Source organism: Choloepus didactylus, chromosome 6, assembly GCF_015220235.1.
Source record: "Choloepus didactylus isolate mChoDid1 chromosome 6, mChoDid1.pri, whole genome shotgun sequence".
NCBI lineage: Eukaryota > Metazoa > Chordata > Mammalia > Pilosa > Megalonychidae > Choloepus > Choloepus didactylus.
Genome location: NC_051312.1, coordinates 149,899,676 through 150,021,571, shown reverse-complemented (window position 1 = coordinate 150,021,571; position 121,896 = coordinate 149,899,676). Strand labels below are relative to the sequence as shown.

At 40.8% G+C, this 121,896-nt stretch overlaps 2 protein-coding genes across 6 annotated transcripts; one reads left to right on the top strand and one right to left on the bottom strand.

Annotated features, from left to right (window-relative positions):
• The first annotated feature begins 506 nt into the window (after positions 1-506).
• NFRKB (nuclear factor related to kappaB binding protein) lies at positions 507-34,675 on the top strand. 4 transcript variants are annotated; one of them, XM_037841953.1, is made up of 26 exons: positions 507-600; positions 3,202-3,357; positions 6,003-6,204; positions 11,060-11,187; positions 11,883-12,057; positions 12,627-12,728; positions 13,368-13,441; positions 14,315-14,399; positions 14,738-14,918; positions 15,051-15,159; positions 15,374-15,500; positions 15,782-15,847; positions 21,534-21,613; positions 21,726-21,772; positions 22,747-22,807; positions 23,154-23,328; positions 24,217-24,323; positions 24,781-24,904; positions 25,110-25,189; positions 25,354-25,574; positions 25,677-25,947; positions 26,621-26,833; positions 28,936-29,703; positions 32,478-32,584; positions 33,381-33,516; positions 33,639-34,675. In XM_037841953.1, exons 2-26 carry the CDS (start codon positions 3,223-3,225, stop codon positions 33,762-33,764), a joined length of 3,900 nt encoding a protein of 1,299 aa, XP_037697881.1. In that variant the 5' UTR covers positions 507-600; positions 3,202-3,222; the 3' UTR covers positions 33,765-34,675. The 4 variants fall into 4 exon arrangements, with proteins under 4 accessions (XP_037697881.1, XP_037697880.1, XP_037697878.1 ...); XM_037841952.1 differs by having other exon boundaries at positions 12,591-12,728; positions 22,750-22,807; XM_037841950.1 differs by having other exon boundaries at positions 12,591-12,728.
• A 2,930-nt stretch (positions 34,676-37,605) lies between these two features.
• On the bottom strand, positions 37,606-84,204 carry TMEM45B (transmembrane protein 45B). 2 transcript variants are annotated; one of them, XM_037841955.1, is made up of 6 exons: positions 84,144-84,204; positions 43,538-43,726; positions 41,367-41,573; positions 40,541-40,725; positions 39,844-39,989; positions 37,606-38,247 (listed from the first exon to the last, which is right to left on the bottom strand). In XM_037841955.1, exons 2-6 carry the CDS (start codon positions 43,716-43,718, stop codon positions 38,136-38,138), a joined length of 831 nt encoding a protein of 276 aa, XP_037697883.1. In that variant the 5' UTR covers positions 43,719-43,726; positions 84,144-84,204; the 3' UTR covers positions 37,606-38,135. The 2 variants fall into 2 exon arrangements, with proteins under 2 accessions (XP_037697883.1, XP_037697882.1); XM_037841954.1 differs by lacking the exon at positions 84,144-84,204 and adding an exon at positions 66,014-66,078.
• Positions 84,205-121,896: the final 37,692 nt, after the last annotated feature.

Below are 121,896 nucleotides of genomic sequence, written 5' to 3'. Positions count from 1 at the left end.
ATAAGAAACAAGGGACCTAGCTACTTAAAAGAACTTCGTCGAGGTTAATTTAAAATTCATTTCTTTGTTTACTTTCTTTCCCGGTGTCGAGGCCTAGGGGACCAGAGGGAGGTGTTAATACAGGCAGCGGGTCCCAGCTCTCCCTCATTCAATCCCCCGACACCCCGAAACCCGGGTTTCCTCAGCTGTAAGGGGGGAAATAGTGGTGCGCAGTTCACACTGTCGTAGTACAAAGAGAGTGGATAGAAAGCGCTTAGTATAGTGCCCGGGGCACGGCCTGCTCTGCAAACGTTAGGAATAAAATTTATTCCCTCACTCATGGTCTCTGGAGCCTCAGGGCACGGTCACTGCCCTCCCCAGGCTCCGAAACCGGGTGAGGAGCACCAACAACTCCGACAACCAGCCATCTTCAGGCAGCCCCGCCCCCGGCGCCTCCAGGGAGCCCCGCCCCGCGAGGCCCCGCCCCTTCCGCCGCTCGAGCCCGGAGCATGCGCGCACCGAGACGTCTCGCGAGAGCCCGCGGCCCAAGAAACTCAGCGGGTTGGGGGCCGGCGCCCGCGGCTGAGGTGAAAGCGGGCACGGAGCGGCGAAAGTGGTCAGGTGTCTCCGGGTTGCGGAAGGGGGGAGTAGCTGGGTGTCCGAGGGTTGCGGCTCCCGTGGGCGTGGACTCGGGTGTTCTGGGAGCCGGGCGGGCGGGCGTTAGGGTTAGGCACGGTGTGGGGGAAGGGCCGGGAGTGGGTGGGTGGGTGGATGTGCGGCTTAGGGGCACAGGCCCTGGGCTGGGGCGGGGCGGTGGGGAAGGGTATGCTGCAGGCGCGACGAATTTGTAGCTGGCGATTGCTCGGGAAGGAGCCAGGGGCTTAGCTTCTGCGTGGGGAGGGTCCAGGTCGCTGCCGGGGCTGAGGAGAGGCCATTGGGAGAGGCCTTCCTGAATTAGCAAGGAGGTCCAGGACGCCACAAGGCAGGCATTCTGGGCTTCCGGGGTCCCAACACCCTGACAGGCTGCCTGCTTTTTGTATTTTGAGGTCCTACCCGGAATAGTGGCAGGGCAAAGTTTGTCACTTGAATAGATTAAATTTATTTAGACATCCACCCTAATTGAAGAAACTTGTGAGCAAGTTGAGTAAACACAGGTGACAGCTCCCAAGCGTTCCGGAGGACACTGCAGCTGTTATCTTGCTCTCTGTCAAAGCTTTGTTAAACTCACATGCTACGTGCTTTCTCACCTGAGTTATTTAGGCTCTAGAAATGTTCAGGATGTCGTTTCACCCAGTGCTGAAGGATAATGGGGCAGAGTTGCTTGGGGACCACCAGCTGCCTTGATCCAACACTATTCTTTCAGCTGTCTTTTCACAGATTGGAAATCTCTTCAAGATAACTTGAAATAATTTAGTGGAAAGGCACTTAATTTTAGAAGTAATATTGGAGGTCTACTGAGAGTTTTGGGCATGAGAAGTATGTACATTAAATAATATAAACTGTCCTTTATCTGGAGATTATTTTTTGCAGTTTCTGGCCTGGAAATACCAGTAGAGAAGACCTGACCCCCTTTCCCCCCTTATTTTACAGATAAGCAAATTGATCTTTGGTGAGATAATATTTGCTTAAGGCCACTGAGAATTAGTGGTGGATCTGGACTAGAAGCCGTGTTTTGACTTTTAAGTCCGTTTTTTCCTTACATTTTACTGTTCTTGTGAGTCCATGTGGTAGGAATAGGAGCTAAAGAGAATGATTCAGTAGATGTTTGTAGAGTGGTTGAGTTCAGGGCCGCAGTGGCCTTGTTAGCTTCATTTAGTCCTCCTCAGCTTTATACCTGAGTCCAGTCATCAGCCTTGTGAGATGCTCTCTGGAAACCAGTTTTGCTGCTGTTGTTGATGTGCTCATACATTGATCATACATTCATTTATTTATCTTTTCATCCTTAAATTCTTATAAAGCTAAAAAAAATTTTATTGTGGTGACATGTATATGGCACAAAATATCCCCTTTTAACCATTTTTTAAGTTTACAGTTAGTAGTATTACATTCACAATGTTCTGTTACCATTACCACCATCCATTAACAAAAGTTTTTCATCAGCCCATACAGAAATTCTGTACCCATTAAGCAGTAACTCCCCATTCTCCCTACCTCTGGCTCCAGTAACCTCTAATCTACTTTCTCTCTCTGTGAATTTAAATATTTTAGTTGTTCCATGTAAGTAGAATCATATAGTATTTGTCTTTTTGTGTTTGACTTATTTCACTTAGCATGATTTTTTCAAATTTAATTCATGTGGTATCATGTATCAGGACATCATTCTTCTTTATGGCTGAATAATATTCCATTGTGTGGATATACCACACTTTGTTTATCCGTTGTCTGTTGATGGACACCTGCAGATCAAGGCAGATTGGCTGCTGTCTTTACTGGTTATGGTACGGTGCTTGGAGCCTCAGGAGTTTATATGGACTAATAAGGTCATATCAAGAGACTGTTTTTTCATGATTTAAAGTAAGGGTTTACATAGGACATATTGTATATAGTGCAAAGAACATGCAGTCAGGCAGACCTGAGTTTCAGTCCTATCCCTAGGGTTGGTCAAGTTATTGACCTACTTTGATCTTCAGTTTTACTATCTATAGACAGAATATAATAACCCTATCTTGCAGAGTTATTAGAACTGAGGTAATACATGTAAAGGGCCCGGAACTTAGTAGGCTCTGGTGAAATGATAACTGTTGTTGCTGTCATTGTTAGTAGCTGAGCTTTACTGGGCCATGTGTATTTTCAGTGAACTTTCTTTTGTGAAAGAACGACAAAGAATTAATTGCTAAAAAAAAAATTGTTAAAGAAATTATGTTGTGGGAGAGAGATTACTGGGGAAGTCTAAATTATGGCGTCTGCTCTGCTTATCATTTAATCTCTCTGCATCTTATTTTGCTCATCTGTTAAAATAAAGTATAAGAGATTCTAGAACTGATCATTCAGGGGAGGAATATTCTGAGAAACAAGAGACCTGCCAGATAAGATATGGAAATTTAGCTGAGAATGCAGTGATGGAAGGGGGAGAAGTGTTTAGCTGTAGTTAGGGTATAAGGAACATCAGAATAGACTAGAGATTGTTGAGATTGAATATTTTCTGGAGGCGTGTTGGCTTCAAGCGGATCCCTGGGATTTCCGCCTTCTTACCTCAAGGTATGACTGAATATATTTTTCTAGAGCACCTGTGGAGAGTAAAAAATGGATTCCTTGGACCAAATGTTGACAGACCCCCTGGAACTAGGTCCCTGTGGAGAGGGCCACGGCGCTCGCATTATGGAGGACTGCCTGCTTGGAGGCACCAGGGTCAGTCTGCCTGAGGACCTGCTGGAAGATGTAAGCTGTAACCTTGTCTCCATCTTTCTTTCCTTCAGCTTCTTCATGGAGTGTTTCTACACCTTTTCCACAGTTTTCAGCAGTTAAAAAGTTGACAATTTTAAGAGCAGAATTCTGTATTTATTTACATTAAAATGGTTACCGATGTTGTGGATCACTAGACAAAACCCAAACATATTTTCTTTGTGCACACGGTGAGCCTCTAGTCAAAGTGAATAGTCCATGCCCTGGGGTAGGATATCAGCCCATTATTGGCCATGGTGGTCGGCAGGATGTGTATTTATCCTCATCACTGAGGTGGCTGCCGTCTCCTGCGTGCTGTTTATGCACAGGCACTAGGTATGCTACACTGTTTATTTAATAATTTATTTGGTTTATTTTGTCAGATTTCAGTCATGGAGACAGGTGTAGAGCCCAATATAGCAAACACCCATCTCAGCAGCTCCCAGTTTTAGAAGATAATTTCATTTAGTCACATTTGCTTCAGGCTTTCCTTTCCTAATGTGTCAAACATCATAGATAAAATTAAAGCTACTGTTGTGCCATTATCTAATCTTCCCTCCCTCTTCATCCCCCCTCCTCTGAGGTAGCAACTGTACTGAAGTTGGGACATATCCTTCCCGTCCATGTTTCCTATGCGTACTCTTTCAAGTAAAACTGTTTATTTCATTCATTTAGTCAGTGTTCTGGTTTGCTAATGCTGCCATTATGCAAAATACCAGAAATGGATTGGCTTCTATAAAGAGGGTTTATTTGGCTACAAATTTACAGTATGGCCATAAAAGTGTTCAAACTAAGGCAGCAACAAGAGGATAGTTTCACTGAAGAATGCCCAGTGACATCTGTAACACCTCTGCCAGCTGGCGTCTGCTGTATCTTTGCTCTGGGTTGCATTTCAAAATGGCATTCTCCAAAATGTCTCTGGGTCTTTCTTAGATTCTCTGGAGTGAACTCAAGGCTTCATCTCTTTAGCTTAGTGTCTCCAAACATCCTGCTGTCCACATCTCCAAGCAAGTGCCAGCAAGCGTCTGGGCCTTTGTCGGCTGTTTTTAACAGACTCCAGTAAACTAATCAAGACCTACCCTGAATGGGTGGGGTCGAATCTCCATGGAAACGTTCAGTCAAGAGGTCACACCCTAATCAAAAAGATTAATAGGTCTGCCTCCAGAAGATTGCATTAAAGAATATGGCTTTTGGGGATGGGTTTCATAATATATCCAAACCGGCACAGTCAACAAATACTTGTTTTAAGTTCCTTCTCTGCCAGACACTGAGTTAGGTGCTAGGAATACAGTAGTACTCGTGCAGGAATAGGTTTGCAGGGGAAGAGCTTGGATGTCGAAACTAAGGTGCTTTTTTTTTTTAATGCAATTTTATTGATATGTTCACACACTATATAATCCATCGAAAGTATACAATCAGTGGCTCACAGTATTGTCATATAGTTGTGCATTCATCACCACAGTCAGTTTTAGAACATTTTCATTACTCCAAAGTAAAAATAAAAATAAAAATAAAGAACACCCAAAATATCCCATACACCTACTTGCCCTCCCCCCCAATATTTATATGTATTTTTTGTTTTTATTTTATTAGAGACTGAGGTGCTTTTGGTCCATGGGTGCAGAAATGCCAGGGAGGCAGTTGATATCTGGTTGTCTTCTGCCGAGCTGCTTTTTGAGTGGCTCTCCATTGGCCTTAGGATCACAACTAAGTCATAGCTACTTAGCTTGTTTACATGTCCCTTGCTATTCTCTCTCTGCTCTCAGTTGCCTCTCCTCTCCCTCCTTGTCTGTTCTCCAGCCCAGCATCTCCTGAACTTGTTTTAATTAAAAAAAAAAAAAAATGACATGTATCACACATTAGAAGAGTATATACAATGTGTATATATATGGAGAGTAAGTGGAGCATGTACCAAGGCCATTCAAGCCCCCTGTGTGCACTCCTCACTGCATGCCTCTCCTTTCTCCCTATGGTAACTGCTGTCCTTTCTTTCGTATTAATTATTCTTTTGTTTTTATGGTTTTTACTTTGTGGATTTTTTTTAACCTGTCTCCCCAAATCTTTCTTTTCCTTATCTCTTTACTATCTTAAATAAGTCACTTCCTCTGCTGGGCATTTTCTGACATCTTAAGTCTGGGATGTGTGCTTCTCCCCTGTGCTTCTAGACACAGCAGTGCTTACTACACTTCATTGTAATTGTTTAGTTGTTGCCCCTGCAGTCAGTATTTATATGCCAGTTTAGCTTAGACCTTGGCACATAGACAATATTGAATGAATAATTGTTGGAGTTGAAATTGAACTCCTTCCTGTTTCTTTTCACTCCTAGCTAATGACCTCAGCTCCTTAAGTTCTTTCCTTGCGTGTTAGCCTCTTCTGGCCATTCAAGCGTAAGCTGAGTTCAGATGTCCACTCGAATGCCCTTGTTGGCAGAGATGGCTACCAAATGGGACTCTCTCTGCTGGGAATTTTCCTCTGGACTATTATGTACTGTTGGATATAAGATTTTGGTTTGGATGTATGTAGACTTTACTGATCTCTAAGGTTTGAGAAGTAAGGATCTTTGGAATTTTAATTTGATTCAAAAATGTAAAAACTTATTTTTCTCTTGTTTACATTTCTCCTGCTTTTCCTACTTCTCCTAGCCCGAGATATTCTTCGATGTAGTCAGCCTCTCAACCTGGCAAGAAGTATTAAGTGACTCTCAACGCAAACACCTCCAGCAGTTTCTGCCTCACTTTCCTGAAGACAGTATTGAGCAGCAGAGCCATCTTATCCTCGCCCTGTTCAGCGGGGAGAACTTCCGCTTTGGAAACCCTCTGCACATTGCTCAGAAGCTTTTCCGAGGTCTGTAGCACAGCATTATTTTTTTGAAGGGGTTGGAGAATGAGGGACGTTCACCTCTGTGGATAGTTCTTCCTTCATTTTATTCTCTTTTCATGTGCAGAGAGCAGTTGTGTGCAACAATTGGTTGCCTTGGCCACTCTTGTTTTAAAAAATAAAATGTGATTGACTTATAATGCATAGAAAATACATAGATTGTCAGGTGTTGCTCAAGGAGTTTAAAAAAATGCTATTATGGTAACTGTGCACTATACAAAATTTTCCATTTAAACCACCATCATGCGGGCAATTCAGTGACATTAATTATATTCACAGTGTTGTACTGCCAATACCATCGTCCATTACCAAAACTTTTTCATCATCCTGAGCAGAAATTCTACACCTATCAAGTGATAACTCCCCATTCCCTCCCTCACCTGCCAGCCCTGGGTAACCTGTAATCTACTTTCTGTTTGTATATTTGCTTATTCTGGGTGGGATCATACACTGCTTGTCCTTGAGTAAAATACACTCAAGATGATGTCTTTAACGTTCATCCAAGTTGTCTTGTGTTGGAACTTCATTCCTTTTTGGCTGAATAACGTTCCATTGCATGAATATACCGTGTTTTGTTTACCCATTCACCTATTGATGGACACTTGCTTTTTTGTGAATAATGCCACTATGAACATCGGTGTGCAAGTATCTATGTGAGTCCCTGCTTTCAGTTCTTCTGGGTATATACCTAGTAGTAGAATTGCCAAATCATATGGTAGTTCTGTGTTTAAGTTTAACCTTTTGAGGATATGCCATACTGTTTTCCACAGTGGCTGCACCATTTTGCCTGGTCATCAGCAACACATAAAGGTTTCTATTTCTCCATCCACATCTTCTTCAAACTTGTTATTTTGTTTTTTGTTTGTTTGTTTATTTGTTTTTGTTTTTGATAATAGCCATCTTAGTGGTTGGGAACTGATTTTTAATATAATATGAACTCAGCTGTGTAATCACTACTCAGATCAAGAAATAGAGAATTACCAGCACGACACAAGTACCCTTTGCAGCTATTTAAAATTGTTTGAAAATGTTTTGTGATTTGTGTATCCCTCCCCACACTTTTTTTTTTTTTGCTGCAAAAAACATGACACTTGACTGCCCTGTACTTCAGCATGAATGTTTCTCTAAGAGAAAGGACATTCTCCACATAATCTTAATCCTGTTATCACTCCATTAACAGTGAACAAATAATATCATGTAATAGATGGTCTGTATTTATTATATTTTCTCATTTGTGCCCCAAATTTATTTTCTATTTGCCTGTTTTTCCTTTTAAATCCAGGGTCCAGTCAAAGTTAATGCATTGCATCTGGGTCTTGCGTAGCTCCTTGAATCTAGGGCCATCTGCCTTGTTTTTGTTTTGGTCTTTCAGGACACTGACATTTTTTGAAGAGCCCAAGATACTCATCATAAAATGTCCTACCTTCTAAGGATTTATCTCTTTGTTTCTCATGATTAGATGATTGAGGTTCACTGTTTTTGGCAAGAATGCTCCATGGGAGATGTTCGGTCTTCCCCATTGTGTCCCTACACAAGGCACATGGTGTCAGTGTTGTGTCATTGGTAATGCCAACTTTGACTGCTTGACTAAGTGGTGTCTGGTAGACCTCTTGATTTTAAGAGTGCCTTTTTTACTTTGTAATTAGCAGTCTGTGAGGTGATACTTTGGGATCAGTGATAGTCTTTCCCCAAAGCCTTGTTTTACCCAGTGGTTTTAGCATCCATTGGTGATCCTTTCCTGAATCACTTATTACACTGGGGATGGCAGAATGGTTTGGGAGCAATCTTAAATCAGATTTTTGCCTCCCCTCCTCTTTCTGAGTTACTTTGCTTTGGCAGGAGGCCCCAGAAGGACCGCACATCTCTTTGAGTTTTGTTCAGCAGGTCTACCTGAGAGTTGCTGAATATTGCAGGGGCAGGTTCACCTCCCTCCTTTCCTTGTCTTAGGGACCCACAGTGAGTCTCCCCACTTTGGCGAGTTGTTGTTTTAAAGAGGAATTGCCCTCTGCAGTTGTCAGAGATGATTTCACTGGAATCAGGGCTTCAAGCAGGAAAAAAGCAGCTCTTCTTGTTTAGTAGAGGTGAGGGAAACCTGGTGGGGTTTAGAAGGGTTGTGTAGTGGACCTTGTGTAATGTCAGCACTGTCAACTGGGCTAGCATATTTTCCCCCAACATAGTATGTGGTAGTCTGGTAAGGAGACAGACAAGGAAAGGCAAGGCAGGACTTTGTACATTTCCCTCTAACCAGTGTCATACTTCAGTTCTAGTTTTGCAGAGAGCTGAAGTGTGGTCAGTTCTATGGTCATGGCTTAACTGGGCTATCATTGCCTTTTGGCTTTCTTTTACTCTAGGTTCTCTCTCCTGCTTCCGTTTTAAGTGTTCACCTTTTCCTTCAGTTCCAAATGCTTATCACACTCCCTTGCCTTCTGTTTTACAAGGGAAAGGCTTATCAGTCATAAGCTCCAGCAGCTTTCCCCCACCAGCGTTTCATTCCCATTCTGGTTTATATTCCTTGTCTCAGAGGAAGAGTTTCTTCCTTCTGTTTAAGATTAATCTCTGCTCTTGAACCTTTCATCTTTTGCCTCCTCTGAGACCTAGTTTCCTCAGTTAAATGTTCTCTCTCTCCTGTGTGTTCACTCCACTTGTAAATTTATCAGTTTTCCTCAGAGTAACATCCAGTTTGTCTGGCAGAGCCCATGAGCCTTGGCGTGATCTGGCTCCTGTCTGCTTTTCCATCTTCATCTGGTACTGCTCTCCCCTTTTGTCACTACGTTCTAATCCAGTCCTGGCCAATAGGAATTGTATATGAGCCCCATATTTATTTTTTAGTTTTCGAGTAGCCACATTAAGGGAAGTAAAAATGGATAAAATTAATTTTAGTATATTTTCGTTAATTCAATATGTACAAAATATTTTATCAACAGAGGTGTAGCATTTAATGACAAAAGGTGGGGGAAATGAAAGACTAAAAGAAAGTAACCTCAAAGTACATAGGCAAAGAAGTAGGGTACTTTCCAATTTCTATATATCAGACACCCTCAGTAGCTTTTAATTCTTAGCTCTTTTCTGGAAGGTCAAATTTCCTCTTGCCGTAGGGTTCAAACACAGTTCCCCATTTTATTAGCTACGTGGCTTTCTGTGTGCCTCGGTTTCTTCATCTGTGACGTGAGGTAACAGTGCCTTCTTCATGGGGCTGTTGTGAGGAGTAGGTGAGTTAGCATCCGCAAGGCCCTCACACCGTCACAGTTACGTGCCAGGTACTGTTCTGGTTACTTTGGTTATCATTATGGTTGTTGGGGAAAATAGTGAGTACTTTGTGCTTTGACCCCTTGGTTTAGCTTTTCAGTCCTTCCGCCTCCAATGGTCATTGCCCATGTGCTCAAATCCATTATGTCCAAAGTAGACCTCTCTCAGGAGGTCCTTCTCTTGGGAAACAAACCAGCTGCTCATACCCAGGGACCTGGACATCATACTACATTGACCTGTCCTCCACCCCCACCCCCACCCAGCATCCAGACCATCAGCGTCCGAAGTACATCTTAAGTCTCTCCACTTCCATTCATTTAACCACTGTTTATTAATCAAATAATACATGTCAGGCATTTTTGAGGTTCTGGAAATTTAGTAATGATCTTACCTTCTAATAGAAACAGATGATAAAGAAGGAAATTGTGGTTTTTAAGTGTTTCAGAGAATAAGGAAGGGTAAGGGGCCTAGAGTAATGGAGGGTCACTGTTTAGACATGGCAGTCAAGCAAGGTGTCTCTGACAAGGCCACATTTGCACAGAGACTAAATGAAGATGGGAGAAATAAGTCCTGAGAATACCTGGTATGTTTAGTGGGAAGCACTAGTCCTGAGAATACCTGGTATGTTTAGTGGGAAGCACTGCAGAGCAAGGGAACTTGAAGGAACTTTGAGTCCCAAAGGGCACGTGGCTGCTCAGGAGACAGCATGGAGGCCAGTGGGGCTCGAGAGGAGTGAGCGCCAGGGAGGGTGGTGGTAGATGAGGCCAGGGGTGCAGGGCCCAGGTCAGAACTTGCCATCTGCAGAGCCTTGGCTTTTATTCTGAGCGAGAGGGAAGCCACCAGACAAGGTACTGTCATCTCTCACCTCAGCCACGACAGTGGTTTTCCTGCTTTCTCTCTTCTCCCAGCCACGTCATTGTCCTATTTTAAACCCTTTTATTTCCACTGCACTTAAGGTAAAATCCATACCCTGTGCCGTGACCTGCAAGTTTCTATGTGGTTTGGTCCCTGCCCATCTTCCAAGGTCATCTTGTGCCCCTCCTCTTCAGCTACAATCTACTCTGTGTGCATCCTGCAGCCCTTTCTTCAGTTTCTTAAACATGCCAGGTTGTGTCTTGCCTCAGAGCCTTAGCAACACATCTCCCTCCCTGGAATAGACTTTCCCCATTTTTACTTATTTTTTTTCCTCCAAATTTTTCATTTAAAAAAATGATCAAACATAATAGAAAAGGTGAAAAGTAGTACAACAGACATCCATATAAGCTTCACCTATGGTTGTTAATTGTTAATAGTTTGCCACAATTGCCTTAATCAGGCCTCATTTTATGTATCCTTGTTTAGAGATCCGTTTCCCTGTTTAACTCTCTCCTTATTCTTTACAGTTGTTTGAAGTTAATTTCTGTAAAGGACATCAGATATTATTTGTTAATATTATTTTCTGTAGGCTTCAAATGGACATGGATTTTAATTTTTTTCATGCAGTATTCCAGTCTAGTACAGAGGATAACGTATTTAAGCACTTGTTAAATGTTTTCTGACTGATGTATGTATAGCTGTGCCTCTATTTTTTTTTAAGATGGACACTTTAACCCTGAGGTGGTCAAGTATCGGCAGCTGTGCTTCAAATCGCAGTACAAACGATACCTCAGCTCTCAGCAGCAGTATTTTCATCGGCTGCTGAAGCAGATTCTCGCTTCCCGGAGTGTAAGTGATGTGGGAACTGGATCTAAAATGTGGGTGGTGAGTTCACAGATTTCACGACTTCAGGAATAGTTCAGGTGCAGAATAGAAGGGACCACTAAGAAAGGAAGCCATGCTGCCATTTATGCCATGACACAGTTAACCTGGGTCAACCCCAATTACAGCAGTGTTAAAACACAAAAAAAACTGCATTTAAAATTGAGGAAATATAGTAGCTTCAGTGTTTGCTGAGATAAACCAGTGGGTTTCAAACACATAATGGGTTACTAGGGAAACCTGGTTGCTTGGGAATGGTGTGTGTGTGAGCGTGTGCCTCGTGATGCCCTGCTGGATGGGTGTGTGCCAAGTTTGGTCACCCCTGGGTCTGGACCTGCCTGGCAATTCTTGGAGGCAAAGTTGTTCTGGCCCCAAGTGGTTCCTTAAGCTTTGATTTGGAAATACTTGGACATACAGCATAATTAGTTTTTATTCTTAGTGGAGCAGTTCAGCACCCAGATTTGGGTGTTTTCACCATGTAATGAATCACCATGGGCCATTTTTATTTGGACATGTTCATATACGTGCATCTTTCTTTGCGATCTGGAGGGAGGAACTTGCACCTGCTAAACACTGAGGGTAAAAAATGTCAGCTTCTGGAATGTATGTTGTCTGGTACACGATTGGAAGAGTGACGTGTTCCCAAATCTGCTGTCTTGTAGGACCTGCTGGAGATGGCCCGGAGCAGTGGCCCAGCCCTCCCCCTCCGGCAGAAGCGCCCATCACCATCCCACACCCCTGAGGAGCGGGAGTGGCGAACCCAGCAGCGCTACCTGAAGGTCCTGAGGGAAGTGAAGGAGGAGTGCGGTGACACGGCTTTGTCATCCGATGAAGAGGGTGAGTGTCCTCAAGCACATGGGCTTGTTGTCCAGTTGGAGCCAGTGGTAGCAGTGTATCTCCCCAGCAGAGAAGCCATCCAGGTTCTCCTGATGGGGGGTGGGGGGATAGTGGGACTCAGAGCCCCTTGGTCTTTGGGTCACTGAGACATTCCTATCAGTGAGAAATGACTGCATACATTTTCCCCTTGATGTGTAAGTGGCATTTGAATTGAGGTCAGAACCTGCTGGACAAACCTCTGTGTAGCAGGGCCTTTCCACAATGGGCTTGTCTGGTCCTATTGTGCCACTTGAGAGAACTGCTTTTCCCCTTACAGGAGAGCAGTAGTGACTGTTGGCCTGCTGCAATGCGACCCCATCACTCTGTTGAAGTCTCTCTTCCCGGAAGAGCCGTTTAAGTGTGACCTAAGTGTGCTCCAGTTCGTCTGGGGAAGGGTCAGAAAGGAATGGTGGAACCCTGGCCTCCAAGTTGTTGGCTTAGCCTTGTTGAACCCAAATGGCCACTTACCCAGTCTCCCCTATTGGAGTCCACAGCCACGTTGGATTTACAAGACACATTTTCTTTTGAAGATCTCAGCTCATGGCTTCCGAGCTCTCCAGCGCATTCTCCTAGTCCTGCGGTGCCCCTGAGGGTGGTGCCCACGCTTTCAACTATGGATATGAAAACTGCAGGTGAGAACCGAGCTGGTGATTTGGAGGTTCTGGGAAGTTAGGATGTAGATATGAACTCCCTTACAGGGAGATGGGTACTAGTTTCTTGCCTGCAGGAAAATAAAGCCGTGTTCCTTAGAATGAGGAGATTGGGAAGAAGTTTTTTTTTTACCATTGCACTTTTTTTTACATGCAGGCCTTCCTTCTTTCCTTCCTTTTTAGAAAAATTTTCTTTAACAGCTGATCAGCTGGTGTTTTGGGCTAAGGAAAGCAGAATGCAGTATCTTAAAATAACACTTTTAAGGGACAATTTAATAGAACAGCAGGATAACTAGACCCATAGCAGTTCCTTAGAATGTCTCTGAAGTTAGAAAAGGTTTATTATTTGGGATAGGAACCAAAAAAGAATGTTATGTTACCTTCAGTGTGTTTTAGGACCAGCTAAGTGTAACCAAAATCATTGTTAATGATCAATGTACAGAAAAGTTGAAGTGTTGATTCTGTGACTGTTTCAAGAGTTTTGTTACTTGTAGTACACAGGAGTCAGAAGGGGAACTCAGAAATCTTACTTTTGAATATCACAGGTGACAAGAAAAATTTTAATTTGACCATTGTGGTAGTGAATGACTTAGTCTGTGTGGTTGGCTCATTTTCTCTCAGATAAAATAGAGCTGGGGGACAGTGACCTGAAGATAATGTTAAAGAAGCACCATGAGAAGCGGAAATACCAACCGGTAAGATGGGAATGGGGGTGGAAGGGTGGGGGAGTCGTTAGGGGTTTTCAGCCTAAAGTGTCTGAATTGGACGGCTAAGGAAGATACAGGTAGTCATTATCTCTTACACTTTTGTTCGTTATCATTGTCAGGGGACAGGAACAACCAGAGGCTGTTTAACAGGAGGGAAACAAAGGGCTTTGAGTTCATGTAGGCATGTTTTACATAGTGTCTGATTTCATTTTCACAGCAACACTGGGAGTTTGAATCATTATCTGCCATTTGACTGGTCCTCAGAGACAGCAAGGAGCTTGCCCTGGGTTCTACAGCTAGAAAGTGGGGAAGCCAAGAGGCAGATCCTGGGCTCTTTCCACTTTTTACTGTTTCCATGTCCCATTCTACCAAATCAAGGAAACACTGCTAAAGCCGAGCCAAAGAGTATAGTGGAAAAAAGATGATACCTTTCCAGGTAGAAAAGGCAAGGTGGTGGAGTGGGGGATTGGAGGTTGGAGCAGATCTTTCCACTTACTCATTATGATATGGGGCAAATCCCTTAAATTGTTTGAATTCTATTTTCTTTTTCTGTAAAATAAACTTTGTGAACTGTAACACTACTTAACTTGACAAGGTGGAAGAGTGCACAAGCTAAGGAATATGTGGGAGCTTTGTAAGCCACAAAGTGTCATAAATAGGAAGGGAAGGTTGGAACTGGCTCCTCTCATGCACCATCATCAGAAGCAGTAGTTTTCCATCTCTGAATTTTTCAGTCAGTCTGACTTCCTCAAATGCACCTACCATCCTTTCGTATCTATTAGGTAGTTTGGTAAAATCGCCATTAGTTTTAGCTCCCTTTTTGGGCCTCCATATAATTAACTCCCTGCCTGTCATGACTAGGACCACCCAGACCTTTTGACAGGGGACCTGACTCTCAATGACATCATGACTCGAGTAAATGCTGGCAGGAAGGGCTCTCTAGCAGGTAAGTGACCTTGGGTCCTTTCTAGATAGCCGTCCTCTGGCTGTGGTGTTCAGTAGTGCTAGCCTGTTTCTTTGCTCCAAAAATCAATCAAACCACAGCTTCTTGCTGTGGTTATTGCCTCTTACTGTTTTATTGGGGGGAAATGAATATAAAATAACAACAGATCATTGCCTGTTTAGTAAGTGTTAAAATTAAGTTGTACATCACTCATTGTGTTTAATATTTAAAATCTTAATGTTTTATTACTGAGATTCTTTCTTTTATTGGTGGGCTTTGGGAAAAATCACTTCCTGATGTAGAAATATCAGTTCTATGACTTGTGTTGTTTTTCCTCCCAGCACTGTATGACTTGGCTGTCCTTAAAAAAAGAGTTAAGGAGAAAGAGGAAAAGAAGAGGAAGAAAATAAAAATGATCAAATCAGAGGCAGAGGATCTGACTGAGCCCCTAAGCAATACTGAGGGGATCCCACCCCTCTCGCAGGCACCCTCTCCACTGGCAATACCTGCTATCAAAGAAGAGTAAGTGAGCAGTAGAGATAGAGTGCTCCTTTCTTGAACTCTTCTGTGACTGCTGGGAGTGTCAGGGCCTGAACTGATCTTGGGATGTGTTCTTGGTCTTTTCAGTTGTTTTTGTTTTTCTTCCCACATTAGGCCTCTTGAAGACCTCAAACCTTGCCTTGGAATCAATGAAATATCTTCCAGCTTCTTCTCTCTTCTATTGGAGATCTTGCTGCTGGAGGGGCAGGCTAGCCTTCCCGTGGTAAGATTTTGAAAAAGTTTTCAAATCGTAGAAATCTATTGTAGTCTGTGGCATGAGAAGCAGAACCCTGGATTCCTTCCAAAGCTCTGCAGCTAACTTGCTTTGTGATTTCTGCAAACTCTGGACAAATATATCCCCGCTTGCTCTGAAACGTCTGTAGAATTGCTGGTATAGAATAGAAATCTAAATGGGTTCTGTCTTTACTTTCCCTCAGCTGGAGGAGCGGGTGTTGGATTGGCAGTCATCTCCAGCCAGCTCCCTCAATGGCTGGTTCTCTGCAGCTCCCAACTGGGCAGAGTTAGTGTTACCAGCCCTGCAGTATCTTGCTGGTGAAAGTCGAGGTAAAGTAATTTTTCTGTAGGATCATTGTTTTTTTTCCCCTTTTGTCAAACTATTTTTTAAAGTAAACTGCAGCTTTTCTGCTTTAATCCATTATGCCTGTGTGTTTGGAGGTCTCTCTCTCTGCTGTCCTGATACACTGTGAAACATTCAGAAGCGATCTCAGAGCTCAGGATCAGTTACTTGCTGCAAATTTAGTCCCAGATAAGCATTTGCCAGGGGTAATAACAGCAAACCCCTCTCTGACTCATGTAGCCTGTTTATGTGATCTGTGTTTTTGCAGCTGTTCCTTCCAATTTCTCTCCATTTGTTGAATTCAAAGAGAAAACCCAGCAGTGGAAATTGCTTGGTAAGTAATTCTTTTAACCCACCTGTAACAGCAAGTTTTTCATTCTGTTATTTCTTCCCTGAAGTTCTTCTGCCTTCCAGTCAGTACAGTCTAGGCAGGATGAAACCTTAATTTGCTCATTGAGGGAATCCCTCAAGACCCCTTTGCTACTCGCAGGATATAGGTTTCATCCTCATTAGTCTCTGGCTCACAGAAGCCGAGGTAGAATATCCCTTCTAAGTGATGCAGTCTGGTGCTGGCTACAGTGGGGTCTGTCAGGGGTGCTTAACAACAGCTTCAGTGTATGTATTGTGCACACCTATCTGTGTTATTGGATTAATTCATAATAGTAATATTATTTTACTTTCTTGAAAATGGGATTTGCTATTGAGAATAATATGCTGTGGGATGTTGGACAACCCTGAATAAGCTATATCTAAAGAGGTGGATCCTTAGTTTTGCCTTATATTATAAAGCCCCATGTAATGTGTAAGTTGTGAGACTATGTCCCTGAAGTAACTTGGTGAACATTAATGGTAATGAGAGGAAAGTTGAATATTGATTTCCTATTGAAATTTGCAAACCTTTGTTTTTGCTTTCTCTTGAGTAGTCTATAAAAAGAGAAGGTGAGAGAAAGTTACAAACGCAATAGATTCATTTGTACTTTGTGACACATTGAGCCTCTAATAGGCACAGGCACTGTGTTGGACACTGGGGGATATAATGGTTTGCACGTCAGTGTTCTCCCATTGTGGAGCTGAAAGATTGTTTGGGGAACAAATACTCATTCAAACAAAGTAACAAACTGGTAAGAGTCCATAAAGGAAAGTACTGGGAAGGATAGGAGTTTATAGTGGGGAGCTGATGTGGTCTGGAGGGTGAGGGAGGCCTTTCCTGAGCAGGGATACTGAGGAGGAATATTAGGTGGAGGGTGGGGGAAAGAGCATTCCGGGTGGAGGAAACAGTGTTAAGTTAGTGGTACCTGTGAAGTTAGTTTTTGAAAGATCACAAAAGCCTGTGGGGGAGATGATGATAACTTAGACCAGGGTAGAGAGAATGGGTAAATTTGAGGAATTTTTAGGTAGTAAAAATGACAGAGCTTGGCTAGGAATTGAATGTGGGGAGAGAAGAAATGTGGTGATCAGATGGAGGAGCTGTTTTTTGAGATGGGCAGCTGTGGAGGGAGCTGAACCTGGGAGAGGGTCGAGATCATGAGTTTGTTTCTGGGCATGCTGAGCTTGAACTGCCTTTGAGGTGTTTAAGTGGAGATGTTGATTAGGCTTTATGCTCTGTGGGTCTGGAATTCAGACCAGAGAATTTGGGGGGATAAATTTTGGCACCTGTATAGTAATCGAAGCCAAAGTCATAGAGGATATGGTCATCTGGGGAGAAAGTGGAAAGTGAGCAGAAAAGAAGGCCTAGGACTATGTCTCGAGCAACTCCAGCATTTAAAGATCAGGTTGAGGAGGCTGCATGGGAGAGTCCATCGAGAGGAGGTGATGACAGAGGCAGGAGGAAAACCAGGAGTCTGTCCAATTTTGGATGTTAAGGAAAGGAGGGACTGTGTCAAAAAATGGGGAGTGGTCATTAGCTTCCATTGTCATGGAAATGTTCAGTAAAACTACAGATATGTGGTCATTCCTTGGTGGGATGATGAGGGTTGAGATGGTGTGCTGGTGCACACTCATGGGAGCCGATCATAGGCATTTTATCCCTACCCTGTCAGGTTAGTAGCCTGAAGACAGCTGTGGCGGGATACCTACACCAAGATATGCAAGTGATGGGCATGGCTGTGTTGCCATAAAACTTTATTTACGAAAACAGAAGGCAGTTTGCTGACCGTTGATGTCCATCAAGAAAATCAGCAAATTCTGCAAAATCAGGAGGCTCCTCTCTCCCCCCAGTCAGGTAACATTTGCTAGTACAGTCCTGGTTAAAGAGACAGTGAATCTAAACAACTCCTCTTAGACGGATAGCTGTGAAAGGGAGGAAGGAGAGTAGAAGACAATGCCAAGAGAGGAGTTTTTTAAAATGGGAGAAAACTTGACTGAATTTTAAGTGTTGATGGAAAGGGTACAATGGAGAGGAGGTTGCAGATAGAGGAGAGAAGGGAAAGAAGGGAAATTGACCACATAGATCCTGAGGGCAGGTGGCCTCAGATGGAGGAAGCTGCTTGTTTCTTCTTATGGGGCAGAAAGTGGGAGGAGGAAGTGATGGATGCAGCATAGGTTTGTAGGTGTTACTGTGGGAATTTGAGGGCATTTGAGCCGATGGCTTGTCTTTTGTGTGTAAAGTTACATAAGGGAGGAAAGGTGGCCTGTTGCCATTGAGAAGGGAGGCTGAGGAGTGGGAATTTTGAGGAGAGTAGGGAAATAGCATGTGTGGGGATGACTCATTAAGATCCCCAGGCTGTGTTGAAGACCCTCGGCACTAATTTATAGTGTTACCCTTTGCCTTTTTGTATGGTGTTCTCTGAAGAAGGTAGATAGTTCAGAATTTGAGTTTGGTTTTTTTTAAACCTTTTATTTTGAAATAATTTCAAATTTACAGGACAAATCTCCATACAGAGAACTCCAACATACCCACCCCACCCAGATACGCAGATCCACCAACTTTTACTGTTTTACCACATTTGCAGTGTCATTCTGTTTCTTAAAATCTGTTTTCCAAATATTTGAGAATAGGTTGTGTACATCATGCTCATTGAACACATACTTCCATGTACATTTCCTAAGAACAAGGGTATTCACTTATGTAACCACCTTAAGTATAGTTATCAAGTTGAAGAACTTTAACATTGATTTAAAGCTTACTATCTGTACTCCAGTTTTTTCCTGTGTCCCAATAATGTCCTTTTGGGCATTTTCTCCTTTGTGATTTTCAGTCCAGGATCATGTATTGCCATGTTATTATCTTTAATCTCTCCCTTGCTTTTTTTTTTTTTAAAACAGTTTTATTCACACACCATACAGTCCATCCTAAGTGTACAATCAGTTGCTCTTGGTATAATCACATAGTTATGCATTCATCACTGCAGTTGATATGAGAACATTCTCATTTCTTCTGAAGAAAATATCCCGTACCCCTTGAATCCCCCAATTATTGACATTTAGCTTTAGTACAGTACCTTTGTTATAGTTAATGAAAGAATTTTATAATGTTACTGTTTACTGTAGACCTTAGTGTACATTAATTGTATTTTTTTCCATGAAACACCCTATTATTAACACCTTTTAATAGTGATGTACCTTTGTTCTAGTTTATGTAAGAAATTTCTTATATTTATACAATTAATCACCATCACTATCCACTCTAGGTTTCGCTAAGTTATACAGTCCCAGTTTATATATCCTCTAGCTTTCTCCCTTTCTTTTTAAATTATGGAAACCTGAACTTTCCCATCTCATTCCTCTCCAAGCGTACAATTCAGTGGGATTAATCACATTCAGCATGTTGTGCTTCCCTCACCACCTTCCATTACTAGAACTTTCCCGTCACCCCAGTAGAAATCCTGCACCCAGGAGGCATTCACTTCCCTTCTCCCTTCTTCCCTGCCCCATATCCTGTACTCTGTTTTCTGTGATTCTGCATATTTAATGTAAGTGAAATAATATGTCTCTCTGTGCCCAACTTATTTTACTCAACCTGATGCCTTCAGGGTTCATCCACCTATTAGCCTATATCAGCGCTTCATTCCTTTTTTAGGGCTGAATAATATTCCATTGCATGTATATAGCACATGTTGTTAATCCATTCATTGGTTGATGGATACTTGGGTTGCTTCTACCTTTTGGCTATTGTGGATAATGCTTAGGTAAACATTGGTGTACAAATCTCTATTGGAGTCCCTGCTTTCAATTCTTCTGGGCATCTACCCAGAAATGGAACTGCTGGGTCAAATGGTATTTCTGCATTTAACTTTCTGAAGAAGTGCCCAACTGTTTTCCCTGGTGGCTGCAGCATTTTACATTCCCACCACCCATGGACTAAGGTTCCCATTTCTGTGCCTCCCAATCAGCACTTTTTTAACAATAGCCATTCTAGTGGGTATGAGGTGGTATTTTGTGGTTTCAATTTAGAATTTGAGTTTTGCTAGGTGGGAATGATGCCAAGATCGAGGGGCGGAAGTATCACTATATTGGTAAGAGTGCTTATTTTCGAGATGATGGATGTGAATCTGAGCCGAACGTGGAGAAAAGTGAGGTGGGTGGGGCTGATGAGTTAGGGGGTAGAGCAATCAGTGGACTAGGGTCCTGATAAATCACAGTCAAGCTGGTGGGAATTGCTGAACAAACTGGCAGGAAGGCTAGGTGATTGGGACCAGAAGGAATGCTGCTAGTATATAGAGGTTCCCAGACTGACTGTATTTTACAGTCAGGTGAGGAACGTCTAGAAAATACTGATGCCTGGGCCTTATCCATTTGGATTCTCATGTACTGGTTGCAGTGGGGCCTGTGCATTGGTATTTTTAGAAGTTCTCCAGGTGTTTCTTAAGTGCCTCCAGAGTTAACCACTGGGGCAGTTGTAGGTTTGGACGGAGTCCACTGTGGTTGGGGTAGTGAGTGGCTGGAGGGTGGACATCCTTGCAGATGGCACTGAGGGGTTAGGATGCTGGGTGGAGCCTCCACGTGGGTGTTGAAGCTCTCCAGCATGTGGGCTGGCATTGGAGTGATAGGAGTGCCAGGCCAGTCACTGTGCTGCACAGGGGCCTGGGTGTAGTCCGGGTTGTGCAGAGAGCTTCGAAGGGTGGACTGTGGTTTCACCTGATCTTCCAGAAGTGCTGGAGTCATGGTCTGGAAGCACCTGTGAAATATAAGGAAGAACTCAATGCCGCCACCCGACTGTGAAGGACACAGTGACGAGAGAGCCTCCAGCCACAGGCTGGGAGGTATGGGAAGAGCCAGCCTCCATGCAAAATCAAGAGGGAGAGGGGGTGTTGTGAGGAGAGGCTCAGCATTTCTAGAAGGCACAGTGGGAGTAAGGAGTCATTCAGGGACAGGAAAGTTGAGAGCCTTCTGGGGGTTAATGGCACTGTATGCTGACTGAGGAGACCAGGGGTTAGAGTCCTGAAGGTTGCATTCTGCACCCTGCCAGCAGACTGGTAGCATTGGCCCCAGCAGTTTCTTGCAGGACGTGTACTCCAGTAGAAGTCTGAACAAAGTGATGGGACAGAGGGCATGGAAGGAGAGTACTTATCTTTTTCTAGGAAGGCCCAGGGGAGTCAAGCTTTTTCCTGTGCTGCCAGTGCTTAGATGGCTACTGTAGTCCCCATCAAAAGCCTTTCCTGACCCCTGAGAGGAGAGTAACTTCCCTGTTGCGATCCCTCGGCACCCTCTGTGACACTCCCCTCTTGTAGAATTGAACTTATTTATAGGTGCTCTTCCCCCACTTGGCTGGGAACCCTGTGAGGGCAGAGACTGTGTTCACGGAAGGGTTCTGAGCCTTGCAGGCAGGGCCTGGCACCCAGTGTTGTCAGCAGATCCCTGGCAAGCGGACGATGTCACGAGGGACATTCAGGAGGAGATGTCCAGGCGGGCAGTGGGAGGAAGGGCGTCCCGGCCGAGGGCTGAGCTTACTCCCAGTACCGTCACTATAGGTATTAATGCTGTATCTTTGTGGCATTGATGCAGCAGTAAGGAGAATGTTGGGATTCTGAATCGTTCTTTAGATCTGATTATTAGTCTTTATCTTTTTGTTCTTCTTACAGGCCAGTCTCAAGATAATGAAAAGGAATTAACTGCTCTCTTCCAGCTATGGCTAGAGACAAAAGACCAGGCCTTCTGTAAGGTATGGTTTTTAAGAAATACCAGGTCTTTCGCACTGGGTTTCCAGAGCCCTTAATTTAGCCACAATTCTTTAGTCCATCTACCTGTTAATGCCTCCTTTTCCTTTTCTCCAGCAAGAAAATGAAGACAGCTCAGATGCCACGACCCCTATTCCTCGGGTGTAAGTATAATACTCGAGTGGTGGGTGCTGCCCCATGAAGCAGGGTTTAAGGCACTGCTATGGTTCTACTGGTGCTTTTTAGTGTTTTAGAATGGGCTTGAGAAAGATCCTAGGAGTCCCCTGATTCTTCCTCCCTCAACATACCTGGGGAGGGTGACCTCCCCCCATCAGCAAGAGTGGCTGGCTCCCTGTGGAAAGGATTCTTAATGGGGGGTGGGGGTAGCATGTGGCACTGCTGAGTGGAGTCTCTTGGGGGCCTTGCAGGTGGGTGTACTTTTCATCCCTGTACTAATCCCTCCTCAGTCCCTGTTGGAGAATAATTCATCTATTCCACCTTTTTCCACTTCACCTTTAAGAAATGGAGCCTAGAGAGGTCAAATGACTCACTGAAGGTTAGTGACAGGACCCCCCCACTCGAATTCAGATCTCTCAGCTCCTAGCTGTGAGCTCTTGGTCCTGTTTCCAGCTTGGTATGGTCCTTTGGTTAGATTTTCAAATTCCAGCCCAAGACCCAACCTCTTCACACACGTGACAGAACCACTGCAGACATCATAGAAAAGTGTAGAACTCAATATCCAGATATCTTCCCTAGGTGAGAGAAAACCACCCTGTTATCTAACAAATTTGAAGTCCCTTATTCCTCTGGGGCTGAATTTTTGGTTGCTATTAGATTGAGCAGTAGTGAAAACAGTGAGTAAAAGTGTCAGCCTCTTTCCCTCCTACCCAGTTACCTTTCTGGATTTCTAAGAATCGAGTAATTTTGGAAATACCTATTGGAGTTTCTTGGAAGGATTTGAAAAGTAGTCTTTTGACCTTTGTAAGAATCAGAAGTACTAAGGAAGGGATGTATTTTAACATTGCAAAGGGAATGGAAACATTTTGGGAAATGGGTTTTGGGTGCCGGAGGAGGGGTAATGGATCTGTGAAATCACTTGCTATCTCTCAGAGTTGAAGCAAAATTCTTTATGTTCCAGAAGAACTGACTATGTGGTGCGGCCCAGCACAGGGGAGGAGAAACGGGTTTTTCAGGAACAGGTAACATATACTTAAAACCCACTGTAAATTTCAAGAGCAGAAAGGGGCTCTTGAGTCCAAATTCTTGGAGGAAATTTAGATCCTTGGTCTCAGATATTTTGTTGGTTGGGAATCTTTTAGGGGCAGAAATGGCATGAGGAGGGGGGATAAGAAACACTTTGAGCTTTTCTTCCAGAGTAGCAGAACACTTTTCTGCTTACCTTGTTACACCTTTTCTCAGTGACTGGAGCTCTGAGGACTGCTTAGCGGTTGGCTCAGTATGCCTAGGGGACTGGCCCTTTCCCCAGCTTCTTGGCAGATCCCTTTCTTGTCAGGGAGCTGAGGAGGAACCCCCTTCTATTTGCAGGAGCGTTGCAGGTACAGCCAGCCCCACAAGGCGTTCACCTTCCGCATGCATGGCTTTGAGTCTGTTGTGGGGCCTGTGAAGGGCGTGTTTGACAAGGAGACCTCCCTCAACAAGGCCCGCGAGCATTCCTTACTGCGCTCGGACCGGCCCGCCTACGTCACCATCCTGTCCCTGGGTAGGTGCCACGCGTTTATTGTCAGGGCTCCCTGTTTTTCACCCCAAAGTTTTTCTCTAGTCCTATGCACTGTGCCTCTTTTTCCATATAGGTAGCTTTTGGAAGCTTTGGATTTGGGGATATGAAGAGGGAGGTCTAGCGCCAGAGATCTATACCGGGAATCAGTGTTTCTTCCCCTGGAGACTGGGCTCACATTCTTTTTCATTCACACCAGCTGAACAGTTAGCATAAGTGTAGGGCCTTACTTCTTTCGAGCTGTGATTCCTGTAAAGATGGGGTTTCTTAACCTTTTTTGTGCCGTGAATTTCATTGGCTTTCTGTTGAAGTCTGTGAGTCTCAGAATTGTTTTTAAATTCATAAAATAATAGTGCATCTAATTAAAAAAATGATTATCAGAATATTAAAACAAAATTTTAATGCAGAAATATATGTGCTTCGTTATACTAAGTGACAAAATTTACAACAGGCTTCAGAATTCCTCTATAATTTCCAAACAATGAGTGTCACTATGTATAAGTGATGTTTTCAGTTGTCTGCAGCAGCTGTAATGTGATATGAAAACGTCTGGGGTTTCTATTATAACATCACAGGCACTGCCTGTACATTGTGGTTTATTAACCATCATTCATAATTGGAGACAGTGCTTCATTTCCAATACAGATGTAATCCTTTTCCCACCTAAGTTCATGGACCCGCTAAATTCTATAGTGTCCATGGCCCTTCACTCTTCCTAGAAGTGTGGCGGGTATGTAGGACACTCTCATGGTGGAGCCGCCAGCCACCTGGGTAAGGCAGATATACAGCGACCCACCCGAGGAAGGAAAGGGATCTTGTTCCCCAGGAAAGCCCTACTCGGATCTTGGACTTTGCGTTTTCTGATTTTCTCAGTGCGGGATGCTGCAGCCCGGCTGCCGAATGGGGAAGGCACCCGGGCGGAGATTTGTGAATTGCTCAAGGACTCCCAGTTTCTTGCACCAGATGTCACCAGCACTCAGGTAGGATGGAGAAGAGATCATTTCTTTCAGCTTTGTTCCAGAATGGACTTCAGAAAATTTATAAGGAGATATAAAATAGAACATAGGTTTCTTTTAAGAAAACTGAATCAGAAGGAATAAAAAGCGTATCTCAGAATTATGTACAATCATGACCTAAAGCCCTTGCTGTGAATGTATCCCTAATTTGGCTCCAGGTTTTCCTTCAGCTCATACTAAAGGGAAGCCTGGTCAGTTACTTAGTTCAGTGTCTTTAGGTTGAAAATAGTTCATTTTCTCAGGAGTCTTCAGATGTTTCCTGTTTTTCCAAATAACTTAGTGAGCTGTTGGGAGTACGACTACTAGCCTGAGGAAAAAAATCTGTTTATCAGTTGTGACTTATGGCCAGTGATTTCTCTAGAAGCCAGATAACTTACCTGGTCTGACTTGCACCTTGTTCCCCTTTGCTTCCGGTTCTTAGGTGAATACAGTAGTGAGTGGGGCACTGGATCGGCTACACTATGAAAAAGACCCATGTGTGAAATACGACATCGGACGAAAGCTGTGGATCTATCTCCATCGTGACCGAAGCGAGGAAGAGTTTGGTGCGTGAGACTTCTGGGCACTGTGTCAAACCAGACTGGGGGTGCTTCTGACTTCTTGACCCAATTCCATTATTCTCTTTATTGGTACTTGGGCAGGAGTAAGCCTGCCGGTGAGGCCCCAGCAAGGCCTGGGACTTGCACAAAGCCACTCTGTTTCCTCTGCTGAGGGTAAGCTATTCCTGATGTTTACTATTCTTGTTTACAGAGCGGATCCACCAAGCCCAAGCAGCTGCAGCGAAAGCCAGAAAAGCCCTTCAGCAAAAACCCAAGCCCCCATCCAAGGTGGTAAGTGACCTCATGAGAGCATCTGCCTTAGTGATTTTTGGAAGGACACACTGGGAATAGGTGCTTTCACTCTCCGCCCTGCATCACAGACTGTAGGGTCACGCCTCCTTCAGTGGCACCTTCACTACACGTGCACATGGATTTCTCTTATTTTCTGTTTGCAGAAGTCCAGTAACAAGGAGAGTTCGGTGAAGGTCCCTGGCGGTGGCCCTTCAGAGCAGAGCCAAATGAGTCTCAGTGACTCCAGCATGCCTCCTACTCCAGTGACGCCTGTAACCCCCACCCCTCCAGCCTTGCCTGTGACTCCTATCTCCCCCCAATCTGTATCATCAGTGAACAAAAGTGCCCCAACTCCTGTCTCAGAACCAGCTAAATCCAGCTCAAGGTAAGTTCCTCCATCTCTCCGCCAGCTTTCTCCCTCCAGAGTCTTTTTGCTTCCACGTTCTGAGTTTTTTGAGTTTTGTTTTTCCCCTGGTTTTCCTCGTAGTGTTCTTCTGGTGTCATCGCCAACAATGCCCCAGCTAGGAACAATGCTTTCCCCAACTTCTAGCCAGACTCCACCAAGTTCTCAGTCCACTGCCCGGCTCGTGGGCCACTCTGGCTCGGCTGGACTACCCCAGGTGCGGGTGGTGGCCCAGTCTAGCCTCCCTCCTGTTAGCCAGCAGTCCACGGGGTCGACACAGACGCTGCCTCAGGTACCAGCGGGGTCGCAGATCCGGGCTCCAGCTTCTGCCACACAGACCAAAGTGGTGCCCCAGGTACACGAGCGGGGTGGGGGGGCGAAGGCTGCTGGGAAGCAGGGAGAATGGACCCAGAGAGGTGTGATGGTTCAACTGGGCACTCAACACCAGGGGTTCTTAGTTACTGTTGGTGATGTGTTCAGACCTGAGTCAGCATTTTTATATAGGGTTTTTCCACATGGTGGGAATCAGAACTTGAGAGAAGTGTAGTGATATACCCAGGGTTATGCTGTCAGGATCCTGGTAGAAGTGGTACCAAGCCTTGTGATTCTAAATCTGAGGCTCCTTCCACGCAGGCTCCAGTCCTAACTCTAACTAGTTGTTAGAGCTAGGTGTAACTGGTTGTATGATTCGTGAAAAGATTCTTATCCCTTTTGCCTCAGTTTCCTTTATTGTAAAAGGAGTATAATAACGTTTGTTGTCAGTTTGTAGGAACGAAATGAGATGTTAAATGTAAAAGCATTCTGAAAATTAGGTTCTACACAAATATAACAAATACGTGGTGTTCAACAGATCAGTGAGCTGTGAGAGTGCTTAGGCTAACTGAATGGCCCAAGGACATCCAGCTGGGATTACAAGTACTTTTAGAGGAAGGCTTCCTGGGTGGTGGGTAACATATAACATACTGAAAGGCTCTGCTCATCTGCATTTTAGTATCTAATTAAGCCTTCGGCCTCATGTTCTGAACTAGACAGTAATGGCCACTGTTCCAGTCAAAGCTCAGACAACGGTAAGCTCTGTGCCGCGGCCTGGAACGGGGACGGCTGGACTTGCGGTGACAGGTCTCCCTGCCTCAGCCAGCCCTGCCAGCAAGCCAGCCACCAGTTCTCCTGGAGGCTCAGCACCCAGCTCCTCCACAACCACGGTCATTCAGAACGTCTCCGGGCAGAGCATCATCAAGCAGGTGAGGGGGACTCTTCTGTGCACCGGACACCCTTGTATTAGAGCAAAAGACAGAAGAGTGGGAGGTTGTTTAAAAATCCTGGTGCCCATGGGAAACAGATTTGTATTCCTTGACCCTTATTAGATATTTCAGGTACGAGCTCCTACCAACGGCAGTGCAAGCTTTATAGCTTCCTTAGAGATGTCTTCCATTTCATAACTGAGCGTTTGGTAGATCTGGAGTTGGCTCCTCATGAAATAATTTAGTTAAAATCCAGTGGTATAACATATACTTTACTGGCTTTTCAGTTTCACCACTAGTAAAAGTAGACTATGTTTGGACTTCTTGGTTGTGAATATGAAAGGATAACCAGTGAATCCCAAAGAAACAGTAGGCAGAATAGCAACTAACACTGATGAAATGACTTACCCTGTGTTGCCTAATGCTAAGCACTTGATAGATATTAAGTGGTTTAATCCTCGTAACATTGCGGGGTAGATATTTAATATCCCCATTTTACAGATGAGGAAATGGAAGCACATAATGGTAAAGTATCAACAGTTTTTCATTCAGCAAATATTTATTGAGTGCCTGTTGTGTGCCAGGCACTGTCCTAAGTGCTGGGGATTTGGTCATATGTTAAATAGACTGTCCTTGCCTCCATGGGGCTTATAATCTAATAGGGTTAGAAGAGAAACAGGTACATAAATACTGCACTGTTGGTTACTAATAAATGCTCTGGCAGTCAGTAAACAGGATAAGGGCAGAGAGTGGTTAGTGTGCTGTTTCACCTAGCATGGTCAGAGGAGGCCTCTCTGAGGAGCTGATATTTGGAAGAGACATGAGTGAGGTTAGAGGGGGCCATGTCATTCCAGGCACAAGGCAGCAAGTGAAAGTGTTTGGCATGTTGGAGGAACAACAGGAAAGCCCCCAGGGCTGAAGCTTCTCTAGCAAGCGTGGGAGTATGAGGAGATGCAGTTGGGAGAGGTTAAAACAGGTCATTAAAACCGGTGGAGGCTTCTACAAACTGTGGCAGGCACTTTGATTTTAATCTAAATGGGATGGGAAGCATTGGAAGATCAGAGCCAGAATGACTTGGTATGGTTTATGTTTAAAGAAGCCTCTGGCTGCTGCACAGAATGACGGGAGACAACAACAATGGGACCAGGTGGGAGGTGGCTGTGGTAGTCCAGATGTATGGAGGGTGGACTTCTGGCCATAGTTGGAAGTTAGACCCAGTGTGATCTCTGGTGACTTGGTTATGGGTCTGAGAGAGGGAGGTTCAGAATGACTCTCTGGTTTTTGGATTGAGTAACTGGGTAGATAGTGCTATCACTTACTGAGAAGGAAACACTGAGATGTAGAGAACTGCAGACCAAGAGAGAAAAGTGTCTTCATGAATTGGGAGTCAGCACCTGTGTCCAGAGTGGTGCATGTGTGAGTAAGGTGAGGCCTAAGAATTGACCATTGCCTCTTGGAAGTAGGAATTGGTGAACTTGATTGATTCCAGTGGTTTGGTGGCTTTTTTGGGAACGGATAGGGAGGAAGTGAAGACTGTGCGTAGAGGGGATCAGAGGAGTTTTGCAAGGAGAACATCAGTCATGTGACAGGAAGTCCCTGCTTAGGCCAGAAGGTTGCTTCTGTCACACACAGGGCATTGGCCTTAGGAGTAGTAAGTAGTGGGGCTGTTCTGGGAACCCAGGGAGTCTGGCCCCTAAGCCTCTGCTCTTAACCACTGGGAATGGAGGTTGGCCCAACTGAAAATAGACATTTTTGAGACAGCTGGGGAAATGTGAGTGTATATTAGGTGATGTTAAGGTATTGTTAATTATCTTAGGTATTGGTGTGCCCTTGTGATTATGTTTGTTTAAAAAGTCCTTTTCTAGTTTAGAGGTGATGTGTACAGAAGTACTATTGATCAGTGAAATGATATATCTTGGATTTACTTTAAAATATTCCAGATCCTCGAAGTGGGGAAGGATGGATAAACCATAATTTGTCAAAATGATAACAATAAGTTAAAAAATGAAACACATATACCCGTGAACTGGACATTTGCCTAATTCTAGTGTCTGACCAAGTTGGCATGGAGTCTGTCTTCAGTGCTGTTTCTCTCCACCCAGGTGGCGATCACTGGGCAGCTTGGTGTGAAGCCGCAGGCGGGCAGTAGCATCCCACTCACAGCCACTAACTTCCATATCCAGGGGAAGGATGTATTGCGCCTTCCACCCTCTTCCATCACCACAGATGCCAAAGGGCAGACAGTTCTACGAATCACTCCGGACATGATGGCCACACTGGCCAAGTCCCAAGTCACCACAGTCAAACTGACCCAGGACCTCTTCGGGGCAGGAAGTGGTCCCGCAGGCAAAGGCATCTCAGCTACCTTACACGTCACTTCCAATCCAGTGCATGCAGCCGACAGCCCTGCCAAGGCTAGTGCGGCCAGTGCCCCTTCACCCGCTCCCACCGGCACCACAGTGGTTAAAGTGACTCCTGACCTCAAGCCAACAGAAGCCTCGAGCTCAGCGTTTCGCCTGATGCCGGCACTTGGTGTGAGTGTGGCAGACCAGAAGGGAAAAACCATGGCGGCCGCTTCAGAAGCAAAACCAGCAGCCACGATCCACATTGTGCAGGGCCTGGGAGTGATGCCCCCCAAAGCAGGCCAGACACTCACAGTGGCGGCCCATGCCAAGCAAGGGTCCTCGGTGGCAAGTGGGGCTGGAACTGTCCATACCTCAGCGGTCTCCTTGCCTAGCATGAACGCTGCCGTGTCCAAGACTGTGGCGGTAGCCTCAGGGGCTGCAAGTACCCCCATTAGCATCGGAACAGGAGCCCCTGCTGTGCGGCAGGTCCCCGTCAGCACTGCGGTTGTGTCCACGTCCCAGGCTGTGAGTAACTGATGTTGGTGCTAAAGCCTCACCCTTCCGTGAGGAACTCCTAGGGGCTTTCACCTCAGCAACTGGGAGGGCACCACTCACTGTGGGGATGGAGAGTAGAAGCCCTTTCTAGATCACCTCGTTTGACCCAGACAGATTAAGTTTTTTATAGACTTTTTGTTTTCCTTTGGAATTTATGAAAGTAATGCATACATTCTTAAATTAAAATAGCACAGAAGTACATAGGGTAAAATACACCATCTCCAGGTTCCTGCCATGAGGGCTAATTACTATTGGTAGTTTGGTCTTTTCCTTCTAGCCCTTTTCCTGAGCACTTTCATACATACACACAGTTTTTAAACATATGTATGAGAGACCTTTACTCTGTATAATCGTTCTGTGATTTGTGTGATTTACTTAAAAATATGCCTTGGGTCTTTCTGGGTCTAACGATCTTGACTACATTCTTTTGAATGATTCCATAGTAGTCCATAGAAGGGATGTATGTACTCTAACCATTCTTGACTGAAGGAGATCTTTTTACTGTTAAAAATCAGTGCTGCAGTGAATGTTCTTGGGCATATGCGTGAACTGATATAGTATTTCTAGAGCACAGGTTCCTAGAATGGGCCGTGGGGCATACATATTTAAAGCTTTCATATGTGCGCCAGTTGTGCTACCAAAGGCCACACCAGCCTCCACTCACCAGCAGGCTTCCTGTTCCCACAGACCCTCAGCACCTCTGGCTGTTGCCAGGCCTTTCGCCTTTATGACCTGTCTTCCTGGTGGAAAGTGATTTCTTTTTTGACTTTGTTTCCCTGTTCATGTGGATATTGACAGTCTATGTAGCCTCTCCAGTGGCGAATTGCCTTTTAATATTTTTGCTACTTTTCTTTTGGGGCGTTTGACTTTTGTTACTGTTTCAGGGAGCCCTTTATATTTTATGGATACAATTCTTTATATGTGCAGAAAATACTTTCTTCCAGTCAGTCAGCTGTCTTTTAACCTTTCATACAGAATCTCTTGCTCAACAGGTATTTACAATTTTATCTAATTGGTTCTACCAGTTTTTTTGGGTTTTTTAAAAATCATTTTTAGGTTTTGTGCCTTGTAGGGTTATAAACATATATCCTTTATTTTCATCACATAATGTTCAGAGTTAAAAAAACAAAAAGGATACTTGATAATCCACTTGAAATGTATTTTTGTGAATGGCATGAGGGTAAGGATCTAATTTCCTATTTTTCACATTGTTCCCATATCACTGACTAGTTCATCCCTTCCCCACTAACTTGAAATGCTAATGTAAACCAAATTCCCGTATTACTTAGGCATGTTTCTGGATGCTTGTGAGTCTGTTAGCCCTAGATCAGGAGCACTGTTCTGGGGAGTGGGGCTCACGGGGACAGTACAAATGTGGTTTACTTTTCTAAGCGAACTAGAGAGTAAAACCTCAGTGAGGAAGGCAAAAAGGACATATATAGCCAAAATAATAATATTTACTTAGGTTCCTGTATCACAGAAGTTGAAATAAGGAAGCAAAGAAACTCTGCTTACTTGATCCGCTTTTGTTTCTTTTGAATCCTTCTGCCACGGAAAGGGAGCATTTGGTGGCACCTGCCCTGTTGAAGTCAATCTAGGGAAATAGAACCCCAGAGCATTGGGTGGGGCAGGCAGGATTGAACCAGGCTTCCTCCCTACACCCCTAGCCCCACTAGGCTTCTTTTTGAAGGGATAGTCCAGTTGGTATACAGGTGGTCTGAAATATTTTAACAACTAAGCCCCCCTTAAGTAAGAAGAAGGAACAAACCTTAGGGGAATCCATTTCTTGGCACCAGCTCATGGTGTCCTGTTGCTTATTGACATCTTTAAGTGCTTTCCAGTGGACTACAAGTCGGGCGTAATCTAGGTGAGATCGCCGTAGGGACCTGAGGCCCAGTTTTGCAGTTGAGTGCCCAGCTTCTTCAGAACTAGCCTGCCCAGACATGTGGATGCCTTTTCTTAGCATCCAATTCGCCACCACCCCCTTTATTTACTTTTTAAGTGAGATTTACATAGGATTTTACTTGTACCAACAAGCATTAGATGTTATTACCCACAAGCATTAAAAACTAGGCAATGTAAAAACAGGCAATACAGCGAACTAATTTTGGCCACCCTGAAATTCCAAAGACCTGAGAGGCCTGTAAAATTTTTTGTTCCTCGTGGGCCTTACTAGATTGGGGCCTAGACTTTTCACCTAGTTGAATTTATTATTGGTGTTCCCTAACTCACCTCTCTTATCTCTGGGAGAAACAGAAAGTACTCAGGGCATGTGACTTGCTCTTTGTTCCCCACCAATGAACTTGCATTCCAGTGAAGCAGCAGCTGTGCAGTTAAAGATTAACTCTTGAGTTCCTCTGTCCTCCTTCACAGTTGTTTCACCAACAGTTGTATATTCAGCACTGTGTCATGTATTGGGATGCAGAGGTGGATAAGATGCTGCCCTCTAAGGAGTGCTGAGCCCAGTGCTGCCATTGAGTGAGCACATACTTTGCTTTGTGATAAGGATTGTGTTTTGCCTGGCCCCGCAGATATATATGGCTGCTGCTGCTCCCTGTAGCATGAAGGAGGAAGACGACAGCCCCAGCAGCACCCAACCACAATCCATGAGCATGTGACTACAGTAGATGGTTCCCTGGTGGGAATAGGGAATAAAGGCACCTGTTGTGCTCGCTCCTGTAGGTGACACGTGGTTTTCCTTACCTCTGTCCAGCCCATCAAACCTGATTGCTTTTTCTCCATAGGGGAAGCTGCCGACCCGGATCACAGTCCCCCTGTCTGTGATCAGCCAGCCTATGAAGGGCAAAAGCGTGGTCACAGCCCCCATCCTCAAAGGCAGCCTTGGAGCCAAGTGAGTGCTGCGTGGTAGTGAGGGTACAAGCTCAGGGGCGGGTAGGGCTTATACTTTGTCCTTGTTACAGCGTGGGAAGGCAGCTGCGTTTCCTGGGGCCTTCCTTGGATGTCTCCTTTGTTGTGCTCATCAGTGATATTTAGTACTCAGTACTGCTTTAGGTTCTGGGGATAAAGCAGTGATTAAAACAGAAAAATCCATGCTCTCATCAAGCTTGCATAGTAGAGCAGGAAGAGGAACCATAGGTTAAAAAATAGAAGCTAAATACTGTATTGGATGGTGGTATATACTCTGGAGAGAATGCAAGGAAGGGGATGGGAAGTGCTGGGACATGGTGGGGTGGTGAGAAGGGGCTAGAGATGGCACTTTCAGATGCAGTTGTTAGGGAAGGCCTCCATTGGATGTTGGAGCCCACAGGTGTGTTATGGTAGTTCAGTGTATGGGGACTTAAAAGGGATAAAGGGCCTGATGAGATCCGCAGCTTATGTGATGAGGCTTTCACAGGAGGATCTTATCAGGAGCACAGACCTTTCTGGGACCCTGTTCATTACTCCCGTGGATGAGGGTTTGGAGGCTGGGGTCATTTTTATCCAGCACACTGGTTGCTTCTGGCTCACTCTTTTCTCCTACTCCAGCAAGCAGAGAAGTTAGAAGAAAGGTGGCCTTGTCAGCTGGTTTCAGTCTCAGTCCAGAATGCTGGAATTTTTACTAGGCACCAGACCTCTCCCTGTTGGCCTAATTCTGGGCCAGAGATCCCATCATATTCTGACACCTTGCTCCTGCTTTCCCTCCACAGTATCAGTGGGCTGGGCCGCAATATCATCCTCACCACCATGCCCGCAGGCACAAAGCTCATTGCCGGCAACAAGCCTGTAAGCTTCCTCACCGCCCAGCAGTTGCAGCAGCTTCAGCAGCAAGGGCAAGCCACCCAGGTAAGGCCGAAGGCAAACTGTTGGCCAGACCAGGCTTCTCTCACTTTCCTCTGCTCTTCTTAACTGATGAAACCATTTGCATTTTGCAGTTCACTGACCAGATGTTGTCTCTTTACAAACAGGTGCGCATCCAGACTGTCCCAGCATCCCATCTCCAACAGGGCACAGCTTCTGGGTCCTCCAAAGCAGTCCCCACTGTTGTTGTGACCACAGCCCCATCTCCTAAGCAGGCACCTGAACAGCAGTGATGGGGAGAGGACAGTGGCTTCCAGAAAAACCACACCTGGCCTGCCCTTGCAAAGCTGGAAGGAAGGGAGTGAGCAGTTGCCTCATTCCTCTGGTTGTTGTGACAGAAGGCCCTGAGGTGGTGATGGCAGCAGTGGCCTCTGTCCTGCAGCAGCCCCACTTGCAGAGGGCACTGAGCAGGGCCTGCCCCTGGGTGCCCAGCCTGCTCCGGACCAGTCCAGGAGAAGACTGACTGTGTCATACAAGCTACTTTCTCCTCCAAGAGTGACAAAGCTGGGGAGGCTGACCGGTTGCCGTGGGTGCAGGCAGTGAATGCACCTGTTCTTTATGTGGATTGCAATTTTTAGTTTCCATTCGACTCCATGACTAGTGGTCTAGTTAGGTGTTTTTTTGTTCAGAAAGTTTTACGTAACTTATTTTTTTAAAGAACCTATTGTACATCTTTATCAAATAGAAACCTCGGCTTTAGCCTCACCCTCCCACCCAAACTGATTACTTACTCATTTGATCATAATGAGGAAATAGAAGGGTTTTTAGTAAGTTAGTGGCTGACTTGATAACTACATATAATTGAGAGGCTGCAAGGTGGGAAAGAAACATAGCAAGTGAGACAGTGTGGATTATTCCCTGAAATGGAATTAGTTTGGCATCCTGTCTTAGAAGAAGATGGGGTGTAGAGGTCTTGATGATGGTGCATATTTTTACCTATTGGCTGTGCTCTCAAGCCTGTTCATACTTCTTCCGGTCAAGTACAGAGAATAGGGGATGCCGGCTGAGATGCTGCATTTGCAGCACAAACCTTGTTGCAGTTCAGAGATTATACATTTTGCTTTGCTCTCCAGAGCAGAGGTCAGCAAACTGCGGCCAGCAGGCTGGTCACCTGTTTTTGTAAATAAAGTTTTATTGGAACACAGCCATGCCCATTTTGTTTACTTATATCTTTGACTTCTTTCGAGTTCAGTAGTTGCCATATGTCTATATATAGGCTCTCTAGCCTACAATATTTATTATTTGGCTCTTGAAGAGAAATTTCCTGATCCCTGTTCCAGAGGAAAGGTGGCAGGAAGGGTGTGGGGATACACAGAGGCAAGGACCTGCCTCCCAGGCAGCACCAGCCTGCAAGAAGGCCACTTCATCCTGCCTGTTCCACACTTCCCACCACCGCCCAGCTACAGGCCCAGCTGAGAATAATTTAGAAAGTAAGAAGTAATTAGAGCACTGGTGGTTAATAGTATATGTCTCTTTTTTTTATTGGGGCAGAGGTGCATGGTAAAGCTTTTCTGCAGTGACAGGTCTTCCCTATCTGTTTAAAGTAGCCAGATTATTTAAAATGTGTCCTTAATCTGTGGAAAATTAGTGATTACCATTTATGGGCTCTGGGAGAAGAAGAAGAGTTGGGGAGTGTAGAATTGATTTGCTTATTTAGTTGGAGTAATTGGGTTGACATTGGGTGCTTGACAAGTTGCAGAGGAGCAGAGATATGTTAGAGGGGTTCATTGGCTACAGAGTGGTTTCACAGACATCTCATGTGATTCTTACAATTCTGTATGGTAGATGCTACTAACCCATTTTAAATGTGAGAAAATGAGAGTCTGAGTTGAAGTCAAAGGGCACCAAAATGTAAACCTCGTCTTCTATTCTAACTCACATTCCTGCTTCGCTAGCTCCTAAGGGAAGGAAGGCTGCATTGTGTCGTGCTGAGGCTTGGGGCCAGTCTATAGCGGGACTGGATTATAAAGGGCAGTTGGGAATTGGCTGAGATATGATTGAGCTTTTGATGGGTGAGTAGAGGGCTGGCACAGAGATAAGTTTGATAATTTAATGGTGAGAGGTTGGAGACTGCTGTGAAGAAAATAATCAGCCCTTTATCAGAATAAAGGAGAGTGCATCTATGCTTTATAATGCTTTGTTATTTGCATATCATTGTTATTTCTTAAGAGTCAGATTTCAGGTAGAAAGTGCACGTGACAGTTTCTAAATGAGAAAGCAGTAGGAATGTGAGAGATCCTGTCTCAGGTATTTTACTCCTGGTTAAAAACAAACCCCTTCTGAATTTATTTAACAAATGATTTACGCTTCAAACCTCCCCAAGTTTTTATTTATTAATGTCACCTGACTACTTGTTTCCTTTGTGCATGCAGACATTTACATCCTAGGTAGGGATATAAAATGCTGGTGTGCTTGAGGATGCAAATCTGGAATTGACTCCCTAGTAAATATAATCCCAATGCCATCCAGCCTGTCAGCAGAAGGTTGTAGAATAGGAAACTCCTACTGGAGTTGTTGGAGGTGACATCACCAGTATTTGTAGCAGACATGGTTCCTTAAGAGGCAGACTCAGGGATCTCCTGGAGGTGTGGCAGCTGTGGTATTTTGGGGGAGACAATTCCAGAAGCATTTCTAGGTCACAGCCATTGGGCCTCAGAACCTCTGGCTGACAGAGGTTGTTAAAAGTACCGAGACCATGTATCTGAGACTGGGTCTGGTGAGTAGCATGGTGATTGGTGTGTGCGTTACTGCTACGTCTAAGAGAGTTTATGCTAGGGTCAATCACTTCCACGAAGGAATCCCAAACTATGCTGAGAGAAGGACATCAAGATTCATTTTAACAGTTTACATCTGATCTTTACACCCTAACCCCTCACTCTAGAGAAAGCACTACCTTTCCTTAGAGCAGCACTACCTTTCCTTAGAGCATCCTACCCTTTTAATCTAGAGAGGGGATCTTTTCTCTGAGAGTAAAACAGGGAATAGTTTCCTTCTTCCCACCTCCAATCCCTAAGGAGAGAAAACATTTTATACAAAGAACACAGTCAATGCCAGTATTAGTGCTTATTGAATGAATAAAGGGACCCAGGCATTCTTCATTTCTAGTAACTAAAGCCATATTTTTTAGTAGCTCATTCTTAATCCCAAAGCTGAGACTTCACCTCTGAAATTCTGGCTAACTGTGGGAGGTTACCTCTCTTTTAAGTACAGTGTTTCTTCCAAAGAGCATGCAGTGCTTCCCATAAACTCTCTGCCACGTGTTTATGACATAGCAAGGTGGTACAGTGAGAAATATGCTAGGCTTCAGGGTCTTACTGAAAACTGGTTTTGCCATTTACTGGCTGTGTGCCTAAATTTAGGCTGATGAACTTCTCTGAAGAATCTTTTGTATTTACATTTCAGGGGCTGTGTGAATCAAATGAGATATAACATATTTCAAATTCCAAAAGATGCTGTTCAAATGAAAGGTGTTACTTGGTCTGTGAGACCCCACAGATTTGTCCTAACCTACCTTATCAGCTTTTAGAATTTAATATATTTCTTAACTCATGAACTCTCCATGTTTTTTCACTGCCTTTGTACACTTTTCTCAGTGCCTGGAAAGTGCTTTTTCTGTCATGCGGACTCCCTGTTTCTCTTCCTCTCTGCTGCCTCTCGGTGGAGTCTGTCTTTGCCTCCTGGAGCCCCAGGCATGCCGTCCACGCCTGCTGGCCTCCCTCCCCGTGCACTGCGAACTCCCGCCTGGGCACGTGTTGGTCAGTGCTGGGGCATAATGGATGTTTAATCAATAATTGTTGAAGTTTAAGACAAAAACAGAAACAGATCCAGAACCAAAACTAGCGTGTCAGGTCTTTGTATTACTAGTTCAGGATTCATATCCTTTGTGGTTAGTTATATTAAATTCAGGGCCTCCCAGAACCTGACATTTTTCTGTCTACTTTATGACGTGTATTTCCTGTCCACATTCTCCTTTAGGGGTTCCAACTATCAGCCAGCCCACTAACTAGCTTCCTGATTTTTTTTTTTTTTAACCACCTTTGGCCTAATTTCATCACTTATTAACAGTAGTGTTGTAATATTGTGGTTAGGAGACATTTAATAAGTCATATTTAAAATACCAAAGCTTTTATATTATTTTACTTAAAAAAAACATACAAGTTAGCATTGTGTATCTAACATAAAGGCACTGTCATCACTTAACACTCGGATATCTTTCTGATAAAGCACTGCTTTCCTCAGCATAAAAGAGACAAGTCCAAAGCTGTAAGTTCTGCTGGATTCATATCTTAGGCTCACTCATTAGGCCAATTCCTGTTCTAGAACCTTCAGAGGCTCTGATTTCTCTTTACACACAAAGGCTTGCTGCTTATGGGTATTACTACATTTTTCTTTATGAAGGATACCACACCAACACAGATGATAGTTTGAAATGTTTAGAAATCCAAACCAGCAAGGTATACAAAGTGCCAAAGCCCTAATTTCTTATGAGAGCCTCCAGCTCTTTAAATTAAATATAGAGGTGCAAATACATAGCACCTTAAAATCAGAGCAAAGCAAGCATGAAAACAGGGAGCTCAGCTACTTAGAGGCACTGGGGTCCATTCTCACTCCTCATCTGAGTGGTTCAGGAGGGCCGTCTGGCAGGTGTAGTCTGACTTCAGCTTCGAAATCCCAATGATTTCTCCATCCTTGGGTCTCTTTAACCGAGTCAAAAGGCTGCAGCAGAGCAATGGTAAGAGCAAATAAAATTAGAAAATTTCTCTGACTCCTTTCCCCAGAGCTGTGAAGACATCTGCTGGTTCTTAAAGCATTTTCTTCATATCTAGTAAGGGAACGTGTCACTTGTTTACAAATTGGATTTCTCTGACAATATTTTACCCATTCTGCACAGCAGATGAATTGAGGCCAAACTTGGTTCTCCTGCCTCCTGGTCCATTGTCTCCCTGACATGGTGATCAGAAGGCAGAAGTAAAAGAAACTCCAGCCTCAAGTTCTCTTCTGTTTGTCTGCATAGTACTCTTTCTGGGTGAAGTGTATCTGCTCTGGGATGAGGGAGATAACTAGATGGGGGTGGGGAGGGCAGCTACAACAGCAGTGGAATAATACCACCTGCTGAATCCCCTTAGCACCAGCACCTTCATCACTGGGGCTTTGGTCAAGTAATTGAACCTTTTGAAGCTTTGGTTTCCTCCTAAATAAACCATGAGAACAATGCTTCCATCTTAAAGTGAGGAGGGTTAAATGAGGTGACACACAAAGTGCTTAGGCAGGGTGTGGACCGCAGTTTGTGTATAGTAATTATTGGCTCTTGTAATCTATGAGCACTTTCTAGAGCACTCCTATTATGGGATCTTGTTTGATTGTCACATCATCACTGGGAAGTAAGGCAAAACCAGAGATATGGTGATGGATCCCAGGTGGCGCAGGAACTACCATCAGTGCCGATCCCTGGTTTTCCCTGTCACAGCAGAGGCTTAAAATCTGTCAGAACTGCATCTGAAACCTGTGTCTACTGGGTTACTGTGGCCCATACAAGCTGTGCCGGTTTGAATGTATTATGTCCCCCAGAAAAAGCCATATTCTTTGATGCAATCTTGTGGAGCAGACATAATAGTGGGGATTAAGTTGGAACGTTTGGATTAGGTTGTTTGCATGGAGATGCACCCCACCCAACTGTAGATGATAACTGATGGGATATTTCCATGGAGGCGTGGCCCCACCCATTCAGGGTGGGCCCTGATCAGTGGAGCCATATAAATGTGCTGACTCAGGGAGATGGAACAGAGTGCAGCTGTGAGTGATGTTCTGAAGAGGAGCAAGCTTGCTAGAGAGGAATGTCCTGGGAGAAAGCCATTTTGAAACCAGAGCTTTGGAGCAGATGCCAACCACGTGCCTTCCCAGCTAACAGAGGTTTTCTGGACGCCATTGGCCATCCTCCAGTGAAGGTACCCGATTCCTGATGTGTTACCTTGGACACTTTATGGCCTTAAGACTGTAACTGTGTAGCCATATAAACCCCCTTTTTATAAAAGCCAATCCGTCTCTGGTGTTTTGCATTCCGCAGCATTAGCAAACTAGAACACAAGCCATTGGACTTCTCACAGCCTCCTCAGCCTTGATTGCAAAAGCAGGGGGTGAGAGCTGCCCTGCAAGGGTAGAGTGCCATGCACGGTCCTTGGCACGTTGCTGGCATTTGTGAAATGGTACAAGTTCATCAGCCCTACTTAGGATAGGTGGGCCACTGGCAATCCAGATTACACGAGGTAGTAAATTTGAAGGAGGGAGGTTCATTAAGAGGAAGCTCAGACATACCAGTAAACCAGAGAGTAGTTGGTGGCCACGATGCAGAGGGCAGCCAGGTAGTGCCAGCAGAAGCACATGGTGATGAACATGAGGTTGTGGTCATCTTTCTGGTCCCATGCAGGGGTTCCAAAAGGTGGGAACAGCACAAATGCAATCTGGCAGATCATAGGAAGAAGTTGATCTTGTCATTAGTTGGTCCTGAGCAGCAAGCTCTAGCCTTCCTCCTGTGGCTGCCAACGTTGCTCAGCATTCCCCGCTACCTCATCTCTGCCCCTCCTCTCCCCACCAGCATACAAAGCAAAGGCCTTTTCAGGCAGGAGCACTCCTCTAAGTAACTTCTGGGTTAGCTTGGGCTTTCCTAAAAGTAGAAATTGTCAGGGCCCGGATTTCAAGTGAAAGTTCATTGAGTAGAGACTGCAAATGGTATCAGTACCCCACTGGGGAGGACAGTTTGGGAATATGTTTGATCTGCTAGCTCTGTGTGCTCCATAGGTTTTTGCTTGTTAATGTAATGCAAGCGCAGGATATTCATGGGTAAAATTGCATAGGGTGTGCATGGGGAGAGCAGTGGCTCCCTAACCCCATTCATGTGGTCTGTTAGGGCTGCAGATCCAGGCTGCCTGGAACCTTGAGGATTTGTCTTGCACACACCCATTAGGGCTCCCTTAATCCACTCAACTAGAGGCGCATTGGTTTGAATAATCACCTGCCAGAACCAGGTACCCTGAAGAATAACAAGGTTGGTTCGGAAAAGTTCCAGCACAATGTTGTCCCGAAGGATCACCTCCAGGAAGATACTGAAAGCCCCAGCAAACAGAACATACAGCAGAAGAAAGTGGATGTGCTGATCCAGCGGTGGCCGGTTGTGAACATGGTAGTAGAAGAGCAAACCTGCCACAAACCCAATCACAGGCGTTATTAATGGACTGGCTTCTGCTTCAAAGGATTTGCTCTGCACTTTCCATCATTAGAAATCCTCCTACTCCTGTCTGAAAGCTAGACTTCTCAGGATTTAGGAAGCCAGTTTACAGAACTAGCTGTTTCATGTGTGTTTGTTAGAGGTTGTAAACAGCAGAGGATGTATCTTTTTAAATCTCCTTGGAGAACCCATGGGAAGGTTCAATACAGGGCAGGTAGGTAGAACACGTTGCCAATTTCTGACAAATTATATGCACATATACATGAAATTCCATTTGGTCCTCATTCAGCCTTCTTGCATCAGCTCTTCCTCAGGTACAGAAACGAGGCTGTTGAGTTACCAAATCTTTTTTCATTACCCAGTTTATGTGAGCTATAGTGAGTAATCTGTCTTAGCGGTTTGGTGCTTCCATGGGCTGCTCTGTGGAAGATGTCACCCGTACCACCCGGGGTGTCCATCCAAGTCCTGCCCAGGCTGTGGAAATCCAGGCCTTGGATTTGGGGAAGAAGGCTATCATAGTTGTGTTATTTCTGGTCTTTTGTACTCTGATCCCTCAGTAACACAATTTGTGGAAGTCTCTGCCCCCTCTTTTCCCTCCATTCCACTAAATCACCTTCAGTGAGTACTGCCACAGCCATGACTAGTCTGTCCACCCCCAAGGGAACATGGGTGACAAGATAGGTGACCATGTCGATGATTCCCGAGGCGGCAAAGAAGAGGTACATGGTGCTGTGCTGCCAGTTCATCAGCTTCACCCAGTGGTCATCATTGTAGAGATGGAGGTGGGGCCCATCAGGAACAAACTGCTCAGCCAGGATCCCTGTAGGGAGGGGAGAGTGGGAATGGGGGATGCAGGAGTAGCATCAGGATGGATGGGAGACAGCAAAGGATAACCTAACATCACAGACCACAGCAAGCTGTATGCTGGAGGGCGTCTCCGTTCAGCTATTTCAGTATAAAATAGCATCAATGCTGAGTAATCTGTAGATACCCTGCCTTGTTTTCAGGGGATGGGCAGTGGAAGAAGAAGAGCAATTGAAAGGCAGCTGCACAAGCCCCCAGGAAATTTATCCAGGAGCAGAGATGAAAGCCGGGCATTGCTTAAGTGAGAATGTGATTGCTAAGGGTACTCTGGGCTCCCTTGCCAAGTTAGCAGTGAAAGAAATCCCAGAAAGGAATAATTGGGTTGAAAATAACAGAATCCTAGTGGGCACAACACTGGTGATGAAAACATCTACATATGCATTCAGGGAGAGAGAGACCTGGAAAGTCTGTTTTCTCCAGGGCAGACTTCAAGCAGGTGCCCTTACCAGGTACAGAGCTAGTTCTGTGAGCTGTGGGCTCCCTCCAAGCCCTGCTTCCTTAAGCATCTGGAGAATAAGGGGAAGACCCTAGAATGCATTTCTGGACATGTCACATCTTGGGAGAGGTGAGGTTTTAAAGAGACTGGAGCTAGAGGATTGATGAAGCTGGGCTATAACATAGCTCTTAGCTCTCCTTCCTTCTGCTTTTCTCACCCACTTTGGAAGGCAAAAGATTGCCCCAAATGTTCTCGGGGAAGCCTCGAGTGAGTCCTCCAAGTCAACATTCTGAAAACCCTTGTTTCCCAAACTTGTTTCTCAAACCAGTCCCCTTCTGAATTCGTGTATAAAATATTGAGTTGGTGGAAACAACCCAGGAAAAGTAGTCTCTGGGAGGTGAACTCTTTGAGGGCAGGCACTGCACATGGTACAGCGAGGTCCTGGTGCCTGGTAGAAACTCAGCAGATAGGCGTTGAATGCGTGCTATTTTCACCCCCACCAAGAGGTCAAGAATAAATTTTCTAGCCATATTTAGGCAAAGTTGGTGCTGTCCTTACCATTTAGCCATACAGTCCCTACCACTTCTCAGCTCCCGAAAGATGAGCAAGTCCCTCTGCTGCCTGAATGACTGTCAGTGGGGGCATTCGGCTGGTCTAGAACTGGTCTAAACTGTGGGAACTGTTTACTCCAAGAGAAGCTGCTGCCTCTGCCTCGCTCCCTCACAGGAGACTGGGCCAAGGATGACAAGTGGCAGATAAGATCCATCTTCATCCAGATGATGGGCTGATCCTGAGGAGAAACACTTCTTACTGTTGCCACTGCTCATTCCTTGGAAGTTTCCAGGGAAGTAGGATGGGTCACCAGTGCCAGTGGAAGTGGGTAGATTTTGTTGGAATGGGCTGAATAAAGGAAGCTCCCTCTCAGTCTCTTCCATTGCCTGTCTATTTAGCCTTCTAGCATAAAGCATCCTTCTCTATAATTGCTTGAAATTTTGGGATGGGGTATATGCCAATGAGTTGGGTGTTAAGTATACTGAAATCAAACTCTAGTGGGTTCCCAAACTCAAGATGATTGGAGAGAAAAGGTGATTTTTCTGAGAATCTCAACTCCATTTAGTACTTTGTCATCACTCATGTCTATGAGCCTAATCTATTTTAATTTTTCCCTTTTCTATTTTTATTTGTGTTATATCTTTTTCATACAGTGTGTGTTCTATTCCTCCAACACATACCTGTGTCCTTCTAGGGCAAGGAATGTAGTTTAGCTGGTAGTTTTTTGTAGTGCACTGTGATGTTAAGGTGTTTCTAATTATTAATATTATGTGTTGTCCACAGTAGATGTTATGATAACATACCCTGGTGGCTGACTGGAAATCCTTGTTCTGTTACCTCTGCCTGTGGAAACACCTATTTTATTGGGCCCAGAAAATGGATTAAAGGTTCTGGGTATGATGGGAGGATCCCCTGAACCAATTGACCCTTACCAATGATCGAAAACAAAAGCCTGATGGCCGCTTCAATAATCTCGAGACGCTGATATTGACGAGTCAGTTGATCTTTCTTCTTCTTTTGGTGAAAGTATTTAAATGGGTACTTGATTGACCACCACAGTCCAACTATCAAGAAGAAGCTCCCTGGGAGAGCATGGCCCTTGAAGTTGGCCATCAGGACACCTAAAAAAATACAGAGACAGCCGTCATGTGGCTGAATGAAGAAAACATATCAGCGTCTATTTTGGCAGGAAACAATATATAACTGAGGATTCCAAATCATAAGCCACATAAGAAGGATCAAGTCATTCTTGTAAAACAAGCCTTTATATTATGTCATTGCGGTGGTGTCAAGTGAGTTACGTAACTAAGAGATACCACTGGACCTAACAGCTTTAAAAATGTGGGCAAAATAAAGGGACTGGAAAAAATTGATGATAGGTAAATATTCATCGTTCTCAGAATAGAGAAGTCTTCCCAACATGTACAGGAGGGAACTGGAAAAGAAAAGTATTCAACTATGTAAACATTTTATATATCAAAAGCAACATTAAAAGTCAAACAACAAACTGGCCAAAATGTAACATCTATGACAAACGACTGTTGGTTTATAGAGAGCCCGTACAAATGAGTAAAAAAAAAAAAAGCGGGTAAAAGGCACGAACAGACAATTTGCAAAATAATACAAATTGATAATAAATATCACTGTAAAAATTAAAGACGTGCAAATGAAAACTGCCATTTTCCACCTAATTTGAAATTAATTAAAAAAATACAGAATTTTGGTGTGGCACTTCAGTACAAATGAATATGGTCAATATGATCCAAGTTTTATAAAAATAAAATATATAAATCCCACTTCATTCCAAAAAATGTTTAGGCATCATTTGATTTTATCCCATTTACAGTAACGTGAGATTACAGGGTCAAAATTAGGAGTGTGAGTGAGGATTTATTTGGAAGAAAAAAATGACCATTTTCCCCTGTGATCTGGGATAAGCCGAGTGGGAGGGAAATAGTTGATGGTGATCTAGAAAATTCCACCCAGGAAGATAAACCAGGAAGATAAAGTGCTGGTGGACTGTACAGTCTGTTCTAATCCTGGCCAACAAGAAGTCCTACACCTCTATCCCTGCCCAAGCAGGTGTTAGGGCTGGTTCACGTCTTCCGCATTAACAGCTGAGGTTCATCAAGAATTTTATCAAGACCTTTCAGAAGCTTTTAAAAAATGTTACTAAAAGGTTTGGTACTAAAAGGCTTCTAATGAAAAAAAAAAAAGAAAAAAGCATGCTCATGCCCCACCCCTTTTTATCCCCTAAGGAAACCACTTTCAACTCTTTTAGCTGTCTCTTCTGTTACTAACCTCCATAATTCTCATCAATTTGTGCATGCTGCCATTTGTTAATGCATCGTTTTCAGGCATTATCTACCGACTTCCTGGATGAGAGATGAAGATTCAGCTCTCTCATAACCTCACCCTCCCCTGCATTCCTTCATTTTCACATTAGTTACATTATATGCTTCTACTTAAGTTATTAATTAGTGTTTCATTGGAATGACTGTAAGCCCCAAGCCCTTATCAGGGCCCAGAAGTCCCCACATGACCTGGCTCCAGCTTGTCTCTTCATCTCTCTACATACCTTCCCCTGGGTTACTTTGCTCCAGCCACACTTATCCCTTCTATTTCCTAAACAGTTAAGTGCAATCCACTCCTGCTTCAGGGACTTGCACAGATTCCTTCTTTCCAGGATGCTGTTTCCATAGAGAGTCAACATTGTCTCTCCTTCATTTTACTGGGCTCTCTTCAAATGTTATAATATTCCCTGACTACTCTGTGTGAAATAGCAGGCATGCCCCACTTTTCGATCCATGTATATATATTTCTAAACTTTCTTTAAAGCATGAATCACCATCTGATACTATTACTTATTCTTCTTTTAAGCATCCATCTCCATCCACAAGAATGTCAACTCCTTGAAAACTAGGATTTGATCTATTGTTATTGCAGTTTGCCCAGTGCTTATGATAGGACCTGACACACAGTAAGCACTTAATAAATATTTGTGAAAAAATGAATGCTGATCCAAGTAGCATATTATACTTTCTTTCTTCAACTTTAAAATTTTATTCTGGAGTTAACAGTTGCCTTGTTTTTCATTTCTATATTTTCTTATACATCTGTCACTGTTTTCCCACAAAAGAGCTAATAAATCTCTGCCACCTGGCCACTTTGGGCTTCTCATGCCTCTGAATCAACAGGCAAGGAAGAGGGTTACTATATTGCCCAGGGTCATTGATCTTGAATATCAGGGGGAAATGAAGGAATGAAGGTTTGGGTCACCCCACCAGGCAAGGAACAATGGCCAGCTGAAGTACTTGCTGAGGGTAAAGGGAACATGGAATGTGTAGTGGAAGAAGGTAATGAAAAATATGAACTATGACCACGTGACCAGTTACAGAAACAAGGACTGTGATGTATTTAAGTTACAGGATATCAAATGTAAATGTTATCCAAGGACCTGCGCCCTATTCTGGAGAGATTTGGTACATTTCTGGTTGCGCACAGGACAGTTGAATCTTGTTAGGCAAAACATATGTCTGTTATTGTGTTCTATTTAGAGATTAAGTATGGTTTAAGGTGATTGTTCTGTTTCCTAATGCTGCTGGAATGCAAAACACCACAAATGGATTGGCTTTTATAAAGGGGGCTTATTTGGTTACACAGTTACAGTCTTAAGGCCATAAAGTGTCCAAGGTAACACATCAACAATCAGGTAACTTCACTGGAGGATGGCCAATGGTGTCCAGAAAACCTCTGTTAGCTGGGAAGGCACGTGGCTGGTGTCCGCTCCAAGTTCTGGTTTCAAAATAGCTTTCTCCCAGGACATTCCTCTCTAGGCCTCAGCTCCTCTTCAAAATATCACTCTCAGTTGCTCTTAGGGCATTTGTCCTATCTTAGCTTCTCTTGAGCAAGAATCTGCTTTCAATGGCCATCTTCAAACTGTCTCTCATCTGTAGCTTCTGTGCTTTCTTCAAAGTGTCCCTCTTGGCTGTAGCAAGCTTGCTCCTTCTGTCTGAGCTTATATAATGCCCCAGTAATTTAATTCAGACCCACCCCAAATGGGTGGGGCAACACCTCCATGGAAATCATCCAACCAAAGTCATCACCCACAATTGGGTGGTGCGCATCTCCAGGGAAACACTCAAAGAATTCCAATCTAATCAACACTGATACTCTGCCCACACAAGATTACATCAAAGATAATGGCATTTTGGGGGACATAATATATTCAAACCGGCACAGTGATGGATATAGTTGTCAAGTTGACAAGGAGTTGACTGTGATGGTTGGGTTCATGTATCAGCTTGGCCACGTGATGGTGCCCAGTTTTCTGGTCAAGCAAGCACTGGCCTAACCATTACTGCAAGGACATTTGTGGCTGGTTAACAAGTCAGAAGCCTGGTTTATTAAATCACCAGTCAATTGCCTGCATCTGTGGCTGATTACATCAATGAAGGGAATGTCTTCCCCAACAAGAGAATTCAATCAGGGAATTCATCAAAGACCTTCATCGGAGTTGCCAGCTCGCTGCCAGCCTTACTGAATTTGGACTCATGCACGCTGCCCTACAGAATTTGGACTCATGTATCCCCACAGCTTTGCAAGACAATTTTATAAAACCTCATATTTACAGATATCTCCTGTTGGTTCTGTTTCTGTAGAGAACCCTGACTAATACAGTGGGCATCCTTGTCTTGTTCCTGATCTTAAAGGGAAAGCTTTCAGTCTTTCACCATTGAGTATGATGTTAGCTATGAGTTTTTCATAGATGTCCTTAATCATATTAAGGAAATATCCTTCTATTCCTGGTTTACTAAATGTTTTTATCAAAAAGGGGTGTTGGATTTTGTCAAATGCCTTTTCTGAATCAATTGAGATGATCATTCAGTTTTTCCCCTTGGTTCTATTAATGTGGTGTATTAAATAAATTGATTTTCTTTTGTTGAACTACCCTTGAATACCTGGGATAAACCCCACTTGATCATGGTGTATAATTCTTTTAATGTACTGTTGGATTCTATTTGCTTAGTATTTTGCCGAGGATTTTTTTTCTATATTCATAAGATATATTGGCTTGTAATTTTCTTTTCTTGTGGTGTCTTATGATCACCCAGTGTCTTTATATTGTTCATCTCTTTTGTCACATTCTCTCTCAACTCATTGATCTGATTTAAAAGATTTGCTTGAACATCTATAAATAGGTGTTTCAACTCCTGAATCTCAGTTGAGTTGTTAGTTTTCCTTTGACTGGGCCATATCTTCCCATTTCCTGATGTGGCTCATGATTTTTTGCTGTCTAAGCGTCTGATTTTCTTGATTGGTTTATTCTGGAGGTTGTTTTCTCTCTTTCACCTAAGGTTTTCTTATTGCTGACTCTGACCTCTCTCTTTTTTTTTTCTCTCCCTGGCCAGTTGTCAGATAGGCTCTGTGCCCCATACTTCCTGCCAAATCGTGTGCCCACCATGGCCTGCCACAGGGTTGGGAAGTAGAGTGCTGCTCTCTTTTCCGCTGGCTAGCAAGACATGGGATTGTTTTGGGGCCCTGTTTAGCAGTTGAGTCTTCCCTATTTCTTAGCTAGAACAGGGCTGGGCTTCCATACAGGGCATGTAGACCAGCTCCTGTGCTCCTAAGAAAGGGTCTGAAGCATCTTTTATTTTTATTTTTATTTTTTTAATATTCATTTTACTGAGTTATATTCACATACCATGCAGTCATACAAAACAAATCGTACATTCGATTGTTCATGGTACCATTACATAGTTGTGCATTCATCACCAAAATCAATCCCTGACACCTTCATTACCACACACACAAAAATAACAAGAATAAAAATTAAAGTGAAAAAGAACAATTAAAGTAAAGAAGAACACTGGTTGCCTTTGTTTGTCTGTTTGTTTGTTTCCTTCCCCCATTTTTCTACTCATCCATCCATAAACTAGACAAAGGGGAGTGTGGTCCTTATGGCTTTCCCAATCCCATTGTCACCCCTCATAAGCCACACCCTTATACAACTGTCCTCGAGATTCATGGGTTCTGGGTTGTAGTTTGATAGTTTCAGGTATCCACCACCAGCTACCCCAATTCTTTAGAACCTAAAAAGGGTTGTCTAAAGTGTGTGTAAGAGTGCCCACCAGAGTGACCTCTCGGCTCCTTTTGGAATCTCTCTGCCACTGAAGCTTATTTCATTTCCTTTCACTTCCCCGTTTTGGTCAAGAAGATGTTTTCTATCCCATGATTGGAGCATCTTTTAACAAGTATTTTACTTCCCTTGCACTTTCTGGACTGTCCAGCAGATAGAGCTGTTCAGTAACTTAATTATCCTCAGCGGCTGTTTTCCTCTGAGCACTGGCTTTGTATGACCCAGTGAGGTTGAACTGCAGGATTCCTATGCCCTCACTTTGTCAGTAAAATCTGGCTCGATGTCCTGCTTCCCCTGTCACAAAGTACTCCTTAGCCGACTCAGCACTCCAGCTGTCTCCAAGGCAAGGAAACAGCTGCCCGCTGCTGCTCCCCTCAAGGGTGGGGGAAGGGCTTTCAGACACAGGGCTGGAAATGATCTCTGTCCACGTTTTCTCAGTCTCTTTGTCCTTCACTGATCTGTGCTTTGAAATGTGCCCCCCGTCCACCAGGTCTTCAAACAGTGAGGGTATATTTCACTGCTGTGAGAGATTTTAAAATCTGTATCCGTGGTGGAAGGGTTCTGGTCTGCTGCTTCTATGCCTTTCTCACATGAAGACTGAGTGAGGGGGAAGGGAGAGGACTGGCTGATCTGGGACAGGAAATTCTTACCTGATATTTGTTCTCTTTTTTCAATTTGGCATTTGCAGGGTCTTTCTCCAGTCTATATCCCCCTCCAGAGTTTCAAACAATTCAGAATTGTCCTTCTTTTCACTGAATCTCTGGAGAGAAATTTTCAGTAGCTTTTATGTTGCCATGTTGATGATGTCACTCTTCTTGTGGTATCTTTATCTGGCTTTGTAATGAGGGTAATATTGGCCTCTGTGCCAGTTGAATGTATTATGTTCCCCCAAACACCATTATCTTTGATGTAATCTTGTGTGGGCAGACCTATCAGTGCTAATTAGATTGTAATTCTTTGAGTGTTTCCATGGAGATGTGCCCCACCCAACTGTGGGTGATGACTCTGATTGGATATTTCCATGGAGGTGTTGGCCCGTCCATTGGGTGGGTCTGGATTAGATTACTGGAGTATTATATAAGATCAGACAGAAGGAGCAAGCTGCTACAGCCAAGAGGGACACTTTAAAGAAAGTACAGGAGCTGCAGATGAGAGACAGTTTGGAGACAGCTGTTGAAAGCAGACTCTTGGTCCAGAGATGATAAGAGAGGACAAATATTTCAAGTGCAACTAAGAGTGACATTTTTGAGGAACTGCAGCCTAGAGAGGAACGTCCTGGGAGAAAGCCATTTTGAAACCAGAACTTTGGAGCAGATGCCAGCCATGTGCCTTCCCAGCTAACAGAGGTTTTCTGGACACCATTGGCCATCCTCCAGTGAAGGTACCCGATTGCTGATGTGTTACCTTGGACACTGTAAGGCCTTAAGACTGTAACTGTGTAACCAAATAAACCCCCTTTTATAAAAGCCAGTCCATCTCTGGTGTTTTGCATTGCGGCAGCATTAGCAAACTAGAACAGCCTCATAGAATGAATTAGAGAGCACTCTCTTCTCTTCAATTTTTTGGAAGAGTTTGAGCAGGCTTGATGTTTATTCTTCTTGGAATGTTTGGTAAAATTCCCCTGTGAAATCAACTGGTCCTAGGTTTCTCTTTGTTAGGAGGTTTTTGATAATTGATTCAATCTCTTCACTAGTTATTAGTTTGTTAAGATCTTGCATTTCTTCTTGAGTCAGTGTAGGTAGTTTGTGTGTCTCTAGGAATTTGTCCATTTCATGTAGGTTATCTAATTTGTTCGTGTTCATAGTATCCTCTTACAGTCCTTTTTAATTCAGTGGGGTCAGTAGTAATGTCTCCCTTTTCAATTCTGATTTTAGTTATCCGTGTCTCTCTTTTTTACTTCATTTCTTTTTTAAAACAATAGCCTTATTGAGATGTGATTCACAGACCATACAATTCACCTATTTAAAGCATTCACGTCATAGATTTTGAGTATATTCACAGTGTGCAACCATTACCACAATCAATTTTAGAATATTTTCATCCCCCCCCCCCAAAAAAAAGAAATCCCATACACATTAGGAGTCACCCCCATTACCCCCAATCCTTCCTTACTCACTTCTCCAGCCCTAGGCACACATCGTCCTTTTGTGTCTGGCTTATTTCACAAAGCATCATGTTTTCAAGGTTTATCCATGTTGTAGCCTGTATTAATACTTCATTCCTTTTTAGGGTTCATTAATATTTCATTGCACGGATATATCACATTTTATGTATCCATTTATCAACTGGTGGACATTTCCATATCCTTTTATAGATTTGAAAACTTAATCACTGCAAAAGGCAACTATCAGATATATCAAAAAAGAAATTACAAAGGCTTCAACAATCTTGCTAAGTAGTCCTACTTTTTATTCCTGGGACAATTTTTCCTAATAGCTCTGAAAGACACACTAAGATGGTTCTAGAAGTCTCAGTGTTTTCTTGCCATTATTCCTTTACTCTTATTTTTTTTTTTTGAATAGTTACTATTTTATTAACATTTAATTCACATGCTATAAAATTCATCCTTTTAAAGTGTACTAGTCAGTGATTTCTTTTTGGTATATTCACAGAGTGTGCAGCCATCACTACGATCTAATTTTAAAACATTACATCAACCCCAAAGAACTACCATACTTATTAGCAGTCACTCCCCATTTCTCCTTTCCTCAGCCTCTAGCAACCACTAATCTGCCTTCTGTCTCTATGGATTTTTCTATCCTGGATATTTTATATGAATTGAATCATGCAATTTGTAGCTTTTGGTGACTGGCTACTTTCACTTAGGCTAACATTTTAAAGGTTCATCTGTATTGTAGTATGTTTCACTAATTCATTCCTTTTTATTGCTGAGTAATACTCCATCATATGGATATAACCCTTTTTGTTTATTTGTTCATCAGTTGATGGATTTTTTGGCTATTATGAACAATGCTTCTCTGAACATTCCTGTACAAGTTTTTGTGCAGACATAGCCTTCGTTTCTCTTGGGTATATACTTAGGGGTGGAATTGTTGAGTCATATGGTGACTCTAACATTTTGAGAAACTGCCATTTTGTTTATCAAACTGGCTTCACCATTTTACCATGTATGAGGATTCCAATTTCTCCAAACTGTTGTCAACACTTTTTATTGTCTTTTTTTTTTTTTTGGCCATCCTAGTGGGTTGGAAATAGTATTTCACTATGATTTTGTTTTCAATCTCCCTAATGGTTAATGATGTTGAGCATCTTTTGCATGTGCTTATTGGGCATTTCTATGTCTTCTTTGGAGAAATGTCTATTCAAATCCTTTGTCCATTTTTAATTAAATTGTCTTTGTATTGAGTTGTAATAGTTCTTTATATGTTGCAGATACAAATCCCTTATCCAATATATGTTTTGCAAATATTTTCTACCATTCTGAGGGTTGTCTTTGCACTTTCTTGATGGTGTCATTTGAAGCAAAAAAGCTTTTAAATTTGGTGAAGTCCAATTTATCTATTTTTACCTTTTGTTGCTTGTGATTTTACTGTCATATCTAAGAAACTATTGCCTAACCCAAGGTCACAAAGATTTAATCCTATGTTTTCTTCTAAGAGTTTATAGTTTTAGCTCTTGTATTTAGGTCTTTGATCCAGTCTGAATTAATTTTTATATATGGCATGATATGGGAATCCAATTTCATTCTTTTGCATGAAGATATCCAGTTATCCCAGTCATTTTTTGAAAAGATTATTCCTTCCCCATTGGCACCCTTGTCTATCCTTCTACTTTCAAAAGTGGATTTCATCTATCTTCAAGAGGAAACTTGCCTATAACAAGCTCAAAGTATGGTGAAGACAGAGTACTATCATGCATATAATAAATGCTGCAAGAGTGTACAGACTGTTACGACAATAAAGGAGAGGAGTCCTCTTCAGCCTGGGGCAAATCAAGAAGGATTATAGTGGGAAGTGTCACTAAAGCTTTCTTGAAAAACAAGTAAGTATTACTCAAGTAGTGTAGCTGAGGTTCCAGGCAGGGGAAATAGCACATACAAAGGCTGAGAGGCTGTTGTAGCAAATCACAGATATGGTTGGAATTGAGTCATAATATCACTTACTCTTTACCCTACCATTCCCGCCTTCTTTACTAAGAAAGACTATGTGTAATTCCCTTCCAGGGGTGGAATGAATTAAACTGTGAAATCTTCTTAGATTGGGACTGAACAAAACAGGGTCCTTAAAAAATCAAATCACCAGATGCCATGGCCCTGCGCATCCGGGAGTCTCTGGGAAAGGACAGGAACCACCTCACACACGAGTGTGAGGAAGGCTAAGCTGGGAAAGACTTAAGTTGAGTCATGTATTCAGGTGCATTCTATGTCTACATTTTCCCAAAGGAAACTGGATTCCTAAACTCCCTTGAAGGGAGAATATTACCACATAATATTACCACTTCTACTGCTAAGACCTTGGGCAAGTTCCCTAGCTTCTTTGTCTTAGTCTGCCAGGTGCTATGGCAAATATGACACACTGGCTGGCTTAATAACAAGAATTTATCGTCTTACTGCTTAGGAGGCTAGAAGTCCAAAATCAAGGTATTGGCAAGGCTATGCTTCCTCCTGGAAGTCTACCTGGCTGCAATCCCTGGAGTTCCTCCACTCGCATCTCTCTCTCCTTGTATCTGCTCTTCGGGTTTCCACTGACTTCTGGGCTTCTGGATCCTCTCTGGCCTACTTGTTGGACAGACTGCATCTAAATTTCTTCTGCTTATAAAGAACTCCACCATACGGATTAAGGCTCACCCTGATTCATAACATCTTCAAAAGGTCCTATTTGCAAATGAGTTTCACACTTACAGGTAAACAGATTAAGATTAAGAGCATGTGTTTCACTGGGGTACATAATTCAATCTACCACACTCTGTGAATCTTAATACTCCTGCCTCTAAAACAGGGATATTAATACCTACCTCAGCAGGATCTTGTGAGGATTAATTGAAAATGGAAAAGGTCTAGCTGCTCACTAGATAAGTGTTCAATAAATAAATATTATTTTCCTTCTCTTCTCTGGTGCTTTTATGTGCATTCCCACAATTAATGGGGGAGAACTAATCGTCTCTCCTAGAACAAGTATAATTACCAAATTAAGGCTGTTCTTTGTTTTTGAGTAGGTAACTCCAAAGGAAAAACTTCACTGTTGAAGCTCCACCTAATCCTGGAAAGGGGACTGTCTGAGTCTACCTTTTAATCAGAATGGGGAGGGTGCTTGTTGGTGGGTGAATAGGTTAGGGTTGCTCACAGCATATCATTTTACTGCAGGACATGGTCTTCATACTTTCTGGGTCTGTCCTTGACAGCAGGAGTACTCAGGTCCTTTCTGGACTGAGTTGACTTTGGAATACAGCCAACCTTGCCTGACTCAGCTTTCTGTTCCTCTACAAATAATAAGGTCAGTACTCCTCCCTCATCTTCTAGGAGCTTTTTAGAAATAGAAAGCAGGAAAGCACAAGGTACAGCATTGAAAGTCCTCTTCTCCCAGAGGCTGACGTGACTGTGGCCACAGTCATGAATTTCGAGGTGTATCCCTGCTTTAGCAGTAGTCTGAGAGCCTCCAACTAATCCTGGAGTCCATCACCCTGTTCAAAATTTGACAGTCACAATGTTTATTGTCATTCACTCTGGAAGTGGTTGCTTGGTACAACATGGTCAAAAGGGGCAAGGTTGGAATAAAACTCTGAACCTTGCTCTGTCATGACTTCACCATGATAAGGAGCAAAACTACCATGGACAAGAGCTCCTTTAACACCAAGCTCAATTTGGTTCCTGGAGTTGAGCCCAGTCCTGCTTTGTTTTTTTTTTTTTTTTTTTTTTTTTTTCTTTTTTTTTTTAAATGTCAGCCTATTATATACAAGACTCTATGTTAAGTACTGAAGAAATAATAAAATGAATAGGAAATGGTCCCTAACCTCAAGTCATTTATAGTCTTGGAGGGGAGCTGTACATGTGTGAGAGATTGAATGTCATGAGACATACTGATAGCAATTCTTGGAGATACAAGATGTTAAGTGAGTAAGTCTCACCAGAGAGTCTGAGAAGACTGCACAGAGTGAGTGGCATTTAAGCTGGGCCCTTTTTCATTGCCTCTTTCAAACTCATGAGAATTAGGTAGTCTTACTGGAATCCTGAATTAGAGACTCAAGATGAAACTGGACTAAATTCCATTCTATCTCGATATCTAATAAAGAACAGTGGCCTCTGAGTCAGAAAACCTGGGTTCTTGTCCAGGTCTGCTATGAACTCACTCTATGGTCTTGAGTAAGACACATGTTGTAGTAGTTTGGAGTTATGTAACCAGAAAAACACATTCTTAAACTTAATCCTGAGGGTGTGAACCTTTGTAAATAGGACCTTTTGATGAGATTATTTCATTTAAGGTATGGCCCAACCCAGTCAGGATGGGTCTTAATATTACTGAAGGCTTTAAAGGGAAGGTCACAGAGAGGGAGAAAGCCACAGGCATCAGCCAGAAGCTGGAAGTCAATGGAACTGGGAAGCCAGGTGAGGCCACCACGTGCATGGCCAAGTGACAGAAAAGCCAAGGATTAAGGATTACCAGTAGCCAGCCCCAGAATGCCACAGTCTTATGGGCTAAAACATCCCCTTGATAATGCTTTGATTTTGGATTTCTCCTAGCCTCCAGACCATGAGCCAATAAATTCCTGTTGTTTAAGCCAATCCATTGCATGAAATTTGCTTTAGCAGCCAGGAAACTAAAACACATACCCCTTCAGGATCATAATTTTCACACTTGTTAAATGGATAGCTTGAAAGAGGTAATCTCCATAGCCCTTCCTAGTTCTAAAATTCCTTTCTGTCTTTACTCTTAATTAATACATCACAAAAACAAAATGTAGGAATTAAAGCAAGATTCACTACAGTAAGAGAATGTGGAAATATGGTTATGGATATTATATACCTACAAAGAAACAAGTTACCAGTTTCAGTTTCAGCATACATTTGAGTGAAAGGGGCATCTCTGGACTTGAAAGTTTGTTTCATTTTTCAAGCAACAAGGAAAAAAAAAAAAACGTGTATAATATGTTTTCCTGTGATTAACACTATCCCCAAGCCCAATGCTATCAGTCAATCCAAAGAATACATTTAGTTCAGGATTCTCTTTCTGGATACTCAAGGGCAATAATAATTGACCGGATTGAAAGATCTCTCCAAGACATGGAAGCAAATTTCCAAGATGCCAGACCACTGAGCATCATTTCTCTAAGGTCCAGGCTCTCTGCTTTCTTCAATTCTAAAAGTGATCATATCTACAAATTCCTATCTTCCTTCCTTCTTTCAGTCCCTCCTCTGTACCAGTAGTGATGCAAAATGGATGCTGAGCTTCCCCCTTTATACCCCAGTCCTGCTGGTTATATGCAGGCTCCTACTCCCACTTCCCATAGACTAGTTTTTTAACACCCTCATCAACACCCACAAACCTGAGTTCACACAATTCTGAGTAAACCTTCCCATCCAATTCATTACACAATCGAGACCGTGAGTCACAAATCACCTCACTTTTCCTATTCTCCACCTACAAATCCTTCTCTGATTCATTCTGCCTCTTACAGGTCAATCCTCCACCTATGTTTTTGCTCATGTGCTCACATGTATCTTCTGAGATTAAGTTTCATCAATCAAAACCTATCCCACCCTTTATTGTCTTTCATCTTAGATTCTAAACAGGCTCAAGACTTCAACAAACAAAATAATAAAAGGAAAAAAGTATTCATTGACTGTGGGTTTCTTAAGCACTGCCCTGTGTCTCTCTTCCTATTTAATATTTCAAACAGAAAAATGATATATCTAATCATGTAAAAGAGTATACAAACAGTGATAATTCCTATAAACAAAACAAAATTATCTCAATGCATTTAGTTCCTTGGTTCAGATAAAAATAATTTGAATAGCAAGGGTTCTGTGTAGGCATGTTTGTAAATATACAAAGGAGGAAAAAGGGGAAGTATTGATCTGTATTCAGATTTATTCTGCAACCTATGTATGATGAGAATAGTGCAACAATATCCTCATCTGTAAAGTTTACAACATGGCCACTATTTTTTGATATCAAATAAGATGACTATAAATATCTGAAAATTAAATACTATTCTGAAACTTAAAAAAAATAATAGAGGGGCATATAGGGAAAAAATATACCTATTGCAAACTAATTACCGTGAGTAGTATTTTAACGTTCTTTCATCAACAGTAACAAATGTACTATACCAATACTATGAGTCAACAATGGGGGTGGGTAGTTAGGGGTATGGGAGGATTTGAGTTTCCTTTTTTTGTCTGTATTTCTTTTCTGGAGTAATGAAAATGCTCTAAAAATTGAGAAAAAATTAATTGTGGTGATGGATGCACAGCTGTATGATGGTACTGGGGGCAATTGATTGTACACTTTGGATCTTTGGATAATTGTATGGTATGTGAACAATCTCAATAAATAAAAAAATTTAAAATAAAAAAAAAAAGAGTACACAGAATAATTTAACAACTGTGTTCCACCACCCATGGATGATTGTATGGTATCTGAATACATCTCAATAAAACTGAATTTTTTTTTTTAAAAAAGAGAGAGAATTATCAGTTTAAGTGTTACCTACCAGTATTGCCCAGAGAGACTGAAACTTAACAACCTTGGGCTGTTCTTGAAGTGAAACCAGAATACGCATTACTTAACGCTAATACTTAGTGACATTGAAAAACTGCCGGAGATGACTGATTGTATGGTCTCCTGAATGTCACCATTATTCAAATTTTAACTATTAAGCTGCTATTCACTTTCAGAATCCCAGATTGTTTAACTTTAGATGTTGAAATGTTTTGTGTCATGTCTGTGAAGAAGTGTAATTTAAAAGGAGTTTGTATCCCTTAATGTGCTGAAGAAACTGCATGCTTCTGCATTGTCCATTTCCCATCATTACTGTGCTACATTTTTATCCATGCCTGAGTATTTTCCTAAGGTACTAATTCTAGAAACAGCTACCCATGTCACGAAACACTTGCCAGTTCCAATCAAGTCAATGTCATTTAATAAATGTAAAAAAATATTTTTTTTTGGTGTGGTAGGAGTATATTGGAAGGAATGAAGTTATTTCAGGGTATTTGTTTTTCCCATTGCTTTGCTTTGTTTTGTTTGGAAATTTTTTTTATTTGATAAATAAAGTAATAAAAAAAGACAGTAGAAATAAAAAAAATCATCCATAACTTCCTCTGCCCAAAGATAAACACCATCTACATTTTGATGAATGTACTTTTTGTGTGTATAGTTTTCAGATATGATAGTAACTATGTTTTTATAAAACTATATTATACATTAGAAAAATCAGCTAAGGTATTTGAAAAAAAACCTGGAAATACGCTTGTCTCTACTTACTTCCTCCTCTTCATCATCACTCTGTATTTATTCTCCTAAATGTCACCAAATGACCTCCGCAGGTTAAATCCAATGAAAGTGTTAAAAATAGTCCTTTAATAGACTTCTCTTCTGTTCTTGATGCTACTCTGAAGCTGACACTGTTAACTAGTCACTTAGTCACTTGTCTTTGAAATATTCGACTTCCTTTGGCTTTCATGATACTACTCTCTCCTGGCTCTTTTCATCCTCTGTGATGGTCCCTTCTCCATCTCCTTCAAGAGGTCCTCTTCCTTTGCCTGTCTTTTAAAAAGTAGCAGTCTGGCCCACTGTTCTTTTATATATCTTCATCTTGCAAGAACCCATACACTCCAATGGCTTAAGTACCACTTATATGCTGATGACTCTACAGCCCTGACCTCTTCCCTAAATTTCAGACTCATATACTCAACAACCTGCTGAACAGATGAACACACATATAAACACATGGATGTTTTTTAGACACCTCAACATCATGTCCAGAACTGAATCCATTATCTTCCCCACTTAATTGGCTTCTCTTTCCATATTCCAAACTCGGGTAAAGACATCCAGTCAATCATAAAACCAGAACCCTAGGGGTCACCCCTGACTCCTCTTTCCTCACCAGGCCTTGCAGTGTCCCAGTTCCCCAAGACTCAAAGGTCCTGCTTTTGATTTTGCTGCCTCAGATTTTCTGTTGTTCTCTCTTCCCTTTCTATTTCTACAGCCAGTACCTCACTGAGGCTGTCATTGTTCTTTGCCTGGACTATTGCAATGACTCTAGTCCCTCCCTCTGTAAATCCTTCTTCCACTTCAGCCTGAGTCATTTACCTAAAATGAAAACCCCACTACACCACTATGCAATTTTAAGTACTGCATTGGCTAATCACCACAGTAAGGAGGTTGTGCATTGCACAACATAGTCCTATCTCCTTACCTATCTCTCCAGCCTCATCCATTTCATGTTTCTTCATCTGGCTCATCCTGATTCAGTTTTCAATACTCGGGTCTCATCTCCTCTAGGAAGCCTTCCTAGAAACTACAGTTTGGGCTTAGTGCCCCACCTCTGTAATTCCACAGCACCTTGTACATGTCTCCATTTTGGTCACTTACCATGTCATAATAAAATATCTGTTTGTATACATCTTGCCTATAGTCTCCTCAAGAGCAGAGACCTTATCTTCTTCATCTTAAACTGTCCATGGCCTAGCATTGATCTTGACATAAAGCAAGAGTTCTTGAACTATACTGAACTGAGGCAACTTAGAGTTAATAATGAAAAACGAGGATGCCATCTCCTAAATACAGTCACTGGTAAGGCTAGATGAGTCTTTAAAAATTTTTAGAGCTAGATGAGTCTAGTATAGTGGCTCTCAGACTTGGGTATGGGTAAGTGCCTCCCCCTCAAGGGACATCTGAAACCACAAGGCAAACATGGTACATTATCCCAGAGCATCAATAAGCAGACTGGGCCCCAGCCTTTAAGTCTTTCTTTGGGGGTTGCCTGAGAAGGGAAAACAACAGTGGAAAATCCAGTATCTGGTGGCTAGGCTTTCCAGTTAAGAGGTCTTTGAAAGCTAAACCTGGAATCATTACAGTAATACATATGATCTGGTCCCTTAATGTGATCTAAAACTTTCCCAGCAAAAAAGGAAGAGTGACATATCTGCCACAAGTTTTGGTTATCACTCGTCAGGCCATGTAAGGAGTAAAAATGGCAAGGGTTTACAGTGACCTTCAAGGGCAGAAATTTTCTCCCAAATTCTGTAATCAAGACATTCTCTAATACCATAGAGCTATTAGAAAAATATTTTTGTAAAGAAAAATACTATACTAATTATACTTTTCCATCTTAATTAAATCTTCTGTTAAGACAAAAACTAACATAGTATGGAACTTCCCCAAAGGCCCTAATTTACTTGGGATTAATAAGTGTTTCATTTTAGGTAGGTAATTCATATTTTGAAAATGTTATTTCAAAACAATTAGTTGTATTCATGTTCAAAGAACATTCATTACCTCAAGATCTCTGAGCTTTTTATTTTTTATTTTTTAATAGAAAATAACTTAGTCTCCATGCAAGCCATCAATCCTCCCATACTAGTGATGAAAGAAAATGCACAGAAGAGCATCAGGTACTTCAGGGTGGGGGCAGGGTCATGAACAAAATTCAAAATCCTAGATTACCACATTCCCATCTTTCAGTAACCTCTGTAATTAAACAAATTGCCTAATAAATGAATTTAAGTTTTATTATTAGTGGCCTTTCCTCAAACAGGATTAAATTACTAGAGGTGAGGTCTTTCTACTGAGAAATTTATATACTAGAAAGCTAGGGGGGACAGATAATGATAAGCTGTCAAAAAAATACTTCTCTGCCTAATCACCTTACAATGAAGCTCGCCAATCTACTGCCATACTCACAGGCTAAGCATCCAAACTATGTTTTCATACACCATTCTCAAACAGGAACATGTGAATCAAGTTGCCAACATGAAAGGCAGAACCAAAAACAACAGAAAAAGGGACTTTGCCAAAAACACAGACATTGTAGGTAGCAGAGGAAAACCTTTAAAATGTAGGAAAAAATATACTGACAACACTCTCAGAGAAATGAGAAGATACTACATCCATGAAATAAAAACAGGATACTATGAAAAAGAACATTTAGAAGCGCCTCTGTCCCCTCCCCCAACTAAAAGCCCTTGGGAATTAAAAATATGGTGATAGAAATTTTAAAAGATAATAGAAGGGTTGTAATATTTATCAACACTAAGAGACAAGAGATTTTTTTTTTTTAAATAAGAGAGCAAAGATAAGAAAATTGGAGAACAGATTCAAGAGATCCAACATCTAAATAATGTAAATTTCGAAAAGAAAGAACAGAGGAAAAGCAGAAGGAAATTACATAACAGAAGAAAACCATCAAGAACTGAAGAATATGATTTTTAGATTGAGGAGGCCTATTAAATACTGGAACAATGACTAAAAAAAGACCAACACCAAGCAACAACATCAAGAGATTTCAGAATATCAGGAATAAAGAACAGAACACTCTACAAACTTCCAGAGATTAAAACAAAATGCAAGACATCAGGAATCAGGATGGCATCATGTTCTCAACAGCATCATAAGAATGTAGAAGAACATGGGCAACGCTTTCAAAGCTCTGAGAGAAAATCATTTCCAACTTAATATTCTATACCCAGCCAAAACTATCAATCAAGTGTGAAGGAAGAAAAAATGTTTTAAATGTGCCATATCTCTAAAAGCTTACCTTCCTTCAGGCGACAACCAGATTTTGTGGGGTCTGAGTCTTATGTAATTTTGGGGGCCTCTTTAAGAAAAAGAATGTAAAATTGCAGATACAAAATTGGGTATGAAAGTGAATATTATTTTAGAACAAGAAAAGAAATCACAACAAATCAGGTCCATGCGGTTCGGGGCTCTTTCTTTAAGGATCTCTTAAGGAAATCCTTAAATACTTCTTGACACAACCACGCTTTTCCTCCCCATTCAACAACTACTAGCCATGAGCATCATCAGTTTCAGGATAAATTTGCTTCTGCCTCTAGGTGCCCTTTCCCAGAAAACTATGCTCCAGCAAAACCAAGGAAAGGGAAGGCATGGAACCCAAGAAATGGGAATCTGGTGCAATTCCCAGGGTGGTAGTGAGGGTAAGTCCCAGAAGGACAAGAGGCCCAGAAAATGGGGAACAAACAGGGAGGAGTCCAAGAAAAAAAAAAAAAAAAAAGTCAAACTGATGAATTATCTGATGTTTATTGAGAGGAATTTTTCAGTTCTGTCAAACTTGGAGGAAAAATTGGTGATGAGTCTTCAAAAATGATGCAGCTGAAGACAATGTAGCAATGACTGAGTCTAGGAAAAAGGAAAGGTTGTAGAAGAAAGGAAGTGTAACAGTCATGGCCAGTCACATGTCTAAGTTGTGAATAATGTTTACAGAGCCACAATGAATAAATGTTGATTTAGTCAAAAGCTAGGATATAACAATATTCAGAGTTTGTAAGAAAGGGAGGTACATGTGGGATAGAATGATGGGACGTAAGAAAGCTTAGTCCTCATCCTCCCAGGTAGGATGTTGAGAGATATTATCCAAAAATGGGAAAAGAAAAGGCAACAGCCGGGATTAGCATGTTATCTAGAAATCTGGTGGCAAATATCAGAAGAGCTAAAAGCATTGAAAGTAACTGTTTCATGGAGGCAACATGGTGTAAACTCAGTATAAAACTCATAGAATGAATCACTTTTAAGACTATATGTTTAATTATTTTGACCCAAATGGAAAAATTAAAAAAGAAAGAAAGAGGCTCTAGAGGAGGGAATGAGGCAGGAAGCCACTGGAAATAAAATGAAGGTGCCTCTGCAACACTACCCCCAATTCAGGGCTTCTCAAAATGTGGTGAGGCAAACACTTGCATGAAAATTACCTGGAGTGCTAGTTTATTACTCCAATGTGCAGATCCATCCTAGACCTAAATGATCACCACTTCTGGGGGCAGGACTTGGAATCTACAATTTTTAAAAGTTCCCCTAGACCCACTGCATTATGTATTATGTTTTTAGTAAAAAAAAATGCAAACAAAATTATTCAAAAACAAAGAGGCTATGACTCTTAAAACACATATGGCGACACTGTTAGTTGTCTGCCCAATATCCATTCTCCCCTCTTTCTTATGTGCAGAATCCCTATTTTGTTGTATTGCAACATGCCCCTTGCAGTTAGGCATGGGTATGTGACATAGTGTTGCGCAAGAAAGAGAAGAAATCTTCTAGGAGGAGCTCCCAGGAAAGTTATTATTCTTTACTCAGCTTGCCTGAAACACAGAAGAGGTGCTTATCATTCAGTGAAAATGAAAGCTGCACACCAAGGATGGGGGTGCAGGTGGGTAGAGGCAGCATGCTCTGAATGACATTCTGGAACAACTGTCCCAGCCTTGGACCTCTCACCTCCAGATGTCTAGTTATCCGAGAAAAACAAATACCGAGAAAAACAAATAAGGTAGTGTGGTAGGGTTTCTGTTATTTGTGGGAGAAGGAAATCCTAATGGCATCACGTACTTGTTCACACATTCATTTAACAAATATTAACCAAATTTTCTTGCATGCCTATGAGGCACATCCTGCCGGGAACAACACAGTGGGTCAGACAAATAGGCTTTCCTTCACGGAATGGGGACCACAGAACAGAAGGAGCTACAGATATTTGAGACCAGGATTCAGAGAGACCATGGTTTGCTGTCCCAAACCCCCAAACAATAGAGTAAATCAATATAAGCCACTGGATTTATGTATCTAGGAAATTCCCAAGGAACCACATGCCAGAAAGAGCAGTTGTCTGAGCATCAGAAGACCCAGGTTTGACTCCCCAGATTTTGGGAAGCAATGCAGTGAGCTCGCTTCGAACATTTCCTGAACCTAGTTTTCTTCTTTGAGAAGCAAGGAGATTGGGCTTGATAATCTTTCAGGTTATATCCAGCTCTAAAGTATTTTGGGATTACATGGCACAAAGATGGGCATGACAGGAACCAAACAAGAATGCTTCCAAATTTAGATTCTAAGAGTTCAAGTCAGAGAACACATTAAATAAATGCTCAGGAAAAATAAATCTCAAACAACTACATTCCCTCAAAACAAAACAACCACAAAAGACCTGAAAGGAAAGCTGTGGTAATCTGGAAGGAATTCTGGTTGAATCCTGGCTCTGCCTGGGCAAGACGGGTAATGTCTGCAGTTTGCTTCCTCTTTATGAAATACATGCTCCTACTTCTACCTCACAGGGCTGCTTCAGAAAAGCACCTTGAATATGGTAAAGCCCCATTAGGATACTGATAATGGCTTCCAGCATCTAAGCCCTGCAGGAGAAAGAAGAGGGTGTGTCTCAATGCATTTAGTGATAATTCTGCATCACATACAGGAGGCTGAGAGATCTTTGGACTTTCCTTCACCGTCTAATGGCCCTACCTGTGACCATTTTGTTTTTCCACAAGAGAACGGACAAGAGAAACAAAAGCAGCTCCAATTCAAATCATCTCTTTTTGTTTGTTTCCAGACCCGGTAAAAGTTTGCGGGAGAGGGCTGGTTGGTGAGAGGGAAAACCGAGAGTTAAAATGAAGTGTGGGGATTATAGCACTCTACCCATGGCTTCCAATTGTTCATGTTTATTTTGTTCTAGTATTGCGAATAATCTAGTGCTTGTCTTATCATCCATCCACAGGAACAAAAACAGATATGAAACATGTCTACATACACATCCTTTCATCTATGACATACTAATGACTTCAGTTCTCTTACCCACAGTTACAACAAGTTTTGCAACAGGATGGACTTTGCCTATGGGAGTGGCCCTACACATAGTAAAACCCGCCCTTCCCCCATTTTCAACAGACAAATGTGTTTAAGGAAAAGAACCCTTGAATTTTAACCACCATAGGTAATACCTGCCCTTTGACCAACTGAGCATGGAGGCGAATGTTATCTTAAAAGTGGTGGGGAGATGAGAAAGCAGATGTCTTCTCTTTCTCTTGACCCCCCCCCCCACACACAAACACATACACACAGGCCCCCACCCCCAAATCCTAAATGTCACAAAGTGCCATATGCTCAGCTCAGGCCAGAGTCATAATGGGGGGCGTATTGGGGATGGCTCCAAAGAGAACAACTGGGAGTCAATGGATCTACCTCGGCCATTGCAATCAACACCTACCAGAAGAGTGGGGGTGGGGGGTGGGGGATAAGTAAGTGACAGCACTGTCTCCACCTTCCATGGAAGAAGGAAGAGGAAATCAACCTCATTAAAAAGGATATTGAATGCTTGATTCCCATATGCCAGAACAAGTATCACACAACCAGAGATAATGGCCTCACCCCTTGCTTATCCCAGGCCCCTCTCCAGCCCCCCCATAAAATCAAAGGGCCATATTCCATAAAGCCTTCCTATCAACTCCCATTTTATTTCCAGAAACTCCAGGAACCGAGGAGAACCACATCGTTCCTAAGCTGCCAAACCCTCAGCAGTGGTGACCTAAAGTCTGGCACGGAGCACTGGCCCCATACCTGGCAGAGTAGGTTTGCTCCTTCCCCACCGCGTTTAAGATGGTGCAAAATGCAGATTTTATTCAGTATATCGCACATCCAGTACAGACAGTCCATGGTTCTTCTCACCACTAAGCTATACCGACTATTAAAACGAGAGTAAGAATACAGGTAAAGGCTGTGGTCCTGTCAGTTTGAAAGGCTGAAGGGAGCAAGGAAAAACAGTGGGAAAAGTAGCCGCGGATGCAGACACCACGGAAAACAGCGAGAAACAGTGACAGAGAAGGCGAAGGAAAGCAGCAGAGCTACATTTCAACACATCTACTTCATGATCCATTCTTTCCCCACACAGGTTCTCTCAAACTGTTCTGGGATCCAAATTCAACCTGTCTTATCAGTGCTAATCCTACTCCTTTACTCTTGACATCTGTTTCCACCCACTGGTCTATTAGTGGATACACGAATCGCCTGGCTTTTTTAGATTTCAGGCTTCCCGACCTAAGGAAAGGAAGTATCTGGCCGGGAGGAGAGATTTAAGAGGGTCACCCCCACCCTCCACCCTGGGATGTTGCAGCCTGGAAGAAAGTCCTTAAAGCAGCTCTGGGGCTCTGGGCCAGATACGGGATCACGGGACAGAGGTGGCCCGGGACCCTCGCAGGGGACACAGAGCAGTATTCGCTCGCCTCCTTCCCCAGGCCTCGCGTCCGCCCGGGATGCATCCCCCTTCGCCTCCCCATCTGCGCCCCTCTGCCCCTCCCCAGCGGGCGTCTGACCTGCGGCGAGCCCCTCCAAGCGGGCCGGCTTCCCTCGCCGCGCGGAGTGCAGACTGGAGGACCGGCAGGTGAGGTGCAGGTGCGGACTCCCGGCCCCGCCCCGCGCCCCACCCCTCGGCGCCACGCCCCTGGGTCCCGGGCACTCCCTAAGGTGCGCGCACCCGCCGCCGAGGCGGCCGCCTGCCACCGATCGTTGCTGCCTGTGATGCAAAGCAAGCACCGGGCCAGGGAAGCGGCGGTGGCGGCGGGAAGCAGAGCCGGTTACATTGAGGCTGCCAGCCAGGCTACCCGAGCCTGCAAACCCACGAGGTGGGTACCAAGACGCTCCAGGAAAGGAAGGCGTGGGTAGTCCCTCCAGAACCAGAATCTCCTGTTTCTATTAAGTGTGGCGGCTGAGTTCTTACGTTACATGGTTCGGTCATTAAGTCCTTCAACGACTCTGCCATGGGCTAGACTCAGTTCTAGGTGCTGGAGAGGCAGCTGCCAGGCAGACAGAGCCTTTCCTGGGGCTCGCTTCTCTCCAGGGCATGAATGATGTCCCTTGTAGTATCTTGTGGTCTCCCATTTCCTTGTCTGCCAGCTAAGGGGCTGGCCTCGTTGGATAGCTTCCAACCCGATCTGTTGTCCTTCATTCCCAGTAACTCCCAACAGAGGTTAAAATAACTGGAGAGCTAAGGCTGTTAATGAGAATCCTGGGGAGGAGCTGGCAGAGGTACCTCTTAAATGCTTTTCAGGTGACTGAAAGTGATCTGAAAAAGTGAGTGGAGAGAACCAGCATCTAGAGCTCTAAGGTGGCTTTTGACTTATTCCACGGCTGAGGACAGTGGGAACCAGGAAAGCCTTCATGGAAGAGACATTTGTACAGTATTTAGATTTTTTTTTTAACATTCATTTTTATTGAGATATATTCACATACCATGCAGTCATACAAAACGTACATTCAGTGGTTCACAGTACCATTATATAGTTGTGCGTTCATCCTCAAAATTAATTTTTGAACATTTTCATTACCACACACACAAAAATAATAAGAATAACAATTAAAGTGAAAAAGAACAATTAAAGTAAAAAAGAACACTGGGTGCCTATTTTTTCCCCCCATTTTTCTACTCATCCATCCATACATTGGACAAAAGGGAGTGTGGTCCATATGGCTTTCCCAATCGCATTGTCACCCCTCATAAGCTACATTTTTATACAATCGTCTTCAAGATTCAAGGATTCTGGGTTGTAGTTTGATAGTTTCAGCTATTTAAGGCTAGCTATTCCAATTCATTAGAAGCTAAAAAGGGTTGTCTATATTGTGCGTAAGAGTGCCCACCAGAGTGACCTCTCGGCTCCTTTTGGAATCTCTCTGCCACTGAAGCTTATTTCATTTCCTTTCACAACCCCCTTTTGGTCAAGAAGATGTTCTCCATCCCACGATGCTGGGTCTAGATTCCTCCCCGGGAGTCATATTCCATGTTGCCAGGGAGATTTACACCCCTGGGTGTCTGATCCCACGTAGAGGGGAGGGCAGTGATTTCACCTGCCAAGTTGGCTTAGCTAGAGAGAGAGGGCCACAGCTGAGCAACAAAGAGGCACTCAGGAGGAGGTTCTTTATTTAGATGTTTTAAAGAAAGACAGGGGGGATACACTGGCAGGGTGGAACGGGACAAACCCCAGGCGCAGCCTTTTTTGAGTAAGCAGCTTTTCTATAAAATCAAAGGAAGGCACTTTTGAGAATAAGGCATAAACCTGAGTGGGTCTTTTCCCTTGTAAAACAGAGTAAATGATGTCTGATTTGGATGCCTTGGTGAAAGGAGGTAAATGGTGAGGAGATAGTTAAAAGGATAATGAACCATCTATTTCAGATGGATAATGTGGCAGAGTCAGGAACTGAGAGGATACCTTTTAAATTTTCCCATCAGCTCGGGAACTTATTTGGCCACCAGGCCTTATCCAGGCACTTGCTCACACGTGTGGTTTTCTTGGGTGGGGTCCTGGAGTCCTGGATGTTTGTCACGCTAAGAAGGGTTGTTCTCTATCCCTGGGATCCGCCTATACTGAGGTCTTACTTTAGTAATGCTTTGTTTTCCTCTAAGGCTGTGATGATGAAACAAAGTTGTGATATCTTAAATGCATAATTACTAGTGGGTAGAGATACATTTTAGCACTGAAAAATCATAAGAAAATTATCTCTACCCCAACTGATAATATCCAAGTACCAGGACAAGCCAGTTAAAAAAAAAAAAGTTTAGCCATCTTTAACTTGGTCTGAAAAAATAACCCCAATCAAAGAATCTATTTCAAGGTTTTAATAGAAGATAAATTGCTATTACACCAACCACCATAATCATAATATGATAATAACAGCCTAACAACTATTATAGAGCTATTTTAATATAAGAGTGCAAAAGATTAAAGTCTAGAAACAGATTCAACTATATGTGACCTTAGTAAAGACTAGCTCCTTTTTTTAAGCTAGTATGGGTCGTGTGACTAAGTTCAGGCCAATGCAATGTGAGTAGAAGTGACATGGGCAGCTTCTGGGGACATTCTGGAAGGAAGGCGGAGCAAGAGGGTGAAAGGAAGCCAGGTTCTTGAAAGAACAGGATTGTGCAACCCACTCCGTACCAGCTCTGGGCTGCCCCTCTCAGTCTATTATGTGAAAGAGAAATAAAAGTATGTCTTGTGGAAGCCACAGTTATTTAAGGTTTTTGTTACATGCAGCCAAACCTATATCCTAACTAATGCAGACAGCCCCCCTTACCCCACTTTGCACCATATACAAATAAACAAAAATTCTAGAGTTTTAAAAGAAAGATCTAAATATACCATTTGCCTTGATCTGTAATCACCATTTGGGGACGTCACTGTACAAAAGTCATAGATAATAAGACTGCTAAAGATTCCTATTGCTGCATTGTTAACAATAACAAAAAGTTTTATGCATTATATGTATTATAGCATACCCTTTCTATGATATATTGTACAGCTATTAAAAAGAATGAATTTATTTTGTATTTATTGACTTGGAAAATAGTCATGATGTACTGTTAAAGTAAAAAAGCTGCAGAGTGGTGAGGGATTTTGTTTTTCTTTCAGTTTGCTTTACAGCAATAAGTTCACACTATTCACAATATGTGTATGTGTGCACATGTATGTGTGTATGGTATATGGATGAGCATAAAGAAAGACATGGAAAGCTACCTGGGTTACCTCAAGGGAATAACACTGGAGAGGAGTGAGGCAGGGGGAGCTGAACTTTACAGAATACAGTTCCGGAATGAAGTGCTGGCCAAGGTGCTGGGTGGCAGAAGTCGGTGCTGCTTCTCCCAACCATGGCCTCGGGACCAACCGAGCAGTGGGGACGGTAGTCTGTTCCACTCTCCTTGTGTATTGAGGACTTGCAGAAATTACAACTGGCCACTGCTTTGAAGGAGACTCTGTGATGGATGGGACTTAAAGGGAGGCAGGAGGCGATCGAAGGGACCCTTGTGCAGCACTTCAGAATCCTCCCCGTCCACTTCTTCTTCCAGTCATTACAGGCCTTGACAGGTTTTGTAGAGGTGCAGAGAGGCTCCCCTGTCTGCTTGTGCCACACATCCCTTGCTTCCTACCCTGAGATTCTCTGAGGCTTGGCAGGGTCTAGAGCCTGGTAGAAACCCATTAGGCACTCATGCAAGTGTGACTGGGAATTTTGGGGGGACCCTCTTGATCAATGGGGAACAGTAGCCAATGGATAAATGTTTCCTCATTTGTTCCCATGGACAGATAGTTCTGAGACATATCTCAAAAGGCTCCTTGCACACTGAATTACCTTCCTAAATATACTATCTGCACACAAGCCTTTGTTTCAAGCTCTGATTTGGGGAAGACAGAAGTGTGCCAAAGGACGTAAGAGCTAGCTTGAAGGGGCATTCTGTCTAAAGATGGGATTATTAAAAAATTGAATATAATGACAACTTATAAAAACCTAATTCATAAAACAGAAGCTATTACTTCATAATGATAGTCCATTATGACTACTTTTGGAGGTTGGTAAGGCACTAACTAATTAGTTTAAAAATTGGTAGTTAAAGGGAAAGAATTAAGCATTTATCCTGCCTTTCTGGAATGAATTGCATATCAGGGAAATTAAATAGTCTTAGAGGATGAGGAAGAGTATTTATTTGTAGAAGAAATCTAAGTAATAAGTGCATAATGAATGATAGTATTAGAAAAATCACAACTTGGCAATTCCTAATGAAATAACTGATTAAGGCAATGATCAGCAATGGTCACTGAAGCCTATAAAACAATACTGAGAGAAATACAGGAGGAATATATAACATTCAGATATTAAAAGACTCAGTGTAGTAATGATGTTAGTCTTTACAAATCCAGTGCAATCTCAGTCAATAACTGCAGGATTTTGTGTGTGTGAAAAGCAAAAGCCTGATTTAAAAATGAGTATGGAAATTCAAAATAGTCAAGAATAACTAAGACAGGAGTGGTATCAACAAGCTGGTGAAGGCAGCTCCAAACTCCTGTCCCTCCACAGAAGCATAAAAAAAAAAAGCAGAAACTGGTGGGAGCAACTTTCTCAGAACTGTAGAAAACAGTCAGAAGTTTATAGCAACAAAGTGAGTGCTGAATCAAGAAAAAGCAACCTAAAAAACATAGGAAATCTCTGGGGCAGAATTTCTTTTTTTTTTTCAGACCAGACACTAAAGGGAAAATATTGTATGATTCCTCTTATATGAAACATCTGGAATAGGCAAATTCAGAGAGACAGAAAGTAGAATAAAGGTTACAAGGGACTGGGTTGTGGGGAATGAGGAGCTATTACTTAATTGGTAGAGTTTCTGTTTGGGTGATGAAAAAGTTTTGGTAATGGATGGTGGTAATGGTAGCACAACATTGTGAATGTAATTAATGCCACTGAACTGTACATTTAAAAATGGTTGAAATGCCAAATTTTATATTTTGTGTGTGTATGTGTGTGTATGTGTGTGTGTGTATATATATATATATATATATATATATATATCCACAATTAAAGAAAATTTTTAAAAAGAATTGCTAAGATAAACTTGAATAAGAAGAACAAAGCTAGTGGACTTACATTATCAGATATCAAGGCTTACTATGAAGCTACAGTGTGGAATTGGCACAAGAATAGGCCAATAAAGAAAACAGAAGAGAAAATAACAGTCTAGAAACTGACCCACACACATAATGTCATTTCAGTTTTGATGAAGTTTGAAGTATGGTTCAAAGGGGGAAAAGATACCTTTTCAACAAATGGATCTGGGTCAGTCCCTATCCATATAAAAATATTTATATCTTAATCTTTCCTTTGCTCTGGCACTCAAAACAGTTACAGTGGATTGTAGATCTAGTTGTGAAAAGTAAAACAAAAGCATTCAGAGGGCAATATAAAAATATATATATATATATATGACCTGAGGGTATGAAAATATTTCATACAGGAGCACAATAAGAATTAGCCATAATAGAAAACATAGACAAGTGATACTTCATTATTATTAAGAACTCCTGTCCATTAAGGGAAAACATTAAGAAAGTGAAAATGCCAGCCAGTAAGTGGGAGGAAATATTTGCAATACATATTTGATGAAGGACTCATGTCAAGAATTTATAAATAATTCATACAAACAGTAAGAAATAGGCAAACAAGCCACTTAAAAATAGGCAAGAGTGAAACAGCCACTTAACAAAAGATATATTCATATGATAGCCAGTAAACATAAGAAACATTCTCAAAGTCAGTTGCCATTAGGTAAATATAAATAAAAAAAAATGAAATATGAGTGTACACACATTGAGTGACAAAAAGGAAAATGAATGATAATATCAAGTGTTGCAAAGATTGTGGAGCAACTGGAACTCTCATGCTGCTAATGGGAGTGTAAGTTGGTAAAAATCATTTTGGAAAACTACTCGGCAATTTATACTGTCAGAATACCTGCATGCTCTATGGCCCAGCAATTTCAACTCCTTAGTTTAAACACCATAGAAATGAATCCAGTTGATCTCCAAAAGGCATGATAAGAATGTTTAAAGCAACACTATTAATTATAGCCCAAATTGGAAATAACCCAAATGTCCTCAATAATAGAATCAGTAAATACATTGTAAATAATATAATTAAATACTATTCAGCAGTGAGAATGAATGAAATATTGTTACATGCAATGAGAGGTAATAATCTCACAATAATGTCGACTGAATGAAGAAAGACAGTATGTAAGAAAGGAAAAGAGCATGTGCAAAAGAGAACACTCTATGTCATTCCATTTAGATAAAGTTCAAAAATGGGCAAACTTAATATATGGAGTTAGAAGTCAGGATAGTGGTTATCTTGGGAGGTAGTGACTGGGAAGGGATAAGAGGAGGGCTTTTGGGATGCTAGTGATATTTGAACCTGATCTGGCTGTTGGTTGTGTACGTTTGTAAAAATTCATTGACCTGTTCATTTTCGATTTGTGGAATTTTCTTTGTATATGTTATACTTCAATAAAAAATGTGTTTAAAATACATAAGTGAGGAAAATGCCTCAGCTAAAGACCAAGATTATCAGATAATAGAAAAATAAAGTCCAACTAAATTCTGCTTAAAATCTTTAAAACATAAGGAAACAGTAAGATTGGAAGTAAAAGGATGAAAAAGATGCACACAACAAGAGAAAGTTGGCCTAGTTATATTAAACAGATAAAACAGGCTTTAAAATAAAAAGAAAGATAAGGCAATTCTAAATCTTATGCACTCAAAAATATAGTTTCAAAATATATATAGCAAAAATTGACAGAACTGCAGTGACAAATTCACATTTATAATGAAAAACCTTAACACACTTCTCACAGTAACTCATAAAACAAGCAATCCAGAAATTAATAGGAGTATAGAATATTTGAACAACATGATTGACAGACTGACCTTATTTTGACATATGTAGAACACTGCACACAACAACTGTGGAATTCACATTGTTTTCAAGAGCCCATGAGTATTTCATAGAATATTTACCAAACTGATTATATCCTGGACCATGAAACTAGTTTCAATAAATTTCAAAGGACTGAAATCATATAGAGCAATTTTTCTGGCCACAGTGGAATTTTGAGCCAATTACAAAAAGATAACTGTATAATAACCATGTAATTGGAAATTAAGAGATATCTATGTAAATAATCCAGGGGTCAAAGAAGAAAACACAATATAATTTGGGGACTTTTTTTTCAATGTTTGGAACTTTTTAACTTCAGTTAACCTTCATGGCAACACGAGGACATCTAAACTACAATTTATGAGCAATTTATGAATAATGAAGATGAGGCTCTGAGAGGTTGAGTGACTCACCAAAGGTCACACAGCAAGCGATTAAGACAGAACTCATACTTCTCTCTTTCTGATTCCAAAGCCTATGTTTCTCTCCACACACCATGTTGCTCCTCTTTGTGCAGAAGAGATATCCACACCCAGTAAAGTGTAGAGAGTTGTACAATTTGTAGAGCACAGCTAAAACCCAGGTTTTCTATTTCTAGGATCTGTGATCTATCCACTACACTAATGTATTAGTTAGGATTCTCTAGGGAAACAGAATCAACAAGAGATATCTATAAATATAAGATTTATAAAAGTGTCTCACACAACTGTGGGTATGCACAAGTCCAAATTCCGTAAGGCAGGCAGCAAACTGTCAACTCCAATGAAGATATTAGATGAACTCCTCAGGCAGCAAACTGGCAACTAGGATGAAACGCTTTGCTGGTCAGCCAAAGAAGAAGAGAAAGGTCCTCTATCTGTCTCGCTTAAAAGTCTTCAACTGCTTGGATTAAATCCCGCTGATCGAATTCTCTCATTGTGGAAGACATGTCCTTTGTTGATGTAATCAGTCATAGCTGCAGGCAATTGACTGACGATTTAATAAACCAGCCTTCTGGTTTATTAATCAGCCACAAATGTCCTTGCATTAACGGTTAGGCCAGTGTTGCTTGACCAGACACCTGGGTACCATCACCTGGCCAAGGTGACACATGAACCTAACCATCAGAGTCCACCCCTTGTCAACTTGGCAGTTATACACATCACCTTAAAACATACTTTATCTCTAAGTAGAGAACAATAACAGACATATATTTCACCTAAAAATATTCTGCTGTCCTGTGTACAACCAGAAATGCACTAAATCTCTCCAGAATAGGGTGCAAGTCCTTGGGTGACATTAACTCTTAAAATTGATTTCCTTTAACTTAAATACTGCAAAATGAACAATACAGCTTATATCATATGACAAGGGAATAAGACAGAGAAGAAAGCAAAGATATTTACTTTAGACAAATGCAAACATAAAACAAGGAAACACTCATGCAATCATAGTCCTCGTTTCTGTAACTGGTCATGTGGCCATAGTTCATATTTATCACTACCTTTTTCCACTGCCCATTCCATGTTCCCTTTACCCTCAGCAAGCACTTCAGCTGCCCATGGTTCTTTGCCTGATGGGGTGACCCAAACCTTCATTCCTGAAGCTTCTTGACCATTGGTAGTCCTGCCTGGATTGGGTTGTTGCAGTTTTCCATTGACTTTAATCACAGGGTACGGTAGTACTAAGAGCCACCCTAGGGGATATCCTGCATTCCAGAAAAACTCTTCTTTCCCTCCATTGCGTAGTTGCAGTGCTATTTCCCCTTGAGAGTCAGGATCAATCACCCCAGCCAGTACAGTAACCCCCTTCATTGCCTGTTGATTCAGAGGCATAAGAAGCCCAAAGTGGCCAGGTGGTGGTCTTAACTTCCAGTTCGATGGGATTATTGTTTTGTTTCCTGGTGGAAACTCTTCTTTTGGAACTAAGACTTGTAGACCAGCAGAGCTTAAGCTTGCAAGGACAGGAAGCAAAAATTTTCCTAGTGGACCACTAGGAGTGATAGTGAGTGGTGCCACTCCTGTTTTCGCCCCTTTATTCCTAGATCCATGAATCCTGGCTATGGGAAAAACAGCACCATAGAGTGGACGCTGATTCAGAGCATGCACAGTCTCCTGGAGAACACTGCCCCAGCCCTGCAAGGTATTGCCACCTAGTTGGTGCCATAGTTGATTCTTCAACAGGCCATTCCACCGTTCTATCAACCCAGCTGCCTCTGGATGATGGGGAACATGGTAAGACCAGAGAATTCCATGAGCATGTGCCCATCCCCTCACTTCATTTGCTGTGAAGTGGGTTCTTTGGTCAGAAGCAATGTTGTGTGGAATACTGTGCCAGTTTGAATGTATTATGTCCCCCAAAACACCATTATTTTTGATGCAATCTTGTGTGGGCAGATGTATCAGTGTTGATTAGATTGTAATTCTTTGAGTGTTTCCATGGAGATGCGACCCACCCAACTGTGGGTAATAACTCTGATTGGATAGTTTCCAGGGAAGTGTGGCCCTGCCCATTCAGCATTGGCCTTGATTAGTTTACTAGAGCACTATATAAGCTCAGACAGAAGGAGCAAGCTTGCTATAGCCAAGAGGGACACTTTGAAGAATGCACAGGAGCTGATAGAGGAGCTTCAGCTTACAGAGAGATTTTGGAGATGGTCTTTGAAAGCAGACTTTTGCTCCAGAGAAGCTTAGTTGCCCCAAGAGCAACTAAGAGCAACATTTTTGAGGAGTTGAAGCCTAGGGAGGAACATCCTGGGAGAAAGCCATTTTGAAACCAGAACTCCAGAGCAGACACCAGCCACATGCCTTCCCAGCTAACAGAGGTTTTCCAGACACCATTGACCATCCTCCAGTGAAGGTACCCAATTGTTGCTGTGTTACCTTGGATACTTTATAGCCTTAAGACTGTAACTGTGTAACCAAATAAACCCCCTATATAAAAGCCAATCCATTTCTGGTGTTTTGCATTCCGGCAGCATCAGCAAACTAGAACAAATACCATGACGGTGGATAAGGCATTCTGTAAGTCCATGGATGGTAGTTTTGGCAGAAGCATTTCATGCAGGGAAGGCAAACCCATATCCAGAGTATGTGTCTATTCCAGTAAGAACAAATTGTTGCCCCTTTCATGATGGAAGTGGTCCAATGTAATCAACCTGTCTCCAGGTAGCAGGCTGATCACCTCAGGGAATGGTGCCATATTGGGGGCTGAATGTGGGTCTCTGCTGTGGCAGACTGGGCACTCAGCAGTGGCTGTGGCCAGATCAGCCTTGGTGAGTGGAAGTCCATGTTGCTGAGCCCATGCATAACCTCCATCCCTACCACCATAACCACTTTGTTCATGAGCCCATTGGGCAATGACAGGAGTGGCTGGGGAAAGAGGCTGATTGCTATCCACCAAATGGGTCATTTTATCCACATGGTCATTAAAATCTTCTGCTGAAGTCACCCTCTGGTGAGCATTCACATGGGACACAAATATCTTCATGTTTTTTGCCCATTCAGAAAGGTCTATCCACATACCTCTTACCCAGACCTCTTTGTCACCAATCTTCCAAGTTCCTGACCATCCAGCCAAACCATTAGCAACAGTCCATGAATCAGTATACAAATGCACCTCAGGCCAGGTCTCCTTCCAAGCAAAGTGAACAACCAGGTGCACTGCTCAAAGTTCTGCCCATGGAGAGGATTTCCTCTCACCACTGTCCTTCGGGGACATCCCAGAAAGGGGCTGCAGTGCTGCAGCTGTCCACTTTTGGGTGGTGCCTGCATATCGTGCAGAACCATCTGTTAACCAGGTCTGAGTTTTCTCTTCCTCAATCAAATATTGTATGGAACTCCCAAAGATGTCATAGCTGTTGGCTGGGAAAGAGAAGGTAAGGTGGCAGGAGTGGGGGCCATGGGCATTTGGGCCACTTCCTCATGTAACTTACTTGTGCGTTCAGGACCTGCTGGAGCTCTATCTTGTATATACCATTTCCATTTTATGATGGAGTGCTGCTGTGCATGCCCAACTTTATAGCTTGGTGGGTTGGACAACACCCAGCTCATAATAGGTGACTCAGGTCTCATGGTAACTTGGGGCCCATGGTTAAGCATTCTGTCTTTACTAAGGCCCAATACCAGGCCAAAAGCTGTTTCTCAAATGGAGAGTAGTTATCTACAGACGATGGTAAGGCTTTACTTCAAAATCCTAAGGGTCTGCCTTGTGATTCTCCTATAGGAGCCTGCCAAAGGCTCCAAAGAGCATCTCTATTTGCCACTGACACTTCCAGCACCACTGGATCAGCTGGATCATATGGTACAAGTGGCAGAGCACCTTGCACAGCAGCCTTGACTTGTTGCAGAGCCTCATCTTGTTCCAGTCCCCACTCAAAACTAGAAGCTTTTCTGGTCACTTGGTAAATGGGCCAGAGTAGCACACCCAAATGAGGAATATGTTGTCTCCAAAATCCAAAGAGGCCAACTAGGCATTGTGCCTCTTTTTTGGTTGTGTGAGGGGCCAGATGCAATAGCTTATCCTTCACCTTAGAAGGGATATCTCAACAGGCCCCACACCACTGGACACCTATAAATTTTACTGAGGTGGAAGGCTCCTGTAGTTTTTGTTGGATTTATCTCCCATCCTCTTCCACACAAATACCCTACCAACAAATCTAGGGTAGTTGCTATTCTTGCTCACTAGGTCCAATCAATGTGATACCATCAATATAATGGACCAGTATGACGTCTTGTGGGAGGGAGAAATGATCAAGAGCCCTGTTGACAATACTATGACATAGGGCTGGAGAGTTGATATACCCCTGAGGTAACACAGTGAATATAAACTGCTGGCCCTGCCAGCTGAATGCAAACTTTCTGGTGGTCCTTACTAATAGCTATTGAGAAAAAAGCATTTGCCAGCTCACTAGCAGCATACCAGGTACCAGGGGATGTGTTGATTTGCTCAAGCAATGATACCACATCTGGAACAGCAGCTGAAATCGGAGTAACCACCTGGTTAAGCTTACAATAATCCACTGTCATCCTCCAAGACCTGTCTGTTTTCTGCACAGGCCAAAACAAAAAGTTGAATGGGGATGTGTTGGTAATCACCACCCCTGCATCCTTCAAGTCTTTAAGAGTGGCATTAATCTCTGCATTCCTTCCAGGAATCCAGTACTGCTTCTAGTTTACTATTTTGCTAGGCAGGGGCAGTTCTAATGGCTTCCATTTGGCCTTTCCCACCACAATATTCCTGACTCCACAAGTCAGGGAACCAATGTGAGGATCCTGCCAGTTGCTGAGTATGTCTATTCCAATTATGCATTCTGGACCTGGGGAAATGACCACAGAATAGGTTCAGGGACCCACTGAACCCGCTGTGAGATGGACCTGAGCTAAAACTCCATCGATCACCTGACCTCCATAAGCCCCAACTCTGACTTGTGGACCAGAGTGACGTTTTGGGTCTCCTGGAATTAATGTCACTCCTGAACCAGTGTCTAATAATCCCCCAAATATCTGATCACTTCCTTTTCCCCAATGCATAGTCACCCTGGTAAAAGGCCATAGTTTCTCTGGGGAAGGCTGGGAGGAAGATTAACAGTATAAATTTTTGACAGTGTAACAGGGTCCTTCCCCTCATTCAAGGGGCTCCGGATCTGTAAACTGTCTCAAGTCTGGGAATTGGTTAAGGGGCCATGACTCTCTGTTTTTGTAATTCAAGGTAGACTTTTCATTTGACCTAGAATTCTTCTGCTCATACAGCTCAAACAAGAATTTAGTAGACTCATAAATTTCAGTGCTAGGTACTCCATGATCTACTAGCCAATACCATAAGCCTCTGGGAGGGGATTATTTTGACTGCTGCCTTGAGCCTGTTTTCCATTATGGTAGCCATGCCCACCTTGTCTTTGACAATTAACTGCTGCCACGTGGCTTCTGCCAACTTGGAATCTGATTATCCCCATTGTGTTTAAGGATTACAGCTCAGTGACAGCAGTTCCTACAGTAATATCTGACCTACAGAGAAGGGCAACTACAGAGCTCTTCAGGGATGATGGAGCTAGTCTCACAAATTTATTCCTCACAGTCCTGGTAAAATGTGTGCCCTCTGGACATTCCAGGGGTGTGTGAGTATGTCTTCCATGATAAATCCACTCTAACATTCCAATCTCTCTAAGCCTTTGAATCCCCTTCTCTACATTATACCAGGGCAGTTCTGGCATTTCAACCTCACTAATGCCGGCCACCTTTTGATCCACGTTTCAGCTAATCACCCAAACTGTTAATGCCCTTTCTAACCCCTCGAGCTACAACATTGGATGCAGAAACTCTGCTTAGTGGGCCCATATCAGTAAATTCAGCCTGATCCAACTTTATATTCCTTCCACCATTATCCCACACCCTTAATATCATTCTCACACATATTCCCCTGATTTCTGTCTGTGTAAGTTGGAAAACTCATACAGTTCTTTTGGAGTATAGTGTACTTCCTCATGGGTCACACTTCGTACCTCCCCCTTCAGGGCCTGTTGGGACTTTAGTCTAGTTATAGGTCTTGAAGTGAAGACTGGTGGTGGGGGTGGGTCATTAAAAGAACTAGAAGTATCCCTCAAGCCATTTATCTCATGACCTTCTGTTGCTATTTCATCTCGTGAAACAGATTAATCTCTCCAGACAGAGGAGTGAGGGCTGCTTCCTCAGGGGAGGTGATTACAGGATTAGCAGGCACTGAAGGGTTAATCTGTTTAGGTGGGGGTTGGATGGCAAGCTCCTCAGGGCAGACTGGAGGTGGGAGGGCTGTTTCCTCAGGACAGACCACTACAGGTATATCTAACAATGACTCAGCAGAATCCAGGGTTCTAATGTCCTCACTGCCATTATTACCAATCCGTATGTCCCCATCCCAAGTTTCAGGATCCCATTCTTTTTCAATCAATGCCTTTACTTCAACAGCAGACACGCTGCGAGGTTGAGATTTTAGTTTACGTTGTAAATCTGCTACTCGCACAATGAGACTCCGGGTCTGATTTTCAGAAATCTCAAGTCTGCGGCCCCAGGAAATAAGATTTTCTTTCAAGGCACACATAGAAACCTTTACATTGGTCATACAGTGCTTAAGTTTTAAATTTGAAGCCTTTAGCGCATCCCTTGCTCTTATAACTTTATCCAGCATATTTAAGAGCAACCAGCCAACATCATTATACCTCTTAACTGCAAAACTCTGCTGAGGTGTCAAAAACACTGTCACCTAGAGCCTTGCTTTGTACAAGAGTATGATTAGGAGAATCAAATGGTGATATTTTGCATATCTCCATTGCCAACTCACACCACGCACTGTCAGTGCCATCTTGATTACTGGAAATGGAATCATCAGTGCCTTTGAATCTAGAGTAGAAAACCAATTGTAAAAGCCCATTTTAAGATTCTGTTTCTCAAGAACCACTCGCAGTACCAAGTTGTGTTAGGGTTCTCTAAGGAAACAGAATCAACAAGAGATATCTATAAAATAAGATTTATAAAAGTGTCTCACACAACTGTGGGTATGTACGAGTCCAAATTCTGTAAGGGCAGGCAGCAGACTGGCAACTCCAATGAAGATGTTAGATGAACTCCTCAGGCAGCAAACTGGCAACTCCTATGGACGTGTCCAATGAACTCCTCAGGCAATGAACTGGCAACCAGGATGAACTCCTCAGGAAGCGCTCCACTGGGCAGCTGAAGAAGTGAAGGTCCTCTATCTGTCTCGCTTAAAAGTCTTCAACTGATTGGATTAAATCCAGCTGACTGCATTCTCTCATTGTGGAAGACACGCCCTTCATTGGTGTAATCAGTCATGGCTGTAGCCAATTGACTGAAGATTTAATAAACCAGCCACAAATGTCCTTGCAGTAATGATTAGGCCAGTGTTGCTTGACCAGACATCTGTGTACCATCACCTGGCCAAGGTAACACATGAACCTAACTATCACAACTAACAAATAAAGATTAATTTGTAATTATAAAATAACTGGGGGAAGAGGGAGGGTGAGTCCCTTTAAAGTAACATAATATACAAAATGTTTATTAACTCACAACTTTCAGGAACATGTCAAATGTGCAAAGCCAGAATTCCTAGTATTGAAAAACATTGAATAATAAGCAGGTGGGTATTCAAACTATGTGCATATTTATAGTCAGGATACCTAAGAGCTACTCTGAAGTGAAAACAATGCATGTTGTAAATTTCCTCATGATCCCCAAGTCTAACAAGTTTGCCAAGGGAATAATTTTTAAACTATAACTAAGTTGAGCAGAGTTCAGTCATGAGTGGAATTACTGATGTGTATCTTCTATGGGCAATAAATGTGAAGTCATACATGATAAGGAAATCAACTCTGTGGCACCAAATATCATGGTCATAATTTTAGATTTTAAATAATTTCAAATAAAATGAACAAAAAGAAACTATGGCATGTAATTTAAACCCGAGTCCTGGGGCTTTAACAGCAACCAATACATCCAAGCCCTCGATATAATCTGGGATTCATCCTAATTGTTTTTAGTGCCTTCCATTGGTTGATACAGAGATTGGTTGCCAACCTTTTCTTTTTTTTTTTTTTTAATGCAGCTCTGATACTTGTAATCCATTAACAATCACCCCATATCCATTCCCGTACCTTTGAATTCACCCTCATTACTTTGAATTCACCCTCATTAACATATCTGAACATATTAGATTATCATTCCCCCTCCACTAGCTACTGTCTATCTTCAGATCCCCAATATTCTATGTTATAAGACATTGATTTTACATTTTTCATGGAGTTCACCTTAGTGGTAACATACAATATCTCACCTTTTGTGCCTGGCTTATTTCACTCAGCATTATGTCTTCAAGGTTCATGTCACACGTTTCATGACCTCGTTCCTTCTTGCTGCATAGTATTCTATCATATGTATATACCACATTTTGTTTATCCACTCATCTGTTGAAGGACATTTGGATTGTTTCCATCTCTTCGCTATTGACAACAATGCTCCTATGAACATCGGTGTGCAAATGCTTGCTCGTGTCACTGCTTTCAAATCTGGGTATATGCTGAGAAGTGGAATTGTGGGATCACGGGGTAATTCAATATCTAGTTTTCTGAGGAACCGCCAAACTGTCTTCCACAGTGGCTGTACCGTTATACATTCAATTTGGGAACATTCAAAACATTATGAAGGCGGGGCCTTCTGGCTGCTCTGAGCACCAGCGCACAAGGCTTGGGCAGGGAAGGAGGGGGCGAGGAAGCGTCGTGCCGCCCGGGAGCACAGCCGCGCCCGTGGGGGTGGCGGCAGGAGCCGGGGAGCTCACATCGAGAGCAGCTGCAGCCGGAGCGGCTGCGGAGACTACTAGTTGTAGGCCCTGGGTCAAGGCAACAGTTTTTACACCACACATTCCTGGTGGTTAAGAAACGAGTCTCTGTAGAACCAAAAGCAAAGAAAGGAATGTCTTTTTTCTTTATTCAATTGACTGCATAAAGAGACAGGACTTACAGGAACAAAACCACAGTGAAATAATAAAATGATCATTTGGCATCATTGGACGTACATGCTATGGAGGAGAGTGCTTTGTGGAGTTTCCTACGTTGAGATTTGGAATCTTCATTGGTGCTCATTTATACCTTGAACTAGAAGCATGTATATTCTGGCTGTTTCCTCCGCGGTATTGCAGAACAGCCTAATACGCTGCTCATGTAGGATCAGGAGACTTGTTCAGTGGAACGAGTTCAGTTAGCTTCATTCAGAATCAAACGCAGTACAAGGTACGCTCCGGAGGTGGGATGTCTGCAACGTGCATTGCAGCTCGAGGACACCAAGGCAGGATAGCCCCAGGGCTCTTCGAAAGTGTGCTGGCATCTTACTCACCTGTTGTGATGACTCCAGTGAAACATTACTGTTGTGCTCTGGAGACCCTATTAGATGAATCCTGCATTTTCTTCAGCTGGTACATACGCATTTGGACTCATGGACAGAGTTCTTTGGATTGTGGCTTAATTTTCCCTTTTTGAGTCCATTTTGGTCTAATCTTAGCATGACCTCTTTTGTGAATGCTAGCACTGTTTGAAATATATATATTTTCCATTTTAAACATTTCTTTTTACCTCCCACCTGTTGCATTATGATTTTATTGGTAAGCAGCATCCACTATTATTTGTTAACTTGTCACCATTTATGTATATTTTGGAAGGTATGAGACCCACAAGCACAATGATCATTTTATTCATTTGAAACTTCAGCTGAGTAGATCTCTGCATGCTTTATGAAGTTGCTTTGTATGGGAGCCCACGGGGGGCTAGAAATTAAAATTTCTTTGCTGCTAAGGGCTGCTGCTGCTGCTGCTGCTTTTAAAGAAAGTTATCTTGTGGTACCAAGTCACATCAGTTTCACAGAAAAAGATAACTAATTTAATTATTTTAGAAGTATGACTTTTGGTCTGTTTGACTTGAATCACATTAAACCAAAAGCTTGCATTCATAAAGCATTCATTCTGTTGTAAATATTCCATGTATTTACTTTGAGAGCAAGGACCAGTGATTGGAGACAGGTGTGGTTATGTATTTTTGTGTTGTGGTAATACTCTCATCCAGCCTGATTCTGCGTAGCATCATCTTATCAGCTGTTTAATTTCTGTGTGTACTCATTCTTTTTATTTTTACTTGTTTTTATTTGTGTTTAATATTATGATATCCAGTTGTCTGCAGTGGCACTTCGCTGACCTTCAGGCTTCTGCTACTAAGTGTAGACCTCCAGAGGCATTGGCTTTTCTGTATCCTACCTATTTTGGGGGCCATGGAAGTCGCCAAGAACAAAACACTGATCTGGCTGAATCATTGCCAGTGAAAACAACCTGGATGTTCACTTTTTATGGTATTGGTAAGAAGCTTTTGCTCTGGTTCCAAAATATGTTCATCTTTTCACACATTGTGAACAATGTCTTTTAATACTACACCATTTCAAATATTTCTGTAAATGCTCCTCCTTCCCTATCAGGGTTGTGTTAAATCAGAGCCAGTGGTTCATGTTCTCATTAAAATGCTTAAACTACATGTCCAATTCAGCCATATCTAACTACATTTGACAGGGTTAACATTTCATGCAGCAAAGTGGGCTTAGACTTATTTAGAGAGCTCTAAGGAATTAGGCAATCGAATAAAGAAATAGCAGTTGTTTTCTCTTCTGCTTTCTTTTATCTCATTTAACTTACCCAGTACAGCAATGCTCCATGTTACTCTTTCCTTGTTATTTCTGCAATTTCCAGCCTTCAGAGGTGTCAGAACCAAGCACGGAGAGAACAGTTCTCAAAAAAACACTTGGATCTTAGGAGTCACGTACTCAGTAATCAAAATGGGTAATTTGTAGTTTGTTCAGTAACTTGTAAACTTCGATTCATTAGTTGTCACTAATGCACTGTGTGGACATTGAACTCTGAGACTCTTGTTTTCCTGTGTGTAAGCTCTTTAAAGGACAGGCTACATTTTATTGGCATTGTCAGTGCTGATGCTATTTAGTTTATTTCGATGTTGACTTTTAAAATTAGTGCAATTTTTGAACTGGTTAAATGGAACAACAATAAAGGGGTGTGGTCTCTTTTTCCCAACTCCTGTTTTTATTTTATATTTTATTTTATTTTCGTTTTATATTTTTTCCATTCTGCTATCTTTTCTGCTTCTCCAAGGATCAAATGTTCCCATGAGCATTGGAGTGGTATCTCTATGCTAAGCAAAGGCTGGACTCTTCAGCCTGTAACTGTTTTGCAGCTGCCGCTAACTTTACAGCATGGTAGTCACACTGTGTACAAGAGCACCTGCTAAGGGCTCCTGGGAAGGTGTCAATAGATGCAAGTAAGAAGAAAATGACAACAACCAAAAAAAAAGAGAGAGAGAAGATATAAACCTTGGACATATATTTTTAGGAAGGATTGAAGATATTTGAGTGTGAAAGGAGGGGTGGGGGACAGCTTCCCCCATTCATAAATTGGAATGTAAATCTTGGGAGGTCATTTTCCCCCATAGCAATGACAATCTTGTTTTTAAATGAAAGCTAATTATATAAAAGGGATTTTCCTACTCAAAATTCATTAGGCTATTCATAGCTTGCTGAAATACGTGTTAACAACTGTTAGTCCAGAAAAACTGAAGATTTAACTCATCACATGGATTCTGTTAACAATGATCTGCATTCTATAAAAGAGGTCCTTTACCACAATGCAAGCCTGAAAAGGGGCTAATGAGCATAATGCAGAAATGTAACTATAGTGATCTGAGTTCAGCATTTCCAATGCAGCATTATCAGTGGGCTTTTAAAAATACTTTGTGAGTATATTAAGCTTTCACTTTTGCTATTAAATAATAAAAATGTCATTATAGAGAGCAAGTTTGCATTGATTTTGTTTAAAATGACCTGTGCTCAGCACTCAGAAGATAAAATTTTGACATATTTTTATAATATTAGCATACTTTTTACTACCCTGTATTCATTCTTGTTTAATAAAAAGAGTTCGGTGTTGACTTGTAGATATTGAAAGTATTGATTTTGATTCAATAAATTTTCTTTCATAAAACTTTATGAAAATGAAAAATATTATATACCAATACTTCGAGATGCAGCCAAGGCATTATTAGAGGAAAATATATAGCTTTAAATGAATATACTGAAGAGGAAGAAAGATGGCAAATTAATAAGCTAAGCACCTATTTTAAGAAATTAGGAAAGTAACAGCAAAATAAACCTAAATAAATGAGAAGAAAGGAAAAAAAATAAAGATAAATGAAGAAATAAATGATATTGATAGCAAATTTAAAATAGAGGTGCAAAAAGCCAAAAGTTGGCTTTTTGGAAAAGGTATAGAATTGATACACTTTTGGTAAGATTAGTCAAGTGAAAATAAACAAGGTATAAATAACCAATATTAGCAAAGTTATTTTATGAGGCCATTTTAAACTTGATAACAGACCCTATCCAGGACAACACAAAAAAGAAAAATTAAGGCCAATTTCATTCATGAACATAGGTGCACAAACATAAGGACACAGTAAGGTTGAAAATGAATGGATGGAAAAAGCCGCTTACAATAACTAAAAGTTGCTGTATTAGCAATTTGAATTCAGCAATATATAAAAGGATAGTTTATAATGATCAAGTTGGGTTTATCCTAGGAATATAAACTTGGTTTAACATTAGAAAATCAATTACTATAATACATTACTATAATACATTGCATGTAACAGATTAAATGCTGAAAATCATGACTGTCACAATAGATGCAATATTATCATTTGAAAAGTCAATACCTGTTCATGATTTTTAAAAAGCTGTTGATAAACAGCAATCAGAGGTAGCTTCTCTTTTTTTTCTTATTTAAAAAAAGTTTTTATTTTAATCCTTCCTAGAGGAATACAGATTTGAATGAAATACATTCATTCCATAAATACATTAACAGCAATACCTTCCCACTGGAGCAGGGGAGCATGTTTCATCAGCCCTGCTAACTTAAGGATCTGTCTGCTTCTTGATGAAAGCTGGATATGCATGAGAGACACAAAGACCAGGGGGGTGGATGAATTAACTAGGTCTCTGAAAAGGGCCCAGGTGGTGACCTAGTAAGCCTTTACCGTCTAACTTACTTGGCACCCACCATGCTTAACTGGTGAGATCCACCTCTGTAGAGACAGCTGTGGGAATTCAGAGGTAGCTTGCAAATGCAGAGGTAGCTGCTTTAATCTCAGGAAAGTTACTTAAAAAAAAAAAAAAAAAACCTGTCACAAGCATTATTCTTAACAATGAAACATCTAAAGCTTTCTCTTTAATATCAGTAATAGACAAAGATGGCAACTCTCACCATCAGCTCCAGAATCTTATCTCAGCTTCTGCTTTCTCAGATCACTTCTGCTTCCAATTGTTACAGGTTGGCTTGGAAATCAGACTCTGAGATGGATAATGACCTTAAGAAAGCCAGGGGATGCTCTTGAGATTAACACCTTTAGGGGTAGGGAAAGAAGCATAAATGGGCAGAGGGAAAATTTGTAACCCTATGGGGATCTCTGAAACTGGTGTGGCTTTTCTGAGTTGTTCTAAGTGGAGGTGAGAGGGCTAGGCCTTAATATCCACGTCTCCACCAATCAGTGGATACAGCCCGCCCCTACAGAAGGGATCATAATCTTAGGCAAGATGACTCTTGTCAGCTGAGCGCAATTCCTGGAGTGGGCTGACAACTGAGAGATGTCAGGTGGCTGCACTCCAGGGGCTGGGGAATACATGCTTCAGTCCTGAGGGGGATCTTGGTGATACAGCACAGTGGCCACAACAATAAGTGTCCAAAGAAACATGATCCAGAATGGCCATTGTCTCACTTTATTGTAGCCAAATAAAAAGACGATATGCTGACTGTTGTCTGGTAAGAGAAATGAATAAATGACCCATGCTTCAATCTTAAAAGGCAATTTAAAATGAAATTTAATAGCATTTAAAATGAATGCTCTATATATGCATATATCAGCAGAAATAAATCTCAACAATATAATGTTGACTGTTGCAAATGCAGATTTATAGTATGCTAAAATAGGTAAAACCTAAGAATATATAAAGTAATGGTATATACTGTTCATGGCCACATAAATACAAATTAAAAGCACAAAATGATACATGGGGATAACCCATTATAAAACAGTAGAAAATAAGAAACCATTCAAAATAGCAAAACAAACAAACAAAACCACTAAAAACACAGATATTATTAAAGAGTTTGTCAGACCTTTACAGAGAAAAGTTGAATCATATTATTAAAGAGTTGAAAAGCAAATGTAAGTAAATGTAGAGATGGATTATATTCACAGACGAAGTGCCTTAATTTTACAAAACTGACAATTTTATAAAAATCAATACAATTCCATCACCAGTCCACTATATTTTGTTTTGAGGAATCAACAAATTTACAAATTTACGTGAAGAATAAAGGTCCAAAAATAGCTAAGCTGATTTTGTAAAAAAGTGCAAAGATGGGAAACTAGATTGGATGGACATCTGATTGGCAAAGTGAGGAGTTCAGTAAATTCTTTGTCCCCCCAAACAATTATAAAACTGGGCAAAATTGTAAAAAACAACCATTTAGGGCCCTGGAAATTGACCAAAGTCATGCAGCAAATTTAGAAGTGGTTATTGATGAAAATCAATTGAGCTTTGGGTAAAAACAGTGGGAGTCCTTGGCAATTTTGCCTGGGACTGCTCCCATTCCCCTACCTTCACTCTAATTGGGGGGAAGTTCTACAGGGGGTGGTGGTAGGGGTGGGGGTTGAGCTGTGAAAATCCACAGCTTCACTGTCAGAGCAGACTTGCTTGATTTTTTCAATGTTCATTTGATTGAGATATATTCACACACCATACAATCCATCCAAAGTATACAATCAATGGTTCACAGTATCATCACATATTTGTGTATTCATCACCATGATCATTTTTAGAACATTTGCATTACTCCAGAAAAGAAATAAAAAGAAAAAAAGAAGACCCCCAAAATCCCATACCCCTTCCCCTTTCTTATTTATTACTAGTATTGCACTCTACCCAATTTTAAGACTTACAATAGAGGTAGGTTAACTAAGTCAGTGTAGTATTGTCAGAGAGAGATTTATAGATTTATGGAACAGAACAAAACATCCAGAAGTAGATCCATACAAACATGGGCAATTGACTTTTTTTTTTTTTTTTTTTTTTTTTTTTGCTATATAGTTATACAATCATCAAAGATCATGGTTACTGGATTACAGTTAAATGACTACTTCAGGTGTTTCCTTCTGGCTATTCTAGAACACTAGACACTAAAAAGAAGTATCTATAGAATGAGTCAGTATTGGCAGTCATTTGACTCACTGATTTTTTTTTAGCATGTAAAATATGTTTTATTGTTCTTTAAAAGGGTTCAAGGTTTGGTTTTAAATCAGGCTGCATACCTTTCATCATCTCACCATGTCAAACTGGTTTCAGCTAGCATTACTTCATTAAATCCAAAGGAAAAAAGCTGTTTTAATTTTGAAGAAAAAAATCCAGTTCTGAGAGCAATTGACATTAGTCTGTAATTTAGAACAAAATACAGGCTAATGTTCCATGTTGCTTTATACACCCTTCTCATACAGACCCAGGAACGTACTTTTCCTAACTCAGGCAGGCACTGACACTGATGAACACTGAACACACACACACACACACCCTCCCCCCCCAAAATAACAAAAATCAGAGTATGTCAAAGTAAAAAGTTTTGTTATGGTATGAGAAAAACCCTTGGTGACTCACTGATTTTTTTTTAAATTAAATTCAGTTTTATTGAAATATATTCACATACCATACAGTCATCCATGGTGTACAATCAACTGTTCACAGTACCACCATATAGTTATGCATTTATCATCACAATCTATTTCTGAACATTTTCCTTACATCAGAAAGAATCAGAATCAGAATATAAAATAAAAGTAAAAAAGAACACCCAAATCATCCCCCCATCCCACCCTATTTTTCATTTAGTTTTTGTCCCCATTTTTCTACTCATCCATCCATACACTAGATAAAAGGAGTGCAATCCACAAGGTTTTCACAATCACACTGTCACCCCTTGTAATCTACAGTGTTATACAGTAGTCTACAGGCGTCCGGACTACTGGGTTGGAGTTTGATAGTTTCAGGTATCTACTTTTGCTATTCCAATGCATTAAAACCTAAGAGGTGTTATCTATATAGTGCATAAGAATGTCTGCCAGAGTGACCTCTCAACTCCATTTGAAATCTCTCAGGACTCACTGATTTTCAGTGGAGCATGGAAAAATGCCAGCAACACTGTAAGTAGTAGTAGTGATCTCAGTGGCAAACAAATAGGGAAATAGTGGCTCAGCCACTCTGGTTGCAGACTTGGTTGGGGTTAACAATGGACTGGCAGACTAGTCTGAAATTTAAGAGAAATATGGAAAATGAGACGCCATAAAGGCTGCAGAGGACAGACTTGAGGGGGACTAAGCTGGGCATCCCTGGCTGACTGTGGGCCTGTGTCATGTGTGGAGATGTAAGATGACCTGGAAGAAAGTAAAAGCAAGGGAAGACTTGAAAACTGTCTCCCAGCCCACACACATATCCATCAGCAGAGGGTGGAAGCCTGACTTAGCTAATTATTAAGCTATATAGTCATGGAGGTGACCTCTAAGAAAACAGGTCTAAAAATAAAAACACAGTAAGAAATCCTGAGCAGAGATATCAGTGGCCATAAACTTAAGGGAAGCTTATACCATAGCTCTAGTCCAGTCAGGGTTTTTCAGAGAAATAGAACTGAGAGGAGATAGCATGAGATTTATTATAGGAATTGGCTCACATGGCTGTAGGGATGGGCAAGTTCAAATTCCACAGAATAGGCCATGAGCTGGGAATGCTGATGAGGGTTTTCAATTAATTCCCCAGGAGAAGCTGGCTGAAGTAGAGATGGAAATTCTCTCCTCTGACTCCTCCTTTTAAAGCCTTCAACTGCTTGGATGAAACTCCTCTCACTCATGAAGGCAATCTCCTTAGTTGATTGTAGACATAAGCAGCCAAAGATGCAATCAATTCACTGATGATTTAAATCTACCTAATAGTCTCACAGTAACAATCAGGCAGGTGCTTACTTGACTAAACAACTGAACAACCATAAACTAGACAAATTGACACATGAATTTAACATCATGGCAAGTTACTAAACAAAGAAACAAACAAACAGCAACAACAGACCTGAGGGAAGGGAATCTGAATCCCAAGTTGCTACAACATATTATATAAAATATAAATGTCAACAAAAATTGTTGAGAAACAGAAGGTGTGGCCCATACCCAGAAAAAAGGGCAGTCAATAGACGCTGTCCCAGAGAAGGCCCAGATAATGGACTTAGCAGACAAATATTTCAATGGAATGGTTGTAGATGCATTCAAAGAACCAAAGATGATCTCAATAAAGAGAGAAATTATGAAAGAAAAACACTAAATGGAAATTCTGGAGTTGAAAAGCATGATAAGTAAAATGAAAAATTCATAAGAGGGGCTCAACAGCAGATTTGAACAGAGAGAAAAAAGAATCAGTAAACTTGAAGATATCTAAATAGAATTCTATTCTGAAGACCAGAGAGAAAAAGAATGAAAAAAAGAGACTCAGAGACCTGTGGGTTAACACCAAACATCCAAATATATGTGTATTGGGAATGTCAGAAAGAAGGGAGAGAAAAGGGGAGAGAAAAAACATTTCAAGAAATAGTGACCAAAGCATCTAAAATTTGATTTAAAACAATAATCTATAGATCCAAGAAGCTCAATAAACTCCAAGTAGGATAAACACAAAAAGATCCACAGCTAGACACATCATAGCCAAACTGCTGAAAGACAAAGCGAAAGAGAAAACCTTGAAAGCAGTAAGTAAAATTACTCTTCATATACAGGGAACACCTATTATTAGCAGAAGAATTCTCTTTAGAAACAATTGAGGCCATAGGACAGTGCTGAAAGAAATAAAACCTGATAAACAACAGATCTCTATCTAGCAAAAGTATCCTCCGAAAAGGATGCCTAATCAAGAGATGCTCAGATAAATAAAACTGAATTGCTAGCAGATCTTCCTTATAAGAAATATTAAAGAAAGTCTCTTAAGCTGAAAGGAAATTTCACCAGAGAGTAACCAGGACCTACAAAAAGAAAGTACCAGAAAAATTAGATATATGGGTATATTTTAAAGACTATAAGGAAAAAATATACCTGTTGCAAACTAATTACTTTTAGTAGTATTTTAACGTTCTTTCATCAACAGTAACAAAGGTACTATACCAATACTATGAGTCAACAATGGAGTGGGGGTAGTTAGGGTTGTGGGAAGTTTTGAGTTTCCTTTTTTTTGTCTGTATTTCTTTTCTGGAGCAATGAAAATGTTCTAAAAACTGAAAAAAAAATTAATTGTGATGGATGCACAGCTGTATGATGGTACCGGGGGCAACTGATTGTTTGATTGTACACTTTGGATCTTTGGATAATTGTATAGTATGTGAACAATCTCAATAAATAAAAAATTAAAAATAATAAAGACTATAAATTCATATTTTTTCTCTTTTTTTAACTTCATTAAAAGACTAAAGAAGATCTAAATAAATGAAATTCTTCCTAAATTCATCTACAGAGCTAATTTGTATCTATCAAAATCCCATCAGGCTTGTGAACTCACTGCCTTCCCCCCTACTTGGGATCAAACTCCCAGGGGTGCAATCTTCCCAGCAATGTGGGATATGATTCCTGGGGATGAATCTGGACACAGCATCGTGGGATTGAGGACATCTTCTTGACCAAAAGGCGGATGCAAAATGAAATGAAATAAAGCTTCAGTGGCTGAGAGATTCCAAATAGAGTCTAGAGGTCACTCTGATGGACATTCTTATGCACTATATAGATAACACTTTTTAGGTTTTAATGTATTGGAATAGCTAGTAGTAAATATCTGAAACTAGCAAACTGCAACCCAGTAGCCTTGACTCTTGAAGACAATTGTTTAACAATGTAGCTTACAAGGGATGACAGTGTGATTGTGAAAACCCTGTGGATCACACTCCCTTTATCCAGTGTATGGATGGATGAGCAGAAAAATGGAGACAGGAAACTAAGTGAAAAATAGGGTGGGATGGGGGGGGGATGGTTTGGGTGTTCTTTTTTACTTTTATTTTTTATTCTTTTCTGGTACAGGAAAATGTTATAGATTGGGGTGATGAATTCACAACTATATGATGGTGCAGTGAACAACTGATTGTACACTTTGGATGATTGTATGGTATATGAATAGACCTCAATAAAAATGAATTTTAAAAAAAAGGCAGCCCAGTGCTGCCTATGTAGTAGGTGCTCTATGAGTACAGAGTAAATGATCAAGTGAGTGAATGAATGAATAATAAATTGAAATCACCATAAACTTTAAAGCACTGACTATGCAAACTATGTTTTGGATGGTTATTTTTAAACCTTAATAAATTCTAGATATGATTACCAAAAAAAAAAAAAAAAAAAAAAAAAATCCCATCAGCCTTTTTTTTTTTTTTTTGGGTTGGAATTGACAAGCTGATCATAAAATTTATATGGAAATGCAAAGGGTCCAGAAGAATCAAAATAAGGGTGAAAAAGAACAAAATTGGAGGAATCACACTACCTGACTCAAAACCTGCTAGAAAACTACAGTAATCGAGACAGTTTAGCACCAGCATAAGGATAGGCACACAGATCAATGGAAAAGAATTGAGAGTTTGGAAATAAACCCATACACTTATGATCAATTGATTTTTGAGAAAATATCAAGGCAATTCTATGGGGAAAAGGATAGACTTTTCAGCAAATGGTGCAGGGACAATTGAATATCCATATGTAAAAAGCAAAAAGCAGACCAAAATAAAACAAAAACTTTTCAACTCTTAATTTGCACCATACACAAAAAATTAGCTCAAAATGGATCAGAGACCTAGTATAAGAGCTAAAACTATAAAACTTCTAGAAGACAGTATAGCAGATGTAGTAAAGAGTCTGACTCAAGTTTTTGATGTTTGACTGCTGACTTCTTTTAAGCCTTCCTCTTTGGACAGGCTGATAAGAAAGCCTGCATGCACCTCCTCCTTTGGTAATGGTGGGAAATTACATCTCACAAATCTCCAGTCCACAAATGGGAACTTTTGTCCAGTCCCACCCCATAGACACTTACTCCAACTTACTCCATCTTCCTTAGTAACACCAGCCTGGATCTTCTTGGGCCTCCTGTTCCCCACAGGAGCCCCTTAGGTGAGCAATAAGCTTTTTCTCAAATTCATGTGAGTGTGGAGTGTCTTCAGAGTGGCCAGCATACCTAAAATTGGGAGAGGTCCATCTGCTTCCATAGAGTGACCATGAAAGAGTAGAAAACCTTTATGAGCTTGAGTTAGGCAAAGAATTCTTGTATACAATACCAAAAGCATGAACCACAAAAGAAAAAATTGATAAACTGGACTTCATGATAATTGAAAACTCAGAAGACGTCATTAAGAAAATGAAAACACAAGCTATAGGCTGGGAGAGTATTTTCAAATTATATATCTAATAATGGACTTACATCTAGAATATATAAAGAATTCTTATAACTCAGCAATAAGATCCAATTAAAAATAAGCCTAATATTTGAATAGATATTTCACCAACAAGGGAATATGAATGGCTAATAAACACATTAGAAGATGCTCAAAATAATTATCAATTAGGGAAATGCAAATCAAATTACACCGAGACACCGATATACCCAGTAGGATGGCTATCATCAAAAATTCAGAGAATAACAGGTACTGTAAAGGATGTGGATAAACTGGAGCCTCCACATATTGCTGATGGGAATGTGAACTGTAACAGTCACTTTGGATAACAATTTGGCAGTTTCTTAAAAATGTTAAATATAAATTTACTGTCTTAGTTTACCAGGGCTGCTATGACAAATATTGCCCAAAGGACTGGCTTAAGAAAGGAATTTATTGTCTCACAGTTTCGTTAGAAGTTCAACATCAGAGAAATGGCAGGGCTGGCTTTCTCTGGGAGTCGTTAGGGTTCTCTCTCTGGCTTGCTGTAAACCCTGGGGTTCTTTGGCTTGCCTCTCTGTCTGCCTCACTCTGGCTTCTTCTGACGTCTAGCTTCTTCTGATGCCTGCTTCCTGCTTACTGACTATGCCAAATGGATTAAGGCTCACCCTGACTCAATCTGGCTTTATCTAAATAGGACCTTTGAAGATGCTACTCACAAGTGAACCTGCACCTTAACTAATAATTTCAGAGTTTCTATTTACTGATGGGCTCACACCCACTGGAACACAGATTAAGACTGGAACACATTTTTGTGGTGTATGTAATTCAATCCCCAACACTTACCACATGACCTAGCAATTCTACTTCTAGGTAGGTACCCAAGGGGAATTAAAACATATGTCTGCATATAGACTTACATGCAAATGTGCATAGTAGCACAATGTTCAATACTGGAAAAAGTTCAAATGCCCATCAATTAGTAAATGCATCACCAAAATGTGATATAGCCATATAGTGGAATGAATATTATTAAGCAATAGAAAGGAACAAACTACTGCCATATGGCACAAATGAATGACCCTCAAAAATATTGTGGTAAGGTAAAGCATTCAGATGCGAAAGATCACTTATTGTATGATTTCATTTATAAGAAATGTTCAGAAAAGACACATCTATATACAGAGAAAGCAGATGAAAGGCTGCCTGGGGCTGGAGTTGGAATTGGGGTGGGGCAATTGGGCAAGATGAGAATATTGGGGTGATGGGGATTTTCTAAAACTGAATCATGGTGATGTTTGCCCATCTCTGTAAGTGTAGTAAAATCATTTAATGCTTCAGTTACAATGGGAGTATTTTATGGTATATAAGTTAGACCTCAAAAAAGGTATTCAAAAAATCATCATCAGCAATGGTGGCACAACACTGTGTAAGTAATTAACAGCTCTGAATTACAAATTTGAATGTGGTTAAAAGGGGAAATTCTAGTTGCATATATGTTACTAGAATAAAAATTTAAAATAACCCATAGTACGGTACAACACAAATATTGAACTCTAATGGAAACCATGGACTATAGTTAATAGTATAATTATAAAAATGCTCTTTCATCAATTTTTAACAAATGTACCACACTAATGCAAGGTGTTAATAATATAATAATAGGGTGATAGATGGAAACTCTGTATTTTATGCATAATTTTTCTGTAAACCTACAACTTGTCTAATAAAGAAAAATACAATTAAAAACACCACCAGCTATAGGTAAGGGTGGAGAAGTACAAATGAAACAATAGATGGGTAATGGAAGTTCATTATACCACTCCTTCTACTTTTGTGTATATTAAAATTTTTCATAAAAACTGGGAGACTAGCCCTATCATGTGTGAACAAAGCTGAAAGATTTACACTATCTGTTTTTTAAATGTCACTATTCTAAGCAAGACAGTGTAGAAGTAGCACATAGATCCATGGAACAGAATTGAGAGATCAGCAATTAACTCATATTTATTTTCAGTTGCTTTCACACAAAGGTAATTCAATGGGGATTAAAAAACACACCAATGGAAGAATAGACAGTTTAGAGATAGACCTATCTGTTTATACAAACTCAATATGTGTGAAAATGGATGCCGCAAATCAGTGCTTAGCAGACAGTGTTGGAAAAATTGCCCTTATATATAGAAAAATGAAACATTATCCATACCTTATTTATAGAGGTGGACTTCAAATGGGTTAAAGCACAAACGTGCATTTAAAAACAAGCTCACATAAGAATATCTTTGTGACTTTTAGGACCCTAAAAGCACAAACCATAAGAAAAAAAAACCCCACAATGGATTTGATGCATCAAAATTACGGATTTCTGTTAAACAAGTAAGGTCAGCACGCAGATGACAGATTGGGACAATATATTTGCAGTATCTAAAACTGACAAGAGTTAGAATATGCAAGCAATTCTTGTAAGTCAACAAGAAACCCAACTGAAAACTGAGTATGGGAGAAATGGGAAACCCCCTGCACTGCCGGGAGAGAGTTGACTGGCACAGACTTCTTTGGAGAGTAAGCTCTAAGCACTTGGTTAAATTAAGCATATTCCAGAGAGATTCTCACACAGGGCATGTACATGAATGGTGATGGCAGTTCTGTTTGTAAAAGTAGAAGAGTACGTGGCAATAAGACAAATGTGGTGGTTACATATTATGAAGCATTATGCAGAATGAGATGCAACAATGAAATATACACATGACCACATGGATAGGTTGTAAAAACAGTGCTGGATGAGAATACTAAGAAATAGTGTAAGGTGTACTTACATGGTATCAAGCACCTTAAATAAATTTAAAATGCACACACATACAAAGTCTTACAAACATACATGGAAATTCAAATATATAAAAAATGGACTAGAACCACTAACTTTGGAGGTGAAGGGAGTGAAAGTGGCAGCACAGGAATGGAGAACAGGGATAGAAAGGTATATATAAATTAATTTACAAAAACAAGAGGGGTCTCCTCCAGACCAATGAGGATTAAGCTAAAAAGTGGGGAATATGATTCACCCAACCATCTTCACCTGAAATCCAGAGGAGGCGAAAGGAGAGGGAAAATAAATCATGGATGAAAACTATTTACACCTTCAGGTTGGTGGTTGCTTTGGGGATGTAGCAAGGAAAAAAGATGGGAGGAGGCTTCTTTAGTTACACCTGTACAGTTTTCTTTTTAATGAATAATCTATCCTCTAGCCTCTGTTAGTCAAAGGTGGTAAGGTATAGAGTTAGAAGGCATGTGCTCTGGCAGTAGGTTACCTGGGTTCAAATCCCAAATCTGCCACTTACCAGCTCTGTGACCTGGTGCAAGCTTCTGAATCTCTCCATGCCTCAATTTCCTCATCTGTAAAATGGAAATGATGATAATATTTACCTCATGGGCCAATATGCTAGGGCCAATATGCTAATTAAAAAATATATGTTATGTGAGTATATATAGAAGGCACTTAGCACTGTCCTTGACACATAGCAAGCATATTATAAATGTTTCCTATTATTAGAGAGATCTAAAGCAAAAACAGCAAAATGAAAGCATCTGTTTAATAACAGAAATGCAGACATTGGTATAAAATATATTTTTGAATATTTTGTGTTTGAAATATTTTTATTAAAATAAAAATAAAAGCAGGTATGTTAATTAATCAAATAGAAGGAAGCAATAAAAACAGCTGAATCTGGAAAGAGTGGAATCAAGTGTGAAGCAGGGTTTGAAATTTTGAAGATTAGGGGATTCTGAGGAAATAATCTGTGTTAGCCAGGCTTTTGTTTTTCTTTCTTTTTAATAGCTGTTTGCTTTATTAGCACCAAGAGCCAGAGAAAGGAAACCTGCCAATTCTGTAATGTGTGAGTCAGCATCTGCTGCTAAAAGCTTTGATAGGCAAAAGTGTGAAATCTTGACTAAAATGTAGTTAATGGGCACTCTTCATGCTTTCCTGAAATGGAAAGTGAATGGCTGGCTCTCTAGGCACAAGAGGAGTTTACAGCATTTCTCATCCACAAACTTGCTGAACCTCAAAAACAAATCCCGAAAGTCACATGATTTTTCTTTTCTTATGATTTATACACATTGACATGCATATGTTGAAAATACTTAAAAAATCAAAGCCATTCAAGATATCTTCCCCAAGAAAGTTGTAGCAATGTTCCCATCCCAAGTACAATCAAAACAAATTACTCAAGAAGACATCAAACTATGTGTTAAAAGGAATCTGGGAAGAAAAAAATATGATACAATAAACGTGCTAAGTACAGTTAAGCCAGCAACTACCGCAATTTTAAACATACATATATAAATATAAATATATATAAATTCAATTTTATTGAGGTATATTCACATATCATACAGTCATCCACAGTGTACAATCAATTGTTCACAGTACCACTATATAGTTGTGTATTCATCACCACAAACAATTTTTGAACATTTTCATTATCACACACAAAGAAGATTAAGAACTAAAGTTAAAGTAAAAAAGAACACCCAAAACATCCCCCATCTCCCATCCCTCCCTATTATCCATTTACTTTTTGTCCTCATTCTTCTATTCATCGGTTTATACACTGTATAAAGGGAGTGGGAGCCAGAAACTTTTCACAATCACATAAGCACACAGTGTAAGCTGTATAGTTATCTAATCATCGTCAATAACAAAGGTTACTGGGTTGCAGGTCAACAGTTTCAGGTATTTCCCTCCAGCTATTCCAATACACTAAAAACTACAAAGGGATATTTATATAACGCATAAGGATAACATCCAGAATGACATCCTGAATCTATTTGAGATCTCTCAGCCACTGAAGCTGTTTTGTTTCATTTGTCTTCCTCCTTTTGATTCAGGAAGGCTTTCTCAATCCCACGATGCCAGGGCCAAGCTCATCTGCATAAGTCATGTCCTATATGGCCAGAGAGATTTACACCCATGGGAGTCATGTCCCACGTAGAGGGGAGGGCAGTGAGTTTACCTGCAGAGTTGGCTTAGAGAGAGAGAGAGGCTACATCTGAGCAACAAAAGAAGTTCTCTGGGGGGTGACTCTTAGGCACCATTTTAAGTTGGCTTAGCCTCTCCTTTGCAGTAACAAGATTCATAATGGCAAGTCCCAAGATTGAGGTCTCAGCCTTCTAAATTGGTAGTCCCCAATATTTGATATTTAATATTTACACATTTTCCCCCAGTCCCTCAAGGGGGCTTTGCAAATACATTTTTTATTCTCTGCCCAAATTATTCTGGGATGTATTGGGACTTCACACTAATCTGTATGAACCAGCCAGATTTCACTCCCTATTCAATGTTCCATGTAATTATGTTGTTTGAATAAACTGACCATACAAGTTAAATCATATAGTGTGTTATGCATAATACAGATTTTGCACCTAATAGACATCTCTTCCTTTGGTCTCACACAGAAGTTGAAGTTTTAAAAGCATCGTCAATATCATCCTCTACTGTTTAGTCTGATTTACCTTAGTCCTAACCAAGTCCATTTTGTTCAAATCTCTAATTGAAGTCTGATATCTTTTTTCAGACTCTTTAACATTTGCTTTATGAAGTAATGCTGATATTCATAGTTTGCTGGACTCTGGCTCTGAATCTCAGGTGTCGCACTGATACCCAAAGTTCCAGGGACTGACCAGATTATACACAAAGAGCTCAGTATCTCAGAATTTAGAAATAACCATTACAACTCAGAAATAGATGTAACTGCTGTAAGAGCTTACAATCTAGGAACCTTTACAATAAGCCTTCTCCTGATAACCTATGCAAACAATCAAAGGTTTCTTGTATAATCATGTAGTTATGCATTCATCACTATTATCTATATAAGGACATCTTCATTTCTTCCACAAAGAAAGAGGAAGAGGTGAAAACAGTAGAAAGACAAAAGAAAAAGAAATTAAAAAAAAAATAACAGGTTTTATGCTGCGATCTCAGCCATCCCACCCATTCCAGGCTGGTGTACAATGTGTAAACAGTCACAGATGTCTCCCAACAGTTGTTCCAGACTATTTACTAGTTGTTTCTGGCTATTTACTAGTTGTTCTAGAGGATTAACTAGATTCCACACCTCTCTATGTCACCATCTTGCCCCGCTCCTCTCAACTTCGAATATATTTTAAGCAAAGAGATACAAATTATCAACATCACTGCTGTTACTAGAGGTATATCCAGTGTGGTCAGGTCAATGGGATGATTGCAGATTTTTAATTGAAGCTCTTTTTAAAAAAATTTTTAAAATAAAATTCAGGATAACATGAATGTAAAAGTCCCTTCTTTTCCAGTATTTATGTCAATTATTTAATTTTCTTGCATATTACATTAGCCAGACCCTCCAAAATAATATTAAATATGAGTGGTGATAGTAGACATCCTTGTCTTATACCTGGTTTTAATGGTAGTGCCTTTCACAATTTTGTATGATGGTGGTTTTTTATAGAAGTGTGTGATTTTATTTCCAAACTCCTCAACATTTTCCAGATGTATTGTTATTATTGATTTCTAATTTAATCCATTGTGGTCAGAGAACATATCTTGTGTAACGTGAATCTTTTTAAATTTATTGAAATCATTTTATGGCTCAGAATATGGTTTGTCTGGGATAATGTTCCTTGGGCATGTAAACTAATGTGTACTCAGTGGTCGGGTGTTGTGTTCTATAAATATCAAGTGGATCAAGTTGATTGATAGTATTGTTCAGGTCTTCTATATCCATTATTTTTATTTCCTAACTTGTCAATCAATTGTTGAGGGACAAGTGTGTTGAAATTTCCTACTATAATTATGGATTTGTTTATTTCTCCTACGGTTCTATCAGTTTTGCTTCATCTATGTTAAAGCTTTGCTATTAGGAATATACACATTTAGGATTGTTATGTCCTTGTGATTAATCGACCTCTTTAACGTTATCAAATGATCCTCTTTATCCTTGGTAATATTCTTTGTCCTGAAGTCTCCTTTATCTGATACTGATACAGTCACTCTAGTTATCTTCTGATTAGTGTTTGTATGGTACAACTTTTCCCACAATTTCCTTTCTTTTTCTTTTTTAAAACTTTTTATTGTAGTAACATATACAAATAAAAACTTCCCATTTTATCCACTTTCATGTGTACAATTCAGTGACAGTAATTACATTCAAAATATTGTGCTACTATTACCAACATCCATTACCCAAGCTTTTTCATCACCCACCACTTTCCTTTTAATATATCTATATCTTTATAATTAAAGTGGGTTTCTTGTAAACATCATGCAATTGAAGTGTTTAGTACATTTAGAATTAATATTAAGATTATCAGTATGGTTAAATCTACTGTCTTGCTATTTGTTTTCTACTTGCAGCATTTGTTCCTAGATTTGTTTCATTTTTTCTGCTTTCCATTTTCCCTCCACTGTTGGCAATTTCTTCACTTGAAATTTTTTTTAGCAAGCACTCTGGAGTTTACAATACTCATTTTTAATTTATACAGTATACTGTCAAGTAACATCATGTCTCTTTATTTGCAGTGCAAGAAACTTACAAGAGCATACTTCTATTTCCTCCCTTCTGGCATTTGCGCTACTGTTGCCATGTATTACACTTGTGTATGTTATAAACTCTAAGTGAATTGCTATTATTTTTATGTCAGTACATTATACTTTAAGTAGATTTTTTTTAAAGTTTTGTATTTACTTCATATTTACTATTTTCTGTGCCATTTTTTAAACCAAATTTTCATCTGGTGTCATTTTCCCATTGCCATATCTCTATAGGCTGCTCTGTCGGCAGTAAATTCTCCTGCCTCCATATGTTTGAAAAAATCTATTTTGCCTACAGTTTTTTCATTAGTGAAGTTGTAGTTTTACTGAAAACATCATGCAAAAAATACAGAGTTCCCAAAATACCCCCCCCCATTAACAACTGGCATTAACATGGCATCTTTGTTACAATTAATGAAAGAATATTATTATAATTGTATGGTTAACTGTAATTCATGGTTTAACTTAGGGTTGGTTCACTGTTTGTGTTGTACAGTCTTATGCTTTAAAATAGTTTTTTATTCTAGTAACATATATACAACCCAAAATGTCCCCTTTTAACCATGTTCAAATATTGAGTGATGTTATTGAGTGATGTTATTGAGTGACAATGTTGTGCTACCATCACCACCATCCATTATCCAAACTTTCCCATCACCCCAAATAGGAACTCTGTACAGTTTAAGCATTAACTCCCTATTCCCATACCCTAGTCCTATCCCAGCCCATGGGAACCTGTATTCTAGTTTCTGACTCTATGAATTTGCTTATTCTAATTAATTATATCAGTTAGCTCATACAATATTTGTCTTTTTATGTCTGGCTTACATTTTGAAAGATACTTTTATTGGGTATAGAAATCTAAGTTGACAGCTTGTTGTTATGGTAATGTGTCTCTGGCTACTTTCAAGGATTTTTTTTATTTCTATTTTTTAATTACTGGTTTCCAGAAATTTGATTCTGATGTGACTTGGTGTGTTTTTCCTTTCATGTTTCTTCCACTTGGGGATAAGTTAGATTCTGGATATGTGGGTTAATCATTTTCATTCAACTCAGAAAAATATATGGCCATTTTTTTTTAAAATTCAGTTTTATTGAAATATATTCACATACCATACAATCATCTATGGTATACAATCAACTGTTCACAGTATGATCATATAGTTACGTATTCATCACCACAATCTATTTCTGAACATTTTCCTTACATCAGAAAGAATCAGAATAAGAATAAAAAATAAAAGTAAAAAAAGAATACCCAAACCACCCCCCCCATTCCACCCTATTTGTCATTTAGTTTTTATCCCCATTTTTCTACTCATCCATCCATACACTACATAAAGGGAGTATGATCCACAAGGTTTTCACAATCACACTGTCACCCCTTGTAATCTACATTATTATATAATCATCTTCAGGAGTCCAGACTATTGGGTTGGAGTTTGGTAGTTTCAGGTATTTACTTCTAGCTATTTCAATACATTAAAACCTAAGAGGTGTTATCTATATAGTGCATAAGAATGTCCACCAGAGTGACCTCTCGACTCCATTTGAAATCTCTCAGCCACTGAAACTATTTTGTCTCATTTTACATCACCCTTTTGGTCAAGAAGATATTCTCAATCCCATGATGCTGGGTCCAGATTCATCCCCAGGAGTCATATCCTGTGTCAATATGGCCATATTTTTGCAAGTGTTTTTGTCTGTGCACTCCCACCCTTTCTGGTAGTCCAATTACATGTGTGTTAGACCATTTGATTTTGCCCTACATCTCACATCTCTCTAATGCTTTGTTTCGTTTTTTTCCTAATCCTTTTTTCTCTTTGTATGTCATTTCGAACAGCTTATATTACCATTTCTTCAAATTCTGATCTTTTCTTCTGCAGCATCTAGCATGCTTTTAATACTGTCATTGTATTTTTCGTTTCAGATATTGTAAATTTTATTTCTAGAAATTGAGTTTTGGGTGATTTTTTACATCTTCCATTTCTCTCTTCTACCATACTCAGGCTTTTATGTACCTTCTTGAACATGACAGATATATTTATAATCACTTTTCAGATGTACTTGTCTACTAATTCTAATGTCTGTGTCATTTCTGACTCTGTTCCTATGGGTTGATTTCTTTTTTTTCTCCTGGTTATGGGTCATGTTTTGCTTATTTTCATACCTGGTAATTTTTATTGGATGCCAGGCATCATAAATTTTATTTTATTGTGTGCTGGATTTAAAAAAAAATTATTTTAAATACTTTGGGCTTGTTTACAATGAAATTAAGTTACTTGGAATAAGTCTGATTCTTTTGAGGCTTGCTTTTAAGCTCTGACAGGCCAGTCTGTGCAGCTTTTCATCAAGGGCTAATTTGGTCCCACTGAGGCAAAATGCTTTTGAGAACTGTATCCAATGCTCCATGTAATAGGAGGTCTTTCCATTTGGCTACTAGGAGCACTAACTCTTTTGAGCCCTGTGTAAGTTACTGGGATTTCCTACCTGATCCTTTCTGGTGTTTTTTCCCCAGACTTGCTAACTCAGCCAACACTTGAGGGGCCTAATTCTCTGGAAACCTCCCTCTGTTATGCTTTGCTTCACAAATTTTTGTTATCTTGGTCTCCTGGAACTCTGAACTTGGTCTCCTTTATCTAGTGAGACTGTTGGATTCTATTTTGGTTTCCCTTTTCTACATTCAGCCTAGAAACTCTCTACAGAAGAGCTCTTTTCATTTGTTTCCCTTCTCCCAGGGATCACTGTCCTGCATTGCATGTTGTCCAATGTATGAAAACTTTTGTTTCATATGTTTTTAAAATAGTTTTTAGTTCTTTAAAGAGGGAGGATAAATCCAGTCTCTGTTATTTCAACATGGTTGAAAGCAAAAGTCTAATGTTGGTTGTTGGTAAACAGTCTTCATCATGTTTAGGTAGATTCTTTCTATTCCTTTTTTAGTTAGTGCTTCTATTACAAATGCTGTTAAATATTAGGAAAAACCCTCTTTTTCTGCAGAATTTGTCCCACAGCTCACAAATGCTCTCTTTGTTTGGTATTTTCAGATTTTTTTCTCTCTGTATTTCATCTTGGATGGTTTAACCTTACTGTCTTCAAGGTCACTAATCTTTTCTTCTCCAATGCCTAATTTTCTCTTAGTTCCATTCAGTGTATTTTTCATCCCAGACATTTTACTTTTAATACCTAGAAGTTCAATTTGGGTATTTTCTAAGTGTTCCATGTCTCTACTACATGTTCAGTCTTTCCTCTAACATCTTAAACATGTAGAATACATTTATATCTGCATTCAAAACTGTGAGCCCCTCCCTAACTGGTAGTGAGGGGTGTAGTGTGTTTGGGCTTTTGTTTTTTATAAAGTGTAAAACAAAATAATGAATCATGCTTAAAAAACTGTTTTAATGTCATTGTCTACTAATTATGTCACATATGTCCTTCTGGTTGTTCTTCATGTTTGATTTTTCTCCTCTTCATGGGTCACAGTTTTCTGCTTCTTTGCATGCCTGATAATTTTTTATTATATGCCAGACATTGTGAATTTTACCTCATCAGGTAATGAATGTTTTTGTACTTACATAAATATTCTTGAGTTTTGTTCTGGGATATAGTTAAATTACTTTGAATAGTAACTTGTAGGTCATGCTTTTAAGCTTTGTAAGGCAGGACCAAATCAGTGCTTAGTCTAGGACTAATCTTGCTCCACGACTGTAGTAAAAACCATTGTTCCATGAATTGTGAGGCTTTCCACTTCACTTGGCATTATTCCTGCCCGACCTTGTGTGAGCACTAAGCATTGTTCCCTGTAATACTTTCAGGTGGTTATTCCCTTGGCTTCAGGTAATTTCCCTACATATATGGAAACTACAGTTGATTAGTATTCAACTGAATACTCAGTTGGGACTCCTTGGAGGTGTGAACAAGTGTAATAATCTGTCAGTCTATTACAGAAATCCAAGTGAATAGTAACAGGAACTTGGATTATGGTGATTGTTTATGTAAATGTACAGTGGATAGATTTGAGACAAATGGCTAAGCTACAAAACAAAGATGAATTGGATATGGGGAGGGGTGGCTAAAAGAAAGGGAATGGTTGAGAATAACAGTTGTGTTTCTCACTCGCATAACTCAGTAAGTGGTAGAGTCAGTACAAGAGGCATCTCTGAAGAAGAGAAGATAAATAATCACATGTATAGACAATTACTAATGGGAACAATGTTACAGAGTAAACAAACAGTATCTTCAGGTGGAAAATGAACAAAAAAGAATAGAGTGGATTGACAGAGTAGTTCAAGAGATGCAGAGAGTTGATGTTTAGGTTGCAAGTTGAAAGGGTCAGCCTTGAAAAGAGATGGCTTGGGGAAGGAAGAGGAGTATCCCACATGTGGTACAGCTTGTGTAAAAGCTCCACCTATGTGAAAATGAGCATGACATATTTGCAGAATTGAAAGGAGGTCAACAAGACTGGAGTATAGTGAACATGGTGTTGGGGTGGTGCACTCAAAATAAGGTGATTTAAAACTCATGAGGAAAAGGATAGCCCATTTTATGTGACCATATTTCTATATTTCTGCTCTTCCCATTGCTCTTCTTTCTTCCTGATGCTCCAAAATTTTTTCTTTTATCATTTCCTTTCTGTATGAAGAAGATCTTTTAGCCATTCTTTAAGGGTCGATCTGCTAGCAATAAATGGTTTTAATTCTCCTTCACTTGAGAATGTCTTCACTCCTCTTCATTCCTGAAGGTTAGCTTTGCCAGATATAGAATTTGTAGTTGACAGTGCTTTTATTTCAGCACTTGAAAAATTCTGTGCTACTTCTGGACTCCATGATTTCAACTGAGAAATCCACTTACATTCAAACTGGTGTTCCCCTATAGATTGTTTCCCCCTGGATGTTTTCAGGATTTTTCATTTTTAGTTTTAGAAGTTACACTCTAATGTATCTTAGTGTAGATTTATTGTTTTTGGGTTTCACTCAGCTTCTTGAGTCTGTGTCATTTGCTAAATTTGGTAAGTTTTCAACCATTATTTCTTCCAATCTTCTTTCATCCCCATTCTCTTTTTTTTTTTTTTTTTTAAATCATCATTTTATTGAGATATATTCACATACCACGCAGTCATACAAAACAAATTGTACTTTCGATTGTTTACAGTACCATTACATAGTTGTACATTCATCACCTAAATCAATCCCTGACACCCTCATTAGCACACACACAAAAATAACAAGAATAATAATTAGAGTGAAAAAGAGCAATTGAAGTAAAAAAGAACACTGGGTACCTTTGTCTGTTTGTTTCCTTCCCCTACTTTTCTACACATCCATCCATAAACTAGACAAAGTGGTGTTTGGTCCTTATGGCTTTCCCAATCCCATTGTCACCCCTCATAAGCTACATTTTTATACAACTGTCTTCGAGATTCATGGGTTCTGGGTTGTAGTTTGATAGTTTCAGGTATCCACCACCAGCTACCCCAATTCTTTAGAACCTAAAAAGGGTTGTCTAAAGTGTGCATAAGAGTGCCCACCAGAGTGACCTCTCGGCTCCTTTTGGAATCTCTCTGCCACTGAAGCTTATTTCATTTCCTTTCACATCCCCCTTTTGGTCAAGAAGATGTTCTCCGTCCCACGGTGCCAGGTCTACATTCCTCCCTGGGAGTCATATTCCACGTTGCCAGGGAGATTCACTTCCCTGGGTGTCTGATCCCACGTAGGGGGGAGGGCAGTGATTTCACCTTTCAAGTTGGCTTAGCCAGAGAGAGAGGGCCACATCTGAGCAACAAAGAGGCATTCAGGAGGAGACTCTTAGGCACAAATACAGGGAGGCCTAGCCTCTCCTTTGCAGCAACCGTCTTCCCAAGGGTAAAACTTATGGTAGAGGGCTCAACCCATCAAACCACCAGTCCCCTATGTCTGTGGTCATGTTAGCAACCATGGAGGTGGGGTAGGCGAATACCCCTGCATTCTCCACAGGCTCCTCAAGGGGGCACTACATCTTTTTTTTTTTTTTTTTTCCCCTTGTTTGTCTTTTTTCTTTCTTTTTTTTTTTTTTTTTTTTAACTTTCCCTTCTTTTTTCAAATCACCTGTATGAAAAAAAAAGTTAAAAAGAAAACAAACATACAATAAAAGAGCATTTCAAAGAGACCATAGCAGGGGAGTAAGAAAAAGACAACTAACCTAAGATAACTGCTTAACTTCCAACATGTTCCTACTTTACCCCAAGAAAGTTACATAATATAGCAACATTTCAGTGAACTTGTTCCTACTACAACCATCAGAAATTAACAGACCATAGTCATTTCTGGGCATCCCCAGAACGTTAAATAGCTTATCTGTTCTTCCTGGATTATTGTTCCCCCTTCCTTAATTGCTCTCTACTGCTAGTTCCCCTACATTCTACATTATAAACCATTTGTTTTACATTTTTCAAAGTTCACATTAGTGGTAGCATATAATATTTCTCTTTTTGTGCCTGGCTTATTTCGCTCAGCATTATGTCTTCAAGGTTCATCCATGTTGTCATATGTTTCACCAGATCGTTCCTTCTTACTGCCGCGTAGTATTCCATCGTGTGTATATACCACATTTTATTTATCCACTCATCTGTTGAAGGACATTTGGGTTGTTTCCATCTCTTGGCAATTGTGAATAATGCTGCTATGAACATTGGCGTGCAGATATCTGTTCGTGTCACTGCTTTCCGATCTTCCGGGTATATACCGAGGAGTGCAATCGCTGGATCGAATGGTAGCTCTATATCTAGTTTTCTAAGGAACTGCCAGACTGACTTCCAGAGTGGCTGAACCATTATACAGTCCCACCAACAATGAATAAGAGTTCCAATTTCTCCACATCCCCTCCAGCATTTGTAGTTTCCTGTTTGTTTAATGGCAGCCATTCTAACCGGTGTTAGATGGTATCTCATTGTGGTCTTAATTTGCATCTCTCTAATAGCTAGTGAAGCTGAACATTTTTTCATGTGTTTCTTGGTCATTTGTATTTCCTCTTCAGAGAACTGTCTTTTCATATCTTTTGCCCATTTTATAATTGGGCTGTCTGTACTATTGTCATTGAGTTGTAGGATTTCTTTGTATATGCAAGATATCAGTCTTTTGTCAGATACATGGTTTCCAAAAATTTTTTCCCATTGAGTTGGCTGCCTCTTTACCTTTTTGAGAAATTCCTTTGAGGTGCAGAAACTTCTAAGCTTGAGGAGTTCCCATTTATCTATTTTCTCTTTTGTTGCTTGTGCTTTGGGTGTAAAGTCTAGGAAGTGGCCTCCTAATACAAGGTCTTGAAGATGTTTTCCTACATTATCTTCTAGGAGTTTTATGGTACTTTCTTTTATATTGAGATCTTTGGTCCATTTTGAGTTAATTTTTGTGTAGGGGGTGAGGTAGGGGTCCTCTTTCATTCTTTTGGATATGGATATCCAACTCTCCCAGCCCCATTTGTTGAAAAGACCATTATGGCTCAGTTCGGTGACTTTGGGGGCCTTATCAAAGATCAGTCGGCCATAGATCTGAGGGTCTATCTCTGAATTCTCAATTCGATTCCATTGATCTATATGTCTATCTTTGTGCCAGTACCATGCTGTCTTGGCAACTGTGGCTTTATAATAAGCTTCAAAGTCAGGGAGTGTAAGTCCTCCCACTTCGTTTTTCTTCTTTAGAGTGTCTTTAGCAATTCGAGGCATCTTCCCTTTCCAAATAAATTTGATAACTAGCTTTTCCAAGTCTGCAAAGTAGGTTGTTGGAATTTTGATTGGGATTGCATTGAATCTGTAGATGAGTTTGGGTAGAATTGACATCTTAATGACATTTAGCCTTCCTATCCATGAACATGGAATATTTTTCCATCTTTTAAGGTCCCCTTCTATTTCTTTTAGTAGAGTTATGTAGTTTTCTTTGTATAGGTCTTTTACATCTTTGGTTAAGTTGATTCCTAGGTACTTGATTTTTTTAGTTGCTATTGAAAATGGTATCTTTTTCTTGAGTGTCTCTTCAGTTTGTTCATTTCTAGCATATAGAAACATTACTGACTTATGTGCATTAATCTTGTATCCCGCTACTTTGCTAAATTTGTTTATTAGCTCTAGTAGGTGTATCGTTGATTTCTCAGGGTTTTCTAGATATAAGATCATATCATCTGCAAACAATGACAGTTTTACTTCTTCTTTTCCAATTTGGATGCCTTTTATTTCTTTGTCTTGCCGGATTGCCCTGGCTAGCACTTCCAGCACAATGTTGAATAACAGTGGTGACAGCGGGCATCCTTGTCTTGTTCCTGATCTTAGAGGGAAGGCTTTCAGTCTCTCACCATTGAGTACTATGCTGGCTGTGGGTTTTTCATATATGCTCTTTATCATGTTGAGGAAGTTTCCTTCAATTCCTACCTTTTGAAGTGTTTTTATCAAAAAGGGATGTTGGATTTTGTCAAATGCTTTTTCAGCATCTATTCAGATGATCAATTGATTTTTCCCTTTCGAGTTTTTAATGTGTTGTAATACATTGATTGTTTTTCTGATGTTGAACCATCCTTGCATGCCTGGAATGAACCCCACTTGGTCATGGTGTATGATTTTTTTAATGTGTCTTTGGATTCGATTTGCAAGTATTTTGTTGAGGATTTTTGCATCTATATTCATTAGGGAGATTGGCCGGTAGTTTTCCTTTTTTGTAGCATCTTTGCCTGGTTTTGGTATTAGATTGATGTTAGCTTCATAAAATGAGTTAGGTAGTGTTCCATTTTTTTCAATGTTTTGAAAGAGTTTGAGTAAGATTGGTGTCAGTTCTTTCTGGAAAGTTTGGTAGAATTCCCCTGTGAAGCCATCTGGCCCTGGGCATTTATTTGTGGGAAGATTTTTGATGACTGATTGGATCTCTTTGCTTGTGATGGGTTGGTTGAGGTCTTCTATTTCTTCTCTGGTCAGTCTAGGTTGTTCATATGTTTCCAGGAAATTGTCCATTTCTTCTACATTATCCAGTTTGTTGCCATACAGTTGTTCATAATATCCTCTTATAATTTTTTTAATTTCTTCAGGATCTGCAGTTATGTCACCTTTTTCATTCATTATTTTGTTTATATGGGTCTTCTCTCTTTTTGATTTTGTCAGTCTAGCTAGGGGCTTGTCAATCTTGTTGATCTTCTCAAAGAACCAACTTTTGGTGATATTTATCCTTTCTATTGTTTTTTTGTTCTCTATGTCATTTATTTCTGCTTTAATCCTTGTTATTTCTTTTCTTCTACTTGGTTTAGGATTGGTTTGCTGTTCATTTTCTAGCTTCTTCAGTTGATCCATTAGTTCTTTGATTTTGGCTCTTTCTTCCTTTTTAATATATGCGTTTAGTGCTATAAATTTCCCCCTTAGCACTGCTTTTGCTGCATCCCATAGGTTTTGGTATGTTGTGTTCTCATTTTCATTCGTCTCTATATATTTAGCAATTTCTCTTGCTATTTCTTCTTTAACCCACTGATTGTTTAGGAGTGTGTTGTTTAACCTCCAGGTATTTGTGAATTTTCTAAGTCTCTGATGGTTATTGACTTCTAATTGTATTCCATTGTGGTCAGAGAATGTGCTTTGAATAATTTCAATCTTTTTAAATTTATTGAGGCTTGTTTTATGTCCCAGCATATGATCTATTCTGGAGAAAGTTCCGTGAGCACTAGAAAAGTATGTGTATCCTGGTGATTTGGGATGTAATGTCCTGTATATGTCTGTTAAATCTAATTCATTTATCAGATTGTTTAGGTTTTCAATTTCCTTATTGGTCTTCTGTCTGGTTGATCTATCTATAGGAGAGAGTGATGTGTTGAAGTCTCCCACAATTATTGTGGAAACATCAATTGCTTCCTTTAGTTTTGCCAATGTTTCTCTCATGTATTTTGTGGCACCTTGATTGGGTGCATAGACATTTACGATTGTTATTTCTTCTTGCTGAATTGCCCCTTTTATTAGTATGTAGTGGCCTTCTTTGTCTCTCAAAACATCCCTGCATTTGAAGTCTATTTTATCTGAGATTAATATTGCTACACCTGCTTTCTTTTGGCTGTAGCTTGCATGAAATATTTTTTTCCATCCTTTCACTTTCAATTTCTTTGTGTCCCTGTGTCTAAGATGAGTCTCTTGTATGCAACATATTGATGGTTCATTTTTTTTGATCCATTCTGCGAATCTATATCTTTTAATTGGGGAGTTTAATCCATTTACATTCAACGTTAAAACCGTGAAGGCATTTCTTGAATCGGCCATCTTATCCTTTGGATTATGTTTGCCATATTTTTCCCTCTCTCTATTAATATCCTTTACTGTACCCATACCGAATCTCTTTAGTACTGAACCTTTCTCCAAGTCTCTCTGTCCTGTCTTTGTTTCTCTGTCTGTAGGGCTCCCTTTAGTATCTCCAGTAGGGCAGGTCTCTTGTTAGCAAATTCTCTCAGCATTTCTTTGTCTGTGAAAAATTTAAGCTCTCCCTCAAATTTGAAGGAGAGCTTTGCTGGATAAAGTATTCTTGGCTGGAAATTCCTCTCTCTCAGAATTTTAAATATATCGTGCCATTGCCTTCTCGCCTCCATGGTGGCTGCTGAGTAGTCACTACTTAGTCTTATGCTGTTTCCTTTGTATGTGGTGAATTGCTTTTCTCTTGCTGCTTTCAGAACTTGCTCCTTCTCTTCTATGTTTGACAGTGTGATCAGTATATGTCTCGGAGTGGGTTTTTTTGGATTTATTCTATTTGGAGTTCTCTGAGCATTTATGATTTGTGTATTTATGTTGTTTAGAAGATTTGGGAAGTTTTCCCCAACAATTTCTTTGAATACTCTTCCTAGGCCTTTACCCTTTTCTTCCCCTTCTGGGACACCAATGAGTCTTATATTCGGACGCTTCATATTATCTATCATATCCCTGAGGTCCATTTCGAGTTTTTCAATTTTTTTCCCCATTCTTTCTTTTATGCTTTCATTTTCCATTCTGTCATCTTCCAGGTCACTGATTCATTGTTCAACTTCCTCTAGTCTTGTACTATGAGTGTCCAGAATCTTTTTAATTTGGTCAACAGTTTCTTTAATTTCCATAAGATCATCCATTTTTTTATTTAGTCTTGCAATGTCTTCTTTATGCTCTTCTAGGGTCTTCTTGATTTCCTTCATATCCCGTACTAGGGTCTCATTGTTCATCTTTAGTTCTTTGAGTAGCTGCTCTAGGTGTGTCTCTTCTGGTCTTTTGATTTGGGTGCTTGGGCTTGGGTTATCCATATCGTCTGGTTTTTTCATATGCTTTATAATTTTCTGTTGTTTTTGGCCTCGTGGCATTTGCTGTCCTTGATAGGGTTCTTTTAGGGTTTGTAGACCAGTTGAAGTCCTTATCTCTAATTTATCAGATCTACAGCTTCGTGGAGTACACTTTCTCTAACTAACCAGCAGGTGGCGTCCACGAGCCACCTGTTCTCCACAAGCCAGATCTCCCCTGCTTAGCCTTTTTGGTGAGTGGGGGAGTGAGTCTTGTGGGGCCCAATTGGTGTCCCAAGCTTGCGTGTGTAGTTGGTGTTGCCTGCCCTGTATGTGGGGCGTGTTTCTGGGCAGTCGGGGAGGGGGGGTGGCCCTAACAATCAAATCTCCCTGATGATCCTAGAGTTTTAAAGCTACTGCAATAGTCTAATCCTTCAGTTCAGTCCTGCCACAGTTTGTCTCTGCCACTGACCCACAAGTCTTTGGTATTGGCGTATGGCTCCTGAGACTTGCAAGTGGGCCCCTCTTCCAGGCTGTGCACCCCGGGTCCTCTGTTGAGGGATGACTGTGCTATGTCACAGGTGAGTGCCGTCCCCCCAGGGCAGTTCTGGGCTGCTGGGCTGTGTTGGGAGGCTCCCAGTCTGCTCAAATGATGGCTGAATGGGGCTCTGTTAATTCACACTGCTCCCCCTTCCCAGCTCTGGGACATTCAGCTGAGGTTGCAGGGAAGGCTAATGTCCACGCCCAGTTTTGTGGTGTGTGCCTGTTATTTGAAGCACTTCCGTCACACTGGGTTGTCTGGGGCAGCTCTGGGCTATGGGGCTGGCGATGGGCAGGAGTGTTTCCTGTCCACCAGGATGGTGGCTGTGAGCGGACACCCCCCTTTTCTTGGGAAGTTGTGTTGTTTAGTGAATTTTCTCAGCCACTGGATTATTGCCTTTTGTCTCAGAGCTCTCTTATTTCTGCTCTTGACTTGACGTGCCCAAATTTCAATTCTTTGAAGCTTTCTGTATTGAGCTTCTTAGAGTAATTGTTTTAGAAAAAGCAAAAAGGATTTAAAAAAAAAAAAAAAAAAAAAAAAAAAAACCGGCCCTCCTCAGAGATCTAATGGGTTATTGAAATGCTAATAGACAAAGCAACCAGGGCCATTAAGGAAAGGTGCCCTGGGCAGAGAGATCAGCCTTGCTTCGGGATTTGCATATGCGCCTCAAGGCCTGATCTCCGCCCTTCCCCTTTCTGTGTTCACCAGAACTCCAAAAATCCTCTGCTTTTACTTTGGAGCTTCTCGTGTTGTTTTCCTTCTATGCCCGTCTCCTCTCTGCTGGGCTAGCTGCTCTCAGAGTCTCTGGTGTCTGGCCTCAGTCTATCTATGGTTGGAGTTTGAATCAGTAGAATGAGTTTCCGATGAGAGCAGCCACTGCAATTCTCCCTTCTCCTTCCTGGAGCTGACAGCCCCTCCTCCCCCGGGACTGAGCCTGGCAGGGAGGGGCGCGGGTCCCCTGGCCGCAAAAACTTACAGATTTCGCTGATCTCAGCAGTTCCACGTTTTCATGAGTGTTGTATGAAGTATGCCCAAAGACAGATTGCTCTGTGGTGTCCAGTCCACGCAGTTCCTGGCTTTTTACCTACTTTCCTGGAGGAGTAACTAAAACATACAGCTCACCAGTCTGCCATCTTGCCCCGCCTCGGTACACTGATCCCCATTCTCTTTTAATTCTCCTTCTGGACTCTGATGATACAAATGTTGGAACTTTTGTTGTTGCCCCACATGTCCAAGAGGATCTGTGAATTTATTTTTCAGCCTATTTTCCCTGTGTTTCAGATTGGGTATATCCTATTGATAAAGTTCACTGATTCTATCCTCTGTTATCTCTATTCTACTACTGAGTGCATCAAGCAAGTTTGTAAATTTCTGTTACTGTATTTTTCAGTTCTGTAATTTCCAGTTGACTCTCATCCCTGTATTATCCAACAGTCTTCCAGTCACAATGAGGTAGCATAAGATACACACATTACTAGAATGTAGTAGTGCAATATGCTTTTAAGAGAAGAAACCTCAACATCTAAAACAATACTTTAATGCAGTTTGCATCAAGATAGCTGCAAAGAAAAATGTGCTGGCATGAGTTGCAGTTTTTAAACATGTGTGTATGTATGTATGTATGTAAGTATGCATTTAACACAAACACTCCCCTTTGCCCTCTGGTCCCCATGTCACAGTAATCTCTATCTGTGAATTTGGTGTTTCTAGTCATCTCTTATATGTGACATTATACAATATTTTTGCTTATGTGCCTTGCTTATTTCACTGAGCACAATGTTTTCATTTCTTCCATGTTGCAGCATGTTTCAGAAGTTCATTCTTTCTTATGGCTGAATAATGTTCCATTGTGTGTTTATACCACATTTTTTTTCATTCATTTATTTGTTAATGGAACTTGGGTTATTTTCACCTTTTGCCTATTGTGAATAAAGCCACTGTAAACATTGGTGTACAAGCATCTGAGACCCTCTTTTCATGTTCTTTGAGTATACATCTAGAAGTGGAATTACTGGGTTATAGGGCAATTTTATATTTACCTTTCTGATGAAATGCCATATTGCTTTCCACAGTTGCAGCATTTTTTACTCCTACCAACAATGCACTAGAATTCCAATTTCTTTGCATCCTCTTCAACACTTGTTATTTTCCTTTTTTAGCAATAGCCATCTTTGTGAGTGTGAAGGAGTATCCCACTGTGGTTTTGACTTTTTCCCTAATGGATAATGAAGTTGAACATCTTTTCATGTGCTTATTGGCCATTTATGTATCTTCTTTGGAGAAATGTCTATTCAAGTCCTTTGCCCATTTTAAAAATTGGGTTGTTTGTCTTTTTTCCCTGAGTTGTAGTAGTTCTTTGTATATCCTGGATATTAAGTTCTTATCTGATATATTGTGTGCAACTATTTTCTTCCATTCTATGGGTTGTCTTTTCAGTCTCTTGATAATTTCCTTTGATGCACAAACATCATTAATTTTGATGAAATAAAGTTTATCTTTTATTTCTTTTGTTGCTAATGCTTTTGGTGTCATTTCTAAGAATCCTGTTTTAGTTTGCTAATGCTGCAGAATGCAAAACACCAGAGATGGATTGGCTTTTATAAAAAAGGGGTTTATTTGGCTATACAGTTACAGTCTTAAGGCCATAAAGTGTCCAAGGTAACACATCAGTAATCAGGTACCTTCACTGGAGGATGGCAAATGGCATCCGGAAAACCTCTGTTAGCTGGGAAGGCATGTGGCTGGCATCTGCTCCAAAGTTCTGGTTTCAAAATGGCTTTCTCCTAGGACATTCCTCTCTAGCAAGCTTGCTCTTCTTCAAAACGTCACTCACAGCTGTACTCCGTTCAGTCTCTTGAGTCAGCATGTTTTATATGGCTCCACTGATCAAGGCCCACCCTGAATGGGTGGGGTCACACCTCCATGGGAGTATCCCACCAAAGTCACCACCCACAGCTGGGTGGGGCACATTCCAAGCAAATCTAACCAGCACCAAAACGTCTGTCCCACAAGACCACAAAGATAATGGCATTTGGGGGACACAATACATTCAAACCGGCACAAATCCATTGCTGAGTTTCAGGTCATGAAGTTTGCCCTCTGTTACCTTCTAGGAGTGTTACAGTCTTTTCTCTTATATTTATATCCGTGTCCATTTTTAGTTGATTTTTGTATATGGTGTAAGAAGTGTCAAAATGTTTTCTTTTGCCTATGGGTATCCAATGTTCTCAGCACCATTTGTTGAAGAGACTATTCTTTCCTCACTGCAGGCCCTTAGCACTCTTGTGAAAAATCCAGTGGCCATAGATATGTGGATCTATTTAGGGGCATTCAGTTCTGTTCAACTGCTCTTTTTGTCTATCTTTATACCATTACCACACCATTTTGATGACTGTAGATTTGTAGTACAATTTGAAATCAGGAAGTGTGACTCTTCCAACTTTTTCTTCTTTTCCAAAATTGTTTTGGCTATCCAGGGACCCTTGCAGTTCTACACAAATTTGAGGACCGGGTTTTCCATTTCTGAAAGCAACAGTGCTGGAATTTTGATAGGTATTCCATTGAATTTGTATGTCATTTTGGGTGATATTGACATCTTAACAATATTAACTCTCCTGATCTATGAACATGGGATGTCTTGCCATTTATTTAGGTCTTCTTTAATTTCTTTCAGCAGTATTTTGTAGTTTTTGTTTTACAAGTCTTTTGTATCCTTGGTTAAATTTATTACTACATTTTTTTTTTTGGGGGGATGCTATTGTAAATGGAATTGTTTTATTAATTTCCTCTTTGGGTTGTTCATTGCTGGTGTATAGGAGACCAATTAATTTTTGTGTGTTGGTCTTGTACCTGACACTTTGCTGAACTTGTTTATTAGTTCTAATAATTTTCTTGTGGATTATTTTGGATTTTCTCCACATAAGATCCTGCCATTTGCAATTAGAGATAGTTTTACTTCTTCCTTTCCAATTTGGATACCATTTATTTCTTTTTCTTGCCTAATTGTTCTGTCTAGGACTTCTTCTACAATATAGAATAACAGTGGTGAAAGCAGACATCCTTGTCTTGTTCCAGATTTTAAGGGGAAAGCTTTCAGTCTCTCACCATTAAGTATATGTTAGCTGTGAGATTTTTTTTCATAAATGGCTTCTATCATGTTGAGTAACTTCTCTTCTATTCTTACTTTTATGACAGTTTTTATCAAGAAGGAGTGATGGATTTTGTCAAATGCTCTTTTTGCACATGATGTGATTATACATATTTTTCATTCCATTTATGCAGTGTAGCGCATTGATTGATTTTCATGTGTTGAACCTCCCTTGCATTCCTGAGATAAATCCCACTTGGTCATACTACATAATATTTTAAATGTGCTGCTGGAATTGGTTTGCTAGTATTGTTAAGGATTTTGCATCTGTATTCATAAGGGAAAGTAGTCTATAATTTTCTCTTCTTGTGATGCCTTTACCAGGCTTTGGTATCAGAATAATGCTGGATTCACAGAACGAATTAAAAGGACTTCCTTCCTCTTGAATTCTTTGAAAGAGTTGAAAAGGACCAGGTATTAATTCTTTTTTAAATGCTTGGTAAAATTCACAGTGAGGCAATCTGGTCCTGAACTTTTCTTTAGTGAAGATTTTTGATTATTGATTTAACCTCTGTGCTCGTTATAGGTTTGTTGAGGTTTTCGATTACTTCTTGCATCAATTTAGGTAACTGGTGTATTTCTAGGAATTTTCCATTTCTTCTAGATCATCTAATTTGTTGATGTACAATTGTTTCATAGTATTCTCTTATGATTAAAAAAATTCTGTATAGCTACTAGTGATTTCACCATTTTCCTTTCTCATTTTAGTTATTTGAGACTTTTCTATGTTTTTCTTTGTCAGTCTAGCTAAAGGCCTGAATATTTTGTTGAGTTTCCAAAGAATAAAATTTTTGTTTTGTTTATTCTCTCAACTGTTTTTCTCTTCTCTATTTCATTTATCTCCACTCTAATCTTAATATTTTCCTTTCTTCTGCTAACTTAATGTTTACCTTGCTCTTGTTTTTCTGGTTCCTCAAGATTTAAAGTTAGGTTATTGATTTGAGATCTTTCTTCTTTTTTGATATTAATGCTCATAGCTATAAATTTCTTTCTGAGCACTACCCTCACTACATCCCACAAGTTTTGGTATGTTCTATCTTCATTTTCATTTGCCTCTAAGTATTTTCTAATTTCCCTTGAAATTTCTTCTTTAACCCATTGATTGTTTGAGTATGCTTTTCAATTTTCACATATTTGTAAATTTTCCAGTTTTCCTTCTGTTATTAATTTCTAAATTTATTCTACTGTGGCCAGAGAAATTACTTCATACAAATTCAATATTTCTGTGTCTGTTGACACTTCTCTTGTGCTGTAATATATTGTCTATCCTGGAGAAGGATCCACATGCAGTTGCAAATAATATTGGATATTGTTGGGTGACTTGTTCTATGTATGTCTAGTAGATCCAGTTGACTTACAGTATTGCTCAGGTTCTCTATTTCCTTATTGATCTTCTATCTAGGTGTTCTATTTAGTATTGAAATATCCAACTATCATTGTAGAACTGTCTAGTTCTTCAAGTGTGTAAATGTTTGCTTCATATATTTTGGCACTCTTGTTAAGTGCATATATGTTTATAATTGCTAAAATTTCTTGTTGAATTTACCATTTTTATCAACCTGTAATGTCCCTATTTGTCTCTTGTAGCCATTTTTAACTTAAGGTCTATTTTGTTTAATGTTAATACAGATGGATCTGGGTTAATACTTCTTGGCATTTGTTGAGCTTCTTGGATTTGTCCATTCATATCTTTCATCAGATTTGGGAAGTTTTCTGCCATTGTTTTTGTCCCTGTATTTTTTTTTTGGCCCTGTATTTCTCTCTTCTCTTTCTGGAACTCATACAATGTATATGTTGGTGCACTTGATGGTGTCCCACAGATTCCTTTTATTTTTTTATTTTTTCCATTCTTGTTTTATTTCTGCTCCTCAACCTGGACAACTATCTTTTCTTCAAGTTCGCTGAACCTTTCTTCTGCCTCCTCCATGCTGCTATTGAACCCCTCTATTGAAATTTTCATTTCATTTATTATACTTTTGAGTTCTGGAATTTCCATTTGGTTCTTCATAATTTCTATCTCATTATTGAAATTCTCATGTTGTTCACATATTGTTTTCCTGATTTCCTTTAACTCTTTGTCCATGTTTTCCTTCAGCTCATCGATCCCAATTAAGAGAGTGTTCTAAGATTTTTGATTAGGAATTCTAGAGGTTGAACTTCCTCTGGATTATTTTCCATCACAGTCTTTTTCCCTGTGATCGGGCCATATTTTCATGTCTCCTTGTGTGTTTTGTAAAGTTTTGTAGAGAACTGAACATTCTGAGTATTATGTTGTGGTCACTCTGGAAATCTTGTTCCCCCACTCCTAGTCTGCCAGACCAATAAAACAACAAAAAGTAAGAGAAAAAGGAAAAAGGAGAGGCTGGTGCGAAGCTCCCCCTTGTGGATGCAACAAGAAATGGAAGGAAGTGGCTGCCCTAGTCTGGAGCAGCAGCCTCTGGCCCCGACTCTGGGCTGAGGCACACACTTACTTGTTAGGCACTTAGCTGTTCTGTGGCTCTGTGAGAAGTGGTGCTAACTAGAAAGGGAGTCCCATAGGAGAGGTAGTGGCCCAGCCTCAGGACACAGTGGAGCTCAGTGGGGTTGGGAGGACAGATTTCAGTGTAGGTAAAGGGACAGAGGAAAGCAGCTTTGGCAGAGAAGGAAAGAACCCATTATCTAGAGGAGGGGAGCCACTTGCAAAGAGGTTGCTGGTAGTGTCCAGAAGCTGTAGGGATCATTCCTAATCCAGCAACTCTGGTAAGAAGAGACTATTAAAAATGCCATTATTCTTGTCAACCACATTCTTTGATATTTACCCTCTCAGGCTAGTGAGTCTAGAGAATGCCTATTATATAGGAAATAAAATTCTGAAACTGTTAACTTATGGGGAAGGGACAATTAAGATTTGAAAATATAGCTTGTTTAAGTTTAATGATACTTGATAATGAACTACTTAAGGCTGAAAAAGCTCTTTGGACATACAAAATGCCCCTTAGTGTTATTTTATTTATTTACTTATTATTGCATAATACCTAAAGGTCATATTTAAGATTTGGTACTGGTCTATATGATTGAAATATCCATGGAAAAATTTTCATATTTCTATTTTAGTGTTTATCACATTGTATTTTCAATATTCACTTACATACATGTTTGCTTGTCCCACAAGAATGTCAGCTCTTCAAGGTCAGAGATTATGCTTTGTAGTTACCATATGTTATGGATTGAATTGTGAACACCCAAAATGATATATTGAAATCCTTACCACATGTACACATGTATGTGACCATTTTTGGAAATAGGGTCTTTGCAGATGTCATCCCATTATGATGATGTCATACTGGAGTAGGTGGGTCCCAATGCAATTCAACTGGTGCTCTTATAAGACGAGGAGAAGGGAAACAGAGGGAGAACAGCCAGGCACGGAGGGAAGACGGCCATGTGAAGACGGAGGCAGGGACTGGAGTTATGTGGCCACAAGCCAGGAGCACCAAGGATGCTGGTAACTGCCAGAAGCCAGGAAGAGGCAAGGAAGAATCCTCTCTTAGGGACCTCAGAAATCAAGGGACCTTGATTTCTGAATTCCTGTCCTCAGAACGGTGAGAGAATAAATTTCTGCTTTAAGCCACCCAGTTGGTGCTTTGTTACAGCAGCTCTAGGAAACTGGGACACCATGTATTGGGTGATTACTAAATAACAAAAATTTTATATGCCTTATGTTACTTAACATACTCTCTTCTCAGAAACTGTATGAGTTTTTAACTTTTATCTCCATTTTTAGGTTTAGGAAACTGAGGCCCAGAGAGGTTAAAAAAATGTTGCTTAAAGCCAAATGGCGACTAAGACTTGAACTTTAAACTTTCGTATTCATTTCTGAATGCCTTGCATCTCATACGATGAGTGACAAAGTACCCAACAGTATGGAGCAATTGAGTTAACACATGGCTGCTATGCAAGACGCGTCATTACTCACCGAGAACACAAGATGGCGCTGTGGGCTCAGTCACACTGGTTTTGCTGTGCTGAAAAATGAGCTCACCTCCAAGTCTGGCTCACAGATCGGGTCACTTTGGCTACTAAGGCAGAACTTCCAGGAGGCTGGTGAAAGCTGAAGTCAGAAGATACAGGTCCTCTTGGGACTTAGCTTTTCTACTTGTAAAATGGGGAGATTAATTCTATCAACTTCAAAGAGATAGTGAGAGTGATATACAATTTTTCATAAATATTTTGCATGTCTCAGTGAGGGGTTCTGATAGCATTAATGGAATTTTTCATTCATACATTGTATGAGTGCCCAGGACAGAAAACTCCCAAAATAGATTTTTTGGAGCCTCCACAAGGAGATATCATACCCCATCTGCTGTTTGTCCCTATTTTCTAGTGCTTCATGGCTTTCCTTGTAGGAAAATCTGCTTTCAGAATGAAGAATACCAGATGT

Bases quoted from the DNA above. Each gene is read 5' to 3' on its own strand.
- NFRKB (XM_037841950.1), top strand. From the start codon at position 3,223: ATGGATTCCTTGGACCAAATGTTGACAGACCCCCTGGAACTAGGTCCC. The intron at 26,834-28,935 runs GTGAGGGGGACT...CTCTCCACCCAG, and splicing joins GGCAGAGCATCATCAAGCAG to GTGGCGATCACTGGGCAGCT. The intron at 29,704-32,477 runs GTGAGTAACTGA...TTTTCTCCATAG, and splicing joins TTGTGTCCACGTCCCAGGCT to GGGAAGCTGCCGACCCGGAT.
- TMEM45B (XM_037841955.1), bottom strand. From the start codon at position 43,718: ATGGCCAACTTCAAGGGCCATGCTCTCCCAGGGAGCTTCTTCTTGATA. The intron at 40,726-41,366 runs GTGATTTAGTGG...GGTTTGTGGCAG, and splicing joins TGTGGCAGTACTCACTGAAG to GTTTGCTCTTCTACTACCAT. The intron at 39,990-40,540 runs GTGATTATTCAA...ATGATCTGCCAG, and splicing joins AGGGTACCTGGTTCTGGCAG to ATTGCATTTGTGCTGTTCCC.